General features: G+C 40.7%; 3 protein-coding genes across 3 annotated transcripts; 1 reads left to right on the top strand and 2 right to left on the bottom strand.

Annotated features, from left to right (window-relative positions):
• Positions 1 to 26,461: 26,461 nt before the first annotated feature.
• Positions 26,462 to 43,759, bottom strand: NDUFB5 (NADH:ubiquinone oxidoreductase subunit B5). Its single transcript, XM_036755117.1, has 6 exons — positions 43,577 to 43,759; positions 40,541 to 40,629; positions 38,125 to 38,191; positions 35,074 to 35,135; positions 32,759 to 32,865; positions 26,462 to 27,193 (listed from the first exon to the last, which is right to left on the bottom strand). Exons 1-6 carry the CDS (start codon positions 43,716 to 43,718, stop codon positions 27,073 to 27,075), a joined length of 588 nt encoding a protein of 195 aa, XP_036611012.1. The 5' UTR covers positions 43,719 to 43,759; the 3' UTR covers positions 26,462 to 27,072.
• Positions 43,760 to 43,980: 221 nt separating this feature from the next.
• On the top strand, positions 43,981 to 60,028 carry MRPL47 (mitochondrial ribosomal protein L47). The gene is made up of 7 exons (XM_036753390.1): positions 43,981 to 44,140; positions 46,372 to 46,517; positions 48,620 to 48,680; positions 50,509 to 50,605; positions 53,517 to 53,647; positions 55,168 to 55,263; positions 59,764 to 60,028. The coding sequence occupies exons 1-7, from the start codon at positions 44,040 to 44,042 to the stop codon at positions 59,876 to 59,878; spliced, it is 747 nt and encodes a 248-aa protein (XP_036609285.1). The 5' UTR covers positions 43,981 to 44,039; the 3' UTR covers positions 59,879 to 60,028.
• A 228-nt stretch (positions 60,029 to 60,256) lies between these two features.
• Positions 60,257 to 89,619, bottom strand: ACTL6A (actin like 6A). The gene is made up of 14 exons (XM_036757797.1): positions 89,486 to 89,619; positions 81,324 to 81,400; positions 79,464 to 79,638; positions 77,288 to 77,388; positions 75,960 to 76,057; positions 74,795 to 74,889; positions 74,377 to 74,483; positions 74,186 to 74,275; positions 71,993 to 72,054; positions 71,493 to 71,607; positions 71,252 to 71,332; positions 63,909 to 64,004; positions 61,863 to 61,949; positions 60,257 to 60,738 (listed from the first exon to the last, which is right to left on the bottom strand). Exons 1-14 carry the CDS (start codon positions 89,508 to 89,510, stop codon positions 60,658 to 60,660), a joined length of 1,290 nt encoding a protein of 429 aa, XP_036613692.1. The 5' UTR covers positions 89,511 to 89,619; the 3' UTR covers positions 60,257 to 60,657.
• Positions 89,620 to 126,936: the final 37,317 nt, after the last annotated feature.

The raw sequence follows: 126,936 nt of genomic DNA, 5'->3' as shown, positions 1-126,936 counted from the left end.
TTTGCCTATTGCTATCCCTTAAAGGGGAGTGGGGTAGAAGGTAGCCCTTAGCTCAGACTTGCCAGTTTGACTCCTTCACTCAAATGTAAGTTATACAAATCACCATAAATAGAGAATAGCAAGTGAATTCACTTAATGCAGGCAAACAGCAAGCGGAAACTAGAGAATTTACACAGATTAGAATATACCAGAAAATACAGAAGAGTGAATGAGCTCTTTAGATAGGTGAGGTGAGATCTCAATCATTAAGAGAGAAATCCTAATCTCACCCAAGGGGAAAGTCCCTGTAATCTCTAGGGGGACAATGTGGGTATCAGGGACATGTTGAACACCCAGCTTTCCCTATATGTCTGCAAGGGAATCTGGTTTTTTTTCTTTTCATCGTGGAGCTGGTCCTGCAGATAGTCTGAGACCACAAGTATCTCTGTCAAAGAAAGAACGAGGAATGTCTTTCCTCTCCAAAGAGCTCACACTAACTCTGTCCCATTTCAAGCATGCAGTATCACATCAGCATTCTTTCCACCAATTAGGGGAATCTCATGCAAAATACTACAGGCTTGGCTGGAAACCTGAGTTACATTCCAAGTAGGAAAGACAGACCACTCCCTGCTCCTTCCCAACATGTCCCAGAAGGGAGGAGAGAACACTTTTTCCAAAGAAGAGTGGCTTTCTCACCACTCCAGAGTCAGGGTCAGGATAGTGAAACAGGAATGTATAATCAGAGCAAGAGGCTAGGCTGTGAAGGACAAGGACCTGATGGTCAAACATTGGCTGAGGGAAGAAATTGAGTTTATGGGGGCAGGGTGCAATTCTTGGAACTTGCTCCAGATGAAGGGAAATCCATCTGAGGACAATTTTCCTCACAGATACATCCTTCAAAACCATATTTATTGAGACAGTTTACAACAGCAGGGTGATTTAAGAGCTCAGTTATATCAGAGCTGTGACGGACTTGGAAGTGAGATTACAGCAGCTGGGTTGAAAAAAAATCCGAATCTAGATTTGATGCAGAACTGCTTACACAATGAATTTTTTCTGGATGACAGAGTTTATTTGCAAATGCCACCCAGGAGCCCCCAGGAATGTTGCCCAGCGAAGGACATTCCAGGTGGTTAGCTCAGAAATGAGGCAGTGTGCTCTAGTGGCAAGCATATGGATTGTTGAGTCCAGGTTAACATCCTGCCTCTGACACTTATGGCCTGTGTGATCTCGGGCAAGACCCCTCTTTGGGTCCAGTTCCTTCAGGTGTAAAATGAGAGGGGTGGACAAGATGGCCTCTGGGGTACCCTTTGGCTCTGAATTTATGAACCTATAAAGCTTCATAAAATGAACTGGATAGAGGAGGCAATGGTTGGGTACATGTTGCAGTAGAAAAAATGGAACTTGGCATCACAGGAGCTGAGTTCAAATCCTGCCTCAGCCACTTGCTTCCCATGTAACCTTGAGCAAATCTCTCAGCCTCTTTAAGCCTCAGTTTCCTCATCTATAAAATGAGGGGGGCTGGACTGGATGACCTCCAAGGCCCCTTCCCACTATACATCTAGAACTCTATGGTCCTAAACCATCATATACAGGAGGCAGCTATGTGCCAGAGCAGATACTAGAATATGGTGATCTCCATTGTCAACTTACAAAGGATCCCAGAATCCCAGACTTTGAGAGTTGGAAGGGACCTCTGGGCCATCTAGTCCAACCTGGCCCTGCTTGAAGACCTCTAGGGATGGGGAACCCGGGGCCTCCCAAGGCAGCCCATTCTACCTCAGGATGGCTCTAATTGTTAGAACTTCTTCCTAACACCTGCCTCTTTTCAACTTTGACCCATGGCTCCTAATTCTGTCCTTTGGTGCTGGGCAGGACTGGTTGAATCCCTCTTCTGGGTGATGGTTCTTCAGAAGCTTGAAGACAACTCCTCTGAGACTTTTCTTCCCCAGAATTGGTTTCCCCATTTCCTTCAATTGATCTTCAAGTAGCACTCTCCTGAGGCCTTTTTCCACACAGCTTATCCACGTCCTTCCTAAATTGTGGTGTCCAGAACAGAACACATGACTCCAGGGGTGGTCAGACCAGGGCAGGGGACAACAGGCTATCAGCTCCTCTTCACACAGGCCAAAATCGCATTTGCCTTTTGGGCCACCATAGCATGCTGTGGCCTCAAAGCCAACAGTGTTTTTCGTTTGAACAGAAATGGATCATAGCTTGGATGGACTCAGACCAGCTGACACAAAGTGGCCTCAAGCATTTTCTACATTAGCACAATGCTAATTAATAGTGGGTTGGCCTTTAAAACGAGGGAGAAAACTTCCTTTGGCGTCCCTTGACAAATGAAGAGCTCTATAAGCCTCGAAGATCAGAACTCCTGGGGCACTGCAAAAAGAGGGCTTACCTAGCAAGCACTATGGAAAACAGATAGACTAAGTGACTTACAGATGGAATCCTACAAGGGCAAGAGGCCAAAAATTCATTCCATGGAATAAGACAGCAGTTAATTTGTATCATAGGTGAGGTCATGCCTCGCACAAGAGGATCCTGAAGCCTACCCCAGCTTGAAGTCACTTTGTGGGCCCATATCTCCTCTACCTCACAAGCCCCTATCAATGTGCTTCTTTTACCAAGAGGACATGTCATTTCAGAGCAAAATATATTTAAATAAACAGAGATTTAATCTATGATTTCATTAGCAGAAGGAATTCTTGACAGACAAAACTTCATCCACTAATGCAGGTTAACAACTTCTGCTCAGGGAATTGCCCAGGGTATTGAGAGCTGAACTGCTTGCTCCAGGTCTCACAGCCAGTATGTGTCAGAGTTGGGACTCGAACCCAAGTCTTTGTGGCTTCCATGCCAGCTCTCCATCCACTATAGTGTGGTGGCGACTATACTGAGCTGCTTCTTATTTAATTAAAGAGCATAGCAAAAAAAGATGATGAGGAAAATTCCCTCTGTACAAGGCTACCCCCTGCCACACATCCCCACAGTAAAGCATCTCCTCAGTCCTTGATGTTGTGAGGCCAATCCCTGTCCCCTCTTATTTTATCTTCCCAGTATGGGAAAGAGACCCACTCAGTTTACCCACTAATGGGTGTTTCTGATAGGCATCAGCATTGGTATGTTGCAGAGGGGTCTCCTGCTCCATCTTATCATGTGGGTGTCATGTAGTCAAGCAGCTAGGAATCGCTAGCTCCCAAATACTCCTTCTGCTTCCCTAGGACAATGAGAAGTGGTCTAACTCAATTGCTTATAGGAAGTAGCTGGACCTGGAATCAGGAAGGCCTGAATTCAAATCCTGCCTCAGACACTTACTAGCTGTGTGACTATGGGCATTTAGACTATGGCCTCAGTTTCCTCACCCATAAAATAGGAATAATAACAGCTCTCCACAGAGTTTTTTATGATGATTAAATGACAGACCATATGTAAAGTGTTTTACAACTCTTAAAGCAATACATTGATGCTATTGTGATTATTAGTCACTCTTGAGAGTGGGTAGGAAACTTTGCTACAGTTCTTGGAGTACACAGGAAGCTTTAACACCAGAACTGCAAAACACTGAGGCCATCAACTGAGGCCCTGGTGCCACCACTGCTTTTACCACCAGTCCCAATGGAGACCAGCTTCGTCAGTCAAAATTTTCTTCTTCCAGCTTATCCTTTCCCAATTTTGTTGTTGTTACTGTTTCCAAAAAATTCCAAAGTTCTGAGAGACTCCTGCTTCAAGCTCAATATGCCCCCTCTGGCTGTGATAACCAGGACCTCCCTCCTCTCAAGCAGTGGGCCCCAAAGTTTTGTAAGACTATAATCCAGAGAATCTGTGCTTCTCAGGCATATGTCCCTTACATCCATTTGTACTGAAATGAAAACACAAGCTTGCCAGTTAGAGATTCAATGGATCCACTCTCTCATTGCAGATCTCAGATGTGAATGTGAATAATCAATTTTAAAATATAAATCCTTCTTTTTTATTTTTAAAACCAGACCTAAGATTCATGGGTATTGGAAATCCCTAAGGAACAAACTCCTTTTACTATTCTAGGTCAATCCTTGTTCTAGACCTTTTTTTTCAATTTCTTTCATTTTTATTAGGATTTTGACACATGTCAAAAAACCCATAAACATATAAAAAAGAATAGAAAAAGAAGATAACATGATATTATGAGTCTCTGTTACCTATAGCTTTTTCAAGTATATGTTAAAACTCTGAGATACCACTTCATACCTATCAGATTGGTTAATATATCAAAAAAGGAAAATTATAAACGTTGGAGGGGATGTGGGATCCTAATGCATTCTAGGTAGAGTTGTGAACTGATCCAACCATTCTGGAAAGCAATTTGGAACTATATCCAAATTATACTCCATTAAAAACATATACCGCCACTTGTTTAGCCATTTTTCAATTGATGGACAGTCCCTCAATTTCCAATTCTTAGCCACTACAAAAAGAGCTAATATAAATATTTTTGTACAAGCGGGTTCTTTTCCCTTAAAAAAATCTCTTTGGTATACAGACCTAGTAGTAGCATGCACAGTTTTATAGCCCTTTGGGCATAGTTCCATATAATTTCTAGTCTTGAAGGAGTTGCCTAAGGACCCTCAGAGGGTAAATGATTAGGCCAGGGTCACATAGCCAGTATGGCTCAGAAGTGGGATCTGAACTCAGGACTTTCTGACTCTTAGGCCAGCTTGCTAACTACTATGTTCTGCTGCCTCACTGAATTACACAAAATAAATCACTGAGTGAAAATTAAATCAAACGATATTTTTTTACTTCACAAAATGTGCTGAATTCCTGATGGAAATAAAGTGTCGTTGATTGGGGAATGACTGAACAAGATGTGACATATGAGTGAAATAGAATATTAATTAAGCCTTGAGAAAATGAATGAAGGATTCAAAGAAATATGGAAGACTTGTATAATCTGATAGAGAGAGAGGAAAGCAGAAACAAGGTAAGAATATACACAATGACTGCAACGTTATAAATGAAAACAACCCTAGAAGGGTAGCTATCGTATGTTAAGTGCAATGACCAATCTTACACTTAGGGCAGGTGGTGATGTAACAGATAGAGTGCTAGGCCTGGAGTCAGGAAGAACACTGTTCAGATCTGGCCTCAGACACCTACTGGCTGTGTGACCCTGGGCATGTCACTTACCCTCTGGTCTGCCTCAGTTTCCTCATCCATAAAACAGGGATGATAACAGCACCTATTTCACAAGATTGTTGTGAGGATGAAATGAGATTATATTGGTAAAGTGCTTAGCAAAGAGTCTGGCACATGGCAGGTACTATATAAATGCTAGTTATTACTATTAGAAGGAGGAATAATCCTAGAGAACATACGATGAAACATACATATGCCCTCTCTGATTAAAGTGATAGGGGGCTACGGATGCAGAATGTTGCATACATTGTCAAATGGGGTTTCTGGGTTGGCTGATTTTTCTTTAGGATAAAGGAAACATCTATGGGATTGGTGCATTGGAAAATATCTGTAATATAGAAATCAAAAAATATCAGCAAAAAAGATTCTAAAGTTGGTTGAGAAGAGAAAACCACAGTTTTAAAATAGTCTGAGCTGGGTAGGGAGGAAAAACAAGTGAAATTAGATGAGATATCAGGAAATTCATAACATTATGATGGGTTCTTTTTTTAGGAAAGATATGCTACAGTTCTTTTTAGGGTCTTTCCACTGATTATAGATTCTTGTTATATTTTCTCAGGGAGATTTTTAATACATTTTGGTGCCTTTTTTCCCCAGAGTAATGAAGGGAGAAGAAATCATCTGAATTTGCTTGCCATTCTTTTTCTTCCAATGCCTCATGAGTCTGTGATCTCCAAAGGCACAAATTCTAAGTCTTTCATGCCATCTTCTCGTCCCATCCATGCCCTCCCATAAATCATCCAAAGAGGAAGGCTGAGACCTTCTCCTGGGTCTTTAACATTCCCTGGCTCTCAGTGCTCTGCTTGCTCAGGATATCCATCTGTTATCCCTCACTATGATAACACGACTGATTGACCAGCAAACCTTGGCTTGCAATCTTATGTTTCCCAGATAATATCTTTTCTGTTGCTTCTTGTGTGCTAGCCATCATTGGCTACCTCCTGCATCTTACTTTTACACACTTTAGACCTTTGCCCTAAGAGTCACCTATGATTTGGGGCTTTTCCAGAAGAGTACAGGAAGGGACAGTCATACAGTGGATAGAGCACCGGGTCTGGAGTCAACAAGATCTGAGTTCAAATCTGGCCTCAGACACTTACTAGCTATGTGGCCATGGGCAAGTAACTTAACCCCTATTTGCCTTAGTTCCTCATCTGTAAAATAGGGACACACTGAAGAAGGAAATAGCAAACCACTACAGTATATTTGCCAAGGAAACTCCATTGACAAAGTCCATGTAGAGTTGGACATGACTGAACAACTGAGGGAAATCAGATTGAAGGGGATTGAGGAATAAGTGGGTATTTGAATGGTACAGAGGGTCAGATAATCCATGGCCACATCCTATGTCTGATGCTTGTTGGGAAGCCACTTGGGTTTCCTCATCTGTAAAATAAGTGGGCTAAACTAAATGGCCTAAAACCCTATGATCCTATGAACTTTTACTAGAGTTTTACTCATTGCCTTTAGGGCAGGGGGAATCTTAACTTGGGGTCTGTAAACTAAAAAAAAATTGAGACTTGTATTTCAAAATAACTGGTTTCCTTTGTAGTCTATTTATTTTATTTAATGCATTTAAAAATAGTCTTCTGAGAAGGGATCCTTAGAATGTCAAAGGAGTCTATGACATACAAAAAAAGAGAATCCTCACTATAACATACCCAAATAAGTCACCTGGCCTCTACTTGTAGACCTCCATGGAAGGTGAATGCACCATCTCCTAAGAAGTCGAGGATCAAACAGACTGCCATCTTTCTGTAACCTAAAAGTTCTGTCATTTCTACTAAGCAGTAACCAATATTCACATAGTTCTCTAGATAGTCAATAATCATTTATTAAGCACCTACTAATGAAAGGAGACCTACTAAATTAACCATGGCAAATAGAACTGTCCTCTTCCGAAACCTCGTGATGGTTCCTGGAGTTGGGTCAACTTGATTTCTGAAAGACTCCACCAGTGAAGTCTGAGGTCCTATTCAGCTGGAAAGTCTTCAGGAGCAGGTCCAGAGATAAACTGAGGTTTACCATCTTAATGCTTAAGAAAATGAAAAAAGTATGAACTAAAGTATGGGCTTTTATGAAGGTTCTAACTTAGTTTTAACAATCATTTATTGAGCATATTTTAAACACCTATTAGGTGTCAGGCACTACTGTGTCAGCTGTTTGAGGTACAAAGACGAAAACTGACATGGCCTCAACTTTCTAGAGTTTACATACTGCCAGTTGAATTTTTAAATACACACACATGCACACACACACACACACACACACCATCCTTGGAATTATGTAAATTTGGGTTTTATATAATGTGTGTCTAGAAAAATAATTAAAGAATGACAACAGCAACCCAGTTCTCTCTCTGCAGTTCACAGGCACAGCCTTCCATTTGGATGTACAGGAAGAACATCAGTCGGCACCCCCTCAAGTGGAGGCTAATGGATCCTCGGCTTGTTGGGGAACTCAATCCCTTTCACATATACAGATGCCAGTGTTTCAAGAGGAGCAGTAGGCAGGAGGGGATGTAGCGGCTATATATGGTTGCTATTAGGGAAAGCACGCCAAGCACAGGGATGCTGATAGCATCAAGAATAGGAATGATAAGAGAGAAGTTTGTAGGAAGACAGAAGTGGGGGATTAGTTACTGGGGTGAATCCTCCAATGAAGTTCTTCTCTATGGTTCAGGATGGTAGAGAAGTGATCCTGGAGCTGAGTGTGGCAGTAGAAGCCTGTTTTGTTGTTGTTGTTCATCCTTCATTTTCAAAGAGGACCAATGACATCACAGGGATGTCTTGACTTGTGAGTGAATTGGAGTTACGTGAGGCAGAGTTACACAAAATCACAGCCTTAATATCTTTCAAAATCATTGAAGTTCAGTGGCAAGACAAAAATCAGGATGACTGACAATGGCCTTGGATGCAGTGTCTGACCTTGGAGTCTTTGATGTCTGAGCAAGCTCTAAGTGCTCCACAGTGCCTGCTTCAGATGCTTTTGTGGCTGTTGGAACAAATTGTTCTAATCAGCCCATTCCACCAGAGGAAATCTTCGCATGCTTGGGGTAGACAGCCCCCTAACTCACCAACAGGTTTGAGTTACCCTCAAACTGGTCTAGCCTGCCTGCTGAGACCGTTTTACCAGAGTGTGGCCACTGCACATTCCCAGCTTCTGGGAGCCACAGGTAAGAGTTGAATGAAAGGTGAGTACCAACACAGACAGGCTGTAATCCCAGCTATAAGGGAAGCTGAAGCTGGTGGATTGCTTGAGCTCAGGAATTTTGAGGTACAACTGGGCTAATACGGTTATACAGTAGGACTTGGCAATATGGCGAGCCTCTGGGAGCCAGGGACCATCCTGCCTAAGAAGGCATGAACCAACCAGGTTGGAAACAGAGCAGGGCAAAACTCCCGAGCAGCTGCTGGGCTTCCATCCAAGATGAGATCAGGAGACCAAGTCATTATTAAAAAAATAAAAATTTTTAAAAAGTGACCCTGGGTCTTGAAAACAACATGATAGAATCATGGGATCATAGATGTAGAATTGGAAGGACACTTAGAGGTCATCTAGCTCAACTTCTTCAGTTTACAGGTAGGGTAAGAGACTTACCACCCAGGTTACACAGTAAGTAAATGAAGAGTCAGCGGACCTGGATTCAAATCTCCAGTCTGCTGCCACTTACTTCCTGTGTGACTTTAAGCAAATTGCTTAACTTCTCTAGACTTTCAATTTCCTCATTTGTAAAATGAGGGGGTTGGACCAAATGACCCCTAAGATCTCTTGCAGCCCTCAATCTAGGATCATCCAATCCCACATAACAGTAAAGTGAGTATTCTTGCCTCAGAGTCACTGAGTCACAGAATCACAGAATTTCAGACCTTTAATTGTCATCTAGTCCAAACCAAACCTGAAACAGAGACTGCCACATCCCCAACAAATGATCCATTGATCACCCAGCCCTTAGCTGAAGCCCGCTAGGAGGGGGAAGCCCTTACTTCCCACAGCAGCTCATTCTACTCTTGAGTACAATCACAGAATTAGGACCTTTTTCCTGACTTTCAGTGAAAATTTGCTCCTTTACAATTTCCATCCAATACTGTGAAGTCTGCCTTCTGGGGCTACGCCAGGCAAATCTAATCTAGCTCTGTGTTCCGCAAGGATCCCTGCTTCTGTCCCTGCCCTCCCCCCAGGTTCTTATCTGCCTGTCTCATGGAGGAAGCTAGGTGGTACAGTGGATAGAGTGGAGGAGCCAGGAAGAACCAGAATCAAATTCTACCTGAGGCACAATTGTGTGACCATGAGTAAGTCATTTATCTTCTCTCTGCCTCAGTATCCTCATCTGTAAAATGGAGATAATAACTACTTTCTTATAAGGATTGCTGTGCAGCTCAAATGAGGTAATATTTGTAAAGCCATTTGCAAACCTGGAGTCATTCAATCAGTTAATTAGCATTTATTAAGCACCTGCTATGTGCCAGGCACTGTGCTAAGTACTGGAGATACAAAAAAAAAGGCAAAAGATAGTCCCTGTCCACAAAGGACTCACGATCCAGTTGGAGAGACAACTTGAAAGCCACTACGTACAAAGCAGCTACAGACAGGATAAATAGGAATTAATGGAGGGAAGGCACTGGGAGTAAGAGGAGCTGGGGAAAGGCTTCCCATAGAAGGCAGGATTTTAGCTAGGATTTGAAGGAAGCCAGAGACGCCAGGAGGCAGAGATGAGGAGTGAGAGGATTCCAGACACAGGGATGGGGGGTGGGGGAGTGGGGTGGATGCAGCCAGCAAAAATATGTGGAGCCAAGAGATGGAGTGTCTTGTTCAAAAACAACAAAGAAGCCATTGTTACTGGATCAAAGAATCCATTGGGGGATGGGGATGGGGTGGTATAAGGACAGTAGGAGGGTAGAGGGAGCTGGGTTATGAAGGGCTTTCAACACCAAAAGGGATTTTGTATTTAATCCTAGAGGCAATAGGAAGCCACTGGAGTTTATTGAGCAAGTGGGGTGACATGGCTGGACCGGAGTTTAAAGAGAATCACTATGGCAGCTAAGTGAAAAACATAAATGCTGGCTTTTATCATTACAGTCAGCTTTAGGTGCATCAGGATTCAAGGCCAAATGTCGGCAATCTCCTCAATGGGCCAAAAGGGAGGTGAATTCCTTTTCCTTATCTGGAGGCCGCAGCAACACCCATTCGGGTCTTACACCTGTTGTTTGACACAGTCCAGCTGTTAGGCCCTAGGCATCCATAGAGATAAAGGGGGCAGTGTTTCAGTCCATTGACTGAACTGAATACAGGAGGGTATGCCATCCCAGCAGCAACAGAATGAATGTGACAGTCTTGAGAATCACAAACCCATTCCATGTATCTGCCCAGTATGCCAGGATAGTGAAAAAGATTGGGGATTTACAGGGGTTAAGGCAAGATTTTCTCAGAGGATTAAGTTGTTAGGACTGGCTCTTGGAGAAGGTATGTCTATCTAAGAGGTGTTAAAAGACTGGCTCACCCCAAAATAGCTCTCCCATTAGCCTGTCATTGTACCAGTAATTCTCAAGATTCTAATCAATCCTTTGGATTAGCAGACAGACCTGGACCCTGTCAAAGTACAAAGAGTGGCGTTAGCCACTCATGGCGGCTTCATTGATTGGCTTGGTTAGCAGGGAAGGGGACTTCAAGATAACACAAGAAAAGACAGGTATGTTTTGATGTAGGACTCAAGCTTAGAAAACACATGCAGGCAAGGGATACTAAAAGCCACTTTCTCCCATTTTGGGGGGGGTGCTCAAAAAGTTCCCCTTAGGCATGTTGTGATTTCTTTGCTGAGTTCCTTTGGGAAGTTGTAAATCTAAGTCTGTAGCCGCCAGGGCAGACACTGCCATCAACTGATGCCAGTAGACATCAATAGGAGGAAGGGAAGTCCACTATGGATCCTACTCAATGAAGGGGCCTCATTTGGCCAAAGGGGAGGTGGTGGTAGAGAATAAGGAGATCCAGGCCAAGGCTGAAGTCAGTACTTCTTCCCTCTTCTTTTCTTTCCCCCTCCCTTTTCTTCTCAGGAGTTTGTTGGCCCATTCTTTTTCCTAGCTTGATACTCACTCTATTTCCCAGATTCCAGCTTAACATGGTGCTTTTACACAAGATACAGTAGATAAGTGTGTTGGTAAGCAAAATGGGCTCTCAGCACTTAGTTCAACCAAGTGCCCTTGAAGAGTTTGGCTTTTGTTTCCTTTGAGTAATTCAGTGTATTTCACTGAGTCTTACTAGGTGCTAAGCCCCAGGCCCAAACCCCTATTAGGTGTAAAACCTATGTGGGTGTGGATTGGTAACTAAGGTGGGGCCCAAGGTGGGGCTAAGTAAGGGGAGGTGCTAACTCCTGAGCCAATCATAGGAGCCTAAGTTCTGGTCATTCAGATGACATTTGATGACATCTGAAATGCTTTAAGAAGAGAAGACAGAGCCATTTGCGCAGGGCTCTCACTCTTGGTTGGGCTTGCTGATGCACAGACTCTGGGCAGCTGTAGCTAAGAGCCCTCCAGCTCGTAACCCGGGTGTTGGGACTTTGTTAAACTCTGGTAATTATGTATTGGGATTTGAATCAGACAAGGTCTGTTGATATTTGTACTTTGTATTTTGTTCTGAAGTTCAGGATGCTGGATTTTTCTCCTGAACTAAGTGAATGGTATTTGTATGCTGAATTAAAATAAGCTTGTCAACCCCTTAACGCTGCTTTCCTTACTAAAGCAGATCAAAAGAACTTGTGCTTTTGCAGTGTGCTGGTAGCATTCTTGTTGTTGGGCTTGTGTTGGTCTTTCACCCCCACAACAGCTGCTAGCCAGATTGTTGAAACAATAAGACAAAAACTCTCAAACAGTTGGAATAGACTTCCTGTCTGGCATAATTTAATTTCTTCTAATAGCTTGTTTAGTTGATTAAGTTGTTTCTATAACTGTTTCTATAAATGTGAATTTCACAAAGCAAACAGAAATGAATGACTTCAAATATTTCCTGTACTTACCTTTTAAAGATAAGAGTTTGTCAGCATGTGGATTCTCTCTCCAATGACACAACATAACCCCTCCACAACTTGGAAAACAGCAATAGAAAAATTAATATTAGCTTGTCTAGACTTAGCAAAGTACACTTCCAAAGAGTTGCAGGATTTCAATTCTGTCGGGAATCAGTCGACGAAGAGGCAATGTGTAATAGTGGACACAGAACTGGACTTGGAGTCGGGAAGATCTGGTTTCAAAATCCTGTGTGGCCTTGAACAAGTTGCTTATTCTCTGTGCCTCAGTTCACTCATCCTGTAAAATGAGGAGGTCGGATTCATCGGCCTCTAGGGACCCTTCTAGCTCTCATTCTATGATTCTACGAATCGACAAACATTTGTTAGATGCCTTTTATGTGTCAGGCACTGAAGATGTAAAGACAAAGATGAAGTACACCCTGGCCTCGAGGAACTCCACATGATGTGGAGGTATATTTGCTCCCTTGTTTAGCTCAGGAGGGAAGGAAATGGCTCAGAGGATTAAGAACAAGCTAAGGGGATTTTTGAAGAAGATGTTCGAGAAGAGGCTCACTGTTGGTGCAGCCCCCTGGGCTCACTCGTGGGAACTCCTCACTTCCGTGTTAGAAATCCAGGATGGCGGGCAGCTAGGTGGCACAGTGAGTAGAGCACCGGCCCTGGAGTCAGGAGGACCTGAGTTCAAATCCGGCCTCAGACACTTGACACATGTACTAGCTGTGTGACCTTGGGCAAGTCACTTAACCCCAATTGCCCTGCCAAAAAAAAAAAAGCAAAAAAAAAAAAAAGAAATCCAGGATGGCAATGGTGGACTAGATGCCAAGAAATAGGATCCACATTTCAGTAACCCCTGAGCTTCCTGGTGTAGGGGTCACTGCTTAGTATCTCTGCTCTGGCCCACCCAAAGAAGAGACCGTAATGCTCCCTTTCTTCTCCCAGGCAGCCCAGTGGATCTGTAGAGCACTAGGCGTGGAGTTGGGAAGACTGGAGTTCAAATCCTGCCTCAGACACTTAATAGCTGTGTAACCCTGTCTGCCTCAGCTTCCTCAACCGTAAAATGAGTATAATAATAGTACCTACTTTGCAGGGTTGTTGTCTGGATCAAATGAAATAATGGTAAAGCGTCTAGCACAGTGCCTGGCATGGAGTAGGCATTTCACAAATACCTGCTTCCTTCCTGTGCCTCATCTGTCTCTTTAAAATGTTTTAAGAGCAATTAAACAACATGCACTGATCTATGGAGATGATAAATGACAAATCCAAGATGGTTGTGTTATTATGGGATCTGCATGGAAGCCATCACCTTAAATTTTAATTTGGAGTATGAAATAACAAAGATGACGAAGTCAATGGGATCCTCATTGGAGGAAACTGTCAGCAAAATCCTGGAGACAACTAGAGAAAGAGTGCTAGATTTGGAAATAGAGCATTGGGGTTTAAATCCCAGCTCTGTCCTGAGTGACAAGTCTTCATCCCTCCTCATCGGCAAAACGAGCTGGTGAGCCCTCCAGCTCAGGATGGGGAAGTGATTTGCTAAAAGACACAACCGGTAAGGTAAGTAGCAGAGTCAGAATCTGAACCCAGCTCTTCTGTCTCCGAGTCGAGAGTTCTTCCCATCGTATGATTCTACTCTGGTCCAAAGTAACACGAGCGTTCTTTCTTTAATCCAGATTATGTCTCTCTGAACAAAAGAGAGTGAGCATTAGAACCAGAGGATACTCCCTCTGGACAGCACCACTGGACACACTAATGACTAAACAAGTTGCGATACATGAATGTAATTCAGAACAATTCTGCTGTAAGAAACGAGGAATATGATGAATACAGGGAAGGATGGAAAGAGTCATATGAACTAACAGAAAGGGAAGTAGAGAGAACCAGGAAAACAATGAACACAGTAACTACTATAAGGGAAATGGAAAGAACACCACAAATTGCTTAAAACAGATTTCTGTGAAATTATTATCAAGCTTGGCCCAAACAACAAGATATGAGAAGATACCTCCCTCTACCCCTTTGCAGAAGGGGTGCTGGATATTGCGTATAATGTCAGACTTCTTAAAAATATGTTCGACATAATATGTTTTGATTTTTTAGTTCTGCAGAATTTTTGGGTTTTTTCTTGTTTTGTTCGAATGTTATTTTGTGGGATGGCTCTTTGGGAGAGGCTGGGAAGAGAGATATATTGGGGAATTTAGGTGATATAATATGTTTTTAAAATAAAATTTATCAGTACATTTTATTTTTATGATAACATACTAATAAAAATTAGCAGTACATTTTATTTTGTGATAAAACATATTAATAAAATTTACTTTTAAAACATAATGAGACTAGATCACATTTATGTAATACTTTATCATTTACAAAGGACCTGATGTATAATAAACTGGGACCACTGGAACAAAGATTTTTGAGCCAGAAAGGACTTTAATAGGTCATAGAGTCAATCCCATCATTTTACAGATGACAAACTAAACCCCAGAGAAGTTAAGCAATTTGGCCAAGATTGTCGTGTCATGTTTGACTCTGTGACTCCAATTTGGGGTTTTCTTGGCAGAGATACTGGAGTGGTTTGCTGTTTCCTTCTCCAGTTCATGGTACAGATGAGGAAACTGAGGCAAACAGGGTTAAGTGACTTGCCCCAGGTCACACAGCTAGTGACATTAGATTTGAACTCATGTCTTCCTGATTCCAGGCCCAGCATTCCATGCACTATGGCACCACCTAGCGGTCTTGGCCAAGGTTATACGAGTAGTAAGAATCAGAGCCAAGTTCTGGGCTTCTTACCAGAGGTGTTCAAATAGGCCAGACGTCTGCTTGTTTGGGGATTGTAGGATCATCGATCTGGAGCTGGAATGGATGCCCTTGGAGGCCTTCTGGCCCAACCCTCTCATTTTAGTTTTAATTAAATGTTTTATTAAAAACCTGCTGAACATCAATAAGATGGACTAACCTTGCTTAGTAACCATTTATATTGAAATTATTTCTTTCAGCACATTAAGTATCCTAGCAATTTTTCAGTCTCTGTAAGGACTCCGAGTCCCCATCAATGGCGATTTAGTTATCAAGTAACTAATATATCAGCTAAGGTTGGAGAAAACAGCTGATTAAATTTTGTTTGGGTTTTTTTTTTCTGCCAGGGTGAATAATCTTTGGACTGGAAAGGGTGGAGGAGGAGGGGGCAAATGGTTAATAGGGAGCTAACGCCCCACTCAACCTCCAGGGCACTGTAAAACATTCTCTCCCTTTGCTTGAAGAGAATGAGGAATGCCAATCGCCCTTCAGAAAAGTCATCGTTTGACTTGAACAACAGGATTGCTAAGCTCTTCACCCTTCACCTGCCTTCCTTTCTAACAAAGAGCAGAAGTTGGTTGTCATTTTCTCTTTTCTAAGTGTTTGTACAAACCCATACCACTCCGAATCTCAGACACGTCTTCCCAGGGCCAGAGGAGGGGATGGGAGGCACTGATTCTCATTCTCCATCAGCAGCTTCCAAGGTATTTTACTGCCAGGATCCCTCAATAATCTTTCTTCCTCCAGTCATCCAACCCTTTCCCCATCTGCAGAGGGAAGACCTAGAAGAGATCTCAGAAGTCTAGTGAATTTGGACAGATCATGTAACTTCCCTGGGCTTCCACTTCCCCCTCTGTAAAATGAGAGAGCTGGCCCTCTGAGGTGCTTTGTCATCCTCCCCATTTCACAGATGAGAAAACTGAGTCCTAGAAAGGGGAAGGTCAGAGCCCTATCAGCACAAGTGGAAGTTTATTGCACACCTGAACTAATAGCCAAAATGGCTAAATATCAACCTAGACCCCCAGGGTTTTGATTACTGGATACATGGCAGGTCCTGTCAACAAAACAGCCAAGGGCATGTAGGGGTGTTATCAGCGATCATTGAGCCATGTGCTGAGTGACACTGAGTCCCACTAAGGGTGGATAGTTTTACATCTCTCAGAAGGACAGGGAGAAAAGTATTGACATAGCTAGTCACTTCTTTTCTATAAGTCAGAAGAATTCAGCCAAGTCTGTGACCTCAAACTTAAGGTTTTATCACTGCTTCAAAATTAAAACCTTCATAGGGGGACCTTTGCAGAAGGTAGCTTCAGAAACAAAAGGGGGAGGGGAAGTGAGCTGTATATATTTGCCTTGTGGGAAATATAAATGGTAAGATAAGTTCATTTCTACAAAACCCAAGCCATGAATACCTATCATTAGGCAGTGAAGAGAGTTAATATAGGATCTGGGACTTTCAAGCTGATCCACAGATCAATAATATACCTTCTCTTCACTGTGCCTGGAATCTTGCAAAATAAATCCAAAGGATTTAAACTGAAAAGGAAATGGGAAAGAAGGAAACTGCCCCTTTTGATCTAGCTGTCACAATAGCAAGGAGAATAACTATCATATAGGGAAAACTATAGCAGTAGTAGAGACACCAGAAGTAAAATGGAGACAAAATGGATGAGAAGAACAAGTAAGGAAGCCCTTGGTTTCATATATCTGCATAAATATGCACAAAGTATGGGTATTGAGTAAGATGAAGCAGGGAGCTTAACATCAAGTGACAACTTTGACCTTATAGGTATCAGTGAGACTTGATAGGATGAGACCCATGGCTGGAATATGGCTCTGGGAAGCCATGCTTTATTCAGAAGAAACAAGCGAGGAAGCAAGAGTAGTATCATATACTAATAAGAAAGTCTCATGTGAGGAAATCTATGAACCAGAATAGAGAAGCAGGGTAGGGAGAATTTGGGGTAAAACCAATGGGAGCAGAAAAAGAAGCAATCTTGTGATTAGATTATACTAAAGTCCACCTGGACATAAAGAAGGAAGTGATTAGTTCAGGAAACATAACACTTGTTTGGTCATAAATTCTTCTCTTATCCATAAACCTGGCAGGTAAACTATTCCATGCTCTCCTAATTTGCTTATGATATCATCCTTTATGTCTAAAGATTATAACCATTGAGACTTTATCTTGGTACATGGTATGAGATGTTGAACTATACCTAGTTTCTGCCAAACTGCTTTACAAGTTTTCCCAGAAATTTTTGTCAGCTAGTGATTTCTTGTCCCAAAATCTGGAATCTTTGGGTTTGTTGAATGCTAGATTATTGTTATTTATGCTGTGTATTGTGTATCTAGTCTATTCCACTGACCCACCACTCTATTTCTTATGATTACCATTTTGTAACATAGTTTGAGATCTGGTACTATTAAGTTATCTTCCTTCACATTTTTTTTTTCAGACTTGACATTTTGTTCTTCAAGATGAATTTTGTCATTATTTTTTTCTAGCTCTATAAAATAACTTTTTGGCAATTTTATTGGTATGGCACTGAATAAGTGAATTAATTTAGATAGAATTGGTAGTTTATTATATTGGCTTGACCTACTCATGAGCAATTAACATTTCCCTAGTTGTTCAGTTCTGATTTCAATTGTGTAGAGTGTTTTAGAATGTATTCATACAGTTCCTGAGTTGGTATTGGTTAGTAGAATCCCAAGTATTATATTATCTGCAGCTATTTGGAATGGGATTTCTCTTTGTATCTCTTCCTGCTAGGCTTTGTTGGTAATGATTTATGTGGGTTTACTTTATATGCTGCTACTTTGCTAAAGTTGTTAATTATTTCAACTAGCTATTTAGTTGAAATAATTAGAATTCTAGAATTCTCTAAGTATACCAACATATCATCTGTGAAAAATGAGTTTTGTGGTGAGAGATGATTATAAAAACTAAACTATTACCAAAAAAATGCACAGGCAAAGGAAAAAGAATCCAACCATAGATAGCTACTATGGGAATAGAGAAGACTGGAGTTCATCCTCAGAGGAAGATACTGAAGCAAAGAAATTCTCTTGTGCCCAAAGAGTAATGTCAAATCATCACCTGCCCAAAAAGATTTCACTGAAGAACTTAAAAAGACTTTAAAAATCAAATGAAAGAGTTTGAGGAAAAACTAAAAAGAAAAAGAAAAATAAGAATAACCCAAGAAAAACAAGATTATGAAAAGAAAGTCAAACAATTAGAAAAGGAGATCCAGAATCTTAAGGAAGAAAATGACTCCTTGAAAATCAGAATTTGGCAAGGGAAAGCCAGCAAAGTTATAAGAGATGAAGAAATAAAAAAAAAAGAAAATGAAAAAAATAGAAGACAATGTGAAACATCTCATTAAAAAAAACAAGTGATCTGGAGAACAGATCAGGAAGAGAAAACTTAAGAATAATCAGACTACCTGAAAGCTATGATCAAAAAAAAAAAAAGAATCTTGATATGGTAATACAAGAAACAATTAAAGAACATTGTCCTGAAGCATTAGAACAAGAGGGGAAGATAGAAATAGAAAAAATCCACCAATCACCACCTGAAAGAGAACCTATGAGGAAAACTCACAGGAATATTGTAGTCAAATTCCACAACCCCCAGATCAAGGATCAAATATTATGAGCAACAGGAAAAAAACAATTTACATATGTCAGTACTACAACTAGAATCACACAAGACCTAGCAGCGGTGACACTATAAGATCACAGGTCTTGGAACACTATATATCAAAGAGCAAAAGAACAGGGCTTCTGGCCAAAAATATCATAAAAGCTAAGCATAATTCTGAATGAAAAAAACTGACATTTAATGAATCATCAGATTTTTAGGACTTTGTTTAAAAAAAAACCTGAACTTAATAGAAGATTTGACGTACGAGAGCCAAGAGAAATATAAGGAACATACCAATGACCGATTACGAGGGACTCAATAAGGATAGACTGTTTACCTTTTATGTATGTAAAATGTAAAACCTATGTCTGAGATTGTTATTAGTAATTAAGTAGCTTATAAAAAAGATTGGGGTAGACCTGAGTGTGATGTGACTTCAAAAAGTAAAACCATTCAAGAACAGCTAAAACAGTAATAGTCTTATATAAATGAAGTGTGAGAGGAAGAACCGATAAAGAGGAACTAGATGGGGGAGGCGGGGCTGTTAGTTCTGGAAACCTACTTTCATTGGGAATGGGTTTAAGAGGAGAGGTTTAAGAGAAGAGTATAAAAGTCTTCTAAATTTAGAAAGAAATTAAACTCTAAGGGGAATAGGGAGGGGGGAGAGAACAAAGGAAGGATCTTTAGAGGGGAGGATGAAGCAATAAGTTAAAAGGGGAATATAGAATTGCATTTAGATTTATGGGAATGGGAGGATAAGGGAGGGATTTCTGGAGGGAGGGGGTAGGTTAAGTAATAGGAGGACAAGGTAGTGGATAGAAGCAAAGTAGAGGAGTTAGGAGAGAAAGGAAAAAAGAGAAATGCACAAACATAAAAACAAAGATTAGGAGTAGAATCTCTTAGGGAAGGTAGGTGTTTATATATGTATGTATATATTATATGTGTGTATGTATGTATGTGTGTATGTACATATCAATATCTAAATATATCTACACTTAATTGTAGCCTGGGGTGGCAAGAGGAGAGAGGAAGGGGGGAAAGAACTAAGTAAAAAGCATACAGCAGAGGTCAAAAGAAAACCTGCAAGGAAACAAAGATGGACAGCTTTCAGCATAACACACAGTATTTAATACATAAACTTTCTTGGAATGGAAACTTATTGCTATATATTATGAATCCTCTCTTATGTTCTGCTGGGCACGACATGGTTTTTTTCTTATTTTATATTTAAATTTGTTTCTTATTATGTATTTAAGTTTTAGTATTTGTCAAATAAAAAAAGAAGAAAAGTGAGTTTTGTTTCCTCATTGCCTGTTCTAATTCCTTCAATTTCTTTTTCTTGTCTTATTAGTATAACTAGTATTTCTAGAACAATATTGAATAATAGCGGTGATAATGGACATCCTTGCTTCACCCTTGATATTATTGGAAAGGGTTCTGGCTTATCTCCATTACAGATAATGCTTGCTGATGGTTTTATAGACACTGCTTGAAATTTTAAGGATAGCTCCATTTACTCCTATGCTTTCTAGTGTTTTTAATAGAAAAAGGGGGTTGCATTTTGTCTAAAGCTTTTTCTGCCTATTTTGAGATAATCACATGATTTTTGTTCATTTGTTATTGGTATTATTATGTTTTCCTCGTAGTGAAGCAGCCCTTCATTTCTTGTATAAATTCCATCTGGTCATAATGTTCTGATCTTTGTGATACATTTGTATAATATCCTTGCTAGCATTTTATTTTAAAATTTTCATCAATATTATTAGGGAGATTGGTCTACAATTTCCTTTGTTTTTGCTCTTCCTAGTTAGGTATCAACACCATATTTGTGTTGTAAAAGGAATTTGGTAGGACTCCTTTGACTATTTTTCCAAATAGTTTATATAGTATCGGGATTCATTGTTTTTTAAATGTTTGGTAGAATTCTCTGTGCCTTTTCAATGGCTCTCTCTCTTCACCTCTGCCTCATGGCTTCCTTTAAAATTGAGCTCAAGTCCCGCCTTCCACAAGATCACTTCCATTTACACAGTGTTTATCATAGATGTACATAGTTTTTTAGCATGTTGTCTCCTCCAGTAAAATATGACCTCCTTGAGGGCAAGGACTATTTTTTTCCTTTGTATTTCCAGTGCTTATGGGGGTTGGAAGGTGAGACTAACCATACGGGCATAATTCAGAGATATTTCAGGTTCAGTGCCAGATCATTACAATAAAGCAAACATTACAATAGAGTCACACAATTTTTTTTAATTTCCCAGTGCATATAAAAGTTATGTTTATACTATACTGTAGTCTATTGAGTGTGAATAGTATTATGTCTATAAAATATACATACTTTAATTTAAAAACACTTTATTGCTAAAACATGCTGTCATCTAGATGCGCCTTCAGCAAGTTTTAATGTTTTTGCTGGTGGAGGGTCTTACCTCAATGTTGATGGATGATAACTGGTCAAGGTGGTGGAGACTGCTGAAGGCTGGGGTGGCTGTGGCAATTTCTTAAAGCAAGAAGACAATGAAGTTTTGCCCCCATCAGTTGACTCTTCCTTTCATTTGAACACTTAAAGGCCATTGTAGGGTTATTAATTGGCCTAATCTAAATACTATTGTGTCTCAGGCAATAGGGAGGCCTGGGGAGAGAGACAGGAACAGGTGGTGTCATAGCAGTCAGAACACACACATTTATCGATTAAGTTCACCACTTATATGAGCAACATACCATGTTATAATAGTAACATCAAAGATCACTGATTACAGATCACCATAACAGATACAATAATGAAAAAGTTTGAAATATTGTGAGAATTGCCAAAATGTGACAGAGACATGCTATGAGAACATGCTGTTGCGAAAATGGCAGCAATAGACTCACTCGAGGCAGGGCTGCCACAACCCTTCAATTTTGGGGAAAAAAACCCACAATATCTGCAAAGTTCAATAAACAGGGTCCATTTGTATATTTACATAGCACCTACCACAAGCCAGGTACTGCGCTAAGGGCATTGAAAATATTATTTCATTCAATCCTCGTAACAACCTTGTGAGGTAGATGCCATTTCACAGTTGGGAATGAAATTAACACAGTGCCTGGCACATGATAAACATTTAATAATTCCTTACTGACTGACTGGCCCACCTTAGTGATATTTTTTCATCCTTCAAAGGTAAGAGCAAGAGGAAATTTAATTTTCACCAAAAAGGAGGATGCGGTTGCTGAGGTAGAAATGACAAAAACCTTGAGGGAGAATAAACTGGGCATGGATTTGTCATACGTCTTCCATTACGGGAGAGCAGATTTCATGGGGTTCAGAGAAATAAATAGGTCACTATGGCAAAAACTCCATAGACGGAGCCAGCCCGGGAAGGATAGGAACACCCCAAGAATGAAAATGTATATGAAGACACAAAGAGAAAATGGTTGTGATGAAGAAGGAAAAGGACATTTTCTCAAAAGACACACATGGATAGGCAGGGAGCTTCCTAACCAACAGGTTTAAAAAAAAAAAAAAAGACGTATAACCACTAGATGGTGCAGTGGATAGAGCACCAGGCTTGGAATCAGGAAGACCAGAGTTCAAATTCAGCCTCAGAAACTTCCAAGTGTGTGACCTTAGGCAAGTCACTTAACTTCTGTTTGCCACTGGAAAAGGAAATGGAAAACCACTCCTGCGTCTTTGCCAAGAAAACCCCAAGGGCAGAGGTCCACAGAGTCACAAAGAGTTGGACACAACTGCACTTTCCCAACATAAGTGCCATCCATGCATGCTTCCCATTACTTGTGTTCTCTGCATTGTACTCTCACTGCGACACATGGTTGTCACTTCACTTGCTTTGCTGTTTGATTAAATATCTTTTGTCTGGGATGGAAAAAAGACACGTACAGAAGATGGAAGCAAGGGCAGATGATGGAGGATGAACAATACAAGTGGAGCATCGTCACAACCTGTTACTGGTCCTGAAGCTCTGTAAGATCTGACACTGAAGGATAAAGACAAGACCACCGTAAGGATGACAAAAGACGGAAACAAAGGCCCAAAGTAAATCGAAATGTTCACAGAAGCATTCTTTGTGGGAGGAGAGAAAGGGAAACAGAGGGCACCTAGTGATTGAGGAATGGCTGAAGACATGGTAATGAATGTCATAAATATAATTATATAATAATGAATGGAGAAACATGAGATTTGTATAAACTGGTGAAGGGAAATAAACAGAATCAGAACATACATGATAACAACATAAATTCAAATGTCACTAAAAAGGAAGCTGAACTTGTTAGAACTGAAAAACTAGTAATGACTCCAGAGAGCAGATCATGAAACATACCTTCCACCTCTTGGCAGAGGGGTAGGGAACTATTCAGGCAGAATCTATATAGTTATAAACAATGTCAGATATAATTACTGTTAATTTGATTCTGCAGAAAGGGTAAGGGGGAAGTCTATCCAGAAATGACTGCGATAACAAAAATGGTGTGTTTTGCTATACTGAGAAAATACGGGACTGGTACACTTCTTGGATGGCAATGTTACCAATGAATAATAAACTGAACTGAGCAATCAATTAGCCTTTATTAAGTACTCACTATATGCCAGGCACTGTGCTAAGACCTGGAGATACAAAGACAAAGGTGAAATAATCCCTGCTTTCAAGGAATTTACACTCCAGTGCAGTAAACATGTATGTATATTGTACATAGAGATTATGTAGAAAATGAATATAAAGTAACTCCTTTATCAGTTAAGGACACAGCCAATGAGATTTTGTTTTCTCTGCCAAGGAGAATGATCTTTGGACTGGAAAGAACAAAAATGGGTAACAGAACTCCTGACTAGGTGGAATGAACCACTTTACAAGAAAAGATGAGTTCTTCCCTCAGTCAAGGTCTTCGGGTGCAGACCAAACGATGACTCGTTTAAGATGCTGCAGCAGGCACTCCCAACAGGCACGAGATGTCCCTCCCAACTCACAACCCATGGTTCTGGCACTGTCACCAGGCAGCCCTGCGCATTCCTGGACCACTCATATTGTTTGAAATTCCTTCTTATTACTGAGGAAAAGTCAGCCGACACAAATCTTGATTGCTGCTTCAGGTGATATTTCACACAGTTCACATTTTTTATATAGATAAATTTTAGTCTCAAAAAGCTAAGATGAAGACAAAACATTTCCAAAGCTGCTTCTTTTGGGCTTACAATAAACAATCACAATTAATGTTTGAACGCATTTTTTTTTCTGAATAACATACATTGAAGCAAACAGAATTTTGCAAACACCGTTCTACAAGGCATCACGTCTTTATCACCGCACAACTGACTGAAATATGCAGAGAATACAAGATTCTACTGGGTTTGATATTTGTTGATTATGAAAAAGCCTTTGATCCAGTAAAATCCTGCCTCGAAGGCTCTTCCAACAAGGGATCTCCCAGTCCATACATAAAAATAATAGGCAGCATTTACATAGCACTTTACAAGCATTATCACAACCTTAACAAGCAGGTGCTATTCTCATTTCAAAGATGGGGAAACTGAGACAGAGAGATTCAGTGATTTGCCCAAGGTCACACAGCTAGTAAGTCTGACACTATTTTTGAACTCAAGTCTTCCTGACTCCTGGTTTAGCATTCGATCCACTGCGTCTCCTAGCAGCCAAATGAGGGTACATGAAAGATGTAACAACTATTCAAATACACATTGGTTGAGACAAAATCAATCAGCTGACAATCATTTATAAAGCACTGACTTTGCGCCAGGGACTGTGTTAACAAAGCAATAACAAGCCTTGCCCTCAAGGAGCTTACATTCTGCTGGGGAAGACAACATGTACATACATGCGTAGAGAGAGGGAAAGGTGCTAGCAAGTGGGATGGACTGCCATATTTTTGAAGAGTTCCAACAGAGAGCCAAGGTCAAGGATGGTGAGGTCCCCCAGCTGTTGTTTGTAGGTGACACTGCACTGGTTGCATGAAGCCCCAGGGCACTGCAGAACCTCCTAGATCTTTAGCCACTCAAGGGTTTGGCCTGACAGTTCACAGTGTGTGGGTCAGGATGTTATAACATCCAATTGGAGGAACAATAGTTTGTCCATCAGTATGTATACCTAGGGCCAATAGTGCAAATGAACCATGTGCTGGACCCAGAAAAAGAAGTGGGACGGATTGCCTTCAGAAAATTGCCAAGCTTCTTTAATAAGCCCCATGCTTACTGGAAGAGGCTCATCTTTTTAATACTAACACCCAATCAGGGTTGTAACCAATGGGACACAAGTCTCTGCAGAACTAAAACCATGTATTGTAGAAGGCAGTGAAGAGATGCATGGTGAGAGAAAGTAGGCTTTAACGCAAATGGAGAAGGATCTCTGAAGAGGTGGAGTCAACGCTGTCTTTAGGAAAATGTTTCATAGGAATAAATGGACCCATCGTGTGTCAGTGGCAACCAACGATGGCAGGTGAGCCGATGGAGTATGCCACCTGTATCCTCTAAAGGTCGGGAGAAATCAAAACAGCCTCGGGCACATTGAGAGGCAGAGATACATCCTACCAAATTAATGAGAGGTCCCAGGCCAGAGTGGCGCAGGACAGGCAAGTGTGGATGGGCCGTAACTTTGTATACTGCCAGAGAGAACATCCAAATCGATGAGATAACAGACCCATTTCACTTTCGGCAGAAAACACATGCGTGCTGGGGCAGCTGTCAAAGGATTGATGGTTCAGAAGGAAATTCCATGAGGGCAGAGACTGTCTCACTTTTGTTTGTATAACCACAGCACCTAACGAAATGCCTGGCACGTAACTCCTTCAAAAAGAAAATTTTGTTGAATGATTGAAGTTAAAAAGACTTTATGGTTTTATTTTGTATAATTTGGAAACATTACTTCCCAACCCCCTCTCCAACTCCTGCCATATGAACTTGCTGTCAAGAAGAATTAAAATATAAATGATTCAGTGGACAGTACATGTAACTCTCCCCTATGTGTTGAAATTTATTAACAGAAAGGAAAGATGTGCTATAACTAATAATTTGGACCCAACACTGTCCGCATCATCTTCCGTGTGTGTTGCCTATATCTGAGTTGTACTGTCCTTTTGTTTTTGTTTACATTAAGGTTATTGTTCATGCCATGCTGGAACAGTTCACATTAGTCTTCCTACGCTAAAAAGACTTGATTTTTATAAGGAAAATAAAGTGACTAAATTTGATTTCTATCGTCATTCAGTAGTAGACATGAGCTGCGTCAGAGTCTAACTAACGAGTAAGGTACTTTATGGTCTTAGTCAATACAAAATTACTTCTACTTTTGAGAAATGTTTACCAAAAACATCCAAATCTTGACTTTTAAATCAAATTATATTTAAATTATTTTAGTTGTTTCTTTTTTTTTTTCAGAGGGGGGAAGGCAAGGCAATCTGGGTTAAGTGACTTGCCCAAGGTCACACAGCTAGCAAGTCTGTCAAGTGTCTGAGGCCAAATTTGAACTCAGGTCCTCCTGACTCAAGGGCCGGTGCTCTACTCACTGCACCACCTAGCTGCCCCTATTTTAATTACTTTAAAGAGAATTTTTAGATGCTGAAATTTTTTAAAATTTCATGTCTATGCTTGGCATTTCAATTTAACAAATACTTCCTTTCTTTTACATTTTATAATTTTTATCATTTTAAACTCTTTACCTTGAGCTACTCTTCACACCAATTTTTCTAATATTTACCAGTAAGGATTTTTATTAGATCTCAACAGTTAAAATCCTTGAAAATCTCACATTCTTTAAAGAGATGCAAAGTTTCTTGGCTCTAAAAAGTAAAACGAACATAAAAACTCTGTCAACTTCCAGACGACTTCCTGAAGTTTTTCATTTTTCTAATTTATTAAGGAGTTCATCTTTTACATAATCCAGGCTAAAAATTCCAATGTCAATTGAAACAGATGAGTTGTCAATGATGAACCAAGATACCTACATTCTACATGCTTAGGTACACAAGTCATTTTTGATACAGTTATACCACCTGTCCACAACTTTCATTTACTGGGCATATTGTAGAATCTACTTCCAAACAATACTATCCTTTAGAAGTTCACAAACTTTGCCCTCATCTAATTTTAATTGCTATATTCATGACCTTCTTAAAAAAGAAAACCATCCCAAAATAAGTTTAATGTGAAGGTATACATAGAACCTATATGCTGTCTTTGGTGGGGGAGGGGGGAAGGGAAGGAGAGGGAGAAAATTTGGAACTCAAAAACTTGTGGAACTGAGTGTTGTAAACTAAAAAAATATATTAATTTAAAAAGAAAGAAAACCATCCCTTAACAACAAAAGCAATTTTCTCAAACTACACTGAGAACTAAGACCAAAAGGGAATTGGCTGTTTTATTCAGAGAACGACAATACAGTATGCATTTCTTCATTTAACCCCCCCGAAAGAGAGCACATATCAGACGTGTAGAATCAATAGCTTAATGGTCAGGTACTGCTTTAGGATCTTGATCAATAAGGTGCTTATCAACAGTTGGGTAATGAAACCAGGGTCCATCCCCTCTTCCTCGCATAAGTCTTTCTGTTTCCCGGTATTTCAACCTGTAAGAAACAGAATCCTTAAATTAAACGTCAAGCACCAAGAGACCTCCCATTTCCTTTCATCACAAAATACAATTGCCAGCTAGTCTTACACAAATGAATTAATACCCGATTCTCTCCAAGGACAGATGTACGTACACATGCCTGAACTGCAGACCGCTCTACACATAAAATCTGAGAGTAATTTATAGCTTCTCCTGCTCATTCAGGTAACCCCACCAGGCCTTTATGCTTTGGGGTTAATTTCTTCCATCCACTCCTTCCTCTGTTCCCACTGCTCATCTGGGTCGCCATCACTTTCGCTGGGATAATGGCCATCTTCACGGGGTCACACTCACTTTCAGTCTTCCTACCCAACAATCTATATCAAGCCAGACAAGGAAAGTCACCTTCCTCCTTGACCGGGCCATCCCATACTAACTCCCTATCTGGAGCGCCCTGATCGAGACAGAAAGCCTTAATTGTAAACTTCATTATCCTCGCTCTTTTCTCCTATTTCCCCATCCCATCCCATCCCCGTCTTCTTTGTACTAGACCTTACTTTGCACCTTACTGAGAAAACAAAGGTCATTTCTTTCCCCACACTCTACAGCACGAAACCCCCATGATAACACCTCCCCTCTCCAAATCTCTCCTCCTTCTCTGATTAGATGGACTCTCTTTATCAAGATCAAACCCGCTTCCTCTACCTTCGATCCTATCCTCTCCTTTGACAAACCATCCCCACAATTGTCTCCCCTATTCCCCCTTTCTCTCCTCTATCAACTGGATCATTTTCTGCTACCTACAATCCTTAAAAACCCCTCACTTGAGCCTATCACCCCTCAAGTTATCATTGTACTGTAGACCTCTTTCCTTTCGCAGCCAAACTCCCAGGAAAAGCCATTCTACATTGGTTGCCTTCAATTCCTCTCCTCTTACTCAGTTCTTAATCCCCGCAATCTGGCTTTTTTTAACTTCATCACTCAACCAAAACTTCTCTATCTCAGTCTTCATTCTTCTTTACCTCCGTGTAACATCTAATACTAACCACCCAACCCTCTTGAATACTCTCTCCTCTATGGTACTTCAAGACACTTCTCTCTCTCTTGTTCTCCGACCTGTATGAGCACTCCTTCTCCATCTCCTTTGCTGGAACTTCATCTAAATCCCCTAACTTGGGTATAACCCAAGGCTCTGTCCCTGGGACTTCTTATCTAGGTGATCTCATCAGTTTCCCTAGGTTCAATTATTATATCTACATGGATGACTCTCAGATCTAAATTTAAAGTCCCAGTCTATCTCTTGAATTCCAGTCCCACATCACCAACACAGGTAACTCTAACTCAACAGGCTCACAACAGAACTCATCATCTTTCCACCAAAACTCACTCCTCCCCCTAATTTTCCTATCTCTACCAATGACACCATGACCACTCTTCTACTCACCCAGGTGTCATTCTTCACTCCTTAATCTCTTTCTAGCCACATCTTATCAAGTCCAGCTCCACACCTCTCAGAAGCGTCCCTGAATGATCTGAAGGTTCAGACCCTCATCAATTCTCACAGGGACTTTTGTACCATCCTCAGGTAGCTTCCCTACTTCATGTCCTTCCCCCATTAATCCATCCTCCCCACGCAGCTGCCAGAAACATTTCTGAAACACAGGTGTGACAAGGTCATGATTGACCCCTTTTCAGTAAGTTTCAGTGGCTTAAGATGCCTTTCACCAACTTGTTCCAATTTACCTTCTCAATTATTCATTACTCCCCTTCACACTCTTAATGGTCCAACCATGCCCACCTTCTTATTGCTCTTCCTACATAACAGTCCCTCTCCTATATCCATCTCCATCCAGCCTTTGCTGGATTCTGAACTTAAGAAATAAAAGAAGTATTTCCGTAACATAGTACAGCATAGGGAAAAAGATAATTGCATGTGAAATTGCAAATTTATTATGTACAATTTGCTACTTTTTAAGTACATAATAAAGTTATCGTGAAACTTTGTTTTTTCCTCCCCTCCCAGCTCTCCTACCCAAGAGATGGCTACTGTTAAGACACAAATATGGGTGTGTGTGTGTGTGTGTGTAAAATCATTCAATACGTACTTCTATTCACCTGTTCTTTCTCTGGATGCGGACAGCATCTTCCTTCATAGGTCCTTTGTAGTTAATTTGGGTATTTATAATGGTCAAAATGACTCAAGTTGCTCAAAGCTGCTCTTAAAAAAATATTTCTGTTACTATATACAACATTCTCCTGATTCTGCTCATTTCACTCTTCACTACTTCTAGGAACTCTATCCATGTTTTCCTAAGATCATCAAACTCATCCTTTCTTACTGCATTCCATCACAATCACATACCACAACTTGTTCAGCCATTCCCCAACTGATGGGCATCAATGCAATTTCCAGTCTTTGCCATCACAAAGAGAGCTGCTATAAATATTTTAAAAAATAAAGGTTCTTTCACCTTTTCCCTAATCGTTTTTGGAAGCAGACCTACAAGTGGTACTGTTGGGTCAAAGGGTATCGGCAGTTTAACTCTTTGGGCATAATTCCAGATTGCTCTCCAAAATGGCTGGTTCACTTCAGTTCCACCAACAGTAATCAGTGTCCCAATTTTCCACACACCCTCCAATATTTGTAGCTTTCTCCTTCAATCATTTAAGCCAATCTGATAGGTGTAAAATGACATCTCAAGGTTGTTTTAATTTTCATTTCCCTAATCAATAATGATTTAGAGCACTTTTTCATATGACTATAAACCGTTTTGATTTCATCTGAAAACTGCCTCTTCATATCCTTTGGACTATTTGTCAATTGGGGTATGACTCATTCTCTTATAGGTTTGACAAAGTTCTTTATGTACTTTGCAAATAAAAGAATATAAAAGGAAGGAGGTTTAGCAGCACCAGATCTTAATCAAAACTACCTGATAATGGTTCAGAAATACAATAGTGGATCAGTGGAACAGAGTAGACATATGATATACAGTAGCACATGACGACAGTAACCTAGTATTTGACAAGGGTAAAGATAAGTTTTGGGATAAGAATTCATTATTTGGTTAAAAAAAAAACTGTTGGGAAAGCAATATGGCAATATATTACACCTTTTACCAAGATGAGATCAAAATGGATGGATAGATGACCTAAATATGAAGAGAGGTATTAAAAAATGCGAAGAACATGAAACATATTACCTAGCAGATTTATGGATTGGTGAATAAATTATAAATAAAGAAGAGATAGAGAGGAATGTGAGGCATAAAATGGATAATTTTTATTACATTAAATTAAAAAAGTTTTGTACAAATATAACAAACATAGCCAAGATCAGAAGGAAAGCAGAAAATTGGGGGGGAAATTTTAGAGGCAGTTTCTCAGCTAAAGGTCTCAGATCTCAAATAACATTAAGAACTTTGTCAAATCTCTAAGAACACCACTACCTCTTTCAAATCCCTAGTCCCCTTCAAAACTGAACTCAAGCTTGACTCCCCTATATGTAATTTTTCTTGATGGCTGTTAGTTCCATCACTTCCAAAATTATCTTTTATCTCTCTATATACATATTGCCTACCCCTTATAGACTGTAAGCTCCTTGAAGGCAGGGACTGTTCTTTTTTGTCTTTGACTCCCCACTGCTTAACATACTATCTGGTACACAGGTGCTAATGAAATGCTTGTTAATTAATGGAATGATGGTCAGCCTCATTCTATTTCATTCATAATAATAATTCATATTTACATAGAATTCAAAGGTTTGAAAACAACCCCACGAGAAACTGACTCAGCCAAAGTGTCACCACTAACGTCAAAGCCAGAATTGGAATTAAGGTCTCATGACTCCAAGTCCAGGACTCTCTCTACTGAACCACAGAACTGGAAGGCCACCTAAGTCAACCTTACCTGAAAGACAAATACAAACCCCACTCTAAAACTTCCTCCAATGGTCATCCAGTCTCTGTGATGGGACAATGCCTTACAAGGAAGTCTATTCCATTTTTCAGTTTAGAGAGTATTAGACTTGGAATCAGGAAGACCTGGGTTTAATTCTCACCTCAGAGACTTAATGTGTGACTCTAGTCAAGTCCCTTAGCCATTCTAAGTCTCAGTTTCCTCACTGGTTTGAATGAAATCACTTACTTCATAAGGGAGCTATAAGGATTGAGGGCAAATGAAGTCAAACACTCTGCAAATCTTAAAGACTTAAAAATCTTAAATGTTTTGAGCTGTAGGAAGTCTTTATAAGTAAAAATAGGCCTCCCTTCCTTCTCCTTTCTTTTTGTTCTGTCCTCTGAAATCCATTTCTCTTCTAGCTAATGGCTCTTCAAATATTTTTAAAAACAAACAGGATGTTTGTCCTAAATTTTTCTTCCACAGGCTATGGGCTATGAACATTTAATTGAGCACCACTGGACTCCTGGCCATATGGTTTCATCCTCCTATGGGCACAGTCCCACAGAAGTACTCCAGACTGACATCTTGTAAAGTACGTCCCATGGGATCAAACCCATCATTCTAAATGGGCTTTCACTGGCAGAGGACAACAGGGTCATTCCTTCCCTTGTTCCAGACACTATTAAAATTCAGTAATCATTCACTGGGGAATCCAATGACAGAAGCAAAGCAATCCCTTCCCTCAAGGAGCTTACGTTCTATTCTGAGACTCAAGATGAAATGGATCTTTTCAGCAATCACCCCATCCTCCTGACTAATACTGAACTTATTATAGTAAATTAAAAAGCTTATCAGCTGGTATCCAGGCAATTTTCTGTATTCTGTGCTTGTGCAGCTGATTTCAGTTTCTATTAGCCCTTACAAAGAACTTCTACTCTAGCCAGGCTAATCTTCTGAGTCCTTGTATAGGCCCTTTCCTTCCAACCTTTGCAAGAACAATAAACATTAAAGCCTATTCAACCATAAAACGAACTGGCGCTACTCAACAACGCAAGCTCCCTCATGCCCACTCCTCCTGTGACTCTCACCCACCATCTCCCATGTCTAGGCAGGCACCTACTCTTTGTCCTGTCTGTTACCCTTCCTTCTTCCCCCACCCACCATGCGGGGTTGTGGATCTCAGGCTCTCCTGGCCTTGCTCAGGGCCTAAGTCTGGAGAACTGGAGAGTCCCCATGCCACCCCTTTTCCCTGAGCATGTCATGGGCTCAGATAAGTAGTAGGAGTTTCAAAGTTTTAGCCCCAGGTGTCTGTCATGTACTCGTGTCCTTGATGATGGTGATAGATGGGCTTGCAGAAGGAGTTCCTCTTTATTATTTTCATCTTTCAATCACTGATCAGTTGTATATAAACCAGCAAGGTCAGAATAAAATGAAGCCTGACCTCTGAAACAGATCCTACTCCCCCCTCCCCATGCCCAGAGTCTGTTGTACCCAGATCCATCTTGTGAGTTGATGACCCCAGTGCACACAGGCTTCCAAGGTCTGGTGGCCTAGTCATCAAACAGCCTTCACCCAGCCCTTTATACCCAGTTCTGCTCCTTCTGTATGTGCGCAGCATGCCGAGGCAAGCACAGAGTTGGTATCCCCCTCCTCCCCCAACCCAGGGACCTCTACTGTTTACCTCAGATCAGCCCTTTCCGCTTCCAACTGAAGGATTGCCATGGTTCTCTCATAATTCTTTTCAGGAGGTTCATAAACATAACGAGCAATACACCTGGTTATAGGATGCTACAAGAGACAATGGTTCATATTAATTTCTTAATTCCATCATCCACTCCTTTATTTCACATGCAAAATTATTCCTGATCAGTATGTAATTAGCAAAGACAAGAAACTTTAGCTAAAGGATTAATATTAAATTTTATTTTTCTCCAATATAACTCATTTTGACTAAGAAAATAGCCATCTGATTCTCTTAGGTATAAGAATCTGTAATGCGTATAAAAACAATTTAAAAAACTATAATCTTCAGTTTTTGCAAATCAAATTCCAAGTCTCTTCCCAATTCCTCTTGTGTCTTTGTAAACAGCAAACTAATTATCCTAATGGCTTTAAAACTCAGCTGGCAAATCTGGGGATTTTTAAAAAAATTTGTATCGATATCTTTTGTTTTTTACATGACTTTATTTCCCCAAATATCTGTCCCCTTCCCTCCCCAGAAGGCCATCTCTAATAAGATAAAAGAGAAGGAAAAGAAACTCAGCAAAACAACTCCACACACCAGTCAAGTCCGGAAGGCTGCAGAGGTCTCACAGCCGCCACAGTGCTGAGGACCAAGTGCAAATCTATCCCCCAGGGCCAGTGTGGCCATTGTAAGGGCACAGCATTTTGGGTGACATTTGCTGCTGGCTCTTTCCTTGCTGTTGTATCAGTGAAGTACAACATTTCCCAGCTTTGCTTACTTTGTTTTGCATTAGTCCATAGAACTCTCCCCATGAGACCCTATAATCTTCACAGCCATCATTTCTTACAGCACAGTAATATTCTATTGCCTTCAAGTATCACAATCTGTTTAGCCAACCCCCAATTAATGGACATCTACCCTGTTTCCAGTTCTTTTCTACCAGAAAAAGGGCTGCTGTGAATATTTTGGTGTATACAGGTCCTTTCTATTTTGGGGAAGTGCTCAATGATTAAGAAAAGCACCTTAATGTTACACTTTAGTATTCACCTAGTCATTTAAAGATAATGGGTTTTTTAATATCATGTTTTAATTCCTGTAGTTTTGAAATGGGAACACAACATACTGAATTTTACAGTAATTTTTAAGACATGTAAAATAAGAAAAAATTCACATCAGAACAAATACCAGTAGTTTAACTACAAAAAGTGGAAACATATACACTTAAATATATTAAAGTCTACAAACAAGAACGAAACAATACCCTCATTTCATCAATATCTAAATAAAAATTCAACTCAACAACATTTATTAAGTATCCTAGCAAAATGTCTCACACACAATAAACAATGAATGTGTATCTGTTTGTCTATCATCAATCTACCCAGCATGGTCAAGTGTGTGTACATGTGTATGTGTGTATTTTTTTTAAATGACAATATGCCTACCTCTACAGCAGGGGTTCTTAACCTGGGGCCAATGAACTTGGATAGGGAAAAAAAATCTACTTTCACAAACGCCAAACAAACTTGGCACTTACTTCAATTATTAATGTAGGCACGAAACATTATTCTGAGAAGGGTTTCATAGGTTTCACCAGCTCTCCAAGGGTCCATAACACCAAAAAGGTTAAGAAACCCTGCTCTAAAGAGGGCCCCCTACCTTTATATTCTACTAGGATAAGACTTAGTGTATGCATTAATAAGTGTAACACAGGTCATTTCTCATGTGAACAAAATGCTCTAGGAAACTATGAGAAGGGAGACAACACCTGGAGTGAAGGATGGGAGAAGAGGAAGGGAAGACTTCAGGAAGGAAGTGGTACCCACACTAAACTTTGAAAGAAGAAAAAGATCCTGAAAGGTAGAAAAAAATAACAGCAGACAGCATTTCTATATTGCTTTAAGGCTTGCAAAACACTTTACAAATATTATCTTGTTTAATCCCCACAAGAACCCTGGGAGCTAAGTGTTATTACTGAAGTGAGGAGGGAATGGATTCTCACCATAAGGGATGCTCGCCACTGGCTGGAACACTGAGGACACAGAGGGATTTGAATTAAAGCTGGGAGTGTTTGGTTGGAACCTGCATGTCCTGGTTCATGAAGTGCCTTAAAAGCCAGGCTAAGGAGTTTCTATGGGCCAGAGGGAGCTTCTGAAGGTTTCTAAGCCTTCAGAAGGAATATCCTGACAAACATACCTGAGCATAGCCAGCTAGATGAAATGTGGATGAACTGCCCCTATAACATCACTGTTCACAGAACAAATAGCGGCTGAAATAACTACACCCTATAACATTTGGGGTTCTGTACCAACCTTGAAATACTCCCAGTGCTCTGGAACGTAGCCTTCTGGGATTTCTGCTAATTCAGCTTCACCTGGTAGGAGACAATGGATATTTTTAACACAATCACCAGAAACTCAGTATTATTTCCTCACCATTTTAAGCAAGAATCAACTCACTACAGCTTCAAGAGTCAGACTTTCCCTTTACTTGGTAACAAATGAATACGTCCAAAATTTTTGACTCATTTCAGTATGAAGAGAAATCATTAATGGGAGATGTATTTATTACTTCCTTTCATGAGATGAGAACCTTTGGGGTTCAAAGGTAACAAAGCACCTTAACAAAATTCCCCACAAGTGAGTAGTGTTTACTGGAGTATCAGATGTGCAGTGGGGGAAGGGTATAACAAGTCATTTTGTTCCTTTCCATAGGTGACAGCTCCATGAGCTCATCATTGTGAGGTCTCCCTTTGTATCCTGCGTCACTCTTTTCTATTTCCTTCCCCAAATCTTCCATAAAGGATCTCCTTCAGGTGCAGCAGACCATCCTCTAACACCTCTTAAATGTCCTGTGGACACCAGGGCAGCATCTGCTCTGGCTGCATTACCAGCCCACCTCTACAGCCAGAAGACGTGCCCTTAGGCATGCTTTCCGGTTCATAAGTCATAGATGAAAACAGATCATCAGATCCTAGATTTTGAGCTAGAAGAGACCTTAGAAGTCAGTCAAGACCTCTGTAATGATAGTGGATACAAGATCTTCCCCACCCATTAACAGCCCTCATGTGGAGCCCATTGAGGGAGGAGCTTGCTTAGAGGAGGCTTGCTTATAGGAAGGCTTTCACACCTTTTGGTACTAAGCTAATTAGGCACTGAGTCACCAGGGTTGTGATGACTTCTGGCTCTGAGCTTATTAGCCAGAAGTGCATATATATACTCTGAGGTGAGGTTTTGATTTGGGGGTTCATTTATGAGAAGGACCTTGTGATTACCTAGTCGAGACTCTGAGTAGTGGTATGTTCAGACCACCCCATTCCCCCATCACCAACTGCCATATGTTCAGACCCCAGACTGCTCAGATATAAATGCTCAAGTCTCACCTTGCCTGAGGGAGTGGAAGGGTGTTTCTTTAAGATTCTAATTTGCAGAAAAGTTGCAGATCTACATGGGTAGAGGAAGCACATTTCCTCTACAAATGACACCATAGGTGAAAGAGGTGGGAAAAGCTCATATTATAAAGAACGCTTCAGGGAGAGATTCTCAGAGTCTCCATTTAGATGAGAAATTCCTACCCTGGAGCAGTTTTCTATCTTCTATTAACCAACACTCGAACCCCTGTAGTGCTTTAAATTTTCTAAAGAATTTTCTTCAGGACATGCCTGTGAGGTAGGAAGTACAAATATTAACTCCATTTTAAAACAGGGAAACTGAAGTTCATAAAAGTGAAATGACTAGAAGGGTCACCAGCTAGTAAGTGCCAGAGACAGGATTTGAACCCAGGTCTCTCAAGCTTAATTCTTACCCTCTTATACCACAAATCCTCCACAAATGTTGGAAAAGGTATTGTATGGTAAGGTCATAGGATAAAGATATAAATAATAATGTTTTAACATTTATATAAGTGCTTCAAGGTTTCCAAAGTGCTTCAGAAATATAACCTTATCTGAGCCTCGACAATCCTAGGGGACAGATGCTATTAGTATCCTCATTTTACAGATGAGGAAACTGAGGCAGACTGCATTTAAGTAACTGACTGGCCCAGAGTCACACATCTAGTCAAGTCTCTAAAACAAGATTCAAACTCAGGTCTTCCTGACTCCGGGCCCAACGCTCTGTCCCCTGAGACCCTGGAACTGGAAGGGAACTTAGAGGTCTCTGGTCCATCTTAGGACCTGCTCTGGCCCCATATGGTTGTCTACTGGTCCAGATCACAGCTTTCACAAACCCCCAATAGGAGAAGTACTGAACCAAAGGCCTGCCTGACTGTGACCAACATCAACAGCTGGACTGAGTCTAGAGTCTAGACACTGGCTCAGGAGAATCAGAACTTAGGCCAGAAATTTAAGCTAAGAACAAACTTAAAGAGCACCTCTGTTCTTCATTTTGCCCTAAAATTACTTATGAGCTGATGGCTGTCTGGGTGCAGTTGTGAGTCCCTGGGCTCCAAGAAAAGGACCAATAAATTTCCAGAATAATCTGTGGAGCCAGTGAGTCTTCTCTCCCACTTTCCTTTTCCAAACTCTGTCCTTTTCTTCCTCCTATCCCCCCTCACCAATTACAACACTCAAAGATCCCAAAGCACACATCTGGGAGCAGGTTAAAGGCATGACACTTTGTCCACCAAGCACAGCATTTGAAGCCCTGGGAAATGAGGAAAAGTAGCCAAACAGCATTGATACATTCCAGAAACAGGACCTTTTATCTTGGATATTTCAACCCCCAAGGCCATTGGAAGAGCTGCCTTCTCAGCAAGCTAATGTGGCAGAGTGGAGAGCTGGCTAGGGAGCTGGTGGACACTGTTCTGGAGATGCAGACCTCAAGACTGCAGCCTCCCCACCTCCACACCTCAGCTGACCAGAAACAATTCTTTCAATAGAGTTCATCAAGTTTGATAGACACAGAAATTTTGTGACTAGGCTGCCTTTTCCTCTCTTGCCACGGCTGCTAAATTACCACAAAACTGCTCATTCAAGAAAACATTTGCTACTAAGCAACAGGGAAGAATGAGCAGTAGATAGATCTCCTTTTCATTTCCCCCCACTGACAAAAAAAAAACCACAAAACACCCCCACAGTCATAGTCCAACTTGCCTTATTGTACAAGTAAGGAAAAGTGACCCAAAGAGGTTAGCTTATTTACGTGCCCAAGGTCACACCCCTATAATGAATGGCAGAGTCAGGATTTGAACCCAGGTCCTAACTCCAAATTTAGGTTTCTTTCACTATACTACCACCACCTTTACATTAAGAGAGGCAGCTAAAAGTTGGCTGTTTATAACTAATTCCTAAGAGTAAGCTCAAATTATTATAGTAAAGACATTCTTTATTGTGACATTCATATATAAATATTTTTTAAGCTTACCAATGAATATATTCACCAGTGTTATGCCAATTGCTACTGGAATCCCAGTCAACAATAAATAAAATCTCTGTAAGATAAAGAAAGAAAATAAAATGCATCACATAATGGATTTCTAGGCCACACTTACATTGATTATCTGCTATCTTTCCACACAGCTTCACCAGACCTCTTGTACCCCAATACCACCCCCATCCCTCCCCACCGCTGGCAAAAAACCAAAAACCCAACAACCAGTTACTGAGCTTTCCATTCACTGGCTTTGAGGTGACCTTCAGCACCAACAGCAGAAAAAAGCAAGGATCAAGGGAAGCAGGCAGAACAATGGAAGCAGGAGAAAGGCAAGGTACTCTGTGAAGCTGATCAAATCTAAAAACTAAATAAATAATTTTTGTCCCCTTTCCTCCTCTATGTTTTCAAACCATTCACGGTGTTTGACTACTGGGAATGCTAAAATTCTTGGCAGGTACATTATTTTTACTCCTATTAAAATCTTTTGTACAAGCGCATTCAAATCTGTTTTTAAGACTCACTAAAAAAACCTGTGCAAGAGAGGACTAAGCAATCTTTTGTTTGATCCCAAACCCCCAAGGCTTCAGAAGACACTTTCAGAGGCTGCTGGGATCAAAAGAATTCAGACCATGGCAGCCTCAGTTCTGGTGAAGGGCCTTTATCCCCTGAGCAAAGCTGGTGCGCAGACACCCAGTCTATAACCGGGCCCGGACTCAAAGTCCATCCGAAAACTTTACTATGATTATGATTATTACTGATAAGATAATTAAAACAGAAGTGGATCCTGATAAAAGAGAAGACAGGGCAGTCAGGCCTTTGGAAGGGCACACGGGCTGGAGGAGGACAAGGGAAAAGATGGTCAATTATTAGGTTCTTAGCAATGGCAAAGTCAAGGGTCTTAATCATCCATTAGCTCTCAAAGACCCCACAGTATCCCCTGAAAATGGCCCTGCCCTAAGCACACAAGTAGCATTCTCTCAACTGGCATCGCAATTCTCACAGAGTTAGTGGTAAAAATAACATCAGTTTAGCTCACTCTATAAAATCATCGTGTTCCTAAACTTGAAAAGGGAACACTCCGACGATCTTGTGACTCCTCAGGGTAGGACCTTCCTCCAAGAATACCCATCACGGCCCCTCCAGGCCTTCTAGATGCTCTCAGAGACACAAGGGCCACAGTTTTCATCATCTTGCACTGAGCCTCATAATGAAATTCTCTGAACTTAGTAAACAAAATGCCGAAATGAAATCTTATCGCACATGCAGTAAGCTTACTGTTGCTCATCCTTTCAGTCATGTCTGACTCCATGACCCCATTTGGGGTTTTCCTGTCAAAGATACTGGAGTGGTTTGGCATTTCCCTCTCCAGCTCACTTTACAGATGAGGAAACTGAAGCAAACAGGGTTCAGTGGCTTGCCCAGGGTCACACAGCTACTAAGTGTCCGAAGCCACATTTGAACCCAGGTCTTCCTGTCTCCAGGCCTGGAGCTCTATCCACTGTACCACCTTCCTGTTCCATGCAATAAGTTGCTTCCATATTTAAGAAAAACCTGAAGAGAATCTTTCTTACATAAGATAATAAATATTATTGTAAATAACATGTTTATAATGCAAATAACCACTGCCTGACTTACCAGCTTTTAAATTCATTTCTTAGTATACTATTTAAAGCAGGAAGTATACACACTGTATTTTAAAATGCCACAATCTTGGAAAGCAAAAATCATTTGAAAGCTTAACTAAAATTTAAATGTGATCTTTCATTTAGATTCGAAAAAGCTCACAATTAAATAATGTTCTATGGTATACACAACTTTCCTCCCAATACTGTGGTAAGTGGTACAACTTATTCTACTGATGAGAAAACTGAAGCCACCATAGATTGGTTCAGCAATTTGCTCAGGGTCACACTGTGAGCGCGTGGAAGAGCTATGGCTCAAATCTAGGTCTTTTTCTTCCAATCCGACCCTCTTTACACTAGCCCGTACTCAAATGGAATGCCTGCTCTTTTGTTATTATTGCTATCAGTGTGATTTCACTTCTCTTAACAGATGTGTTCTTGAAAAGTGAATAAAATCTCTGTAAGGAGCATCCTGTTTTAGATGCACCAGGGAAGCTGAATAAGTAAAGGAATCATGCACAGAATTATTCTGGTATGTATGAATATGAAATTTCATTTTATATTATTTCACACTGAGGATTTCCCAGGAGCCCTTTTTAAAGGGAAGTGTTAACAATTACTAAATCATCAGGTCTCTGTACAGTGCCTCTGGAACTTCTAAGGCAAGAAAAAAATTAAAAATGCCTCACGTTCTAAGAGAAACAAAGCACATATTTATTTAAATCAGGCACTAAGTTTTAACATTCACATAAAAAAAAAAGCCAAAGTAGCAGAAACAAACTTACCAACAACTTCAAAAATCTCTTGTCATAAAATTCAGAAGCTTTGATGACGAACATTTTCTTTCCATGGTCTCCACTATGTCGGACTGGGGCTAGAAACAAGAAAGTAAGCCATCAGCATGGATTAAGTGTGGAGAGTGGAGAGATGGGCTGCTGGAAGGCAGAAAGGCCAAGGTCAAGTCCAGTCTTAGATGTCCCAGCTATGACCCTTGGTCTGGAGGGGTTGGCTAGTACACTAATCCCTTAGTAGAATATGAACATAATTACTACACCCAACAGGCACTTCAGGCCTTTATTCTCAAGAATGACCCTAAAGGCATATTTTCTTTTTTGGGGGGGTGGGGCAGTGGGGTGAGTCCCTACTCTTTGTTCCTCTTAGGAGCTAGTCCTGATGTAGCTAGCCCATTGCCAGGGCCAGCTAGCCCCTGCCCTGGTCTGATAAGTCTCCTGGATTCCTGTTCCTCTCTCCACCCCCATTCTCTCCTCCTTCTGCTCCAAAACATACAGAAACCAAAGACTATTTTCACTTGATCTACCCCATTTGCCAAGTTCTACCGTCCAGCTGGGTCTCCTTCCCAAACCCCAAATATGATGATAATACAACCAACCAGTCCCTGGGCCAGCACTGGCAGCCAGGTATGCTCAGGGTGGGGAAAAGGGACAAATGGGGAGAATTGTGGGAAGCAATGGATCTGTGCCATTTAAGACATGAACGCTGGCGTGCCCTTACATGGTACAGATCACAGCTCATCTCCATCCTTTCATCCTGTGTCCCTCTCCTTCATCTCACCTAAAACCTTTCAGCAGCTGTTCACCCAAACAAGGTGGGGTCCTTTCTCTAGATCTCCTCCCACTGCATGGGCATCATTGGGTCATCTAGGCTGCACCCTGGTTATCTCTCCCATGTTCTTACTATGTGACCAGCCTTCTTTTCTGGTCCTACACCACTGTCTTTGAGAATATCTTTGTGTCAGGGCACACGTGAATGTGGACAGTCCTGTGTCACAATGTGAGCAAAGAACCAGGATGGAGGGCAGATGACAAGGCTGTGAGAAAGGGCCACTCCTGGGGGAGAAGGCCATTTCCAAACAAAGTGGCAGCAGTGGCCATGAGCCAAGGGGAGCATACAGATAACTCAGAGCAAGGCACAGAGCACAAAGCATGTGTGCAAAGAATGACAACCAAGTGTCAGTGTGGGTGGGTGGACAGACAGTTATAATCCAAGAAATCCCAAGGAAACCAAAGGACAGAGCAAAGAAGGCAAAACAGAAGAACAACAATCTGATACTGAGGTGGTCGGGATCTTACTATATACTTCTCACTCAGGCAAAAACCCATCCCCATGACTGGATAACTTGGGGCTTGTGGATAAATGAATTTGCCTGGCTGTAAGGTGTAGTAAGGCAGTGCATCTACATCAATCCCGACAGTGTATTGGAAGGAAGATTTAAATATAAATACACACCTATATTTGTAAAACCGTAACTTGCCTTCATCTTGATCAAAATTCTGCTCATCCTACTTCCGGCTTTTGCTACTCAATTCTCAGTTCACCACTCTTAATATGGTTCCTAAATATACTTAGTGATTCCCTGCCAATTCCACACTGAGTAAGGGATACATTAACCAAGAAAAAAATCCGGGTGAAATATAAACTAGAAATGGAAGTGGAGGATTTGGGTTCAAATCTAGGCTCTGCTACTTACTACTTGTGGGACCTTGGGCAGGCCCCTTAAACTCTATGGGCTCATGTAGGCCTGCAGTCAGGGAGCCCTGAGTTCAAATTTTATCTCAGACACTTACTAGCTATGTGACCCTGGGGAAGTCACTTAATCCTGTTTGCCTCAGTTTCCTCAGCTGTAAAATGATCCGGAGAAGGAAACAGCAAACCACTCCAGGATCTTCGCCAAGAAAACCTCAAATGGGGTCACAAAGAGTTGAACACCACTGAAATAACTGGACAACAACAAAAAAATCAAGAAGACGGATATGACCTCTAGCTTGAATTGAATTGATTCAAAATCCAGTCCTCTTTGCACTTCATTGCATCCCAAGAGTCCTGGGTTCTAGTCGCTGATACCTTACGGAAATCAGCAAAAGCAAAAAGACAAAGCAGTAATAGAGAGGAAAGGAAACAGGGACTGGGCTATCAGGAGGCTTGTCCCAGTTCTGCTACTATCTTACAATGTACGTGATACGGGGAAAATCAACTCAGTCAAGGCAGCCTTTAAAGCCAGCTCTCCTGTGAACCATTTATACTCATAAAGTGCACGGAAAAAAGAAACAAACCAGAAAACCTAGCCCTGTCCTCCAGGGGTCTATATCCCGATGGAGGATACCCCCAAGTCCTGCCTGTGCCACGGCCGTTCTGGGTGCAGACTAGGGCCCGGCTGTCCCCTTGGTGAAGGACAGCTCGGCCAGGATCCCTTCCAGAAGGCGTCTGACCAAGCCTAAGGGCTCGTCCTCCCTCTGCCAGGAAGCTCGGTAGCCCTGGAAGCTCGGGCCCAGCTCTGGGCCCCTGATTTTAGGAAAAGAATTCACAGTCTGGAGGACGGCCAAGGTGAGCGGGGGCGGGGGGTACAGACTGCGAGCGCTCCGCAAGTGTTTTCAAGGCTATGGAGTCCAACCCTCTCATTTTTAAATTGGGGAAACTGAGGCCCACGGAGAGGACATTGTCTTGGAGGCATCCCAAGTGGCAGTGAATGACTACGCGAGTTCAAATTCTGCCTCAGACGCTTTCAAGCTGTGTGACCCTGGGCAAGTCACTGCCTCCGTCTCCTCACTTGTGAAATGAGGATTAACAGTATCTGCCTGCAGGAGAGTTGTGAAGGATCGAATGAAATAATATCTGTATGGCGCTCTGCAAGTTATTTGTTCTTATTATTAGTTACCGCCCGGGGTCCCGCTACAAGGCGGTGGACAGGACAACCCTTGGAACCCCACCGCGCTCCTCCCTCCCTCCTTCCCTCCCCGGCTCCCTGAGGCCCGACCAAGGTCACCGGGGTCCGCGGGGCCCTCCACGCTCCGCCAGGCACCTACCCACGGCGCCCACCCCCGGAACGCTCCGGGAAAGCAAGCCGCCTAGGCGCAGCTGCGGCCCGAGCCCGCGGCGGGTCAAGGCCAAGCCGGCACCCGTAGCCGCCGAGGCCGAAGCCCGCAGCAAGAGGCTCATCGCCACCATGGCCGTCCCCGGCTTTCCGTCAGGACGCCGAGGCCTGGAGCAGCTACGGAGGCCGAGACGGCTCCTCCAACCAATGAGAGGCTCAGACGTCGCGTCAGACCAATGAGCGGCTCCGCCTGGCGGCGGCCATGGCGAGGCCGGGCAAACGGCTTCAGCCAGGATGGGGCGTTAGCTATGGGCGCCGAGAGGGAGTCCCTGACCAATAAAAGCCTGTGGCCGCCGGACGTCTCAACAATCCCAGCAGCCCCTGCGCGGCTCCGGAGGGGGCGGGGCCCAGGAGCCGGAAGAGGTGCGCGCGGTCGGCTGAAGAGCAGGGTGACTATGGCAGCGTGCCGGCTAGTTTCTCTCTGTCGGGGCTTTGCGGCCGCCCTGAAGGCCCCGGGAACGTTGAAGGCTTCACTGACCCCCGCCGCCAGCCAGGGGTAGGTGGTCTGGTTGGGGAGGCCGGGCGACCCAGGGCTGCAGCTTTCTCATCTACATACTGGGGATCCTGCAGTCCCTTCATACAGTCCGGTAGCTCCTCCCCTGGTCTCTGTAGACGTGCCGAGGCTTGGGGGCCTCTAGCCCAAGTGCCTCACTTCCCAGATCCAGGATTGCCCCGGTCACCCTGAGGATCCCACACTGCCCAACCAACACTTGGGAATGGCCGGAGCGCCTTGGGCTTTTTGAGAGAGGGGCTGGTGGAGGAGAAACTGTGCCCTTCACCTCAACAACTGTGGGGATCCGGGAGGCAAAACTTTGACCATTCGTTTGGTACTTTATGATTATAAAGCACTTCACGTTCGTTGTTTCCGGTGGTCCTCCTTCTGGGATCAGGAAGACCTGTGTTCAGATCTCGCCTCAGACGCCGGGACGAGTCACTTTACCTCTGCCCGAGAGTAAAATGAACGCGGTTTTTGTGAGCCTGAGATGGGTGGGCATTTGTAGAGTACTTTTGTACCCCTTTAAAGTTCTACATAAATTCTTAATCACAGTGATAATTTATTTGTTTCTTCCAACAGCCCTGTGAAATAGGTGTGGAAATTGCTACTTAGAAAGATATATAAGATATATAGATTTAGATATGATATGGTATGTGTAGATAGGAGTGACACCTACAAGTCCACAGCTAATAAGTGTTAAAATCAAGAGGGAGTCTTTGGCAGATTGTCCCTTAGTTTCTCAGTAATCTTCCATTGCTCCCTGGTTACTGGTTCTTCCGTACTGACTCTCCCATCCTCAGAAAACCTTCCCTCCATCCCCGCTAACCATCGTTGTGTATCTCCTCTCTCTTTCCGGGTTAAATTCATTAAGCAGGTCGCCTATAATAGATGCCTCTACTGTCTTCCCTTTCATTCTCATCTTAACTCTTTGCAGTATGGCCTCTGACCTCATCGTTCAACCAAAACTGCTCTCTCCAAAATTACTAACGACCTCTCAGTTGCCAAATCTAACGGCTCTTTCTCAGTCCTTACAGCCTTCTTGAGTTGTCGTCAGCCTTTAACAGTTACCTTCCCCTGAATGCTCTCCCCTTCCTAGTTTTTCATGGCATTGTTCTCTCCTAGTTCTCTCCCAGCCTGTACAACCACACATGTGTCTCCTTGAAGGGGTCTTCACATCCCACCACTCATGGTGCAGGTGGTGCAGGTCCTCTGGTGCGCTCTCCTCTGCCTGTTTTCTGTATATACTGTTTCACTTAGTAATCTCATCAACTTCCATGGTTTTGATTTTTATCTCTCCCGTGACCTACTTGTCCAGCTCTAATCTCTCCTGACTGTAGTCTTTCATCTCCCACTGCTCTCTAGACAGTTTAAACTGGATGTCCCACAGACGTCTTTAACTCATCATATCCAAAATTGAAGTTATTTCCTCCCCCCACCCCTGCTACCTCCTTTCTTCCTAACTGCCCTGTTAGTACCGTGCTTCCAGTCACCCGGGCTTTAAACCTAGATGTCATCCTGGACTCTTTTCTGTCTTACCCCTCTCCCCCATATCCAATTAGTATCTTTGTAATACCTCTCCTCTGTGGCTCTTCTCTGATACTGCCACCACCTCGGTGAAGACCCTGTTTAATCAGGGCTAGACTGTTGCTGGTTGGTGTCCTTGCACCAATTTCCTATTCCATTCCCTCCTCCACTCAGCTGTCAAATTGATCTTCCTAAAGTACAGGGCAGACCATGCCATCTCCGTATTCAGTAAACCCTAATGTCCAATAAAATCCAGCACCAGAATCAAATACAAAATTCTGTTTAGCTTTTAAAGCCCTTCATAACATGGCCCCTTCCTACCTTTCTGGTTTTCTTTCTTACACCTTAGTGCTATTTATGACCTCCGATGTACTCTGCGATCTGATCTAGTGTGCTGGCCTCTCTTTTGTTCCTCACATACAAAACTCCATCTCCTGACCCAAGGCATTTTCACTGGCTGTCTTCGGTACCTAGAAATTTCTTTCTCCTCACTTCTGCTTCCTGGATTTCCTGGCATTCTTCAAGTCTTAGTTAAAATCATATCTTCTACAAGAAAACTTTTCCAGTCTTCCTCAATCCTATTGCTTTCCCTCTGAGGTTAGCCATAATTTACCCCTTATATATCTTGTTTGTGTATGGTCGTTTGCACGTTGTCACTCCCTTGAGACCACAGACTGTGTTTTGCCTTTCTTTGTACTCATTTGCAGGTTTACTTTCAGTTTGTTAAACAAGAATACAGCCAACATCACACCCCTCCACCAATATAAATTAGTTCATACCACTTTGTCAAGGAAAGGACTAGAAGAATTTTTTGATGACCCAAAAAATTGGGGAGAAGAAACAGTCAAATCAGGTAAGATATCTGCATTTTAAGTTCTTGCCTTTTCTTCGTATTGCATTGTGCTTGTACACAGTATATTCCCCTAGCAGAATATAAGCTCCCTTGAGAACCAGGACAATTTCATTTTTGCCTTTGTATCCCTAGAACAGTTCCTTGCTCATCGTAGATGTTAAATAAATAAGTAGAAGCCAAAGTTTTTTATACTCGAATATAGACTTTGGTCCCTCCTAGGGGAGTTCCATAGTCATTTAAAAAGATCGGAGCTAGTCATCCACACACACACAAAAACAAGTGGCTGTGGCATGGTCTTGTCCAGTTTGTGGCATGCAGTTGAATAGCCTATCGAGTTATCCCTCAGTACCTGTCTGCAGCTACACAGTAAGCAGGGCTCAGAGTTGAATTAGAGGAGGGAAATTGGCTCGATAGCACTTCAGAAAATCACTTGGTGTTTTTGGATGATCCCAAACTGCTCCTTGTCACCAAAGCCCATCTTTTAAACACTGTTGATAGCAAATCATAGGGTACTATGTCTTCAAAGAATCAGAAGGGCAGGCATCCAGTGGGCATAAATGAACTGCAGCATGTTGCCAGAGGTGACTGTCATGGGAGAAGTGGTATAAAAGATACCAAGGATGTATATATAATAAAAAAAAAAAGTGGTCAGATCACCCAAGAAAATCAGAGTGTAACAGATGGGCAGCCTAAAAAAGGCCCTGGTGTTCATGAAATACTAAAACAGTCAGAAAAAGGCCTCCAGCACATAGGATCAAGACACCAGAGAGTATTTCTGGAAAGACAAGCCAGTATATATTGTGATCTGTGCCAGTGGAGGGAGCACAAACACTTTGGAGATCTCAGAGCCATCAGACAATAAAGGTTTCAGTACTTCTTAGTCAAAAATAAATGCCAACAGTTGACTTCTCATTGTTCAAGAGCTCTTGACTCAGATTGTGTCTGGTTTTGCTTCCCTTTCCTGTTTTAGTGCCACTTGAAGCTTCTACCAGAATCAGCTAAAAGAGATGTAACTGCCACTTTTGCTATTTGTGGGTAGCTCTGGCAAAAGGTTAAGCTCTGTGGTGTCAAACTCAGGAAAGGAGAGCAACTAAATGGTACATAAAGACAAAGAGCCTTGCAGGCCTCATATGGGCCGAGGTTTAAAATGTAATACTATCTATGCTTTATTGTATTTTTATTTATTTTGTTAAATATTTCCCAGTTAACATTTTAATATGGTTTAGGCTGCACTCAGGACACAACATATTTGATGCTTCTGATTTAGAGGACTCCTCACTCTCCTTCACCCCACACTTCCAAGCAGTTGCCAGATCTTACTAGTTCAGCCATCACAACATCTCCCATGGCTGGTTCCTTTACTCAGCCACCAGTTTAGGCCATGCCCTCATCACCTCTCACCTACATCATTAAAATCGCCTCCTAATTGGTCTCTCCCCTCTCCAATCCATCTTCTACCCAGCTGCAGAAATGATTTTCCTTAACTGAGGGTCTGCCATGTCACCCCCCTACCCACTAAACCCCAGTGGCAATCGGTTGCCTCTAGAATCAAGGGTAAACTCAGATTCACATTTAAAACTTTTTACAACCTGTCTTTCCAACCACCATTATACTTCTTCTTACACCATATGATCCAGCCAAACCTGAGACTATGTTCCTCACTCAGAGTACTCCATTTCCGGTCTCCGTTCCTTTGCCCTGGCCATGCCAGGAATGCACCCCTCACATCATAGGTTCACTTGTTTCCTTCAAGACACAACTCAGGTACCACCTTCTTCTACATAATGCCTTTCCTGATTCCCCCCAGCTGCTAATGTCCTCCCTACCTAGTAGAACTGCCTTGTGTTTATTTTGTATATACTTATAAATGTACATATTGAATCCGTATAGAATGTAAACTCCTTGAGGGCAAGGACTATTTCACTCTTTTCTTTATGTCCCCAGCACCTAGCAGAGAGTTTGGAAAATAGTCATAAAATAATAAATGAAGATTGATCAATAAGCTCATATTATTGCAGAAATAATAGAAAGCTGAAAACAAGATAAAGTCTTTAAATATGTTGGCTTCTAAAAGTACGTACTTCACCTCTTAATTTTGACAGGTGCTGCATGGACCTGTGAACAGTTAAGATACAAGAGTAATGAAGATTTACACAAACTTTGGTAGGTATACTTAGTCTGCTAAGGTACTGTGGTTGCCTCATTGTGAATACTCCTCCCACTAAGGCGGGCCACAACCTTGCTACCTCATTCCTTAATAAACAGAGTGGCTGTTTCCAGAGAGAATTCATCCTATAGTGACCAAGCTTCTGATAATGAGCCTCTTGGAGCCTAGATAGGCTGGTCTCTAGAAGACAGATGTGGTCTCTTGTTCATAATTCAAACCTTTCTCTCTCAGTAGAACCAGCCATATAATCAAAATCCATATGTTCAAGTAGATATGATTTACTAATGTAGATCCTTTCAATAATAAAGTGGATCTATATACTGGAGATATTCCATGATTCCAGTTCCATGATTTCTCTTAACTTTATGGGAATACCAGTGGAGCACATGGGTTATCCAGTGGTTAGTCCTAGTTCCCATTCCCTATTTTTCTTTTATGAATAACATTCTTGTATTTAGTAGTTCTGCCACATATTTACCCCTAATTATTTGAAGCAAATGGAATATTAGAGCTGGACATGAGTCCTTAGATATCTCATTCAGAACAAGGTTATTATGTATCATTTAATAAGGGGGAATCTTGTTTCCAGCTAGAGTTTCTTCGATAAAAGCAATCTAGTTAATTCCCCTGTTATTACATACTTGGGGTGGAAGGTCCCAGATTTATAAGACAGAGATTTACTGAGGATGAGGAATGAACCATGGTGTTTTACTCTGGATTAGAGGCCATAACAACAAACTATATAGCATCCTAAGTTTTAGTACAATTTTGTTATGAATAATTAATAAGTGGAAAGAAGTAGGAATAGAATAGATTTCATGAACACAGTTTCATTCCCACTGTTTTACTACTTCAAGTTTTGAGTCCTTTTATATGCTGTATTTTTCTAGGTGGTTTGAGAATTTAAGTGGAGTTTAATTTATATTATTCACCTATAATTTTCATTTGATGTAGAGGAAATAAAAGGTGTTAGAAGATAATTAGTTTAATGGGTAGATAAAATAACTATAAAGGACTCAGAAAAACCATTTGTTATGTAGGATTATTCTTTGTAAGGAATCATCATATCAACAAAGCAGTGTCACTTTTCTTTTGTCAGCTATACTCAAACTCCCGCGCCACCTTAGCCTGGTATTTGAGGCATTCTACAGTTCACCGCCTATTGGAATTTCTAGCCCTTTCTCCAGACACTGTTTCCTTACATGAACTCTCTGCAAGCAGATTGTTCCTCCAAAAAAAATCTGTGTCTTTGCTCATGCTGTTTCTTCTACTTGGCATGCCCTGCCATCTCTGCCCAGATAAATCATTCCCCATTCTTCAAATCCAAAATTAAATCTTCTTTTCTCCAAGAAGCCTGCTGTATTTACCTCAGCCAGAAGTGAGCACTTCCTTCAAACTCCTGTATCATTTAGTATCTGCACTACTACTGTGTCATTTATGAAATACTGCTTTGTGTTTCATAAATTTTAACACATCTCTCTCCCCAACCAAGTGATAGCCTTTGGGAAAAGAGATGTGTTGTCTTACATTTCTACATTCCCCACAACTCTCTACGTAGTAGAAGTTAAATACAATACTTGTTGAATGAATGAACAAATGGGAACATAGTTCCGTTGTACAAAGCACAGAACCCTGAATATAGTAGTGTTTTTAAAATAAAATTAAATCGAATTTACTTCTGTGTAGTGGTAGTCAGCATAAGACAATTTTTGTGGGTTTTCTAAGAAATGTTTATGTGCAGAACAGTAATTCAGTTGTTAGAAATCACTACTGTTATAAACACGTTCTGGTGAGTTACAGACTTTATTATATTCTTTGGTTTAGGTATGTCCTACTGAAAGAAAGAAATATGCTTCTCACCTTAGAGCAGGAGGCCAAAAGACAGAGGTTGCCAATGCCGAGTCCAGAGCGATTAGACAAGGTAGGACTTTGGGGAGTGGAAGGGCCTGGGGTTTGGCGTGAAAAAAACTGAAGAAGCAGGTGGCAGTTCTTTTGTTGTTAGGCTTATTTGGTTATTGACCTATTCATAATCATAGCAGTCAGCACAGGCCATATTTAGTCTTCCTACATCAGGTTGGATGCTACTACCTTCTTTTGGCTACTTTTTTTCTCTCCCCACTCTCTTTATGAGAAGGGGATCCAGTGTCTGTGGAAGAAATTAAGAGATGGTAGAGTAAAACCTAGATTATTGGCCTTCCTTTTAGAGAAAGTCAGCTTCACTCAGTGAAAATTCTGAGTTACAGAGAATTTTTTCAAGAAATATAATTTTTTCATTTTCGATACAGGGTGTCCCAAAAGTCTGAGTGCAGTTTTAAACTGTTAAAGCTTGAAAATTCTAAGTTTTAATAGCCTAAAACTTCACTCAGACTTTTGGGACACCCTGTCTATATATAGCCCTGCTGACAGGGAGAAATACATGTTCCCCAAAACCTTTTCAGGGAGTCCACCAGGACAAAGCTTTTCATACTAATTACTGAGACATTTTAATTTCTAATATGGCAAATATCAATAGATATAACCCACATAAACAAAAGCTCAGCAATTTTTAAGAGCGTAACAGGGTCCTAGTTGAGATGCATTGATTGAGAGCATCTTGTGAATGTAGGAACAAATAAAACAAATAAGAACTCTTTGTAAATACCACCTGATTGTTTAAATGAAAAACTTGTGCTAAAGTGGGCATTTCAGAGGAGATTGTTCTTCATGCATTTCGCTCCCTCCAATAATTCCCTTATCCCCTTGTAGTCTGCCTTCTGACCTTATCATTTAACTGCTTTCCCAAGGTTCCCAGTTATCAAATGGATGACCTTTTCTCCCAGAAACCCCTTTTCCTTTGGGAGTGCTTCTTCCTGGTTCTCCTCCAGCCTGTCTGGTAGCTGTTTATCAGTCTCATTCACAGGATCATTATCCTTAACCCTTTCCTTATTTACAGATGTGCCCCCATTCCCTGCTTTTGGTTCTTTTCTTTTCATTCCCTACTGTCTGTCCTAGTGACCTCATAAGCTTTATGCAGGTGACTCCCAGATCTGTCAGCATCATCTACAGATGCTGGAGGCAAGCTGGTTTCATTTGGCTTCAGGCCAAACTTTCCGCAGGTCTGTTTTTTCCTCAGCTGCTTTTCAGTTTTTTGTAAAGTGACACTGCTTGTAATCTTTGATCATCCTTCTCTAAAATGGTTTGTAAAAGTGGTTAGTTTTGGTCAGTTTTGCTTTTCCAGCGTGAATACCTCAATGAAGTTTATATATTACTGTGCATTTCACTGAGGGGAGGGTTCATCATGTCCTGGGGCTTAATACAGTAAGTACAACACCATCTGTCCATCAGAACATTTGGAAAACTTGGCCATCGAGAGGGAATCCTTCTTTTGTATGGAAACACTTATGATCTTTCCCCTTCTTTTGGTATTTTTTTTTCCTTTTTGAGATATCTGGAGAATTGATCCTTGACTATTTTTAAAAAATCTTTGTTTCTACCCAGGATTTCTTACTCTGTATTTGTCTAACTTCGTACTTTTATCTGTTTTTCTGGCACATGTTGATTTATTTTGGAATGTTTATTTGGAGGAGTTTCTGAAATACTGACATTATGAATTCACTCCTTATATGTAATTGTTTATTTGGCAATAGAGATTTATCCTGAGTATATGCCTTTCTCCAAATTGCTCATCTTCCTGTTGTAGCAACAAAATAGTATTTATTGACAGTCCAAACATGTATGATTTTAGATTTAGGTACAGAAATTCTAGACTGCTTCACAATATGACCAGTTGACAGCCTCATTCCTTCTCTTCAAGTTGACATGGTCCTAGTATGTAACTTTAGCTACTGATTATAAATAGAAATGTATGCATTGCCTAGAGATTAAACGTGTGCATAGTTTCAAGAGCTGGAAAGAACCAAAAATGTCATCTAGTCCAACCTCCTCTTTTTAGGTGAGTAGACGGAGGCAGAGAAGTGATATCCCAGAGTAAGCAGCAGAGCCAGCAACTGTGTATTCTTTCTGCCAGTATCTTTATTCTCCAGAAAGTAAACAGGGACTGAAAAGGAAGGAAAGCTTTTGTTTTTTTTTTTTTTTTTTGTAAATTGTATTTTTTCTGTAGTTCCTCACTTGAGTCCTCTCCTGTTAGTATGGATAACTGAGTGTTAGTTCCTGGATTTGGGACCAGAGAACTGGTAGAATTGAGCTAGAAGTCTTGAGTCTGGATCTTGTTTCTCCAGATTGTCAGGTTGTATTGTGAAAGTCAGAGTCGGTCACTAGGCATATATTAAGTGCACCTAATATGCACGGGTCTGTATGTTCACTTGCTGGCCATTTTACTAGCTTAAGCCTATGTCTCTTAAATATAGAATCTGTCACATTTTTTCCATTTTTTAATTCCCAAAAATATTGTAGGAACAAACAACTTAAATATTTATAAAAAATAGAATATATCATTGGAGCCGAAAGACAGTTTATCCGACCCTTTAATTTTACAAATAAAATAACTGAGGTTTAGAGATTAAAAGTACATTAAATGTGACTACATTTATTAGTTTTAATTGACCAGGCTAATGCCAAATTTACATTGATAATGCTGGTAGAGTAAGCTTAGTTATAATACATAATGGTACCTCATAATGATGAACTATAGCGTGAGTTAAATGAAGTTTCCTCCAAATGTAACCACATGCAATTATAACATTGTTTTAAATGAACCCAATCATGAAAATGCTTAACAGATTAATTAGAGAGTATTTGTTGACACAAAGTATTACCATAGGATTGGCTTGACTCATTCTTTGGAATTCTGCAGCTTAAGATTCTGTTTAAGTACCTCTTACTCTTCTTCTTAGGTGTCAGAGTCCATGGATGCTTTGGATAAAGTTGTTCAGGAAAGAGATGATGCTTTGAGACTTCTTCAGACAGGTCAAGAAAGGCCAAGACCAGGTGCTTGGAGAAAAGACATTTTTGGACGTATCATCTGGTATGTACATAGGTTATACTCTTATTTTCTCCTAAGGGGAAGCATGTGCCTCATCTTTCTGTATGCACTGGTCACCATGCCACTATTGTGCTCACCCAGAGCCTCCTAAACCACAGCCACAAAATCAGAGGATGGGAAATCACAAGGCCATCATAGTTTCAGAAAGTACACAATATAAGTAGAGGTATCCCAACCCCAAGACTTTTTAGTACTCCAGGGGCTGAAAAATCCATTTTGACTTACTGACAAAAGTAATAGAGACCCTTCTTGAGTTTGTAATTTAATTCTTTGCTTTGTCTCTGCAACTCTTTCTCTAGAGGAAATCAGTATATGTAATCATCTCACCTTAGAACTCACATGTCTAGTTTGAGGGGACCCCTGGTTACTTGAGATTGGAGGCTATTTCATAGTGCTCCTGTACCCAAGACCACATACTCTTTCACCAGCATCTTTTTTTAAATGAAATTTATTTATTTAACACACCTGGTTTTCAGCATTGATTTTCACAACATTTTGAATTACAAATTTCCTCCCCATTTCCACCCTCCCCCCCACTCCAAGATGGCTTATATTCTGGTTGCCCTGTTCCCCAGTCAGCCCTCCCCTCCATCGACCCCCTCCCCTCTCATCCCCCTTTCCCCTCCCTTCTTGTAGGGCAAGACAAATTTCCACGCCCCATTGCCTGTGCATCCCATTTTTTAGTTGCATTCACCAGCATCTTTCTACAGTTTGCTACCATTACTCTCAAAAGCCTGTGCCATGCTATGAAGTATGTCAAATTTATATTCATCAGCTCATCTGTCCTTTTCGAACCTCTAAACCCCACTCCATTATACTATTTGTGAGATGATTAATAGAACAGAAATTGGAATGGAATGAGAAATTAGGCTTTTAATGGTGTTTTTTCTTCCTTTAAAGTTCTGATCTTTCATTGTGCTGTTGAGGTGACCCTAGAGTCTCAAAAGTCATATGTTTTGGCTACAAACTCTGGCAAGTCATCCCAAGCTAAAAAGGTTTTGAGGTGGTCTGAGAATCAGCCTGAATTCAGAGTGGTCCCTCACCTGAGGCCACAACAGCTTACCAGATGCCAGAGAGGTAACAACCCACTTTAGAAGGGCTCTCACAAATGAAATCACAGATCACATGAAGTCTTGAATCACTTTGTGGATTTTAGAGCATCGCTTTGTAACCCTCCAGTCATCCTGATCTATATCTTGCCACTGGGCCCAGATGGCTCTGGAGGAAAAAATGAAGCTGGTTGTTTTGCACAGCCTTCCCTACTTAAATCTGATTTATTTGCAATCCACGGCATCACCTTCCTGATGTCATGGTCCTTTTCAAGAACAAAGGACAAACAACAACCCCTCATGTATATCTAAAAATAGAGATTTAATGTACTAATGTTACAAGTCAAGAATCAAAAATTTTATTTAAGTGAAAGTTTACGTTTGGCACAAAGAAGGGTAAAGAAATGAAAATGCCGTATCTAAAAGGTGATGCCATTTATGTTTTATCCACAGGCACAAGTACAAGCAGTGGCCAATACCTTGGTACCTAAACAAAAGGTACAACAGGAAAAAGTTCTATGCAATGCCTTACGTGGAACAGTTTGTCAGGTAGGCACAATGATTTTGTGAATGAACATCTTCTGTAAACCATAGGACAAAATCGTAAGGATCTAAGTCTTTATGAGACCTCTTTGGATGTGTAAGTTCCATCCAACAAGCATTTATTAATCACCTATGTGCAAGGCACTGTCCTAGATGCTGGGAGTATAGAGAAAACCAAATGATCAGTCCTCCATCTTAAAGAGCAGAAATTCTTCTGTGAGGACACATGTGAAAACAAGTATGTGCATCATGCTTTGAGGGAGGAGAGAGTGCTAACACAAGGGGGTAGGGGCGTGTCAGGAATGGCTTCCCATCAGAGGTGGCCTGGGAGCTGAGCCTACAGTGAACCTGGGGATATGTGCCAGGCATTGTACAATTCCTGCTAATGCAGAGTTTACATTCTGTTGAAGGGAAACAATATGTACACAGATGAGTAGTTACAAAATACATTTTTAGTGAGGGAAAGATATCATATAAGAGGTGCTTGAGCTGAGCCTCAATGGAGCAACAGACTCTTGGGGGGCGAGGGAAGGAAGAAGCACATTCAGTCATTCAGTGTTGTCAGTTGTACGTTGAATCGTCACTTGACCCAGCCTCCTCAGAGTCTCCTCCATTCTATCCCTCCTCCTCCTCCTCTCACATTAACATTCCCATAGCAGTCTCCTTCCCCCTGTTGCTTCATGTGTAAAAAACAAAAGCATCTGTTTTGGTACTTAGAGCCTTTGCGGCCTACTTTTCTAAGATTATTAGACCTTACTCTTTTTCGTGGACTCTTAAGTTCAAACCAGACTGGCCAGCTTGCAGCAGCTTTGTCTTTATGCAGGCCATCCCTGCCCAGCATGTAATACTTCAGCTTCTAGAAGGTCCGACCCTGAGCTTCCTTCAGAAAAGCTATTCCTGTAGAAGGTCCAAACTGGTCACTCATTACTAGTAATTTTAGGTAATTTAGTCTCTTCCTCGAATTACTCCCTTTTCACTCCCTATACAGTGTAAACTTGGTTTTTGGGCTTTGTATCCCCAGCACCTAGGGCAATTTCTGGCAAGGCCACTTAATAAATTCCCATTGAATAGGTGAGTGAGTTAAACGACTGCTTAACATCAGCAGATGTTGCTGCTGTTCAATTGTTTCAGTCATGTCTGACTCTCTGACCCCATTTGGTGTTTTCTTAGCAAAGATACTAGAGGGGTTTGCCATTTCCTTCTCCAGCTCATTTTACAGATAAGGAAACTGAGGCAAACAGGGTTAAATGACTTGCCTAGGGTCACATAGCTAGTAAGATGTCCGAGGCCAGATTTGAACTCAAGAAGAGGAGTCTTCCTGACTCCAGGTCCGGTGCTCTTATCTACTGAGCTTCCTGGCTTGCCCCCTATCAGCAGGTGCTGTGGAGAATGAGATGTAGCTGAAAATCAGGGAACCCTGGACTGTTAAGAGTCTGAGTCAGCATTTATGAAAAACATCAGAGACAAGATTATGTCCCACAGCAGCTGCTTTATACTGTAGTTCTTGTTGAAAACAGGATTTAATGACCCATTTCTAGCTTTCTTATCCACTTACCACTAGTCTGTTTTTCAGAATTTCCCAGCTAGGGCTTGGACCCTTATTTCCTCAATAATTCCTTTAGCAGCCATGTCTCATGTTGAGTCTTCATCTCAGAAAACCTTAAATGTTACTTTAAAACATGACTTTCGTACACTTTTGTAAATATGGATTACTTAGCTATTACTGTTTTTCCCTCCAAGTGTTAAAATAGGCCTTTATTTGCTTGCTTGCTTAATCTCTTGCTTTGAAAATACTGACCTTCAAATTTCATGTGTTAGGAAACTGGAAATTTATCATAAACTCCTTTCAGAATATGACCTCCCAGTTTACTCCTAGATCTCACCTATGCATGCTCACACAATCTATGTTAGGTGGTTGGTATATAAATTAATATATATGTATCCTGCCTCTTCCAGTTCTCTCCTACTAGTGGTGTTTATCTCGGGCAAAAAAGTAGTCTTTTTCCTTCATTTAGGCTCTTGATGCTAAAGGTGCTTAGTTTAGCTTTGTATTATCGATAATCAACTAGAAAAATTCCCTGTTCACTCACCAAAGAAGAAAAGAAGAAGATTAAAATCAAAGGTGTTTCTGTCCTTCAACACAGAACTGCTTTTTCCCTATTCAAAAGAATAGTTTTCCATAAAAGAGAAAAACCTTCTTCTCTTTCAACTCCCTCCCCCAACACTGAGTGATTTCAGTCTATTAGTATTATTTTAAACAGAGGAGTATTTTTAAGATTCAAGGTTGTTAGAAACTTGCAACTCATACCAACTTTAGCTGGTAATTGAGGATGGGGACGATTTTTTTGGTTGTCATTTTTAGTTATCTCCAGCTCATTGTGGTTTTCTTGGCAAAAACTGGCATAATTTGCCACTTCCTTCTCCAGTTCTTTTTATAGGTGAGGAAACTGAGGCAAACAGGGTTAAGTAACTTGCCCAGGGTTGTCACTCAGCTAATGAGAGTCTTGAGACTAGATCTGAACTCAGGAAGCTGAGTCTTCCTAACTCCAGGTCTGGCACTCTATCCACTGCGCCACCTAGCCACCCTTGAGGGAGATGTTTGTTTTGTTTTGTTTTCTTTTTGTTTTTGTTACAAACAATCCATTTTTTGGGTTTTGAACTAAGTACACAATTGAAATAATAGTTTTGGCACTACTCTATACAGTGATTATGTCTGTGTGCTGACACTTAGGAAATACTGCACTAGGAACACTGGCTGTGCTTAAAGTCTGTATTGAGTCACTAACTTGGTAGGTATTCGAAAACATATTTTTAGTGTTCGTGTAAGGAAGACTGTATAGGTTGTGTGAACGAAGAAACACACCAACTTGTGAATTATTTCAACTTAAGAGGTACCTTGCATCTACAAACTTGCCACAGAACATGGGATATCAGAATTTAGAAATGCACACAAAAAGTTACATGAGACATACTAATGAGTTAAATGAAATTCAAACCAACCCCCTCCCGTTCACTCCCCACCCCAACCCACCTCAGCTTTTGTAACATGAAAAGATAATTAAGGAGAATAATTTAAACACACAAATAATGGCATTTGATTGAATATAAAAGCCATAATCACTGTAGCATAAACATCTAAATGTGAATTTTACAAATTAATGAGGGAGATGTTAAGTAGGTGTATTTATCATTATCATTGTCTTCACCACCAAACCAGCTCCCCCTTCTCAATTTTTCTATTTTCTGTCAGAGGCAACACATCTCAAGCCAAGTTTAAGAGCCAAGTCATCTGTCTCTTTCTCTAAGGCCAATTGCCAAATCCTATTGATTCTCTTGAAAGGTCTCATCTCCCTCTTTTTTTAAAACACTGCCACTCCTCTTGTCTAATCCATTATATCAAATATCACCATACACATGGATTACTGCTAAAGCCCCCAGCTGATCTCCGTGCATCCCTTTTCTCTTCTCCAATCCATTCAGGCAACACTGTAAGATTATTCTTACTATAATACTGTTTATAGTATAGGGGAGGCAGGGGGTGGAACCCACCACCACCACCTGTAGTGGCTCCCCATAACACACAGGATTAAATCTGTACTTCATATCCTGCCATTCGGAGCTCGCCACAGTACAACCCTACACTGCCTAACTAATCTTTATTTCCTACTACTTATTTGGTATGGTCCTTCTCATTTCTTCCAAGCTTGCAATCTCATTCTTTCTTGAATATACTTTGTTCATTTTTCGCTCTCAGACTTTGCTCATACTGTATCCTTTTTAGTGTTTCCTTTCTGCATCTGATTGAGTCTTTAGGGACCCGGGAAGTAATCATCTACTCTGAATAAAATCTCCACTGCTGATAGTCCATGCTGATTTGTCCAAATTTGATCCATATTTTTAATACAATCATATGAGGTTGATTGCTAGTTCTAAGGATTGCTATCTTGGAATTGCCTTTGGGGCCAATACTGCGTTTTAAAAAATACTCATTGGTGACATCTTCATCCTTTAATAGTGGATTTGCTTTTAAAAAAATAGCCAAGGTGGTAGAATAGCAAGAAGAAGTATGGCAAACTCCTCTAACCACCACCACCCCAACCCCAAAAAATAGGTCTAGAAAATGCACCAGATTGAATCCTGATTGGGAAATCCAAGAAAAAGTCACAATGAGTTATTTTTTCCAGACCAGGTCAACACTGGGTTTGTTTCAGAGTCAGTACTTATCACAGGAAAGAGACACCTGGCACAGTAGTAGGTAGGAAGGCTTTGTAGAATTGAGGCTCTATGAAAAAATTAGTTACATCTTATATTTTACTAACCCACAATACACATAAAACTTCATTTACACTAAATATTCCTTATGTTGGGCAACAGTACATCAGTACATGTGGGCATCAAATCATGAGGAGAGAGAAAAGCATGGCTCCCTAAACAGATCTATCTCCACTGATAGTAGGAGAGAAAGCATTACTTGTACTTGTCCAATTGCTGCCCTTTTTGTTTTAGACTGAGGCTTGAGAAGTACTTACGTGGCGAGGCCAAGAAGAAAAATTTGCAGAGCAAGAAACAGAAAATACTTCAAAGAAAATTTCCATCCATGTCTTCAGAAGCCCAGAATTGAAATCTGAGCCCAGGATACAGTGGGCTCTTTCCTTTTCCTAGTACTATTTCACCTCAGTAAAATTGAACTTTTCACTTGTAATTTAAGGCTGGCTGGTAAATGTGGGAAACTCATGGTAAGTGGTTTATTAAAAAAATTATTTCAATCTTAGGAAGTTTGACTATTCTTTCCTAATTCTGCCAAATGTTTTTCAGTGTTCATAACTGAATCTTAATCGTTATTCTAATTTCTAAGCACCTTTTAATTTTATCCTGCTAGTAATTTAAGGTTGATATAGCCTAGCCAGGAATACAGGACTATAGGATTAATTAAAGGAGTTTTGATGGCCCAAAGCAGCAAGTCACCAGTTTTGTTGATTTTAACATAACAACCAAAAAGTTTTTTTTATAGTGGATAGAAATCTTTATTATTTAGTTTTGCAAGTATGAGGTAAAGGTATAGGCAGTAAGTTTTACTAGTCAGTAAAAATCAATTCTACCAATCATTTGTATGCTAATCAGAGGGTTGAAAGCAGTTACTAAAAGGAAAATATTTAGAGAAAATAGATATTTATACAAAAATTATAAAATGCTTATAGGAGTTATTGCTTTACAAGGAAGGCAAAAACTCATTTTAAGTTATATGGCCAGTTAAAGGCTTTAAAATCTGTTAAATGGAAATTGAAGTATGCAAAAATGTATAAACATTCTACAAAAGACGTTCATTTTGTTCCTGAGTATACTAAAGCTATGAAACATAAGGGATCATAGGGAAGGCCACAGTTTTTTTCAGAACTGGCTTCAAGGGCATTTCCTTTCTACACATTGTTTTCCTCCTTCTTCATACTCTTGTTTGGAAATCCACATCTGTTGAAAGGTACCCTGTGAAAGGGAGAAAAACATGTTAATAACCCATCTGTTACCTGCTAATTTCTCTTATCAGATAGTTCATACTATCTTTTAAACTAACTTGGAAATGATCAACCACTAGCAAGGAAAATATGGGACAGGGCAAAAGTATGTATGCATCTACCTTCTGCCATGCTTTTACTGTAAGCTTGTCAGGCAGAGGTAATCACCAACACAGCCTACCCTTGCTTAAGGCTAGAGCGCGTTGTTGACCTCTTCCATAGGCCCACAGTTCTGTCATACTAATCAGGGATAGATACATGGACTTGAGGATGACCAGTGGCTTGGTCGGTAGGATTCTGGGACTAAATGTTTATGTTTCCATTTTCTTGGTAATCTAGATAATAGTAGAATTGGGAAGTTTTTTTTAATGTAATGACACATGAAATTGCTAATTCAGAGACATCATAAAACAAAGTCAAGTTAGTACTCTTCCAGAAGATAATGAGGAGGGCTTTTTTCAAATAAGGTTTCAACCTCTAATGAAGTAGAACTTAAGCAAACAAAACATTTAAGTGTAAGGAGACTTAAGTGTTTGTATATAATTCTTCTAATAGACTTTTAGGGATTGTGGGAACTCTGTATCTTGTAAAGAGTTGTCTTTAAGATCATCCTTTTACTAATTTTATATATTTTGTGTACTAAGCACCTCAAAATCCCCTGTACCAACTCTGAATCTAAGAACAGTCTACAAAATCCTTTCTGGCTATTTCTTTTACTTGGCAAAGGACTTGGCTGGGCCAGAATTAATGGTAAACCTAAAGAAAACTACAACAAGCCACTGGCCTGAGGTCCACAGGTAACATGGCCAGCAGTACACATTCACAGGTTTCTTAGGGGAATCACTCAAATCAACATGTATAAGGCTCCATGATGTTACCTAGGTGTTAACAAGCACCAGACCTGGAATTATCAAAGACATCTGACTTATTTCAGAAAGGGAGCCAATCTGAGGAACCACCAGTGGTGTGAAGGATGGCCTTATATTTTGCTCCATGAGCAACTTTGGCATTCAATGAATTAAACTATAGTTTTTGAAATAATTTTAATCACTGAGAATTCTACTTTTAAATATGCAAAGTATCTTATATACCAACCAGAGAGGCTAGAATTGAGCCACCAATCCACGAACTAAATCGCCGTTCCACCGTTGTATTATTTGCAATCAACTTCAATCTCATGCTCTAAAAAGAAAGGGGGATGGGGGTGGGGGTGGAGAGTAACTTAGACCAAACAGATGGCACAACTAGGGGAATTCAACCCCCTAAGGAGAAAAGATCTCTAGATAACTCTGTTGAGACATTTTTAACAATGCATTTTCCCCATGGTTCAGACATTGCCTACATGATAACTTTTCAGGACCAAAGGTTTAGGGAATTAATAGGATGAGTAGCTAGTCAACACTGGCTTCTAAATATTGCATACATGCAATAAGTGATACATGTGGCAAGATTTTTTCCATATATGTGATATATAGATTTTGGAAGAATTAGCAAAAGAAAGAAGTGAGGCAAATACTTGTAATAGTTTCTGAGAAGAATGCCACCACCCTGAGACATTCCCTACACCCCTAAAACTTGCAGTTTAATTATTCAAGCATGTGAGATTACAACTTCTTTCAACTGTTCTAGTTTTGGACTCTACTACTTAAAACTAAGGCAAGTCCCTGGGATTTATCGTTTTCTTCATCTTTTGAGGCAATAAGGTTTAGCTGTCTGGGGTTTTATCGTTAAGATTTCTTTATATTCCAATTGAATGTAATGATTCAAGTATGCTATAGATAACTCTCTCAGTCCTCCCCTCCCCTGCTGCCATTTGAGTAAAACTGATAAAATATGGCTAGCCTATGTGGCAGATAGTCTTGTCCCTCTACTGATACTCTGCACTAATTTTAAGGATGCCTGCAATATGACTATATGAAGGATCTGTACTGTGTGTGCAATGTAGGTTCCAACCCATGTAGGATTTAGCACTTGGCAGATAGTGCCTACCAAGGGAGAAGCTTGAAGCACACAAGGGTAAAAAGCACTAGGGGCATGCTGCCCTGTTATTTAAAAAAAAAAAAAAGATTGCCTCACTCTTTCCTCATGGACTATATTCAGCTAGCAAAAAAGATTCCTTTGTAGGCCTTAGAGGTACAAGTGAGATGGGACAGATAAAAGAATGACAACAGTTGTACAGAATGGTAGTGCATCTAAACACAATTCCTACAGAAAGCCAAGTCTGTCAGACACCAAACGATTTTTTTTTTGAGTGTAGATTTGGTTTACTTTGTACTTCAGTTTTGCTTAACTATTTTATTTGTTACAAGGGATAGTTCAGGAAGTTACTATTATACATATATTTTAATATATTAATATGCTAAAATTATGTATTTATATTCATGTGTATATAAGTTTATACACACATACATACACATTTTAAGCCATAAAATTTTAAATGTATAAAAGAAAAAACACTCTGAAATAACACATCCATTCATTGGCAAAGATAGTTTAAAATTATCAAATGCAATGCTGGTGGGCCTGTCAAAAAATAGGTCCAATAACAGTAAATAGTAAAACTATGAATTGGAGCTGTTTTTTCAGAAAACATTATATCAATATAAAATAAGAACTAAAAAGAAACAGATCTTGGGACTCTAAGATCAGTGTTCTTTCAACATCTTCATTCTGGAATTTATAATTTGATTTCCATTGATTAGAATAATCAATCCTCTTTCCCTGGACCTCAATCTTTCTCATAGATCCCTCAACCACTTCTTGTCCTGATAAGTCATTTCTTTAAAATAGTGGTCTTCAAAGGTTTTTCATCACACACTTCTATCAGCATAAATATTGTAAGCACATACCCCAACATATTTATGTATAGTGCCATGGATAGAGCATTAGATCTGGGGGACACCAAGTGATTTTCAAGGGCCACAGTGACAGTTATTCATGTTTAGTGCACCCATTACTCCTGTTTCCATTTGTTTAACCTTGGTGTAATAAGTGAAAGGCTCAAATAATTTGAGAGCTAATGATGGAAAAATCTGAGAATATACTTTGCAACATCAGTCAACCAAAGAAACAACTTTTGCCTCGAGTATCCACCACGAATGAGAATATATTTGAACCTATGGTTCAGAGCTAACCACTTACCGGAGGGGTCTTCTGAGACAGCTCCCGATTCAATCTATCAGTGAAGCTCTGTATGAGAGTGTTTCCCCCTGCCACTATGACACTGCCATAAAGGCCCTAGAAAAAGGCAAGCAAAATCCATTGTTCAAATGTCTCCAAAGATTTAAGTATAAACTATGAATAAAAGAGATACCTCCATTACTTGTTTTCTACTTTAATTTTTTTATATGACTTCTCATGGGCTAGAGTTTCGGGACAAATAAAATTAGCTAAATCAGCAACAAAAATCTGTCCTCAAAGCTTGAACCTTGGGAAAGGTGAGGAAACAATGGGGGAAAAAAGCAGAAATAAATGCAGCCTACCACTAGCATATTATATTATAAAGCTGTAATGAGCAGGTCTGTTGTTATTTTTAAAAAACAATAGATTAGTGAAGTCAACTGAATAAAGCAAGACCTTGAAATAACTGAACAACAGCACAAATAAACTAAGAACACAAACCAGGAGGGGAAATACTTCCAGTTCAACTAGAACAGCTAAGAAAACTGGAAAAGTAATTGGGTTCAATTAGATTAAAATCAATATTTTACATTGGAGTTATCAAACTCAAGACCTGCTCCAAGTACTGCCTAAACCAGATTAAAATGTATTTGGGAAATGTTTAAGAAAATAAAAACACAACACAGATAATCTTAATTTGTGGTTTTCTAAGTCAATATGTGGCCTGCAGGGATCTGTTTCTATTTGACTTTAAAACCACTTGTCTTATACCACATATCAGCTTCTAACATATGTATATAGAAAGAAACTACCTTTCAAATCTATTAGGCTAAAATTCATAACCAAACAAGGAATAGATGCTTGTAATGATAGAAGAAGGCACACAAAAAATAGTACATGTTTTTGATATAAAATTTAATGAGAGCACTTTATAAACCAAGTGAGGAAAAAAACCTTTGAATTAAATATCCCCAATAAAGGTCTGTGATCTGAGAAATGTAGAAAGAACTGATAAAAATATGCAAAAGCAAGATCCATTCCCCAGTAGGCAAGTGGTCAATAGATGTGAACTAGCAATTTACAGAAGAAATACAAATGATCAAAAACCACAAGAAAAGTTTCCAAGTTACTAATAAGAGACATGCACATTAAAACAGTTCAGGTTTCATTTCACACCCAACAATCTGAGAAAGATAATTCAAAATGGGGATGTTCAATGTCGGAGGGGCAATGGGAAGACAACATTAAAATCCTAATGACAGAGCTGTGAACTGGTCCAAAATTCTGGAAACCACTTTGGAACAGTCATAGAAAAGCAACTAAAAACTGCATACACTTTGATCCAGAGACACCATTATTTTGACCCACAGCAAGGAGGGCCAAAACAAAGGGAAAGTTTGTTCCTATATATGTAACAAAATACAGCATTTTTTTGTGGTAGCAAAAACTGGAAACAAAGGTACTCATCAACTGGGAACTGGTTAAACAAATTGTAGAATAAAAATGTAACGGAATAGCACTGCTGTTCCATTAAATGACAGCTATGAAGAATTCAGAGACTCTTGGTTAGACTTGTCTGAACTGATGCAGAGCAAAATATGTGGATCCAAGAGAACAATATGTACACTTAGCACAATAATGTAAAGAAAAAGAACACTGAAAGACACTAGAATTCAGAATGAGGCAATGACCAATGTGGATTCCAGAGATCTGATGATGACACAAACCTCCCTCTTCTCAGGAGACTGGGACAGAAGCAGTGGATTGGTTTCTCCTGCTTAACTATATATTTTGTTACAAGGGAAGATGGTCCTAGAGGATGGTGTAGGTTTTGGGAAAGGCTAATGATGTAAATAAAAAGTTGCAATAAAAGGTTTTTTAAAAAAGAGGAATGGAGAATGGAAAGTTACTACCCTGCAATCCACATCAAATACACAGACAGAAATTCCCTGATAGTAAGGGAAAGGGAAGGCCTGGGATGTTCCGCAGTTTGGTGCAAGCTGTGCAATATTATCCATAAACAAGAACGTGCAAAAGACTTCACCTTCTAAAAGGAAATTATATCCTCTTTCATTTAGACCTCTTCCATGACAGTTCTGAATTACCCTCAGCAAGCATACATCTTTGCTTGACTAGCATGAAAAATCAGAGGGCCTCTGAATGATACTAACTGTAGTTGGATTTATTAAGGAATCTTTTATGATTCTAGATTTTGAGCTAGAAAGGACCTTACAGGTCCCTTGGTCTAACCTTCGAATTTTACAAATAAGGAAACTGAGGCCCAGGAGGATTAAGTAACTTGCCCAGAGTCCAAATCCAGCTGTCTTCCTCTCTCCCACTGTACCCCAAGGGAGAAGACCACAGAGCCAAGCAAGAGGCCCATAAAATGCATGCCCTAGAGCTTCCAACTGCTGAAGGCACAAGGCCTGCCACTGATCTGCAGGGTGTCTGGGACAAAACAGAGGGCTCCCTGGGCATCCTTAACATATACATGAAGACTCTTTGTTGGAGAACATTTACATCTGTTCTGACTCAACTGTGCTTAATTTTTTCTGTCATCAATAATAGCCAGATCTTGTATTCTCTGCCTCTTTTAGTCTATTCTATGATGTCGTCTACTACTAAAAATCATTTGCAAAACTTCCCTATTCCCTTCTCATGCATGACCAATCCTACTTGAAATTTCTAAGAGAAACAGAAAGAAAAACCAGGCTGTCTAACACATACCCTACATTTTTTCAAAGAAAACTGATAGACCCCCACAGGCTAAACTTCTACAAACCAAGTCAGTTTTAGGAAAGGTAAAGTGTGAAACACAAAACAATTCACTCCAGACCAAATCATCTCCCAGTTTACATTGTAAGACCTGAACAGAAGTGAGAACAAGGAAGGTCATAGGATGGACACAATAATTCCATAAGAACAGGGTCCAAGGTGCTATGGGCTCCCATTGAGCTGAGGCTGGTGGAGAATGCTGAGGAGAAAAGGAAGTTCAAAGAAGGGACTAAACAGCCAGTCTCATTTGAGCAGAGTAAATCAGATCATCATCAGAGCTACTTGACTGCTTCTGTTTTCTCTGTCAAGAAAGATTTCTGGATTGTAAAAGGTCAAATCAAAAATGTCTGCTAGGGAATCAATATTAGAAATAAGTCTAAAGCTAGTAACAGTCCCTGGCTGCATATGAGGAGCTGATGCTACTTAGCCCAAACCAACTACAATCCATGGTCCTGAAAGATGTGGTAGATGCAATGCAGGTGACCTTAGAAATATCATGGACAGATGCCACAGGACCAGAGAAAGTAAAGGGTTCTGATTTTTTTTTAACAGAAGGGGGAAGATAAAGGGAGGGTGAGGAAGAGTAAATGAATTTTGCAAACTCTAAATCGATAAGCCTGACTTCCATTTCTGATTGATTAATGAACAGGAAGTGATGATCACAAAGAACACCTTTCCCAACATGGCCCTTTCCTTCCTACCTTTCCAGTCTTTTCCCACCTTACTCTCTCTCCCAAATAATGAGCAGTCCAAGGATCCTGGCCTTCTTGCTATTCCTGTCACAAGACACTCCATTTCCAGACTCCAGGCATTTTCACCAGAATACTCTCCCTCCTCATATCCACCTCCCGGCTTCCCTGGCTTCCTTCAAGTCCTAGCTAAAAGGGGTTTATGGGGTGAGGGAGGACTACCACCTCCGGGGTGAGGACTGCTCAACCACCTGTGGTGTCACCTTTCACCCAACTCTTGCCTGTAGCTCCAAGAAGCGGTAGCATGCATAGCAGCCATACCCTGTAAACCGTCTTGGGAGACAGGGCCTCAAACCTGTCACAGAGTTAGGGGAGGGTCTACTCAAAGCATGTGAAGACTTCCCCCAGTAGAATTCAAGGATGAGAACAATTTGTTCCAACTGCCATGAAGGCAGCTGAAGCAGGTGCTGTGGTGTGCGTAGCGCTTGGTGAGACACTGAAGATGCCAAGGTCACCCACTGGGAGCCATCATCAGTCATCCTGACTTCCATGACTCTGGGAAGAGTCTGCAACTTTGTGCAACTCGGCCTCACTTAAATCCAATTCACATACAAGTCAAGACATCACCCTGTGATGTCTTGGTCCTTTCTGAAGAGGAAAGATGAACAGCAAAATCTCATCTTCAACAAGAAGTCTTCCTTGATCCCTCTCATTATTATGTTATGCTGTATAAACCTGGAGTGCACATAGTTGTTTGCATGTTGTCTCCCCATTAGACTGCGAGCTCCTTGAGAGTAAGGACTGTGTTTTGCCTCTTTTTCCATCCCTAGTGCTTAGCACAGTGCCTAGCATATAAGAGGTGCTTAATAAATGCTTGTTGATTGAATTTCTGACTTTGACACAATGCCCCCAACTGGGTAGTGTCACCTGCAGCCATCCTGGCTTTCCAGCTCCCTTTTGTGTGTTGTCTTCCACTACGAGATTGTAAATTTCTTGAGGGCAGAGACTTTTTGTTGTTTTGCTTATATTTGTATCCCCAGCACTTGCTTGGCATACTACCCTTAGCCCAGTGCCTGGCACACAGTAGGTATTTAATAAATGCTGACAGCAAGACAGCTGACAGCTTCAACAAGAACAGGTGACACCAGACTTGTCTTCTATATTTTTGGTCAGGGTCACTTGCTTGGTAGATCTGGGACGTGCCAATAGATATGAAAAAAAAATTTGTCTAGATTTTAGCAAAATATTTGACAAAGTCTCTCATGCTAGTCTTCTAAGTATGGTAGAGATGTGCCCGAGACAACAGTTCAGTTAGATTTAAAGCTGTCTGAATGACCAGTTCAAAATACAAAAAATAACAAGTTCTCTCTCTTTAAGATTCAGCGCTCTTGCCACATGCAGAACTTTCAGACTCTCTTCTTGGGTAAAACATTTATGAAACGTAGATGTGGGCTCTCAGTCCTCCTGAGCCTTCGGTCTACTCCATTCGTAAATCTGAAGCTTACTTTCCAACACACTTGTTGTCATCCTCAGCTGGGCACAGAAGTCAAGGCTGACCAAAGCAGATGCTGACATGGCTCAGAGAACTTTGTTGTTTTCTTTACAAAATCTCTCTGCCTCTGTGGCAGATGTTCATGCCACAGGCTGCAATTATCTCCAGGATGCTTATCAGGAGCACTTCAAGTCAAGATGACAGTCTTCCATGAAAGGACATCTCTGATGTTCTTTGGCCATTCAATGAAACAATTCCCATCAATTCTTTCATTTACCTCCAGAAAAGAACTTGTAAGCCACCTCTCCAGTTAGCTGTGATTTCCTTTCGCCTTCTGTTTTCACTTCTATCTCCATGATCCCATCCCATGGCTTCAGTACAGATGACTCTGGGGTCTGTTTGGGAGCCTTTATCACTCTCCTAAATTCCAGGACTGCATCACCAACCTGCTATGTTGGATAACTCCACCTGGATGTCCCATAGGCACCTCAAACTCACCATGTCCAACATAACATATGTATGGGGCTTCTCCATCATGTAATACAAGCCTTTGGCCTAATTAACTGATTAAATCTGAACCCTATTTTCCAACATACTTTCTATCCTTCCCTAGACACAGAAGTTACCAATGACCAAAGTAAACACTGACATGGCTTAGCTGATTTTGTCCACTTCCCCCTAAATCTGCCCTAGGTGTAGAGGATCCTATCATTCTTCTCATCACCCAGGTTTGCAACCTTAGTCAAGCCTTACCTCTTTGACTCCCTTACCGCCATATCCACTCAACTGCCAATTTTACCTTCATGACATTGCTCCCATCTATCTCCCATCTCTCCACTCACAAGGCCATCGCTCTGATTCAGGCTCTCATCAGCTCTTGCTTATTATTACCATAGCCTCCTAATTGGTCTGTCCTTCATTTCTCTCCTCTCCAATTCATCCTCCACACAACTACCAAAATGATACATTTGAAGTATAGATCTGACTACAAGAGTTCAAAAAGCTCCAATGATTCCTCTTTCCTCTAGGAAAAAATACAAGCTTCTACATGGCATTTAAATCCCTTCCTAGCATGGTTCCAGTCTACCTTTCTGGGCTTATTATACATTACTCTCTTTCACAAACTTTTATATTCCAGTCAAGACCTATTTGCTTATCCTAATACACAACATTCCATCTTTTGTCTCCTTAATCTCCACACAGGCTCTTTTCCATACTGAGAATGCCCTCCTTCCTCACTTCCACCTTTTAGAATCCCTAGCTCCTCTCCTGACTCAGATCAAATGTTGCCTCCTACTCAATGTCTTTCCTGATCCCCCATCTAGCAGTGGACTCCCCATCCCCAAAATTACTTTGTATATATTGTATCAATGTTGTTTTCCCTAGCAGAATGTAAGCTCATTGTGGGCAATAGTTTTCCCTTTGCATCCCCAGTGCCAACCACAAAGAAGGTACTTAATAAATGCTCACTGGTTCATTGATCACAAGAATGACTATAATTATGTGATTCAGTTCTTCCAAAAGGATATCAGTTTACTGGTCACTGAATAGAGACCTCATATTTAGCAGGCCAACAGTTAACTCAATACCTCAAGTCACTTAACCCTGTTTGCCTCAGTTCCTCATCTGTAAAATGAGCTGGAGAAAAAAATGGCAAATCATTGCAATATCTTTGCCAAGAAAACCTCAAATGGGGTCATGAAGAGTCTGACATGATTGAAATGACCAAACAACCACCACACAGATGGTCTAAAGACAGTGATGTTCTTAGTACTGTTTCTACTACTGTCACTCCACCACTTTCACTTGATAAGAAGAAGGAGGCCTCATAGGACTGATAACCATTTTTTATTTTGGATTCAAACATTACCATGGTGAAATAAATCATCTCTTAGAAGCCAACCTACTGGTCACTGGTTTTTCACTGGGCTGGGCCATAAGCAGCAGACTTCATCTGTTGCCTGGACCATAATAAAAGCTTTTCTAGGGTGGTAAAACTTGCTAATGCTGCCAACACTACTGGGCCAGCCTTTGAGAACCCAGGATCACACCTCCATATTATGATGAGGCACCACAGTAAGACTTTGTGGAGACTGAGATAGAACATAAACTTAGCACAGTGCCTGACTCCTCATGGGCACTTGACAAATATTTCTTGAATTGAAGTGATGTGAACATTGTCCTATATTGACTTGAGATGAACAACACAAAATCTAAGACGTGAAGATCAAAATCTAAAATGAGTCTGCAAAGCACATATTTGTCTTTTGCACCACAGCTCAGGTGAAACAAAGTTGTACACAGAATTGTCAAATACAGAAATCATCACTGTACAGTGTACACATGTAGTTACATACTTTAAAATATCTAGTGAAGAGGTAGATATACAATAACAAGATAACACTTACTGGTCTGATGTCAATGTCACACATCCCAACGCTTGTGGTAACAACATGACTGACTCCCAACATCGTGTTGCCTGATAACCCCTGCAATAAAATGAGTAGTCACTGGTCAACACCTCATACTTTAATAAAGTACATCAAAAGCTTTTCTAAAAATAAGCCTCATTTCAGGATTTACAACTCTATGAAGAAGAACCAAACTGGTAGCACCATACAAAAGTTTCCAAGCCACTTCCATCATTACCTTCACATTAGACGGGTCAAATAACCCTTCAGGAATCTTGAGTCGCTCAGCACCAAAGTCACAGTTGTAGCCATTGGGAAATTCATAGTGAACTGTTGGCATCTGTGCAGCCACTCTGAGGAAAGAAATTCAGAAAAATTTAAAAAGAGGGAAAAGTAGTAGAGAAATTACTGAAAATGCTTAGGGACAAGAAGAAAACTAGGAGTGCAATAAATTCATTGAAGCTTTAAGAAAATATAATATTCAGCAGTATTATATAACACTGTATTCACTGGCCTTAAACTGGTACATTTTAATTCATACTTACACTCAAACGTAAGCTACGATTTACTTTAAAAACAAAATCAAATCCTCTCCTATCCACTTCTAAAATCACAAATATTTCTATAGCTAAGAGATAAAATAGTCAAGTAAATCACCAGACAAATATGGCCTCTCAAAGATGAGTGTGAAAGTTCAAGTTAAGTCACAAGATTTACAGACAGAACAAGAGAACATACTGTTCATCATAAGTTGAATCTGATACTTGGAGGACAGAAGCTTGGAAATCCTGGATCACACACTAGGGGGAAAAATTTTATAACAGTTAGGATTTTTTAAAAACAAATTTTTACTTTTATTTATTTAATCATATCATTTGATGGAAATTGTCACTGTGTGATACAGACCCTAATGTCCACAATGGGTAGATTTCAAGGCATAAATTACCTTTAATCACTCTGAATGCCATAAAGATATAAAATCTTCAATAATACATGTCACATAGAGAAGCTATTATGTACTTGCTGAATAAAGAATTCCTTTTGAAAGAATCACGATTTCAGCAAACATGACGTGCCTTACCATGCACAAGACGCTGCGCTGGATACTGAAAAATACATTCAGGAAATTTAAAAGTTATTTAGCTAAGACTTGAATAGAACTTTTATGGAACATTGGGACTCTCAGCATCTTAGTGCTGACATAACCTCAGAGGCCATCTAGTCCAACTTTTACCCATCTCTCCCGCTCATTTCAGATAGGCAGGCAGTCATCCAACCTCCCACCTCCCAGAAAAGAAACCCACCAATCACCCCTGTGGTCACTCTCAAATACATCAATGTCCTTCCTAACATATCCAGCCCAGACATGAACACAATAATTTAGACGCAATGTGAGCAGAGTACAAACAACAATGCCCTCCGTCATTCTGGCTGCTGTGCCTCTCAAAGCCACACCGCTGGCTCACACAGAGCACACCATCTACCAAAATCTTCTGTCCTTGTGGAGAAGTAGCAGAAAGCAGAAAACAGCAAAGCCCCCGGAAGAGCAATGAAAAGAGAAGACCTAATTTTATTCCTTTCCTCCCCTGAAGAAAGAAGACTTGCTACAATAATTAGTTTTCTTCCCCCCCCCCCCCCGGGTTTACTATTTAAAACAAGCTCTCTCTTCCGGGTTGGGGAAATCAAATATATTAATATAGGATCTTCCTCTCTAAAAAGCCCTTTCCTTTTTTCATATGTACCAGTTCATTACCCACACCTATCAGGGGATTAAAGAGCTGTTCTAATCCAGCCAATTTTACTGATTAATTGAGCAGGTAAGGTTGCCAGCACTAGACCAAATCCAGATCAAATCATTGCTATAAACTATAATGGCACAAAACAAAAATAAGGCTACTTTTTTTTCTCCCTAGGAAGTAAACGTTTATAATAAGCCTTGGTGATGTCATTATCTCTGATCATTTTGCTAGGAGTTAATTAATCCCCCCAGGAAATCTTTTTAATATCTTTATCTCTAATTCTAAGATTCAAAAAAAAACAAAGAGGGCATACCTCTGGCATGACCAATTCCAGTCTCAAAACTTTTAATAGTTACATGCTTACAATTCATACTAGCTTATTCAAGTCCTTTGTATATGAGCTGGGCACATGCTAGGTGAGAGACCTTGAGTAAGAACTTCTGTTCTCTGGGTCCTGGATTTCCCCATCTGTAAAATGTGGGGACTGTACTAGATATCTCTAAGGTCTCTCCCAGGCCTTGATTTTAATGGGAGCAGAGAGGAACTGCACCTGTGCTACTCTACCTGGACTCCTAGCACATACTGACAAGACAACCAGGTAAGACTGGAGATGGAGCCAGTGGCCACTGAACAGAATGGAGCTAACCAGTCCACAGGAGACCATGACTTTGCTCAATAAATATCCTAGAAATACAATCATTTTCAGCATTTGATCCTGCCTCCCAAAAGAAATATGCTGTTATAACTCATAAGATCCAAAACAAATAGCAATTCTTTTGTAAGCTATTTGTCTGGCAAGAATCAAATACACCCAAACAAACTAATCCACTTTATTTATAAAATGTTACTAAAGAGATGAAACACCTGTGAGGTCCTAAGGAAGGTAAGATGTCAGGAAAATAATCCAGCATCTACTACATGCCAGGTACTCTAGATAAAAAGACAGGTGCTGCCTTCAAGAACCTTATAGTCTAGTAGAGGAGAGAAGTACCCATATAAGTATGTATAAAAGATCTTCAAAATAGTTACCAGGACTTTCTTTAGGGGAGGGGAGTTGCTCAGGGGGTCAGGAGTACACACCCAATCTCAGAGCAGTTATAGCTACAACATAAGGCATTTTAACATCATGTTTCCCACATCCCACTAAAGAAACACTACAGAGAGTGATCACATGAAAAAAGCAGCTACTTACATTACACATGTAATTGTGCCAAGACCTCGTAACCTGTGGCAACTTTTCTTTTCTCTTCCAATTTGCTGGGGATCCTTCACGAACAGCCTCCTGAGGTAGCAAAAGGAGTGGAATCAATTCAAAGATTTAAACCTGGGAGGGTGGCAGGAGAAAAGACAAAACCATCCCTAGCCAATCCAACTATTACTTACCTTTGATGCGATCATGTATGGAGGGATCAATTCTACATTCATTTCTTGGAACAGTTCTCTGCACTGCATGGTAATAAAGTCTCCTGCAAGAGGTGATTTCACAATTCCTGCAGGAAAAAGAGGAATGCCCAAGGGCCATCAATTCCTAATCAAGTTCCCTGGGACAGAGGAGGAAGATAACACCAGCCCTTCAAGGCACCAATCCCCAAATGGAACACACTAGTAAACTCACAAGCTCTCAATTTCTAAGCACATCAGCTTTAACAACACGGTATTCCAAAGAGCAGCCTTTTATAAAAACTGTAAGAACCAAAAGGCATTTTCTTCCTTGAAAATGCCTAAGATAGCTGCTGATGATTTTTGTTTCTAAATAAATCATGTGTGTGCTAGTGCACGTGTGTTATTCCAGGACATTTACCTTGCTGAAGGACATATCCATCATGGACTGGAATGGCAGTAGTATGAGTGGCCCCGCTATCCAAAATTAGCCCTGTGGAACGACCATTAGCAAATCTAGTTTAAGGAGTTAAGGAGATGACTTCAAGATACCTAAAATTCTGTTCAATGTGACAAAAGCCTCTTTAAATAACAATGTTTATGAAATTAGTTTAATAAAAACTGAGACCATTTTCTTGTTGACAAATGACATGCATTAATTTTTAAAATACACTTTCCATCTATTCCATCTTGCATTTACATCTCTATCATAAGTGTGAGCTCCTTGAAGGCAGGGACTGTTTCTGCTGCCAGCACTTCGCATAAGAACTGGCACATGGACACATTTACTAAATGCTTGTTTCACTGTCCCAAGAGGCCACTCTAAACAATGAAGGCAACATATGTGTAGTCCTTTCTAAACTAGGAAGTGCTACATGAGTATAAACAGTTATCATCATCTGTCACCCTCTGCACTATTTTCACTCGTGATGCTCCAAGGTCATGCCTCTGCCACCTCCTCCGTAAAGCCAGAAGTCATCCTTTACCGCTCTTAACGCAAAAGCAATCAGAACCTATGCAATTCAAATTAATCATAAACTTCTTATATTACTGTCTTTTATTACCTAACTTTTCATATATTTGTCTCCTTAGCTAGACTAGTGAGAATGCGGACATATTTCATTTATCTCTGTATCCTCAACAGAGTCGAGCAGAATGCTTTGTGCACAATTAGTATTCAGTAAGTGTTTCAGTGAATTCCTTAAGTGCATTTATAGCCAACCCCAAATTTTCTGTGGTAAAAGAAAATAAAAAAGTATGGCTAACAAAATATAGATAATCTAAAAAAACTTGAATTTTATTATTACAATCCCCATCGATGAACCTTTTGCCAGTAGGGCCGCTAGCAAGCAGCCAATATAACTGATTTGAATGTAGGCTTTCTTTTTCTCTTCTTACCTTTTGGGTAGCAATGCCATACCAAAAAGGCAGAAAGAGAAGAATGCATGACAATCTTCAAACTGTATAATAAACCTATGAATAAGAAAGCTGATTAATGCCTCAATTCCAGTAGTGTTACTTTTAATGAACACATTTATATTGTTTCTGAAAAAAAAAACCCACAAGTATCAATACTTTAAGGATACGCTGTAAGAACTGCAGTTTTACAAAGGAAGAATGCAGGGATGTTGTAGTGTTCAAACATCAGCTCTGTCAGTTTCTCTCTTTTTGCTCTGGTATTCCACTTGGAGTTGGGTGAGAAAAAGGGGAGGAGAGAGAAAAACAATACTCAAATGTGACTATTTGGTTCATAATTTAAACATGGTAATCTCAAAACTCACTACCACAGAAGCAAAGTAATCAATATCCAATATTTACATAATCACGTATCATTGCTGGTTTGGCAAAGAAAGCTCATTCTAAAAGTAGGTTTCAATTTACCTGTCTCTTGCTATGAGTTCTTAAAAATAAAAATAAATCTTCCAAATAAAAGGAAATGAAATCAGACTTCTTGTGGACATTTTAAAAATGTACCCGAAGTGTTTCAATGTATCCAATAGCTAAACCCTAAATTATGCAACTAACAGTACCCAGAGTCTCCTTTTACTTGCATAGCAATCATGAAAGTAAAGAGAAACCACAGAAAACTGTTTTCACAATTTATAATCACTGTTTTTCCTCCATTTAATGAACCGTGTTATTCTCAACATCAGACAATCTCAATTTCTGGTCCAACATATGATTTCTCATCAAAGTGACAATACACAGACTTTGGGATACAAAGGAAATTAATGCACTAAAATGTGAAAGAAGTATACAAATGAATCCAAATAGTAAAGGAATCCTTGGGAGAAAAAAATAACTACGATATTCCACCAAATTGAAATAAGTGAACTACACAAGTGGGATAACTTACAGTAGTTTCCAAAAATAGCACCCCTATGTTCAGGTTTCACTGAATTACTCCAAATTCATCATATTCTAAATAGCTACTAAAACAGATTAAACTTATACTTCTTTGTTTTCGAATTCAGCACGAAACTGGCTATCATATCTGTAAGATGTTATACAAAGATCCAAATTACCCTTTTACTATTACATTTGTTATTTTCTCTTCATTTCAGATCTAGAGTCTAATGGAAAGAAGTAGATCTCGAAATGTACATTATTTCATTATTTAATCCCATGTTTAGTGTTATGCTAAAAATAAAAGTCTTCTTAAAATTCCAATTGAAATCATCTTTTCTTTAAAAACTAAGTGCCCCTCTTTAGAAAGAAAATTCAATAGACCTGAAGTTGCTGACAAAAAAGGTGAAGAGTGTGAATGTCTATATTAAGTTCCTGCCTTCAGAGCACCAATTTAGATGCCCTCTCAAATCTAAACCAGAGAAAGAAAAAACTCCTCAAATGTTTTTGAGACTAATAAAATAACTGTTAAAAAGAAATCAAGAATATAAGATCTGCCTTAGCTCACCGGTGCTTCTGACATTAGAACAGGGTGCAAGCTGGCTTCTGATTTGACATGCATCTTGTAAGTGTGATCCAAAATGGCTTGGAAGCTGTCCCAATCTTCAACTGCAATAACAAAGTTAATAGTTTAAAGACAAATATGCCATATATTTTAAAATACATTCCAATGATTTATCTAATAAACCCAGAAGACCTCAATAACAGGTATTTTCACTTCATAGTAAAACACTTAAAAAGAAGACTTCGTTTTCCAGACAGTCTTTCCTTTGGTCCTTCAACTCCTTGTAATAACACATCTCCAGGATGGAAAATCACAACATAGCTCAGTAAATGCCTGATGGGGTCTGACAGTGGTTTCCCCAGATTAAATATCTTTTACTGGATACCCTGTACCAAGTAGCTCTGAAGACAAGTCTAACTTAAAGGGCACCACAGTGAAGTGGGAAGAGTACTAGAACCCCAGGTTTACACTCTTCCTCTAATGATCACTCTGGGTGAAAGTAAGCAAATACTTAACTTATCTGAACTTCACTCTCCTCATCTATAATATTAGAATAATTATGCCAATGGTGCTAATCTCACAGGGGAACTTCCATCATCTAATCAAAGTGCTTTTATTATGAGCTAAACAGAGGTGTCAAACCTTGAGTGCTGCCTGAACCAGATTAAAACATCACTGGGAAATGTTTAACAAAATAAACAAAAATACAACACAACACAGATAATGTTAATTTGTGGTTTTCTAAGTCAACATGTGACCTTCAGGGTCCATTTTTATTTGAGTTTTACACCACTAAGGTAAAACATTAATTATTACTAACTGTAGCCAATTACCAAGTATCTATCAAGTGCCTAATCTGTAGCAAACACTATTCAAATGTAAAAAAGAATAAGGCATAATTAAGGACCTTACAATCAAGCTATGAAGACAATATGAACCAAGAGAACAGAATAAGAGAACAGTGACAAGTGTACAGAACCATAGAAATTTACAACTAGACGTCATGCTAGAGCGCCCCTTATTTTGCCAATAAGGAAAGTGAGACCAACAGGGTAAAGTGACTCATTCTCATCCACAAGATGAAGTGGCAAAGCTGGCACCTAAATCCGGGTGTCCTGGTCCCCATAAATCCTTCATGGCTGTACAATACTGACATGGTCATCAGAACCTCTTAGAAAAAGATGATGAAGCAAAAAAGAAAAAAAAAAAGAAATGCAGAACAGGAGAATACCACAACCAAGTCTACAATACAGCAGCAAAAGCCTAATTAATTGGAAGGACCAATGTCCTGGAGAACATACAATCCCCTGCTTAGTAGAGAGGCTGGGAATCATAAATGCAGAATGCTGCATATGATGTAAGATGGGGCTGCTCTGTCAGTAACTTTTGCTGAACTATTCCTCTTGGTCCAATAGGAGGAACAAAGAAGAGAGTATGTATACCGGGAAATTACTACAGTGAAAAAAACATATAAAGGAAACCTGTAGGAAAGCTGAAAATGCTGTCCTGGTGGCTATTCTTAGCAGAGAAAAGGAAAGAGAACCCTCCAAGGGGGTATGAAGTAAGAGAGTAGTTGGAGCTAACATGTACAGAGAAGAATAAGTTCACTGGGTAAAATCAGGTAGTTGGCTTTGCCCTGGGGGAGATGACAACTACTGCAGGTAGGATTTCCAACATTTCACTTCAACCAGCTAGGTACTGGGAGATGCGACAGTCTCAGCATCTCAACTGTGCTATCGGCAGGGAATGAGAGTGTCAGGACCTGGTTTTGGTTTCTTTATACTGCTGTAATTTGGTCTCTATTCCTCAGTTTTCCCATCAATAAAATGAAAGCAGGAATATTAAACCAAACCCCTAACAAAATCTGGAGAGGCATCCTGGATATTCTGTATGAACCCCCCGCCATAATTCCTTCCCCTCATATATTTAACAACATGTTATGTTTTGTTTTGTTTTTAACATAGGGAAATTTGTATGATTTGATTTCAAGTATAAATAAAAAGAAACCTGGATCTACTAAGAAAAAATGTAGTAGTTTTTCTTCACAAAGCCAGGGCAACCAACAAAGTAATACATAATAAACAGATTTTTTTTAATAAGAAGAAAAACTATGTTGCATGTAAAAAATATGTCATATAGTATATTGGTCATTATTTCCAAGGGAAAAAAAGTAGCATACTCATTCCATTCTTTAAAGGTGATATTGCCTCCATATTCTCCCTTGGAACCCGCAATGCATTGGTATCTATGTAATACGTGGGGCCTCCTTGTTTGCCTTTATCCCCATCTATCTCCATCAATGTGCTCCCATCATCCCTTTCAAGTACCACACCAATAGCGGTGGGAAAATCAACCTGCAATAAAAGAAACAGAAAAAGGAGACAAGTTATAAGAATATTTTTCCCCCTAAACCCATACCATAACCATGGGCGTCTCATCCCACCTCCTCCTACTCCCCCAAATTCTTGCCCTGCCTCCTATTCTATGTATGCTCTCTTTTAGATCCCATGGTTTCAAGTATCAGCTCTAAGCAGATGACTCCCAAAGCATGGTACCAAAGGTATCTCAAAATTCCACATGTTCAAAACTCTTCCCTCTAACATGCCTATTTATGTTGAAGGCATCACTGTTCTCCTTAGGTTCACAAACTTCAAGCCATCATTGCCTCTTTCCCCCTTATGCAATCAGGCAAAAAAGTCAAATGAACTCCATCTCCTCAATACCTCTCACATTCAGTCCCTTCTTTCTATTCACACAACACCTCATCCCCCTTCTCCTGTACTATTGCAATAGCTTCCTCACTGACCTTCCTGACTCAAAGCTCTCCTTTTCCCTAATATAGTCTTCACCTGGCTGCCACACTGATCTACCTAACCCTGTCACTGCACTGCTCAAGAAGCTCCAGCAATTGTCTCTATGGCCTCAAGGACCGAATACAAACTCCTCTACTTAGCATATAAAGCCCTTCACAGTGACTTCAGCCTCTAAGTGAAGGCTTATTTCCAGTACATATTACTTTCCTTCATGGAAAAAGTGCTAGACTTGGAACCAGGAGAGACGCTGCTTCACATTCTTCCTCTAACAATTATGAGCTATGTGACCATGGGGAAATATTTTTTCAACTCTCTGAATCTCAGTTTCCTCATCTGTAAAATTAGAACGATGCCTATACTGCTTACCTCACAGGGTCACTGTGGTCATTCAATCGATCATGTGTTAGCAACATGCTTTATAAACCCTAAACTGGTATACAAATGTCAGCTATTATTAAGATTAGTTGAAGCAAGGGTGTCAAACTACAAGTGCTACCTGAACCCAATTAAAATGTCAATGGGAAATGTTTAACAAAATAAACAAAAATACAACACAACATAGATAATGTTATAATTATTTGCGGTTTTCTAAGTCAATATGGGGATGGAGAGGCTGCTTTCAATTTGAATTTTATACCACTGAGCTAAAGTAGCTGCTATCATTTAATTGTAGCCAATTGCCAAGTATCTATTGAGTGCCTAATATGTAGCAAACACTAGGCAAATGTGTAAGGCTTCATCAATTCCTCATGTGCTCTGTTTGGGCCAAACCGGCCTACCTGAGGTTCTTTGTACACGATCCTCTTTATCTGATCTCCACACCTTTCTCGAGGCTCTCCTAGTGCTTAGAATGCCCCCATTTGTTCCTTGGCTTCTTGGAATCCCAATTCAAGGTTCAGCCCAATTGCTGCCTCCTATACAAGGCCTGTCCTGATCCCCACAGATTCAACTGCTTTCTTACTTTTAAATTATTTATATGTGTACATGCTGTTTTCTCCCAGCTGAATATAAGCTTCTTTAAGGACATGAACTGTTTCATCTTTGTCTTTTGATTCTCAGCACTGGCACAAGGACTGGGCATAAAATTGCGATAATAAATTCTTGCTGAATTAAGTTTTCTTTTGAACTATACAGTCCTGTTTCTATATTGTTCCACATAAAAAATTTATTTAAAGCGATGTAATGTTATTTTTATTCACATCCTACAATTCAACAGTTGTACTTACCTTTGGGCAGTCTTCACCAGCATAGCCAGCTCTCACTGTATAGGAGCCAATGTCAAAAACAAGAGCCCCAACTTCATCTAGAAGGATGAAAAAAAATCATAAGTGGGTAGCCAGTGAACACTATCATTTTAAGTAAGTAAGAGTTGAAATGTACCCTGTTTAAAAGGAAATGACATAAAGTAAAACCTGGAATTAAATACAAAGCATTATGTTAGTAGCATGAATGTTGAACTCTAAATTAAACAAAAAATGGATTTATTTTAACACTTGAAACTAAACAAAGAATTAAGAACTCATGCTTCATGAGAAAAAAATGGCAGTCCTACAAAGACATTTGACAAAAAGGGTAAGAAGTGTCCAAAGTAAAAGTATTCCATATAAAGCAGAATAAAACTATTCCAAAAGTAGTTTTAAACACAGACATAGTACCTTGTTAAAAATAATGAAAATGAAATTATTTTAAATTGAATCTATTATATAGACTATTATAGATGATTTTTGTATTGGAAACTTTATAACTTTATAACTTTCATCCATAAGTGAAAGCTTCCAATTACATTTTTAAAACATATCCTAATTATAATTAATATAAAAATGATAATTAATTTAGTTATCCAATAATAGTTAATAATAATAACATTTTACCAATGAGGAAACTGAGGCAAGCAAAGATTAAGTGACTTGTCCAGCGTCACACAGCTAGTAAGGGTCTTGAGGCTGGTTATGAACTCCAGACCAGGCTCTATAGCCACTGTACCACTTAGCTGCCAAAAACAATCAGTCTTCATACTGCCTATATTCTCAACAGAGAATTCCACAGGTTAAGAAACACAATTTCTTAACTGGTACCCTTGGCTCAAGTTGCTTATTTTAGAATCCTGACAAATTCCTTGAAACATTTCCTTTGGCTTCCTTAACTTAGCTGCCTTTTTAGACTCTTTTTTTTTTTTGTCTCCTTCATAGCCTACCCTTTCAATTCCCTAACTCTAAAAGTCCCCAGGGCTCAGTCTTCTGTCTTCTATTTCCAGTTAACCTTTAGTTAGCCTGGAGTTTACCAGAAAACATCTTGTTCCCATTAAAACATTATTGTTCTACCCACTAGAGACCTTAGGAGATGTCTACTAACTCGTATTCATTGGCACAATTCATTTGGTAAAGGAGATTGCACAACCAAATGAAAAAAGCGTGAGATCAGGAATTATAAAAGCTAATGTAAAGTGTCTCAATTCTGCCATTTAGCTGTGTGGTTTCAAACAAGTCAAATAATTTCTGCGCCTAGTTCCTTATTTTTAAAAAGGAGAACAATGCTTACTCATGTAGACTACAATACTGAGGTCACTTCTAGCTCTAAACATATGAAACAATAACACCTAAAGTGTCCATGATTTCCATTAACACAGATCACAATCTCGCTACCATTTAGATGCTCTTCAGGAAGGTCTATGACGGAAGTATATTCATCATCATATGGGCAACCTAGTGCTGAATCCCTCTGAACTGAACTGAACGGATCCTTGTGGAGAAAAAAGGCTATCTGTTCATTACAAAACCTAACCATCTTGGAGTGGTCAGTCAGCACTGCCATTATAAGACATCAGAACAGGACTTTAGTGGAAGACTAAGGTGTTTGGTGATATTAATATAAGCTATTACATAAAGGACTCCCCAAATCCAAATGCCCAGGCCTGACCTCACATCTCCAGCTTTTGTACCTTCATCAATACCATCAACCCTAGTCCAGTTAATCTCCTAGCATAGCCCCCAAATGACTCTCCAGCCCTGCTCCTCTCCTGTTGATTAATCCTGCACATCACTACCTTATCAACCTTCTTACAAAGCCTTCTTCATCATGCTCCTCCCTTGACTTGGAAACCTGCAATGATTCTTCACTAGTGATCCATGGAGTCAAGTTCACATTCCTGAGCCTTACATTCAAGGCTCTCCTCATTCTGGCTCATTTTATCTCTTTAGGTTTCTCTCCTATCCTTCACAGGTCACAATCTATTATATTATACTAAGGCTAGTTTTTAGTCTTAGCCCTACTAACATAACTGTCATTCCTGCCCCATGTGCTAATTAATGCTCATGTTCTACACAGAACACCACATGGTTCCCAGCCCGAATCCACCTTCTCCTTTTCGACACTTCCTTAAGTCCTACCAACCCTAAAAATGAGGGAAACATAAAGACAGGATACTCATCTAGCTTCCCAGGCATGCTCCACTCTTACACATAGATACTACTTGAGTTCAGGCCCTCATTAAATCTCTACTAGATGACTGTAGCAGCCTCCTAATTGGTCTTCCTACTTCAAACCTCCCCCAAACTGGTCTATCCTGCAAGTGATTTTCATTATGCACAAATGTGACCATAACATTCTTCTACTCCACTAACTCCAGTGACTCTCATTGCTTCTAAGACAAAATATAAACTTGTCTGTTTAGTGTTTAGATAATACTTATCTACCCTACCTACCTCAGAGGGTTGTTAGGAGAATCAATGTAATGACATTTGGTATTTCATTGTTATGTAATTGGTATGTAGACAGTACTGAGTGGTAGACCTGGGGTCAGCAAGGCTTCATTTCAAGTTCAGCCTAAGACACATACTAAATATATGACCCTGGGCAAGTCACTTAATCGTTGTCTGTCTCAGTTTCCTCATCTGTAAAATGGAGATAGACCTACCTCCCAGCATTGTTGTAAGGAGAAAATGAGATACTTGTAAAGGTTTTCATAAAGTTTGCAAAGCAAACTTTAAAATGCTACATAAATGCTATTATTATCATGCACATTCAAGCATTCTGTGACCACAAAACGATGAATAAGTACAAGCTAATACCAATAACAGTCATCATCAGGATCTTATAATGCCTCTATCACTCTAAATAGTAAGCACAGTTTTTCAGGCTCTAGGGATCTAGATGGTAAAGAGGATTAACCTAAAAGTATACTAACTCCTCCCAAACCAGCTTGCTTCCTTGTGATTGCATCTGTCTCCTGAAAATCAGTTAAAGTTACGATGACTTTGGTTTCATGATGGCTTTTTAAAAAGTCTATATCCAATTTTTACAGGTTCGGCAATAAAATTAATATTGTGAAAATGAAGGTTTTTATACAAATTAACTCTCCAATTTGATGATACAGTTCCAGGAACAGGCCCTGGACATTAATTAATCTTTACACCCCTCGAAGTGATATGGGAATCCTGATGGTTGATACATAAACTGAAACCAATATGCACAAACTTATTTGTGACTAAAATTTTAGATATATATAATAGAGGGAAATATAATCTAGAATACATCAGAGAAGTCAATTTACTTTAAAGGCTCAAATATTAAGGCTGACACAAAATACAGGCTACATCCCTAAAGTGAAATCTTGTTGTAAGAAAAAATATTTAGGCATACCTTTAATGCTGACTATAAATCAGATTTTATACAAGCCAGTTTTGTATAAAAGAGTCTAGCCTAACGATGAATCAACAAGGGCAGTGTGGCACAGTGGCTAGGCCAATCTTGGAGTAAGGAAGACCTGACCCAAGTCTGGCCTCTGATATGCACTGCTGTATGACTGTCGACTGAACTTCATTAGCTTCTCAGGACCTCAAACAGCTCACTATGAGGAGCTATTACACAGAAGCTGCAGATCTATATGGGTGGAAGTGATATCCTCACTAGGAGGTGACTACACCAACAGAATCACAGGTCTACACTAAAATAAAAGTCAAACGTTGTCCCAGTTCCGGGTTTACAAAGACAAATGAAACAGTCTTTACTCTGAAGGAGCTTATATTCTATCGGAGCAGACGATACGTATCTGCCTAAGTTTATACAGAAGATAAAGTAATTTGAAGGGGAAAAGGGGCACTACTAGCAGCTCCAAGTGAATCAGACTCAATGCAGAAGGTGGTGCATGAGGGACTGCATTCAGACATGGGGGAGCGCCATGGAGTGGATATGGGAGATGAAGTATTGTGTGTGAGGAACAGGAATGCTGCTTAGGCTGCAGTATACAGTACACAGGAAGGGGAATACACATAGGGCTAAAAGGGTAAGTTGGGGCCAGGCTGTGAAGGACTTTTCCAAAAGAGTGTTCTATTTGACCCTGGCGGTAATAGGGAACCACTGCAGTTTACCAAGTAGTAGAGTGTCATTTATGGTCAGGCCTGTGCTTCAGGAACATCATTTCAGCAGCTGTGTAGAGGAGGATGGAACATGAAAAAACCTAAAGCAGGGAAGTCAATTAGGAGGCTACTGCAAGAGTCAAAGATGATGAGGGCCTAAAACAGTGGTGGTCAGGGGAGCAAAAAGAAGGGCAGAGACACAAGGGACGTCAGAAAAGCAGATGTGATGAGATCTGGAACCTGACTGCGTATTTGGGACATTAACTAGATTGGATTCAGAAAATGGTTTGTTGTTGTTGTTTAGTCATTTTCAGTCATGTCCGATTCTTCGTTACCCCTTTTAGGGTTTTCTTGGCAAAGATTGTGGAGTGGTTTGTCCTTTCCTTCTCCAGCTCATTTGACAGATGAGGAAACTGAGGCAAATAGGGTTAAGTGACATATCCAGGGTCACATAGTAAATGTCTGAGGCCAGATTTGAACTCATGAAGAGGAATCTTCCCAACTCCAGGCTCGGTGCTCTAACCACCATGTCACCAATGATAACCTACTTTAAAATATTTTTTAATATATTATCTAGAAATACATAAAAAGATTGTTGCGGGGGGGAGTGTGGAGTGTGGTTTGCTGTTGACATAGTGGCTACAGGTAATTTGGGAAAATGTTTTCCACTGGACATACTAGACCTATACAAACTGCTCAAAGACATGAAAAAGAGCCAGATGCATGTAATTATGTTTCCTTAATTAAAATAATGATTTGCATACCTACCGCATAAAACTTTATGTAGAAAATGATCCTTAAGAACAAAGTCCTCTACCCTACCTCTACCATCCAGGGGCTGCTTCTATTATCTAGATTTTAAAAAATAAATACGCTAGAGATAGAGCCTTATTATTTAATTAAACATTAAAGTTGCATTCATATTTTTGTAATTGCTGCTGAAAAAGTGGAAGCTAGGTACTTCAGAAAAATATGCTCCCCACTGGATAGTTTTCTATAAATACTTCTAAGTAATAGTGATTTTGAAATAATAACATAGAAATTTCCCTTTTAATCCTAAAAAGTTTTAATTAGCAAACACCCTATATACACTTCAAAAAAAATCTTCCCTTGCCATTTCTCCTAATGTAGGTAGGCAGGGAGGGGTACACCATCTCCTTCAAAAAAAAGCGTAAACACCACTTTCTACACACTTCTTCATGATCCTCCCAACTACTATTGCCCTGTCCCCCTAAATGTCCTGTATTTACTCAGTATGTGCTCATAAATGGAAGTGTTGTCTCCCCCAAACCACTCTAAGCATCATGAGAGCAGAGATTATTTCATTTTTCTTGTCTTTGTATCCTCCTGAATCTGGCACATGGCAGGTACTCAAATTCCCGCTGGATATTGGAGAGGCTATAGGAAATCAGGCACATTATTACACTCCTGGTGGAGCTGTGAATGGTCTGACCATTCTAGAAAGCAATTTGGAATGCTGACACAAAAATTATTAAAGTGTGCATACCCTTTGACTCCACAATACCACCACTAGGTCTACCCTATACCCCAAAGAGATCTAAGAAATAGGAAAGGGTACCTTACGTTCAAAAACATTTATAATAGCTCTTTTTTCTAGTAGCAAAGAACTGGAAACTAAAGGGGCACCTATCAATCAATCAATCAAGAATGGATGAACAAATTATATGCATACTGAGCTGAAAGACAAAGAAACTGAAAGAAAACTGAGAAAACTCATACGAACTGAAGCAGCTGAACCAGGAAAACAATTTATACTAAAACAACCAATGCTGGCTGGTCAATTGATTGCTTTAACATTAAATCAATGTGTGATCTTCAGGCAGATCATCTCACCTCACTGGTTCTTTTTCATATGTAAAAAGAGGACCTATAAGTGGCTCATGTCCTATAACTGTGGCATGCAGTGCTTTCATAGAGGAAAAAAAATTGAGACTTGAAGAGATTCTAAGTAACCTGTTTATGATCATACAATACGTGGTGAAAGTAGAACAAAACCCATGTCTAACTTTTGGTTCAGTATTATTCCCACAATATCATCTTTTTTCAGAATCAGTGACATTACTTGATACATGCTTCTTAACAGAATGGTCTGTTAGAGGCAAAAAGTTATAAACCGGAAATGTACTGGTTTTCAAAACCATCCACATGTCCACAATGCTTGAGCTGTTTGTCATTGGAATTGGGTGTAGAGAAAGACTGAGGGGAAGTAGTTAACTGCTCTTTCAAATCTTTAGTGTTTCTTCAAGTCAAAGACAAAGTACAATCACAGAAGTAGAAGAGTCTGACATGTCTGTTGTTCACTACTAAATAAAATTAAATAATGTGTATTACAGTATAGGTCCCTTAGCTAAGTTGCAGCAAGGCTAGGAGGAAGAGCTAATAAAGATAAGGCAGCAAACAATGCAACTGGTGTGAGTCTCTTAGGAACACAGGATTTTAGAAGCCTTAGAAATCATCAAGCTGATCATCTGATTTCAGAGATGAGAAAAACGAGGTCCAGAAAGGACCCCAAAGACATAAAACTAATTATGGAGTGTACAGCCTTAAAGCCATTTCTTCTGACTCCCAGGCCCAGGTCTCATGACTACCTCATTTCACTAGGTGCACAGAAAAGTTTAGCAAAGACTTCTAAGAACAGAATACAAACTTATGATCCCATTCTAAACCTCCTGAACCCAATCCCCAAGAGCTTTTCTAACAGCACCCCAAGCACAAAACAACTTCTTCGAGTCAACTGTCAAAAACATCTCTACTACCACTTCCCAGCCCTGGCAGGACCATGAATCCTTGGGATCTGTGCAGAAGTGATGGTGGAAGCCACTGGCCATCTCTAAAAGAACCACTGGGCCTCTGTGGACCTTAAGAGAAACTACATCTGGGCTTCTTAACCTTTTTGTGTCGTGAACCCCTTTGGCAATCTGGTCAAATGTAAAGACCTCTCCTCAGAACGCCTGTTGTTTTACATTATAATCAAGGAAATGCTAGTTAAAATAAATAAAATAAAATAAATGCTTAGTTAAAATAAAGACGTCCTTTGTGGTTGCTGTTGTTTTTCCCTTTCAGGGTCACTGACCCTCCTGAAATCTATCCATAGAGCCAGGCTGAGAACCCGCAGGTCTGTTTGATCTCTAAGTTTCCTGAAACTTTCTCAAACACTAGGATTCTCTGAAGGTTACTCAGACGAGTAAAGAGACAGAGTTGAGGACATCCCCATGGTGGTCGGCAAGCGCCTCGCTCCTTCTGCCATAAGAACCCACCACCCCGGCCCGGTAGTTCTCTAAAACGCTGACAAAGGGCACTCAAGGACCCCAAGGTGCAACACCCTCCCCCAGGGGCCCGGGCGTCTCCCACCATGACAGACCTTGGAGCTTGGGCCTGGGCCCTTCCCCTAAAGCAGCCCCTTGGTGTCCAGTGCAGGGATGACCACAGGGCAGGGAGCCGGTCTCGGCTCCGCCGCTGCACACTGGACACTCCAGACGAGGCGCGGGCCCCGGTGCCCATGGGGGGAAGAAGGGGCTGGATGCCCAGTCTATCCAGGGCCCTGGCTGGGCGCCTTCCCCCCGGCCCCCGGATCCCCCTCTCCAGCCCGGCCGATCAGCTCTCTGCCCCGAAGCAGGCCGCATGCGGCCCCCGGGCGTTCCGCAGCTCCTGCCCTTCCTGGGGCTCTCTCTACCGGCGGTGGCCGCCCCCGCCCCCCATAACCCGGAGGCGCCGCATGGTGCTGCCGGGCTCTCCCCTTCCGACCCCAGCGTCTCGGGGGCTGGTGCTGGGCCTCTTGGCGCCCGCCGACCTGCGCCCTCCCCGCCGCTACGTGACGGTGCCCGGCCGCTGCTCTCTCCGGGCCCCAGAGGAGGCCAGGGCAGGCCTTCCAGCAGGGGCTTCGAGGCTCCCCGCCTCCCTGAGCGGCGCCAGAGCGCGGGGATGCCCGCTCTGGGCCCCGGCCCGCGGCCCCCCACGCGGAGTTCTCCGGCCCGGCTCTCTCCGGGGCCCGCGCGGCCCGCGCCCGCGCTCACCTCCTCCATAGACGCCGCCGCTCATGGCTGCTGCTGCCGCCGCCGCGCTGAAGCGGCCCCCGGCCCCGGCCTGCCCGGCCCCGGCGCCTCCTGGGCTCCAGCAACCGCCGCCCGCCCCCCGGCTTCCCCCTGAGGCAACAAAGCGCCGTCCGTCCCGGAACGCATCCAGACGTGCTGCCGCCGCGCAGCGGACCAATGACGAGTGGCCGGGCCTCCGCGCCCGCCAATCCAAGAGAGACGTTGCCCCCGCCCGCAGCCGTCCGACCAATCGAACGTTCCCGGTGGGCGGGGAGAAACCCAAGCACCGGAAGGGGGCGGAGGAAAGACCAAGTTGGGTTGCAGTGTGGAGGGGGCGGGGTATGGGTCGGGGGCGGGGCCTGCGAGGGAACGAGGCGGGACTTGCCAAGAGCGGGAGCCCCAGAGACCTCCCAAGTCACGCGGTCCCTCCCCCTCTTTCCCCTAAAGCCCAGAGAAAAAGGGACTCGCCTGACGTCACACAGACCGTCCGGAGACAGAGCCCCAGTGGGGAGCCGATGTGACTTCCAGCGGCAGGCCGGCTGGCCGCGTCCCGAGGTATCCCCCATCCTTCCCTTCTAGATCCTGCACCCGTGCGTGGACGTAGGCAGTGCGGGTCAGTGGACTGCGCGCCGCCAGCTTAGGAAGACCTGAGTCCTAATCCCCTCACTTCGAATATGCGCTACTCAGTTACTTCAGATGTAAAATGATGGTTCACTACTGTCCCTTCCAGCTCTACACCCTTGACCCAGCGGCTCCAGTCTGGTGCATCTTCAGCGGCTCCCTCTGTATTGGTCCCTACCCCCATCTACAAGTAGGCTCAGGTGCACGCTTACCTGGTGCACAGGCATAGTAGATGAAAGGGAGCCTTAGGCCACTAAGAAGTCAGCTCCGGCTGCGCAGGATCCGTTGTACCCAGTACGGCTTCTGTTGGGCTCTTAATGGATGCTCCTAGAACTGAACTGAAGCTACGCCACCAGCACATTTCATTGTGTGCCTCTGGGGAAATTAGTTTGGCCTTTGGAGCTTCCACCTAGAAGGTGACAGGGCTGGGACTAGAAAATCGATGAACTCCCTTTGATTTGGGCAAGTGGCCAAGTATATAAATACTCCCGACTTTGTGGGTGACAAGAGAAATACTGAAAAACCAGGCCTCTAAGACGGAGTTGGGAGACGAAAAAAAAATGAGGGATCCCTATTTTAACAACAACGAACACTTCTTAAGTGCCTACAGTGCCAGGCACTGTGCTCTGAGCCTTGAGCCCGAAGACAGGAAGGAAACAGCCCGTGACATTATGGAGAGTTAATGTTATTAAAACAAGTATGACGTGCTATATATAACATTAGAGGGGCTGTGTCTATAAACAAATGAATAAGAGATAAATAGAGAAAATCAAAGCAAAAGACACCGGCCCTGAGAGTTTTCCAAAGATGGTCAAATGCCTCTCCCAGGCACCAGTGTTGGTACCTGCAGAAGCAAGCTGGCCTTTCATGTGACACACTGAAACCACCCTAAAAAGCCTGGTAGCAGTTTTCTATCAGGAGAGGAACGGGATTCTGAGACTCATTGCATTGGCCGCTAGAGGGCTTACTAGTAATGAGGCTTGTTCTATGCGTTAATTGGAGTTCTTGGCTTTGAAACAGGCTGCCCTGACAAGTTTTTGAAACTGAGCATGGAGCTCATTTTCAAATATGGGCAATCAACAATCTACTGACGTAATCCAACTAGCTCTAAATTGTATGCTACCTGCAGAGATGGCCCTCAGGAGCTAAATATGCAGTACCATGGGGGAGACTCAAGTCAGGCGACAGCATTTATTAAGCACCTATTATATACCAGGCACTGTGCTAAGTTCTGGGCTGCAAAGAAAGGCAGAAGAGTCCTTGCTCTCCATCAGCTCACAGTCTAATGGGGGAGAGAATATACAAACAACCATGAACAAACAAGATATAGACAGAATACTTTGGGAACACTCAAGAGAGGGGAAGATTAAAGAGGCCTCTTGAAGAAGGTGAAACTTTAGTTGAGGCTCGATGGTAGACATGGGGAAGAGATGAGAAGGGAGAGAGTTCCAGGTATGAGGTACAGCCCAGAAAAAAAAAAACACTAAGAGTTGGGAGACAAGTGTCATGTCCATAGATCAGGAAGGAGACTGGTGTCACTGAATAGTAAAGTATATGGAGGGGGAGTAAGGTCTGAGAAGACTTCAAAAGGTAGGTTTATGGAGGGCTTTGAAAGACAACTAGAAGATTTTATATTTGATTCTGGAGGTGATAGGGACCTGTGGGAGTTTGTTGGGGGGGAGTGTGTGACATAGTGAGATCTTGCTTTAGGAAAATTACTTTGACAACTGAGCTGAGGATGGACTAGAGTAGAGAGAGATTTGAGGCAGAGAGAGACCCACCAGCAGACTGTTGCAATAACCTAAGCTACATTTGTCAGCAGCCATGGTGATACCCTACAGAAAGGGTAAAGGTGACAGTGACTCACAGGTTGCTAGGCCACTAACATGTGGACTTGTAGCTGAAAGTTTAGGACATCTACCAGTCACTGGACCCTCATTGGACAAGAATTCTGTTGGGTAGAATCAATATTTCTTGTCTCAATAGTTCTTAGATGATTTGGTGAGAGCAAATGCAAGATACAAGTTTTAAAGTAATAATTTAGCCAAAAAATGAAGGTGTGGCCCTCACGGATGCAAGTTTTATTCTCCGGAGAGTACTTCACCGAAGTTAGAGCTATGAAATGAAATTCTCTGCCAGACCACTATTGACCCAACCCCAGGTTCAAGAAAGCAGATGGCACTACCCAAGGCATCCTAATCTATGACCATGGAATCTCTAACGGATGCTTTTGGATGTGCAGGTCAATGGACAAATCTGGAGTTGGTACAAAATAGACTCTACTGACCAAGATGGCAGTAGACATTTGTAAGACATATGAGACCTTCTCTCTGGGAGTCACAATCCACTCAAAACCATTGCTTACGAGCCCTTACTGACATGTTTACCTTTGCTAGACCAACAAGACAACTCACCAGTCCAAAGTAAGACATTTAACCAAACAGCATAAAAAAAAGATGATGATGATGATGACTGAGAACAGACACAAGACACTTATCTCCCCTGCCTCTGAAAATTGTCACCTCAGACCCAGAATATATGTGTGAAAATTCTATCACCTGACCAAACCTGTCTTCTGATTTTAATTATTCAATTTAAAAAATTTGTCAAGGACCTATTCTTGTGCTCTGTACCAGGCTAGATCCTGGAGATACAAAGAAAAAAAATGAAATGGTTCTTGACCCAAAGAAATTTATATTTACTTGGAGGAAATAACATGTACACAGATAAATATAAAACACACATAATATGTACAATATAAAATAAATAACATACGACATAAATAAAAATATAAAAAATGTATACAAGTAAGTGGGGGAGGGGGAGACTAGCAACTAGGAGAATTAGGAAAGACCCTTCTAGGAAGTAGCATTGAAGCAGAGGCTTGACAGGAAGTATTCTAAGAGATTAGATGTAATGAGGAAGAGCATTCCAGGCATGGAGGATGTTAGAATATTTATTATAGCGGCAGCTAGGTTGTGCAGCGAGTAGAGCACCAGCCCTGGAGTCAGGAGGACCTGAGTTCAAATCCAGCCTCAGACACTTGACACACTTACTAGCTGTGTGACCTTGGGCAACTCAACCCCAATTGCCCTACCCTCCCCCCCCCAAAAAAAAACAAAAAAGAATATTTATTATAATAATGACAAGGGACAGACATTGTATACTTGTTGATATATGTCATATTTCCTGATCTTTTGTCCCATTTCTGCAATTTTTCTTGGTTGAAATGTATAGGAAAGAATATAATCCAGGAACATACGAGATTGATGGTGATGGTGATGATGATGATGATGATAACTGTCATTTATATAGTGCCCTGTATGTGCCAGGCACTATGCCAAACACTTTACAAATATTCTCTCATTTTATCCTCACAACAACCCTGGGAGGGAGGTGCTATTTTTATCCCCATTTTACAGCTGAGGAAACTGAGGTAAAAAGAGGTTAAGATGAGAACATCTGCCTTGTAGGAATCTGAAGGGGGGAAAGTCCTACACATTCCAGGTTCCACTAGCAGTCTTTTATCTGGAAGGAAAAGTTGGTTTAGAGGGCGTGTTTCGGACTTCATCTCCCAGCCAGCTGTACCACTGCAGACAAGCAAGTGTAGGGAGAAGCTTCAGTTGAGCCTTCTCCCTCCACAGCAAGGCTGGTACACCCGAGAAAACTCCAATCTGACAACCAAAAAAAAAAAAAGAAAAACCAGCTGTAAATTGCAACTATAGTAAATCCATCTTAGGAAAGATTTGCTTTTAAGGTAAGTGGTTTTTTTTTCCCATTTGATGTATATAGTCTTCTGACTAGCATGCCATTCTCATTTGGAAAATTCATCCATAATTTCTGGTCAGCTTGCTTTTTGACGCATTATGGAGCTCAAATGCTCCCACTGAGCAGGGTGGGTTATGCCATTAAAAGAGACAGCAAAAGAAATTAAGTTACAACAAAGAAATTCAGCCTGCCGTGATTTGTACCATGTATGCCTGTATCAAAGTACACTCTTAGGGCTTTCTTACATTTTACCATATAAAATGTATGACTTTAATGAGATTATTTGCAATGGAGTAGTAGACTTGCTAGAGAGGCTTTGGTAAGAAGGAATTTATTCAGCAGTAATGGGGAATAATAACTAAGGACCCTGCAGCTTTTCATTAATGGTGACCTGTGAAATACTCATTTATTTTAACTTCTTATTAATCTGATGTTTCATTTTCTTGCATTTCCATGCAAAGTGACATGATAAATTCAATTCAATTAAACAAACACTTGCTAAGCATCTGCTATACAGCAGGTACTGTGCTAGACACTGGGGACACAGAGCAAAAAAACCAAAACCTTATCTGCTCTCAAGGAGCTTATATGCTACTGGGGCTGCTGCGGGGGGTGGGGAGGGGAGGAGATACAATATGCTCTAAGATTAGTAAATACAAAGCATATACAAAGTAAATTCACAAGAGATAGCGCTAACAACCGGGAGAAGAAGGGGGATCGTGAAAGTTCTTGTGTAGGATGAAACACCGAGTTGGATTTGAAAGGAAGCCAGCAATTCTAAGAGTTTTAGGTGATGAGGAAGGGCATCCCAGGCTTGTCTAAAGGCAGAAGCTTGAATATCATGTATGGAGAGGATTTAGTAAAGTAAAATGATACAAATACAGCAGTCTCTTCTACCAAAAGAAAGTAGCTGGAGTTCATGGTGATTTCTTCTTGGCATATAGCTAAGCATCTCCTTCTCTAACATCCTAATGTATCATAGGCTCATAGATTTCAAGATGGAAGGGACCTTTAAGGCAATGGAGTCCATCCCCTTGATTTGACAGATGAGAAAACTGAAGCACCTAGGGGTTGGTTTGCCCAGAATCACAATCTAGCATCTGAGGGGAGATTCTCACTTTGGCCTCCCTGACAAGTCCAGTGTCCCATCAGCCATCCTACATAGCCTCTCTGTCACAGGTAGGCACCCCAGGAAAACTCAGGATCTTGGATTTTATTTCAGTTTGTAGTCTCAAATCTTGTGCTAATCACTGACTTTCAGGGTGTTGGGAGATGCCGTTTCTGGGTTGCTATTAAATATTTAAATTTAAAGAGAAAAGTCAGAAATACCTAAATTTATAAAAATGAATAATTATAATAATATTTTGCCTTTCCAAAAAGCTCCTGCAAGCCCAAGCAATGAGGATTGCTTACACACACACACACACACAAACACACACACACACACACACACACACACTCTCTCTCTCTCTCTCTCTCTCTCTCTCTCTCTCTCTCTCTCTCTCTCGATACAGGAAGTCATTTTTTTTAATTGCCTCATTGGGTTGCTAGCCTCCAGCTCTTCGGATCCGCCCGAATACCAGCACCATCACTATTCTGGTAGCAAGCTATGCCAACATTTCAACTTTGAGACCAGATCATCCCCAATAATGGGCCACTGACTTCATTGTCTGGCTGCTTCTGTCAGTTCCACCAAGTTCATAGTTGAAATAAGGAAAGCTTTTCTGTGATTCAATTTGGAAACTGCCATTAATGTAAACAAGGTTCAGATGCCAAGGGTAATCAATCATCAGATTGAGCTGGCAGCCAGCTGGAGCCAAGAGGAAAAGACACAGAGCTCATCCGGTTACACTTAGAGAGATTGGATTTCTTGCTGGGAAGCATGTAGCATTAACCATCATGAAGCAAGATCATGTAAATGGCCTTGAGCATTATCAAAAAATCCATTTGGATAGAACTATTTGGGAGCAGGGTATGGGATGGGGGAGGGTGCTCAACTAACTTCAGTAAGCCTTCACTTAGGGCTTATTTTATCCTAGGCACTATCCTTGGTGCTGGAATTACAAAAGCATAAGCAAAGCAGTCCCTGTCCTCAGGCAGCATTTATTCTATGGAGAAAAAACATGTACCTAGGTGGGTAAATACAAAATTATACAAAGTAAATTCAAAGTAATTTGAGGCAAGGGGGTCACTAACAACACAAAGGATCAAGAAAAGCTCCTTGCAGGAGGTGGCATTTGAGCTGAGCCTTGAAAGAAGGTAAGGATTCTAAGACACAGAGGTGTGAAGGGAGAACATGCCAGGCATGGGGGACAGCCTATGCAAAGGTCTAGGAGATGGGTGTAATGTCATGTATGGGGAACAGCAAATAGGCTAGTTTGGTTGGAACATGGACTAAGTTGGGGAGGGGAAGGGAGGTAGGGAAAGAGAAAGAGAGGGGGTAAGGGAAGGAAGGAGACAGAGAGAGAGAGAGAGAGAGAGAGAGAAGGCTTATTATGTCAGGCACCATGTAAGCAATGGGAATACAAAAATAAGGAAACAAAATGGTCCTGACTACCGAGAAGGTTACATTCTATTAGGGGAAGACCAAACATAAAGGAAAGCTAGAAAGTGATGGGGGGAGTAGAAGGGCAAAAGGCACCAGGCTGCTCATGTCAGAAGAGTGAGCCTAAAAAAGTGAAGTGAGCCATGATTTCAGCCCCTTATAAAATGGTAACCCAGCTAAGGACTCCAGAATCGTAAGAGCAGACCTCAGGGTGGAGATATCTCTAGGTGGGCAAAGCTTCTGGTGAGATAGTAGTTAGTGACTTGAGACAGGAGTGGTAATATGAAATCAGTTCATGAAAATCTGTTAGAGTAAAATAGTGGAAAACTTTGAATATCTAAAAGAGGAATTTATACCTTATCAAAGAGCCCACAGAGAGTCACTGAAGCAACCTGAGCAGACGAGTGATGTGGTCAGCCCTATGCTTTAGGTAAGTCACTTTGGCAGCTGTATGGAGAAAGGATTGGAGTGGGGAGAGAGTTGAGGCTGCAGACCAATTAGGAGGTGATCGAATTAGTCCTGGTGAGGAGAGTCTGAACAAGGGTGGAGGTGCTGTGATTGCAGAGAAGGGGAAGGATGTGAGAGCCACAGTCTCAGAGGCCAGGGGTTAATATGGATGACCTCACTTTCCTGAAGGATTGAACAACTTTAAAAGTATCACAGAGACAGAACATCAGAAGCAAGCAAAATAACCAAAGACAGAAGACTAGCACTCAATTTTTTTTCCTATCTGAAATCTAAGGTTTCCCATTGATTTTTCTGCCAGTTGTAATATGAGAAGAGCCCCACATTTCTTCTATTTCATTATAATAGGACAGTGGTGAAGCATTCATATACCAGGCAATGCTTTCTCTGTCTCAGTCATGTGACTGAGATGTGCCAAGGAATAAAATAAAGTAAAAAATGTATCTTTTCTGTCATGGGGGACTCCAAGTATGGAAATTTCCACCACTGATACAGAATAGCAACTCATCTGTAACTTCATAGTCTTTGTGAATTGCTTGGTGCATGGAGAGATTAAGTGATATGCCCATCATCATAGAGCTAGTATGTGTCAGCAGCAGGCCTTCAACCTAGGTCCTCCTAACTCCAAGACTAGCTAGCTCTCCAACCATTATTATTTAAAGTTATTTTTACCAGACACGGATTTGATTATGTAAATTCTCAGTTCAAATTTTTTTAATAAAATGATGATTTGTTCAACTTTGAAAATATGTCCCCATTCCAAAGAGATCAAAGGAAAAAGAAAAGGACTTATGTGTACAAAAATATTTGTAGCAATTCTTTTTGTAGTGGCAAAGAATTGGAAATTGGGCTGCCCATCATTGGGAAATGGCTGAACAAGTTATGGTTTACGAATGTGATGGAATACTATTGTGCTATAAGAAATGACAAGCAGGGTGGCTTCAGAAAAACCTGGGAAAACTTGTATGAACTAATGCAGAGTGAAGTGAACAGAACTAGGAGAAAATTGTACACAGTGATAGCAATATTGTAATGAGGATCAGCTGTGAAAGACTTAGTTACACTGATCAACACAGTGATCCAAGAAAATTCCAAAAGATCCATGATGAAAATTGTCATCCACCTCTGAAGAAAGAACAGATGAACTCTGAATGCAGACTGAAGCAACCCTTTTTCAGTTTATGTTTCTTTTTATTGTTTTTTTCTTTTTTCAATATAGCTAATATGGAAATATACATGATTTCACATGTATAATTTATACCATATTGGTTGCCTTCTCAAGTGGTAGGAGAGGGGCTAGAGGTATGGAGAGGATTTGGAAATCAATTTTTTTAAGGAAGTTAAAAATAAATAATAATTTTTTTAAAATTCAGCATCCTAAGATGAGATGCAGTGAGCTGGATACATTTGGCAAGTCTGCAGTGTGACCTCATCAACCCTAAAACAATGTACCTTTTAGGGAAACATTGCTTTATCTTTCTAGTCCATGTGATGCCACACCTATGAGGTGATGAAGAATCTCTAATATTCAAACAAGCATGAAGTGACTCCATGCCAAATACGGTGACAATTATTGGGCAGTCACAGGCCCAGGGTCAGGTAAGGTCTCATTAGTCGATGAACTGTTGGCATTTGTCCTAGCAATGACAGCCACGGCTTGAAACATCAACTCTAATCCAAATCACTGCACCAACCTAAGAGAGGAGCTCTTAAATGGAGGAACAGGGAGCCAGAAGTCAGAGACCTGCTTGTATGTTGGCTACACAGAGCCCTTGGAATGATTCCGAAATAACATCCATTTCATTTCCCCAATACATAATAATTATTTTTATAAATTGTGAACGAGAATGCTCTTTCAAAAGATCAAGATGTTTTTATCACATCAATCCTCAGGTTATGATCATTCCTACGCAATGCAGCAATGGCTACCTATGTATTCTGGTTGCTTCTTGGAGTACAGCCAGGGATGAACTGGGGCCAGATTGAACCAGCTCACAGAGCTGATTATTCAGTTTTCAGTGTGAGCATTTATACCTCTGAAATCATCAGCCACTACAAAATAGGGCTTGATTTATTATTTTGTTGATTGCCTAGAATTAAGAAAGTTATGGGGGAAAGTTAATAATGCATATTAAACTTAAAAGTGTGTAGTGCTTACATCTCCCCAGCCCCAAGAGCCAGTTGTTAAATATTTACCAGCACACTCTTAGTACAGCCCAAAATTTCCACAAATCCAACTGCTAAAAAAAAAAGACTTAAAAAAGGTGGGTCATGGTCCTGTTAGCCAGTATCTATAATATCTATGATTGTGCTTTCCTTCTCTCTGTCTCTCAGTCGCTTTTATTTGTTTGTTGCTTTATGAGGTAGTGTTTCAAATGTACAGCCTCTATCCCATGTTTAAAAACTCCAGGCTCACAGACATAGAAGGTTTGCCTTCACTCATTCACTCACCAAAGAATTAGTCTTCACTCCTTGCTGTTCCTGGAACATGATACTCCATCTGCAGACTCCATGCATTTTCACTGGGTATTCCCCTCTCCTGGAGCACTTTCCCTTCTTATCTCTGCCTCCTGGCATCTCTGGCTTCTTTCAAGTCTCAGCTAAAGTTCTACCTTCTGCAAGAAGCCTTTCCCAGTCATCCTTAATCTTATTGCCTGCCTTCCAACTTCAGCTCCAATTCATCTTGTTTGTATCTTGATTGTATGTAGTGATTTGCATGCTGTCTCCCCTACTAGACTGTGAGGTCCTTGAGAGCAGAGACTGGTTTGGGACCTTTCTTATTTTCCCAGAGTTTGGTACAGTGCCTGACCCATAATAAATGCCTAATAAGTATTTGTTGACTTGAGAATGGGAACCACCCCGTTAAATTTTAAAATATTTTAAAAACCCAGGCTATACATGTAGTGCCGGCTCATGGTTTCATATGTGATCCTCTTTTGTGTTCTTCTTCGTATATGGAAATGTTCATGTTTGTTGATATTGTCAAATTCAAAATAATGAAAAGGAAAATTTTTTTAAAAGCCTCATCTAGATTTTAAAAAGTGAATCCACTTATCATGTAACAGGGTATATTGTATTGCCTGTGTCAATGTCTTATCTTTCTACTACACAATAAACTCCAAGAGGGCAGGGACTCTGTGTTATCTAAGCTTTGTATCTCTACCAAAGCCCAACACAGCCCCTTGTGCAAAATAGGTTCTTAAAAAGTGTTTGCTGAATAAACGAATGCATGAGCCAGACTCATTCTGAGTATGGCAGTCATATTCTAATCACGACATATAGAATATCTCTTTAATGTGGAGTATTTATTTGGGAGAAGAGTGTGGAGGGTTAGGAAAGACTCTGTAGGTATCAGAGGTTTATAGGGAAGAATCACTAATCTGAGGCATTCATAGTCAGCCAAATGAAAAATTAGTTTGGTAATTACCTTGTGCCCTATGACCTTCCCAGGCTGATTTTACATTACTTCCTTTCACCCAATTCCTGTGGGAGTCAAACTTGTCTATAAACTATTCCCCATTTGTAATCCTGCTTCTGACACTACCTGGCCAAGTCACTTAACTTCCCCGGGCCTCAGGTGCTTCAGCTATAAAATAAGGGTGTCAGACTTGATCGCTCATGAGGTCCCTTCCAGCTCTAGATTTAGGATTCTGAGGATACTCCATCTCTCCCTCCCCAACCTTCCACAAGGCCTTGCTTCAATAAGTCTAAGGCGCTAGTTTTAACTTCTAGTCTCTTCCCCTGTACAGCAAGGAAAGCATGAGTCTAATTACTAGATGAGATCTTTCATTAGGTCCCTGTGTGACCTACAGACATAGGTCATGCATTGACCTTATAAAAGAACTTAATATCTCCAGAAACTAGTACAATAATAATAATGATAGCTAACATTTATATGGTGCTTTAAGGTTTGCAAAGCATTTTTGAAATGTCAGGTAGGTGTTATTATCCTCCATTTAACAGTTGAGGAAACTTTAGTTTAGTTTAGTGAATTGCCCAGAGTCACACAGATAGTAATTATCCAAGGTTGGATTTAACTCCATGTCTAGGGCTCTATCCACCAGACCACCTGTCTGTCTTGTATATATGGTGGGTACTTAATAAATGTTTGTTGAATCTAATTGAGATTCTTGTCAGCTTCAGCTTCCAGTTAAGTGGAGTATAAGGAAACTCATATCTGTGGATACCACTCTGGTGATTTCCCATTAAAGTATTTCTAATATTGTCCATTATTCCATATTACCCAAGTGGAGAAATCAAAAGCATCTATGGATCTGAAGAATGTGAGTAATCATTGGCTGTTTGGATCTCAAAGGACAATTCTTAGACTTTAAAGACAGAAGAAGATTGAGAGGTCATCTCATCCAAATGTCTCATTTTACAGAAGGGAGATGACTTGCCCAGACTCATATAGCTAGTCAGTGACAAAGTCAATATTTGAACCCAGATCTTCTGACTCCCAGTCAAGGGTTCTTTCTACTCTAACATATTCTATATAACATATATATTGTTATGACCCTGCTCAGCATCCCCAATATAAATCTGTGTTGTCAGTTATAGCAAAGATCATTTTATTCTATTCCAAAGTATATCACTTTTGTTGGCAGTGTTCTTTGGTATCAGGATTGAGGGCTACTATTTGTACCAGCAGTGATACACCAAATCCAAATGAGTGTATTTCACAGCTATGAAAGTGGTGCTTGGGGAAAAATCAGAAGATCATTTATAAATCTCCCCTTTGATGAACGCCATCATCTTCCCTCACAGATCAAAATGATCCCTGTGCTGCTAAGTGCACTGTGGAAGAACTCTCAGTAAGGTATCAATGCTGTCTTCCCTTAGGTGGTTGTGGGTTTGAATTAAACACAAAATGTAGTCCAAGGACTACATTTCCCAGAATGCCAAAGTCACAGTATGATCACTCCCAGGCCTTGTTCCCAGGACTTCAGCTCCTATGAGATTGTGCCTGTGACACAGGGTGACTATATCGTGAGGACAATGGCTGAGGATGAGGAAGGATGGTAGCCACTCCCAAGTTTCAAGACCACATAAGCAAGAGATCGTTAAGATAACTGTATGCTCACTCAAGAATGTGCATGAAATGATCTCCCTATTCATTTCTGTTCTGATTAAATCTTTTAGTCAGCCAATTAGTTAACAGGCAGTAACTAAGTACTTATGATGTGCCATGCACCGTGCTAACCATTGGGAATACAAAGAGAAAGAAAAATCGTCCACAAGAGACAACCTATAAATAACTAGGTACATACAAGATATATACAGAACAGATAGACAGTAATCTGGAAGAGGAAGACGCTAGTAACTAGAGAGACAAAGAAAGGCCTCCTCCAGAAGGTCAGCTTTAAGTTGAATCTTGAAGGAAACCAGAAAGACCAAAAGTGGAGGTGAGGGGACACGGCATTCCAGGCAGGGGTGATAGTCAATGCAAAGACCCAGAGTCTGGAGATGGAGTACCATATATGAAGAACAGTCAAAAGTTCATTTGGCTTGATCACAAGTTTAAAATTCCTCCTACCAAGGTATCTGGTCTACATGCAAGGCACTTGTCTCTCGCCTTGGGGGCTGTCCCCTGTGCCTGCAATGCTCTCAGTCCTCTGCTCTGATTACCAACTTCCCTAGTTTCTTTTAAGTTCCAACTAAAATCCTACCTTCTACAGGAAGCCTTCTCCAACCCTCTTAATCCCAGTGCCTTCACTCTGTTAATTATTTCCTATTTATCCTGTATCCTTGTCTTCACCATTAGATTGTAAGCCCCTTGAGGCCAAGGACTGTCTTTTGACTCCTTTTGTATCCCCAGAACTTAGCACAGTGCCTGGCACATAGAAGGTGCTTAATGAATGTTTACTGATTGATTTTACAGGTGAGAAATATAAGGCCAAGAAAACTGAAATGACTTAACCAAAGTCATATAGTAAACATAGTCTTAAACAGGATTCAAACTCAGGTTCAGTACCCTATCCACTGTACCACCAAGGTTACAGACTATCAAAGAATTACTCTAGTTGCTCTTAGAAAAGTCGGGCTTTATTTTAAAATTCTTACCTCTTCTTGTAAAAAAAAATATGTCTCAAGTATACCCAGAGAAGTAGAGGCTGGAACATGATGACGCTGCTAGAAGCAGCAGGTGCCTTCATAACCCATTGATCTTTGAAACTCTCTACCTCTCCCTCCATCAGTGCCCAGAAATAGACCAACCTCCATACAGCAGGTCATCCTTTGTGACCCTCCTCTCTTAAGAGAAACATACCTCAGGTTTATCAGAGGGAGAGCCTAGCAGTGGCAAGGCCTGGCCCTATTTGAAAATCTCTGCTGTTTTCTCTCACAATAACCCATGACAAATCCAAAGGATTTATGATGATAGAGAACTGATAGACTCGGAGTGAAGATTGAAGCAATTTGTGGGGGGGGGGTCTATTATTTTTCTTCCTTTCTTTGGAACATGGGGAAATTTGTTTTGCATAACTCTGTATGTGTGTGTGATTAAAAACAAAAGAAAGAAAATCTCTTTCTTCAAGCTCTAAACAACTGATGGCCCACACCCATGCCAATTGCAGCTTCTTCATTAGAATGAAACTCTTTTGTGGTCTACGTAAAATATGGTAGGCACTTAATTAATGCTTCTTGAATTGTCAAATTGGGGGCCACCCCTTGCATTGTCTTCTTACTTCAGTAACCAGATCCCTGCCTAGTTCACCTATGCCTAGGTCCCTGCCTTGGTCACAGCATTATAGAAATGGAACTGGAAGCCATATAGTCCAACACCATTAGCATATAGACAAAAAAGCTAAAGCCCACAGAAATAAGTGACTTGCCAAAAATTACATAACCAGGCAGTAACAGAACCAGGATTCAAATGCAGGTCCTATGACTAAATTCAGTTCCCTTTATTCCACACTATTTTGATATCCTGGCTCCTCTAGTTATGGGTCCTAACCCAGTGTCCTGGTCTTGATCTCCACTGCTAGCACAACTAGGAGGTTAAGTAAACTGAATTACAGGAGCAGAAAAGTAGTAGCAGTTTTCAAATACTCCTAGTGGAGGGAATCAGGTTCTCTTAAGGTGTATAAGTGGCATGGGGAGACTGAGCTCTGGGTTGGTGCTCCTAAACTTGCCCTTACACTGTTACTATAGAGCTAATTGTGTGGAAAAGAGGAAAAGCAAAAGTTCTAAATCAGATTTCTTTGAGCTTATCCAGGTGGCTGAATAATCTGGTAATCTGAAGTCTCCTTTTCTATGTGTCTGTGCCTTTGTTTCCCTCATACTGTTAGTTGCCAGGAAAATCTTGTGCATTGGGCTCTGTTGTAAACTGCCTGAGGTTTAAGCTCGGGAGATACCAAATGTCTAGATAACTATAATTCTGAGTAACAAAGTCAGCCATGGCTGCATGTTTGAGAAGAAATTCTAAAACTGAATACTGTATCTATAGGACAGCTAAGCTGGGCCTGATAAAGAGATGCAAATAATACCTTCCTCCCTCCTTTGCAGAGGTGAGGGGATCTATGAATGTGGAACATTGCATATTTCTGGCAGACTTGGTTTATGTGTTGATTTTTTTTTTGCTGAACTTCTTTCTTATCTATCTCTTTTTTAAATCTTTGTGGAGTAGCTCTCTGGATAGAGTATTTGGAAATAAATGTAGTGTGAAAATACATATCAATATTAATTAAAATACATACAACAAAATATTGTATGATGGGGGAAAACCCCTTCCAATTTTTTACTTTGAGGGGCAGCATGTTGTATTGGAAAGAGCTACAGAATTAGGGCTCGAATTTGAATCCTTGATCTGCCACTTAATACCCAAGTGACCTTGGTCTTCAATTACCTGGGCCTCTTGGCCACCCTCTGGGGCATGCTAGGGAGGACAGGCACCATGGGCTGGGATGGAGGGTGGGGGATGCTAAGAGGAAATGGGCAGAGGCCATGTTAGAGCAATGGTTACCTGGCTTCAGAGGGGGGCACCCATAAGGAGGGAAATGGTCATCAAAGAAAAACTTTAACAACTTCACAATCCTACTTTGGGCCAGCCCTATCTCCTACATCTCAGCTTGAAGCAGGCCTGCTTCCTGAAGAAAATTCCTCAGCTCTTAGCCAGCTGCCTTTGAAGCCACTGGTTAATGGAGTTTCCTAAGTGCCTCCTCAGAATACTTAGGAGACTGTCCCCATAGGAGGTGCTTCAGTAGCATCCGCTGCCTGCCTGGAGAAAACTGGGATGGGCTTCCTGCTGACTTCCCCCTCAGCCAAGCCAAAAGCTAAAACAGAGCCCAGAGCAAACATGTGTGTGTGTTTCTTTTCCAAACCCTGCCCCAAAGCTAACATAGGAGCATTGGCTAGGAAGGGGGCCACTTTCCTACCTGGAAACCTGCGCAAATATAATCCCCAGACTTAAACCAGTACTAGACTGGTGCATAGACTCTGCTCTGCAGTGGGAATCAAAAGAAAGACAAAAAACACAGTCTCTGCCCTCAAGAAGCTTATGTTCTAGTAGGGGATACAACATGTATATAATTAGGTACATACATGATACTAAGCTTTCAGCTTAGTCTTGAAGGAGGCTAGTTAAGGCAAGAGATGAAGGTGAGGAGGGAGAATATTCTGAGCTGAGGAGATGGCCGGTGTAAAGAGATAAGAGGTAGACATGTAGATAAGAGAATCAGGTATGAAGAATAGCAAGTAGGTTGGAGTAGCTGGATTATAGACTTGATGGAAAAGAATAAAGTATAAGAAGACTGGAAGAGTGGGAAGAACTTTAAATGATAAACAGAGGATGTTATATTTGATCTTTTGTGGAAATTGGGAGCCACTAGGGTTCATTGAACAGGAAAGTGACACGGTCAAACTTGAAATTTAGGAAAATCACTTTGGCAGCTGAGTGGAGGATGGATTGGAGTAGGGAGAGATTTGAGGCAAGGAGGTATCAGTCACTGACTGGTGAGAAGGTCAAGAATTTTCAGTGGCATATGGGGCAGTTGCCATCCCTGGAACCCTGATCAAAATTGTAACATTTGCCTATGTCACTGCCACCCTCCTCTTCTCCCTCCAGGTACTCAGTGTTTATCATGCTCCCCCTCTAGTATCCAAAAGCCCCATTTCGGGATGTGGGGGCAGCTTCCTTCCCCCAAAAGTGTCTCTGATCATCAACATTTCTCTCTTCCCACCCCTTGATCAAAACTCCTATTCCTCCAGGGCCTCAAAGGCAGCTAGATATTAAGAACAAAGCAATTTAATTAATTGAAACAGTTCACCCTAAGATATTGATTACTAATAAGCTTAACTCTCACAGTTAATTTGCATTTTAAAATAGGAAGTTGTGAAGAGAAAGGAATCTCCATTTGATCAAGCACATGAAAGAACATATTGTATATATGTATGTTGTATGTGGTTATAATGTGTTGTCTGAGTCACCACCATTCATCCAGTTGCCCATCTTTACCATCCTGGGGTTATTAGGGGACTGTTTCCCTTTTGTCTTTGTGGCCCCAGCTCTAACCCATTATTTGACACTTAAAAATTCTTTGTTGCTTGATTGTGGGAAGCCCAAAAGGTCTAGTACAGGAAGTAGCACCGAAAATATCCCTCTCATTTGCACCTTATCCATTGGATAACTGCCCCTGGCCTTAAGGAGCTTACAAGAAAGATAATGAATCTCATTTTGGAAATGCTGAAGTTACTATGGAATATGTAAATGAGGCTGTCTATCAGGTAGTTGATGAGGTGGGACTGGAGCTAATGAAAAAGATAGACATGTAGATATGGAATTCATCAACATAGAAATAAAAATTGAACACATGAGAGCTAACAAGATCGTAAAGAGAGTATGGAGAGAGAATAGAAGAGGGCCCAAGACAGAACCGTAGCACATGTCTATACACAGATGGTGGGATATGGATGATGATCCAGCAATGGAGACTGAGAAGGAGCATCCAGTTAGGAGGAGAACTGGGAGAGAGCGCTATCAGTAAAACTCACAGCAAAGAGCATCCAGGAGAAGAAGAATGTCAGCAGTTAAAAAAGTGTCCTACAAAGGTCAAGAAGCTCAAAGATTGAGAAAAGGTCATTGGATTTAGCAGTTATGAGACAATCGGTAACCTTGGGGAGAGCTGCTTTCAATCCAATGATGCCATATTGTACAGAATTGACGAGTAGGAAACGAAAATTGGAGACAATGAATATAGACAATCTTTTTCCAAGAGTTTGGCTGTAAAAAGGAGAAGAAATGTAGGATGATGATTTAAAGAAATGGCAAGGGAAGACTTTTTAAAAAGCTTTATTGATGCTTTTGTTTTTTATATCATATTCATTCCTAGGATGGGGGACAATTTTGGAGATACGGAGGTATGAATTTAGGTTGTGGACAATTCAAGACAGAGATTATCCTGGCTTTGGGTCATCTCTGGTTCAGAGCAGCCCAAGGAATCTACAATGATGGTCCTATGACCAAACTAAAAGTTTGAGTGCACTTAGAAATTTAGTTCTGGGAAATTTAGAACCTGGGATCCATTCCAAGCTAATTCAAGGAGTGATGAGAACACAGGGTCTCTCCATTATGCCAACCAGATTTAGAAGGATGTCAAAGATACTTGGACTTAGTAATTTCTTTTTCTTTGTAGAGGAATGGATTTTATGCTGAAAATGGTATTCAGCAGATGTCATTGCTATCATGCATAAAGATTTGGAATGATGCTATTGGATAGCTTTTATACATGACAAATACTTTTCCTATACATTAATTTTATAGAAACAATAAAGCTAAGGCAGTATATCTCTCCTCCCATTTTATTAGGCATCAACCTCTTTCTTATCTAGCTCAAATTTCAAACTTTTCAGAGTCTATCACAAAAAAGTATATTCATTCTCTAAAAGGGCAGAGAACTGAATGATGAGTGAGAAACCCTCATATTTTAAAAGTTTTATTGATTATTTTTATTTTTACATTGAAGTCAATTCTGGCTTTATCCTCACACCCACCCCATGAGCCTTAACTTCAATGTATCTGTCAATATTTCTTTTCCATGTAAACATTCCCCACAATGTACAGATCATAGCCCATTCATACTTCATCTTCTGGGGATCTAGTTCATGTCTTCTCCTATGTCCTCCGTGAAGTATATACCCAGTGAGCTGGAGGCCACCCTCTAAGTCTTTTCTTTTAAATTTTAATTTTTTTACAGTCTTTAACATTCAGTGGGTATCAGGGCAACAGACTGAATTGTCCATCTGCTACTTCTCACTCTGACTACAGAACCATCACACCTCCCCACCCCCATTTTACATTTCCTGGGTGATATCTTTTACTCCATTTTTTGTACTTGTCATCATTGACAACGTGCTGCAATTTGTTTATAGTCTATAAATCTCTATTATTGGAGTCTCTCTTTAAGTCTCTCTATTGTTGTTGGAGTCAACCATAGTTTTGAAGCTTTGGAGATTCGTGTGCTAAAAAATTTCACCAGGAAAAAATATTGGTGTTAAAAAGATGAATTTTGTATATTATTAAAATGAAAATGTAGAATAAACTGCAGAAAATGTGTATGTTTCCTTGATACAGGAGGAGGATGGGGACATTATATAGTCATTCACACTAGAACCCTGCTCATATAACAGAGATTAGCTTCTGCAGAAACCTGCCAACAAACAGAGCTTGCTTTCAGGCAATGGCACCAAGACATCAGTGAAGGGCAGTTCCTCATTTTCAAACAAAGGAGATTGTTATTAGAAGTACAAGACTAACATCCGATGGCACCAAAGCCTGAATGACCCAAGTCCACGCATTTGCTTCGATAGAGTAGATGTCGTCATCACTTCTCAAAACAATTCTGGTTTTTTTTCTTCAAATATGGAGTATTGAATGTTGTACATTAGGCAAGGCACAAAAGTGCCATTTGAGATTGTTGATAATGGAGCAGTTCAGGGAATCAAAAGGCAAATCTCCCCAAACTACTTTTACATAGATAAGTCATAGGATTGTTATACTAAAAACAGACAATTCTAAAGCAGACTCCCAGGTTCTACTCCCCCTACCATGTTCGGTTTGATTTCCGACATTGCCATGAAAAGGATGAAAGGCATTTAATTTTTCCTTGCTCTGTAAGTAGTGGAGAAGTTGATCATCCATTCCCTGGGAGTGTTAGGTCAGCCTTCAGTAGCCAAGTTAACAGTCAATCTTCCTCTCCTGAAGGATAGATCACCAAACCTCTGACATTTCATTGGAGAAATGAGGCCTCTGTTCCCTGGAAAACCCTGAGGGAGCATAGAAGAAAACTATTGAACTGTTTCTCACTATAAGATGTCCTCATGAGGGCAAAAGAAGCCAGGAAAATGCTTAAATAACTAGCAGGTATAAGTGTATCTGTGATAAGCAGTCAGGACCATGGACAAGAGTGACTGTCAATCAATTCTGCCCGCACTGCTACCTCACCCCTAGGACTTCCTATGTGGATTATTCAGTAGTAGCCCCCATCCAACTAACCACCACCTCTTCATTCCTTCCAGCATCCTAAGTCAACCAAAATCCCTTTGCAAGGGTCATTACTGTATGAATTGGTTTAAATGGATTAGATTAATGCACAATAAAAGTCAATAAAAAACCTCAGAAGCAACAGCCATCTCAATCTTCTCCCATTCACAGGGCTGGACACCTCTATAGGGTGAAAGAAAGTTCAGGTTCTTAAAGTAAACCTCCTGCCACGGGCTCGTCACAGTAGTGGTCGTGTCAATTGGTCATGAAAGTCAGCATTAGATAATGGGTAGATTTCTCCCGTTAGACAGAATGGTGTTAAAAACTGCAACCACCACACTCACAGGTTCTTGATGATTCTCATTCATCAGTTCCACAGAACTGGTACTAGATCGTTCCACTATGACTACTGCCACTTTAGCGATGCCTTCTTGGCACTGAAGGTGTGAAAGGGACTAGCTGCTTTCCCTCCTCTGACCATCTATCTCTGACTTCCACCTTTAAAGTCCTTATACCCACTCCCCCATCACCCTTGCATGGACTCCTTGAACATCACTTTCAGAATTTAGTACTCTCTGCCCCAAGTGGTCCAAGGAGGAAATAAGCAAGTCGCCAAACACAAGTCTGCTACATAAGGAAATCAGAAATTCACCTCTACCCCTATCAGAATGTTAGCAATGAAAGAAACCTTAGGGGTCATCTAGCCCAAGTCTACCTGATGCTGCAGAAGAAGGGACCTTAGGATCCTGAGATGAAATGACTGGCCCCAGATAATATAACTAATAAATAATAGATGGGAATATGAACCTAGATCTCCTAAGTCCCAGCACTCTTCCCACTAAATTACCCTGCCTCTAACTTCTTTTGCTTCCTGGAAATAAAATGCTCACTTGAGAAGGAATGACAGTTTGAGAGTTGGAAGGGATCTCAGCATCCATTTAATCCAACTCATGTTCAAATGGAATCTTCACACTTGGCAAGACTCTGCTTGAAGATTCCCCAAGAGGAGGAATCTAATATCTCCAGAGGAAGCCCATGCCACTTTTGGACATCTCAGATTGTTGTGCATTTGGATTTTGCTTTGTCTTTCTTGACGTCAAAACTAAATTCACGGTTTTTTGCAACTTCCATCCAATGCTCCTCGTTGTGCCCTCTGGGGCCAGATAGAACAAGTCTAATCTCTCCCTGTGACAGCCTTTCAAATAAAGACAGCTCTCATGTTCCCCCTGAGGCTTCTCTTCTTCAGAATGAACATCCCCAGTTCCTGTAACTGATGAAGAGGAAACAGTATAAAAGACTTCAGAGAAAACCAAGGGGGAAAAAACCCTCTGAAGGGAAAGTAGAGGAAAAAATGAGAAGATGCAGTCATCTCCATTCTAGCATTAACAGGAATTATATTACACATGCAGCCATGAGGGAAGAGTGGAACCCTACAGAAAGAGAAGATAATAAAACTCACACAAAATGTGATTTGTTTCTTTAAAATTCAGCCGTATATACAGAAGAAAAGAAAATCTAGCTTAAAAGTAAAACACTGAATAAGAGGATTGTTTTATTTACACTAATACAATTTCTGCCATCAAACTGATTGAAATCTTGTAGATACAACCTCAAATTATAGGTTCTGTCCTTCAGGCTGTGTGACAATGGGTAAATCATTTAGGCTCTCTGTGTCTGTTTCCTTACCTGTGAAATGGAGATGGATTGAGCATACCTACACATTCTATCTTGCAAGGTTCTGAGGAAATTGGGGGGACATCTTCCACAAACCAAGAAGGAATGAGTGTGTGTGTGTGTGTGTGTGTGTGTGTGTGTGTGTGTGTGTATGCATTGGCAATCGAGGTAAAGTGATTTGCGCAGGGTCACACAGCTAGTAAGTGTCTGAGGCCAAATTTGAACTCAGGTCCTCCTGACTCCAAGGCCAGTGCTCTATCCACTGCATCATCTAGGTGCCCCCAGGAAGGAAAATAGAAATATCTATATGACATTCAGACTAGAAATCCCAACATATAGAAAAAAGGATTATTTTTCCCAAATTTTTCTCAGGAAAACACTTTGTTAACTATAAATGCAAATGTAAATGTTAGCTGTAAATACGAATGCCAGCTTTTATATGCCTTTTGCCAAAACCTTTCAGTGACTGATGGGACAATGGCTTGCAGTATCACATGGATGGGACCTGCTGCTTCATCCCTATTAAAGACATTCCATTTCTTACTTCTGAGTCTTGCTTTAGTGGCCCCCATGTTTGGAATGCCTTCCTTTCTCACCTCTGCCTCTTAAAGTTCTTAGCTTCCTTCAAAGCTCAGCTCAGATACCACCCCCTACATGAAGCCATTTGTTAGTGCAAGAAGGGGCCTTTATTGTCATTGAACCCAATTTCTTTCATTTTATGGGTAAGGAAACCATGACCCACAGAGAGTTAAGTAATGTGAACAAGATTATGTAGGTAGAAATGGCCAGCCCAAGACTTGAACTCAGATTTTATGACTCCCAAACCAGCACTTCTTCCACTGTACCAAAGAATTCCATTAAATACTAAGCAAAATGGCAAGTGGCCTACCTGTTAAATTGGAAAGCAGACCAACATCTTCTTTACTCAATCAAAGAAGGCATCTTAGAAACAAGGATCCCTGAGCTAGGTCTTAAAGATATATTTAAAGGCAAATGCAACTTTCCCCTGCCAGCAGAGATTTACCAGTGTCAACTATTTTAATGAGTTTAGCTATGACAGTGAGAGGAGACCATATAAACTGAATTATTCATCAAGATTGCAAGAGCCTCCATTTCTATTTCAATTAAAAACATAAGGATTCTTTCTTCCCATGCAAAAAGTTTCTCACTCATTTTGCCCAGCATTTTTATGAAATGCAAGGTCTCTATTGCTCATTTTCAGCCAGTTAGTGCACACAGGAGCTGAAATTTCCAGAATTATCTCTAATGCATGGTGACTTCTGCTCTCACTGGTTTCCCCCACTTTCTTGACGTCATTTGCCATTTGGAAGGGTTGCCAAGGTAATGGCTACTTGTGCCTAGCAATAAGCTTACAAGAAAAGACAGGCAAGATTCCCCCCCTCCTCATTTTTTTTGTTCCTTTTAGCATCACATATGTTTAAAATTCATCACACCATCAGGATTAGAACATTCCAGTTCACAAGAAATCTAATGTTAATATGGAAAATGCTCCTTACTTTTAATATGTTGGGGTTTCTAGTCTGAATGTAATATAGATATTTCTACTTCCCTTCATGGTTTGTGAGAGATATCCCCCAAATTAGCCAGATATAGCTCATATATTTATTATAGAAGGTTGGTTTAGGCTAAGACCATGGACAAATCATTTAGCTTCCATGAACTTCAGTTTCCTCATCTGTAAAAGTGAGCCAAATAGTCTCTGAGATCCACTCCAGCTCTAGTTCTAGAATCCTATGAACTCCAAGACCACCATAATATACTTTTCCAAGGTCTTATTCAGAACCAAATGGAATACTGCATATTTTAGTTTGAGAAGAAGCTATAAAACCCAGATAAGGGATAAAGTCTAGGGACTGTTACAGCCAGAAACAAACCTCAGTTTCTTTCTTGGATCTTTTTTGCAATAGTCTACATCTGCCCTAGAAACATCCCTCCTCCTACATAGCACCCCCTCCTTTTGCTGGAACCCCTCATTCAATGTACTTGCCCTACTAGAAGCTTTCATGCTTCATGTAAGCTTGGTCATTGGAAACTCCTACCTGTGACATCAGGGGTGGAAAACTGATCAGATATAGCCTATTAAGACTCTGCCTCTCCCTATGAAATCCTTGAGGCTTGGTCAGTTTTAGTGCTTCTCCAAGTGGACTGGCAGTAGCATGGTGGATTGGCTTTCTACCCTGGTGAAGAATACATGATCCTAGCTGTCTCCCACATTTCTTAGAAGTGAAGGAGGAGTGACCAGATAGCTCAGGCTAGAAGTGATGAGACTGAGGAGCAGCTTCTCCGCAGGACCATCCCCACAGTCCCCACAGTGGTCAATCCAAACCTTTTCTTCTTTCCTCAAGCTTCCCATACCACCTTCTTCCCCCTTCCTCCTCAGCAGATGATTTCACTGCTTACTTTACTGAGAAAACAGAAGCCATTCTTTGTGAGTTCCCTCTATTGTTATTCTATATCTCAAAACCCTTTGATATCTTTCTCTAGTTTCTCATTTGCTTCAGTCTCTGATAAGTACCTCAGCAATGCCAACCCCTCTCCTTATATCTTTTATTTTATCCCTCCTATATGCTCTGGCAACTTCTCCCACGATTATCCAATTTCTCTTTCTCTCTGTCTCTCTCTGGCACTCTCTCTCCCCCCGCCCTCTCCCTCTCTCTCTCTCTCTCTCTCTCTCTCTCTCTCTCTCTCTCTCTCTCTCCCTCTCCTTCTCCTTTTCTCTCGCCTCCTTCTCTCTCTTCCCCTCTCTCCATCCCTCTTGTGTTTGTTCCTCTCTGTCTGTCTCTGTCTCTGCTGTTCTATTTCTATCTTTCTCATTTTTCTTTTTAAAAAAAGTTTTTGTTGATGTCTTTGGTTTTTTAAAGTTATCAGAATTTCAGTATTCCTCTCCCTCCCAAAGAGTCATCCCATATAACAAACAGTATTTTTAAAAAACAAAAAAGGAAGAGAAAAATAACATAACTTACCAATACATCAAACAAGTCTGAAAATATGCACAATGTACAACCCTGGCAGATGTTCCACCTTGTGTCTTCTCATATCTTTTCTTTAGAACCCTGCCTGTTCTTTATGATTTTTCAACATTAACTTCTAATTGTTAATGGTTGTTCTTTCTGTTCACATTGTTATAGATATTGTGTATATTGTTTACTTGTCTCTCTTCATTCTGCGTCAGTTCTAACATATCTTTCCATGCTTCTCTGTGTTCAACATATTCATAATTTCTTATAGCACAGTAATATTCCATTATATTTATTTGCCACAATTGCTTCAGCTATTCCCCAGTTGATAGACATTTACTTTGTTTACAATTCTTTACTATCACACACACAAAAGGCTGTGCTATAAATATTTTGATGTATATAGAGACTTTTTTCTTATCATTATCCTCCTTGGATTATAAGCCAAGTAATAGAATCTCTAGGTCAAAGGATATGAACATTTCAGTCACTTTATTAGCAAAATTCCAAATTGGTTTTCAAAATGGCTATACTGATTAACAACTCCACCAATGATATAGTAGTGTACCTATTTTCCCACAGCCCTTCATTGTTGACTATTCCCATCTTTTGTCATCTTTGCCAATTTATGAGGTGTGAGATGAAATCTCAGGATTGTTTTGATGTGCATTTTTCTTATTATTAGCGGTTTGGAGCATTCATTTATATGTTGTCTCTCTCTAATTTTCAATCTGACTTCATCTATTGACTGTTTTCCTGCTGCCTAAAATATGGCCTTGTCTCTCCTAATTCCTTAAGAAGACTTCATTTGACCCTACAATCCCTCAAGCCATCACCCTATAACTCTCCCTTTAGTGGGTCTACATATCCAGTCCTCTCCTCTCTCCTGAGATCCATTCTGCCTTTTGGACATATTTAAACTAGATGTCCCATAGTCATCTCAAATTCAATGTGTCCAAAACAGAACACATTATCTTTCACATTAAACTTCTCCTTTTCCTAACTTCCCTGTTTCTTTTTTTAAATTCATTTTTATTCTAAACTTAACACCAAATTTAAAATTTCCCATTTCTGTTGAGGGCACTACCAAACTCCCAGTCACTAAAGTTCATAGTCTCAGAGTTCCTCTTCAAATCTTCTCTCCTCCCCCCATCCCGATAGCTGATCCCTTGCCAAGGCTTATCAACTCTACTCTCTCATATCCAACACTTTCTCTACATTCACAGAGCCACCACCCTAGCTCAGGCCCCCATCAACTCTAGTCTGAACTATTACAATAGCCTCCTAACTTGACCTCTTGCCTCCTTTCAAATCTGTCTCCTCTCTTATCCATCCAAACTGATGTCGAATTAATAGCCTAAAACACAGATTCGAAGATGTTACTGTCCTGCTCAAGAAGTTCTAATGGCTCCCTCTTGCCTTTAGAACCAAATACAAACTCCTATGTTTGTCACTAAAAGTCCTTCCCAATCCATCTCCAGCCTCCCTTTCCAGGTTTGTTGGATATTAAACTCTTTCACACTATCCACATCTTCACCAAGCTGGGCTACTTTCCATTCTTTACATCTGACATTTCATTTTCTATCCTTTTGCTGGCTGTCTGGAATGCTCGCCCTCCCATAGAATTTCTAGCTTCTTTTTAAGGCTCAACCCAAGTTCATATGGACTATTTGTGCCCTACCAGTGACAGAGCCTTCTGAGTTTATATTGGTCTGATCAGCTACAGTCGGACACACTGTACCTTGACTCTAACATAGTGTTATCATTTCGGTCCTCTTTGAGAATGAAGGACAACAACCACCACCACTCACCAAGTTCTACCTCCTTCCCAAGACCTATCCTGACCCCTCCTCTCCTACCAAATTGGGAGTGCCCTCTCCCAAGACATTACTTCACATTTACTTATTCTACTATATTCCCTACCTACATATTATCTCTGTTCATGTCATCCCCAATTTCCATTCACATGGAAGCTACTTCAGGGCAGGGACTACTTCATTCTTGTCTTCGTATCCTAGCACAACACTTGGCATAGAGTAGGAGCTTAATAAGGGCTGGCTGACTGACTGATTCAGCAATATTCAAATCCTTTTCTCCTCCTGAAATGGGTTGAAGAAATCTGGTGGCCACTCTGGTCAAATCTTTCCCTTATTACCTCTGCCTTCCCTTCTGTGTTCTCAACCTTGGGGTTCACTAACCTTCCTTTGTGTGAGGTCAAAATATGCCCAATGAAGGGGCCCTTCCGGCTTGTTCACCAATATTTCTAAGTCCCCTAAAGAGACAACAGAGGATCTCAGCATAGTAACCCACACAGTTGTTGCCAAGTTGGTCAACAATACTTATGGCTATTCCTAAGTATTATATTAATAAAAATATAAATTGTCATAAGAGAATTTTTAGAGCTGGAAAGAACTGTAGAGATTAGTCTTCCCCTTGGGTCATTTTGCTGATGAGAAAAATGAGGCCCAGGAAGAGACCATGTTTCCCCAAGATGATGTGGCTAGTAAGGATGGGAGCTAAGATTCTACCCAGAGTTTCTGTATTCTATACACTGCATAAGTAAGAGAGCTGGAGGTAAGCTTACGTAGTAGTGGAGGGGAGGGGGAGACCCCATTCCATTTATAGAAGCTGAATTTTATGCTTTCCTAAAATAGACGAAACATATGAATAAAGAACTAGGTCAACTTGCCTACTTCCTGGCTGCCAATATGATTGGATGCTATAGCTTGTGTTTGGCATTAAGTACTAATATCATTTTAGGTCTCCATGTTTTTCAGACACTAGAACTAGTTTCTTCCCTCTACCTACATCAAAGATGAGAATTAATGTCTTAAGGAAAATCTGCCCTGAAAGAACATATTGAAAGCTCATTTTACATAAGAAATGCACCAAGGGACATATTGTGCTGGGGCACAGTCGCCCTTGATGACATCAGCAGCCAAAGGCCAGGGATATGCTCCCAAAACATCCCTAGGTTCCCTTTATAATTCATCATAGATCAGTCGTGCCTGAATTTCTCTAACCCTTTGGGGAAACTATTTCTATTTTCAGATGTGCCATCTCTTAAGTGAAAGGAAAAGTTTCCATGAGCTTGCTACCAACTATGTGGTGTCGTGTTCTTATTTGTCCTAAGATTGCCCCCATTCAAGCTTCAAGGGCAGGAGAGAAGGTGGTAACCTTTGTTCCACTGGTCTGGAATTAGGTGAAAAAGCCCATGCTCGCCTTACCTATGTCTTTCATGATTTAATGATTTCTCTATAGACCTTCCCAGTCTTCTTTCCATTCTAAAGAACTACAGTCTTTTTAGTGATTGCATTTAGTGATTCATTAGAGCCACCAGTGAGTGGTGGCTCCAATGAAAATAGGAAGAACTTACTCTGGCTACAATTTCCCACAACCCCTAGACTGAGCTACTTCCTCTTTCCAGGCACTTTCTTCATGCGTAAAATAAAAGTGTTAGAGAAATAATCTTTATTCGAGTGAAGAATCATATGATTCTATCTGCTTCTTTTTGTATTCCCAGCATTTCGCACAATGCATGGGACATAGTAAGCCCTGAATAAATGTTTATTGATTGATGGATATGATTCTGGACCTATAGCTAGAAGGGACCTTAAAGATTGTTTTTGGCCAATGCCATTATTTTATGCACAAAGAAAGCAAGAACCAACAAGACCCAGACCCCTTGTACACCTTCCTTTGCTGTTCCTCCTAAGCTTCTGTCTGAGCAGAATGCCTCAGAAGAGAAAGAAGCTCAGTCCAGGGATAGTGGGCAATTGCAGCTCGGGGTCCTTATTAGGAATGAGGAAGGGGCTGGGGAAGGGGCAGAGGAAAGATTTTGAGAGAAGCAGCTTAAGGGAAGTCCATTCCACCTTAGGTCTGAATAGCCAGATTGATATAATTTCTTAATTTACTATTAATTAATTTTATTAATTATTAATCATCTTATTAATTAATTTCTATAATTTACATAATTTATTCCTATTTTCACTGGAGCCTTACTGTACATTTAACTAAGTCCATATGTAGTGAGACCCTTTTACATGTTTAACAACTGGCTCTGGGCAGGGTGGGGGGGGGATATGCTAGACACACTTTTAAGTTTAATCTGTACACATTTTCTTAAGTCTAGACAAACAACAAAACAGTCAATCGAGTGCCAATTTGTAGCTTTCTGAGCTCTAAATGGTCACACTGAAAATTCAACAATCAACTCATGAGCTAGATCTGAAGTGGCTCCAGTATACACAGCTATGTTACCGGTAGTTAAGTGGCAGAGTGGAGTGGCTTGGGGTTAGGAAGATCTGAGTTTAAATACTGCCTCAGATGCCAGTTGTGTGACCCTAGGTAAGTCACATAACTCCTTCAGCTCCGGTTCTTTCATCTGTAAAAGAAGAAGGTTGGAGATCATATCCAGCTATAGACCCATGATCTCTTTCACATATAGGAATTAGGGTTAAATGTGAATTCAATATCTAGCCCTTTCTGGTTGGTGATGGGCTCGATTGTTTAACTGCTCTCCATGAGCAGTAAGTACAAAATATAGGTGACTGGTCCCTGCAGGCCATCAATCAATTGGTCAATACCATCAATAAAGGGACCAAATGTGCCAGGTGTAAGACATTGTCTATGTATCGCAATTCTGGGACACAACCCTGCCCAGGATCAAAACTCTTCAAAGAAATGAGCCTGAGCAAAATGACGCAAGGTCAGCAAGTGCTTGACAGGCCTCGATCTGGCAGAGGGCCTGCAGGAGGCAGCCTCACCCCCTCCCCTTGCAGGTTCCTAGAGACTAAAGAGTGTCCCTGCAATTTATCAAATAGCCAGTTGTAAGAGAATTGTGAATTAGGAGCTTTATTAGAGAAATTAGAGAAATAGAGCTTTATTAGGTTAGAGAGATGGGAATATTTGCAAGGCCAGACGGCTGGGCAAGAGCAGAAAAATACTAAAACAAAGAACAATTAACATCCCTGCCATGAGAAAGCATGGACAACAATAATATCCATGGGTTATGTAGCAGAGGAGAAGGCAGCACAGAGCAGAGGTAGGAGGGGCTTGGAGGGAGCTAGGGTGGGGATCGAGGGACATTTGCTCTCCTTTCCACAACAGTGGATTGAGAGTGGCCTCCGAGGGGGCTTCTTCTCTGTGATGGATGGCTGGAGAACCTTCAGTCTCTCCTATCTCTGTCTACATCTCTGTTTCTGTCTTTCTATCTCTGTCTCTCTCTCTCTGACAGTCCTTCTCTCTGTCTCTGTGTTTCTCTGTCTCTGTCTTTCTCTCTCCCTCTCCTTCCTCCCCTCTCCATCCTCCTTCCTCAATCTGTCTCTGTCTCCATCTCTCTCCTTTCTCTCCCTTTTCTGCTGTCTCTCTCCATGTCTCATTCTGTCTCTGTCTCTGTCTCTCTGCCTCTGCCTCTGTCTCTCTGTCTCTATCTCTCTGTCTCTCTCCCCCATCTCCTCTCTGCCCTATACATCTATCTGTTTTTTTAAAAAAGTAATATCTGGGGGCAGCTAGGTAGCTAGCTGGTGCAGTGAGTAGAGCACCGACCCTGGAGTCAAAAGAACCTGAGCTCAAATCTGGCCTCAGACGATTGAAATACTTACTAGCTGTACGACCTTGGGCAAGTCACTTAACCCCAATTGCCCTGCCTTTCCCCCTCCAAAAACAAAAAAGTACTATCTTTGTTTTTTACATCACCTGCATTTCCCAATATATCCCTCTTCCCTCTGCCTACCAGTTACCATCTCTTATAACAAAAAAAGAAAATATATGGGTTGTGTGTAAATGGGCAGCTAGGGGGCTCAGTAGACAGAATGGTAGGCCTGGAACCAAGAAGACTAATTCAAATCCTGTTATGTGGGATGAAAGACCCTCACCAATTAAAAAGTTAATTTATAATAAGGAGCCATCTCAGGGTGGGAACAGAAATAAATTTTATTCAATTCTCGAGAATAGGGCATCCTCTGCCAGGGCAGATCTAGCAAGCAAGGTGCTTTACAAGAGGCAAAGCACCAATAATTATACCTAACACAAGAGAATTCCCGCCCACCTCTGACCCTTCTCACCATTGGCTGGGAGGCTGGCTTACAATCTGAGCACGAAAGCTAGACAAAGAACCAGGAAATCGAGGCACAGAAACTCCAATTCCCATTCTCTTAGTTAATGATTACAACTGAGGTGATATCTATAAATCTAAAGAAGGAGAATAGAATAAGGGGAAGCGGAGAGCCTCTCCATTCTTTTACAGTACTTTTACAGTAAAGGAAAGCAGGTCACAGTGACCCTATTCTTACTGAGCAAATCTTTAAACCAGAATCAGAAAAAAGAACAGAAAGTTTCAGGGTAAACTTTCCCAGAGGCTAAGCCATCAGACTCTCATGGCCTCAGAATTTTTCTACTTCCCTATTTCCCTGTTTTTTTGATTTTTAAACATTTCTTAGTATAGATATAGATATATATTTATACATATCTTCCCTGTGAAGTCTTCACATTTTATTTTCCTCACACACTGCCTTAGACACTTATTTGCTATGTAACCCTGGTCAGGTTGCTTAACCCATTTGCCTCAGTTTCCTCATCTGTCAAATGAGCTGGAGAAGGAAATGGCAAACCACTCCATTATCTTTGCTAAGAAAACTCCAAGTGGGGCCATGAAGAGTTGGACACAACTGAAACAACTGGCAACAACAAAACATACATAGACATGCATATGCATATACATGTGTGTTTGTGTATGTATATACGTGTGTGTATTTATGTAACATATTCTCAAGTAGACTTACTATATCTGTTGATGCTATTTACCTGTCTTTCCTTCTTCTGAAGGAGGGCTCATAGTCATGAGACTCACTATATCCAGAAATGACTGTGATTTAAAACAGGAGGCATCAATAAAACATGTTTTTTACAAGAAGGAAAAGCCATAGAACTTCCCCTTGGGCCAAGAAAAAAATGCACAGATGTTAGAGATAAAACTATGGTTGGATTTCTTTTATTCTGCCTTGACCGTAAGGGAGAAACGTGCTCAGAAGAAAATCCAGGAAGCTCTCACCTAGCACAATTCTGCCACAATATAGTGAATACTAGACTATCTGTCTGGGGAGAAACAGGCCATTGAAATTCAGGCTGCATAGCTTCTCAAGACTAGAAAGCTATTTTTAGCTCAAGCTGTAGCTTAATTTAGAAATGGAGCAGTTGAGGTCCTGTTTTCTCTTGGATTGGAATTTTTTTAATAACAGTGACATACATACATGAGAAAAGAGGGTGAGAAAAGCAGTATTCTCCATTTTCAGATGGGTAAGAATTTACAATTGAAAGCTAGTTGGACCGAGGATAAGATGGTGGGGGTGAGGATGGGGGAGTGGGATGGGGGAATATCAATTCAGCTCCCTATCTCAGAGCGCAGTTATGATTGTTTATGGCTTATGGCCCCTTGCAAAGAAAGGTGACATTTGTGACAGCATTTCTTCCTAGAGTGGAGACTAATAAACCCATCATTAACCATCACATGCGGCAAGATTGATGGTCAATTTCACATTGCCTGGGGATTGGGACTGTCACTGAGGCTCCACATGAATGGGTCAGGGTGGGTATGAGGAGCTAAGACTGTATACCAGGAGACGTTTCACTATTCATCGTTTAGAGGTTTTTTGGCCTGAAAAAGCACATTGAGACTCAAACTCAAGCACACACCTAGCAGTGGAATGCATCATTCCTCTTTCCATTGTGGTTACTCTGTTTCGTCCATATCGTAGCAAAGCTATGGATGGAGCTTCAGGCTAATCTACACATGTATTTACAAATATATTCTTCCTCCCCACCTCCCATCCACAAGGGAAAATAAATCATATTTATCTACATTGTAATGAAAACATGGAAAATAAGAGAAAATGAGAAATCAGCAGATTGCTTTGAAAATTTTGAAATCATTTATTTTAAATTGCCCTAGCCGCCAAGGAAGACAATAGAGAAATGCTATTTTACAGCTCATAATGGTTGCCCCAGGCAACTCTCTGAGGCTATAAATTACAGATGAGTGGCTGATCTATCTTGGTGGTGATAGTTTTGACACCGGGATTTCCCCACACAATAAAATTATAGGTTTGGTCTCCTTCCCTACCCCCAGCAATCAATCACTCAACAAGCATTTATTAAGTGCTTACTATATTTCAAACTCTGTGCTAGGTGCTATGGATATAAAGAAAAAGCAAAAACAGTCTCTACCCACATGAAACTTACATTCCAATTTGTGTGGTGGGGGTCAAGGGAGGACAAAAATGACAGGTACATAAACAGGTATAAGCAAGATATGCTATATCCTTAAAGGAGAAGGCCCTACCAGCTGAAAGGACTGAGAAAGGCCTCCTGCAGAAAGATCGTGGCACTTGAGGTGAACCTCAAAGAAAGTCAGAGATTCCAAGAGTTACAAAAAGGAATGAGAGCACTCTTGGCATTGGGATAGATAATGCAAAGACCTGGAGGCTAGAGGTGGAGCATGTGTGAGGAGAAGCAAGTAGGCCAATATGGCTGGACCATGGAGTACATGGGAGAGGGTAACGTGTAAGAAGATTTGAAGAATAGTGGAAGGATGAGGGGTCACCCTGACTTCAGTCAGAGGTATGAACATCAAAGGCATTAGCCTAGATGTGAACAATTGTATTAAACAATTTGGAAAGTTTTTAGATGAAATGGAGTAAGGCTGCACAGTAGGTTTATTGGCTCGGATGAGGAAACTTGGTCTCATCTTACCAGTTTTGCACAAAATAGCAAGCCAGTTCAGCATTTGAATGTCTGAAAGCTTAGGAGGAAATCGTTCCAGTCACTCTTGAGAGGGATTTGGTTGCAGGCTTTGGGATAGAACAGTCTCTGTTTCCTTCCCCCATCATGATCTTTTGATGACGATCTTGTGAAATTCAGGGGTGCAAGAATCTGGACTCTTCAACAGTGTCCTAACAGTGTCGCTGAAGAGCTCTAATGGGCAGCATGAGCTGAGGACCAAGTTGATCCACTGAGGAAAAGCAGATTTAAGACTCCAGCCAAAAGTTATTCCTTAAGTGGAAAAACTAGCACTCTAGCAAGAAGACTTTCTAGAGCTACACATGTGCTTTCTTTCTTTCTTGGAGGCAATTGGGGTTAAGTGACTTGCCCAGGGTCACACAGTTAGTAAGTGTCTAAGGCTGGATTTGAACTCATGTCCTTCTGACTCCAGAGTTGGTGCCCTATCCACTGTGCCACCTAGCTGTCCCACACATGTGCTTTCTAGGCCTGAGCCAATGTTCCCCTGAACTCTGTCTGTACTTGAGGGAGAATGTTTTAGACCAATTGTTTTAATAAACTTTCTTAATTATACCTATTCCTAAAAGCTAATTAAATGTTACCAAGTAATTTATGTCAACTGATAATGGAGAAACTACAATGGTGAAGGCTAATGAGCCTTAGAAATTAGAAAGAAGGTCCCTAACCCCTCAGAGCTGTCCCTAGAACTTTGAAGGAAGAAGTAACTTCCGTGCTCTGGGGACCCAGGATTCAAATGTGAGAGGAAGTTGGAGGGTGGACCCAGAACATACACTGCAGTAGAAAGGGGACGGGTTATAACAGGCTATAAATATCAGACAAGACTTTCTATTTGATCTTGGACAGCATAAGGAGCCACTTGAGTTTGCTGAGTAGACAAGTGCCATGAGGTCAGAATTCTGCTTCAGGAAGAATCACTTTGGCAACAGTGCGGAAGGTGGATTGCAGTGAGGCTGAGAGGCAGACAGACCCAGTAGGAAGGATGCTCTTGTAACAGGCTAAGTGAGAGGGGATAAAGGTCTGAGCTAGGATGGCAGATGTTTGAGCAGAGATTAGGGGCCATATATGAGAAATGTTATAGAAAGAGAAATTACAAGATTTGGACTGATTGAATATATTGGGTGAAAGTGTAGAGTCAGAGATGAAGTGAATTTTTGTTTCATGGGACCAGGTTTACAATCATGAAGTCAGAATGAGAAGCGACGGACTTGGGTGTTCTTTCCTCCTAAAAATCCTTTGCTCAATAAATTATATTTATTTTTAGACAATTTTTTTGTTATTCTATTCTTAACAAACACCAATTAATATGAGCATTTTCATATACAAAGAAGAGGAAAAAAGGAATTGCGTGTGAAGCCAAAAATCTCTACTACAAACAGCTTCTCTCTTTATTTTTAAAGCATGTAATAAATTCAGCATGTTCATTCCAACACTGCTCTGCTTGTGTTCCCCTCTGAGCCTTCCTCTGTTCTCTTCTCTGCATGTTTTTAATGATTCATCACTCTTACTCCACTCCCTGTTTTCTCACCAAATCTCTTGTTCCCAGAATTTAAAAACCAAAGGACAGGGATAGAGATGGGACCTGTGATTTCATTTATATAGGTAATTCCCAAGTGAAGAAAAGCCTTCTACTAGTACAGATTGGCACCTTCTTTGCAACTTACAGTCAGCTGCCTACAGAGCTGGAGGCACCTATGTGGTTTGGTGAATAGAATGCTGGACTAGGGGTCAGAAAAATCTGAGTTCAGAGGGCATCTCAGATACTTTCCAGCTATGTGATCTCAGGCAAGTCACTTAACCTCTGCCTGCCTCAGTTTCTTCAGCTGTAAGATGGGGATAATAATACCATCGACCTTCCAAGGTTGTTGTGAGGATCAAACGAGATAATATGTATAAAGCACTTGGCACAGTGCCCCGCCACACAGTAAGTACTGTACTATATTAGTGGGGGGCCCTCCAGTCTGGGAGGACTGCATGTGTTCTCTCCACGTGTGCCTCACTACTAATGTGCACTGTGTATGTGCCTTCTGTTCCTACCAACACCACATATATTTGTGGGAGACCAAACCTCAGATTTGGGAGTGGGGAGGGGGGAATGTTTTGTAGCTTTTGTTCTTCCTCTTCCATCTTAATAAATGTCTTTGCTTTGAGTTAATTATATGTACTGTCTGTTTATTAAACGTAAGCAAACTGGTGGGGACTCATGACAATCCATGCGGGTTTTAGGACCCACAAAATTCTTTGAACCTAAAGTAGTCATACCCTAAGGACACAACCTGCAACCTACAATGCTGAGCTAGGGATGTTGCTGGAAGGGTTGCTACATTTCTTTCTGATGTTTCTGGTTCAACAAGCATATATTGCGTATGTTCTACAGGCCTGATGATGCTTTAGATGCTGGGTCTTTTTTCCCAGAAACATATGTGAGGTAAAAATAAAAGGCATCCATTTTATTTTTGCAGACCATACTCTTCATTGTTAGCTTATCTTTAGGGAATAATTGTTATTTTTATTTGACATCACTTTTCCTAAAATGGCTTCTCAAATAACTTTTTTAAAAAATAGGATTTAAAAGCAACTCCCCAAAAAAGACAGGGTGGAGAAGAAGCCCAGACCTGGCAGGAATTTATGAGAATCACATTTATAATTGAAAGAAATCTTTTCATTTGAAAATTGACTGGAATAGCAGATCATTCTCAACACTTATGCTCTGCTGTGAGAGGATGTACTTTGTGAATAACAGGTGGGCAAAAAGAGGCAAATTATCTACAAATTTCCAATAATCTATGTTTTCCCCTATGGAACGTGAGCTCCATGAGGGCAGACGTGATTTGGTTTGCTTTTTTAATTGAACTGAATCTAAATTGTCATCCAGTTGGGGAACAATTCAGTCACACACTTCACTGTCGGCTACAACTGTCATTTATATACCTATACCTAGTGATAGAACTGTCCATAAATCAGAGCTTTCCCGTCATTCAAAGTCACTCATTTAAAATCCACTCTTTCTCATGTTGCCTGGTACATTCAGGCTTACATCCTCTTAGATTAAGAGGTGAGGGACTAATAATAGCAAAGTGATGACAGTATTTAAAAGTTAATAAGATGCCCACAGAAGTGCGAAGTCCAAAGCTAAATCTACAATAGGCAATTCTTGGTCCACAAGTAATTTCCCTATTCTGCTTGAGACATGTCAGAGACAAGACTATCATATCCATTTCTCCCCTTTATATGTATAGACAGGCTCTCCAGGCTTCAGTTTCTCCACTATAAAGTGGACATCATAACCTAGGAGAATGAAACATTGCCAGAAGTTGACTGATGATCTTCTGTTTTTATATTACCTACCTTTTCCAGTATGCCCATCCCCCACTCCTCCCAGAAACCCATCCTTCATATCAAAGAATAAAAAACAGTTCTGTAAAACTACCCAATAATTAGAAAAAGTCTATCAGCATATGCAGTGTTCCACACCCATGTTGTTGCATTATTAAACACCTACTATGTGCCAGTGGATAAGTCATTTTACCCATCATCAGACTCTTCTACGAATGTCATTCACAAAATGAATTAATGAATAAAAAACATTTATTAGGCTCTCTTTATGTGCCAATCACTATGCTAAGCACTGAGGATACGAATACAAAAGCAAGACAGCTCCTGCCCTCAAGGAGCTTATATTCATAAAAGGTAATATACATATAGGGGAATAGTGTCCAGGAAAGGGTGATTTAGTCTGGACAGTCAAAGGGATGATGAGTCTTCCTGACTCCAGACCTGGTACTTTATCCAGGTGGATTTGGCCTCAGGCACTTATTAGCTATATGACCCTAAGCAAGTCAGTTAACCCTGTTTGCCTTTGTTTCTTATCTATAAAATGAGCTGCAGAAGAAATGGCCAACCATTCCAGGAACTCTGCCAGTCAGTCTTTTTCCAGTCATGTCTGACTCCTCATGACCCCATTTGGGGTTTTCTTGGGAGAGATATTTCCCTCTCCAGCTCATTTTACAGATGAGGGACTGAGGCAAATAGGGTTAAATGACTTACCCAGGGTCACATAGCTAGTAAGTCTCTGAGGTCAAATTTGAACTCAGGAAGATGAATCTTCCTG

This window comes from Trichosurus vulpecula, chromosome 4 (genome assembly GCF_011100635.1).
Source record: "Trichosurus vulpecula isolate mTriVul1 chromosome 4, mTriVul1.pri, whole genome shotgun sequence".
In the NCBI taxonomy this organism is placed as follows: Eukaryota; Metazoa; Chordata; class Mammalia; order Diprotodontia; family Phalangeridae; genus Trichosurus; species Trichosurus vulpecula.
This window is presented reverse-complemented; position numbering and strand designations above follow the sequence as displayed.

Bases quoted from the DNA above. Each gene is read 5' to 3' on its own strand.
- NDUFB5 (XM_036755117.1), bottom strand. From the start codon at position 43,718: ATGGTGGCGATGAGCCTCTTGCTGCGGGCTTCGGCCTCGGCGGCTACG. The intron at 40,630-43,576 runs GTAGGTGCCTGG...TCTTGTTTCTAG, and splicing joins TCCGGGGGTGGGCGCCGTGG to CCCCAGTCCGACATAGTGGA. The intron at 35,136-38,124 runs GTAAGCTTAAAA...GTCTCCTACCAG, and splicing joins ACTGGTGAATATATTCATTG to GTGAAGCTGAATTAGCAGAA.
- MRPL47 (XM_036753390.1), top strand. From the start codon at position 44,040: ATGGCAGCGTGCCGGCTAGTTTCTCTCTGTCGGGGCTTTGCGGCCGCC. The intron at 48,681-50,508 runs GTAGGTATACTT...TCTTTGGTTTAG, and splicing joins GAAGATTTACACAAACTTTG to GTATGTCCTACTGAAAGAAA. The intron at 53,648-55,167 runs GTATGTACATAG...TTTTATCCACAG, and splicing joins ATTTTTGGACGTATCATCTG to GCACAAGTACAAGCAGTGGC.
- ACTL6A (XM_036757797.1), bottom strand. From the start codon at position 89,510: ATGAGCGGCGGCGTCTATGGAGGAG. The intron at 79,639-81,323 runs GTAAGTACAACT...CTTTTATTGCAG, and splicing joins CTGGTGAAGACTGCCCAAAG to GTTGATTTTCCCACCGCTAT. The intron at 71,333-71,492 runs GTAATGATGGAA...ATTTTATTGCAG, and splicing joins TTGACCCGTCTAATGTGAAG to GGGTTATCAGGCAACACGAT.